Genomic DNA, 144,179 nt, shown 5'->3' with positions numbered 1-144,179 from the left:
CTTAAAAATTAAAGCTACCTAGCTTTCGCCCATGAGCTCCCTTTCTCTGATCTCCCCTTCTGCAATTGTCTCTATCTTTGTATTTCTTTATCAGCTTTCCTCCCCACCCCACCCCTCAGTAAAATGACTAAAGTAGGGCCTCTTGTCTTTTTCAGGTAGTAGAGTGAGAATTCTAAACAATGAAAGCAAAATGGGAAATTCTGTCCCTTTCATGCCTCGAGGGTATAGTTAATAGTCTTTATCGGCAGCCACTAGCCACCTTGTCTCCATTTAGTAATGCACACAAGAGTAGTGTCCTGGTTCTCCCTCCAGTCCTTTCTCCATTAGAATCCTGCCAGATAGTACTGTACAAAATTGATACAGTCCCTTCCAAACTTTTTAGGAGGTTCATGACTATATATATTATTCTGGAAAGATTTATGAGTCACAAAATTCTAGGCTTGCACAGACTATAGACAAATGTGCATTGATTTCTAGTTTTGACTCCTACTCGCTTGTTCTGAACCTTTCTGCAATAGCCTGATAACTGTACACCTGAATTTTTTTTATCTGCACTGCAAGTACTTCCCTACTGGTATCTTGCATGTCTGTGTGTACATTGTACTATTCTCCTTTTTCTCCATGATGATTTCTCCTTTCTATGCTCCACATTCATAGGTCAGTCCTACTCCTCTCTCCACAACTGCACAGTCCTCCAGGAGCCTAGGTCAGGTTCAGAGGTGTGGTTTCTTGTAGTCGAGAAGATTTGGGATAGCACAGCCTGCCACACAATACCCACTCAGTAAGAGAATGGATGTATGAGTGAAAAAAAGAACAAACTAACAAACCAGCTGGAGTACTAGCCATAAAAGACTTCTCATAGAGAAGTAACTGGGCCCAAGCTTTGAAAGATGGTTATATCTGAGATTGGTAGAGAGGTGACGTATATGCCCTAAAAAATACATAAATTATCTCTCTTTGCCAACATTTTCTTTCTACTGGCCTTTCTAAGATGCAGCAAATGGTAGTGATCATCAGCACCCACGTCAGTACATTGCTAGTAGCCAATGTCAATCTCTACCTTAATTCTCAGATATTTTAGTACTGCATATGTTGATTCTCCAATACTGCAGCTTCCTCTATTTCTACTCAGTAAAGTCACAATACTCAATTTTGATCCTGTATCAGCAGCCCATTATTGATGTATGCCTGAGGACTTTCATATCGCTTCACCTGTTATGATTCACGCTACCACATGCATGGTACTTGTTCCTGAATTTTGTGAAAATTTTGTTTTCTCAACATTTCTCACTTTACTCAAACCATCTATTTCTTCCACAATTCTACTTTGGAGTGCTTCAATGTCGACTAACTAGCACCTTCGTATCATGGCCTCCTCATTAAATTGGCTAAGGCAGATTATCCCAGGAATATCCCATTCCTGGACCATTTGTGCCATCTTCTTTGCCTCAGCACCCTGGTCAAGGAAGTGTAGCTAGAGAGCAAATTAGTACTAAGCTCTGTTGACACAGTACACCAAAATAACAATATATATTTATTAATCATTTACTTTATAGAAGACACTCTACCAGTGAATTCATCTTAATTGAGTTGGCTTTCTTGATGCCCCAGTATCTTTTTATTTATCTTTTATGTGTAGCGGTGGTTCCTTTTTGGCAAGTTAAACTGCATTTATCTTAGATTCAAATATGTAACAAATGGTGCATCCAGAGAGCTGGGTCAGCTAAGAGTCTATTTGTAAGAACTGCTGAGGAGATTCTTGGGGGTAAAAAATCAAGAGTGGAGAGCACCCAGGCATATTGGTTTATCCTAAAGTCAAAGCTGTGAAGGCAGGGATGAGTGGCGGGGTGGGGGGATGATTTTAATAATAACAATACTTCTGTCATTCAGATTATCTTCTATCCTAGCCCCAGGGGCCCAAGTCTAATCCTGGAGGGAGAGATCTGCAATAAGAGGGCCAGTATAGTTCTAAATCACTGGAACACTACAGTCATGTGCTGCTTAATGATGGGGATACATTATGAGAAACGAATCTTAAATGATTTCATCCTTGTGCGAAATCATAAAAGGCACTTAGTAAGTGCACCCAGGCTATGTAGTATAGTCTATTGCCCCTAGGCTACAAGTGTACAGTACGTTACTGTACTAAATACTGTAAGCAATTGTAACACAATGGTAAGCATTTGTGTAGCTAAACATATCTAAACATAGAAAAGGTATAGTAAAAATATGGTATAAAACAGAATAAATGGTGCACCTGTATAGGGCACTTTCCATGAATGAAGCCTGCAGGACTGGAGGTTGCTCTGGGTGAGTCAGTGAGTGAGTGGTGGGTGAATGTGATGGTCAAGGACACTACTGTCCACTACTATAGACTTTATAAACACTGTACACTTAGGCTACACTAAATTAATAAAACACCACAGATCAAATCAAGCACAAGAGAAAATAATGCAATCAAGAGATGCAGCAAACATGTGATATATGAGGCTGCTACTGACATAACATGGAACACTGTTTTACAGAAAACATTTTTTACAAGTAGAAAATGTACACTCTAATATAACAATAAAATCATAGTATAGTAAATACACAAACCAGTAACATTTTTATTTATTATTATTATCAAGCATTACGTACTTTACATAATTATACTGCTACATTTTTATATGGCAGGCAAAACGGTAGGTTTGTTCACACCATCACCACAAACACATGAGTAATGTATTCTGTTATGACATTACGATGGCTATGATGTCACTAGGCAACAGGAATTTTTCAGATCCATATAATCTTATGGGGCCATCATCTTATAGGTGGTCCACTGTTGACTGAAATGTCATTATGCAGCACATGACTGTACTTGCAAAGTGGCATCAAGTCTGCCAACACAGAACTCTTTGGAGAAGCTTCATAATCTATTTAGAGGATCACCATTAAGGCCCCTGACTTTATTTTATATGTACGCGTGTAACCTTGCTGGGGAATGGAGGAAAACTCATAGAATTCTTTCACATTGTGTACGTATATCAAATCACCACATTGTATGCTTTAAATACATTACAACTTTGTCAATTATACCTCAATAAAGCTGAAAAAGTTAAATCTGATTTATATTTTTGAAAGCCCTAAAATATCTCTAGCAAGGTAAAAATGTAGAATCCCCAGGCTCAAATTTGTTGCAAATGTTTACATAGCCATTACACTTGAACTTGAAGGGTATATTTTAAAAACTGAATTTGCAGTTCAAAGCAAAAAGCAACAGTAATGTTTTGCCCTCTACTATTTGTTTGTTTGTTTCTTTTTGTTTTGTTTTGTTTTTTAATTATAGAAACTTAGGTCATTTGTTCTTTATTACTCCAATATGTTTTTTTAATTCGTATTATCAAGTAAAATTTACACAGAGTAAAATCCATGGATCTTATGAATATTAATATATATGTACACATACACACACATCTGTGAAATCACCTCAACCAAAATATAAAATATGTCCATCATTTATCTCAGAAATTTCACTTCTGTCCTTTTCTAGTTAATCTGACCCCTTTAAAACATGAGTATTCTTATTTCTATCACCTAATTTGATTTTGATGATCCTGAATGCCATAAAAATAGAATCTCCTAGTATTTACTCTTTTATATCTTGCTGCTTTTGCTCAGAGTAATGTTTTAGGGGTTGTTTAATGTATCAATTAAAGCATACTTTTTAAAATTTTTGAGTAGCTTTCCATTGTAATAATTTAGTGTAATCTATTTACCTATTCACTTAATGAAAAAAATTAGAGTTGTTTCTAGTTATGTGCTATTCTGAATAAAGTTGTTTTAAACAATTTGTGTGAGTGTACCATTAATATGTTTTCATTTTTTTTAGATAAGTACTCGTCATTGGCAGAATAATGGCCTCTCGAAGATATTCACATATAATCCCCAGAATCTGTGAATAAGTTAGTTCCATCATAAAGGAAAGTTCAGGTAACAGATGGAATCAATGTTGTCAATGGAGTGACTTTAAAATAGGGAGTATGTTCTGGATCTCCAGGTGGACCCAATGTAATTATGTGTCTTAAATGTGGAAGAGGGAGGCAGGAGAGTCAGTGTCTGAGTGATGTGATGAGAGAAGGACTCAGTTGGCCATTGCTGGCTTTGAAGACGGAAGAGGGCCACAAACCAAGACACATATGTGGCCTCTAAAAACTGGAAAAGGCACGAAAACAAATTTTCTCCTTGAGCCTCCAGAAAGGAATGGTGCCCTGCCATCATTTTCATTTTAGCCCAGTGAGACCCATTTTGGATTTCTGAATTCCAGAAAGGTAAAATAATAACTTTGTTTTAAGCTACTAAGCTTGTGATAATTTATTGAGCAACAATATCGATATTGTGAATTATATTTTATACAATATAAATGAGTAGAAATGCTAAGTCATACGGTACACATATAATTAACTTTATGAGGAGTTAACAATATTTTTTAAAGCATAGTAATTTACATTCACACCCATCAGCAACACATAAAAACTTAGCTGCTCCACAATTTTGTCAATATGTAGTGTTGTCCATCTTTTCATTTTAAACCACTTTGTTGGGAGTGAAATATTATCACATTGTAGTTTTAATCTGCCTGATGATTCATGATATTCGGCACATTTTCATGTACTTAGTGTCCATTTGTGTATTTTCTTCTGGGAAATGTCTGTTCAAGACCTTTGCCTGATTTTTAATTGTGTTTGCCCTTTTATTGTTTAGTTCTAAGAGTATTTAGTATATTCTGGATATAAATTCTTTGTCAAATGTAGGTATGGTGAATACATTTCTCCCATTGTGTCCTGTCTTCATTTTCTTTACAACATCTATTGATAAGAAGACTTTAAAAACATTTAATCAAGACAAATTCATCTTTTTAGTTTAATATTTAGAACTCTTGTGTCTGACTAAAATATCTTTGCCTAACCCTAAGCCATAACATTCTTTCTCTTATACTAGAAGTTCTTTAGTTTTAGCTTTTAATTTTTGTATGTGAAATGAGGTGAGGATCAACAAGTAGATAAAGGGAAACAGTGAATCTTGATCCTCACCTCATTTCACATACAAAAATTACACCGTTTCCTTTTATCTAGTTGTTGCAACATTATATATTAAAAAGACTATCTTTTCCCCATTAAATTGCATTGGCATCATTGGACCTTATAGGTAGGTGTATATTTCTGCATATTCTATTTGTTTCCATTGTTCTATTTGTCTATTCTTCTTCCGACGCCACAGAGTGTCTCAATTATTATCACTTAATAGTAATTCTTAAAATTAGTGTAATGTCTCCTTTTTTCCTTTTTTGGAAATTGCTTTGTCTATTACAGATCTTTCACCTTGCATATGTTTTAGGATCAGGCTGCCAATGTCTATGCTATGATTTTTTTTTTATTATTGCAATTGCCTCTAATCTATAGATTGATTTGGAGAAAATGAAAATCTTAAAAATACTGAATTTCCAATTTATGAATATAGTGTTCTTCTCTTTATCTAGGTCCTCATTAAATTTTCTCTTAACAGTTTGTAATTTTTAGTGTACGGGACTTAAATATGTCTTTCATTAAATTTATTCCTAATTATTTTGTTTTTTGGTGTTACTAAATGGTTTGGCCTACTAATGTTTATCAATTATTTGCTAATATATTAAAATCAATTGATTTTTCTATATTAACCTTATATCCCAGGATTTTTCCCATTCATTTGTCATAGTATCTTTTTCAGGTTTCACAGGATTTTCTACATACACAAATGTGCAATCATGTCATCTATGAATAAAGACAAATTTATTTCTTCTGTTTAATCTTTATACTATTTTTTTTCCTTGCTTTATTACACTGGGTACAATGTTAAATAGAAGTGATAAGAGTTAATATCCTCTCTTTGTTTTGATACTAGGGAAAAAAGTGTTGTATATAACAATAATGTTAACTGGAGTTTTTTTACAGATGTCATTTATAATTGAAATGTTATTCTATGCTTAGTCTGAGAATTTGTCATGAATGAGTACAAATGTCATCAAATGCTTTTTTTGCTTCAATTAAGACAATTATATAATTTTTGTTCTTTATTCATTAATATGAATTTTAAAAATCTTGTCACAACTTTAAAATCCTGGGGATAAACTGCACTTCATTATTTTATATAATACGGGATTCTATTTGTTAATATTTGGTTAAGAATTTTTATAAGTTTGCTCATAAGAAATACCATTCCGTAACTTTATTTTTATTTTATGATGGTTTTATGGTTATGCTGGCCACATGAAAAAAAAAAACATAGAAAATGTTGCCACATCTTATGTTTTTCTAAAATAGTTTATGTAACATTGATATTAATCATCATTAAATATCTGACAGAAGTCACCAGGGAAGTTATCTCAACCTGATGTTTTCTTTGTGGGAAAGTATTTACTTATGAATTAGATGTCTTTAATGAGTAAGGAACTATTCAGATTTTCTATTTATTCTTATGTCAGTTTTAGAGAGTTTGTTTTTTCTAAGATTTTTATCCATTTAATCGAATTTGTCAGATTTATTGGTACAAAGTTGTACATAATAGATCTTTTTAACTGAGTATGATGTGCTTACAACGTTGTTTCTTAGACTTATCCTATCTGAGAGTCATTGAACCTCTTGGATCTGTGTGGTATTGCTTTTTTTTTTTTTAAACCAAATTTGGGGGGTTTTCAGTTGTTTATTCATTTTTTTTTTCTGATGCATTCTTGATACTTTTTTCCTTCCTCATACTCTATATTTATATTTGACTGCTCAGTATTGCCTCACAGGTCACTGAGATTTCATTGATATTTTAAACACTTTTCTCTTCCTTCTTTGATTTGGATAATGTTATTAACATTTTTTTTTTTTTTTTGCTGTTGTTTAACCTATCCAGAGTATTTTTTTTTTAATTTCAGATATTTTTATTCTTTAGTTCTAGAATTTCAATTTGTTTCTTTTTATAGTTTCTATTTCTTTGCTAAAATTTGTTCATTTTTTCCTTTAAATCCTTGAATCCTAACAGCTGTTTTAAAATTTCTGCTTTTATATCTGACTTTTTTTTTTTTGACATCTATTTCCATTGGATGGTTTTTTTCCTTGACAATAGCCAAAATTTTCCTGCGTTTTCTCCTGTCTAATAACTTTATTGTATATGTTAGTTTTTAGAGAGTCTCATGTATATTTTCCTCATTTCTGTCCCGTTGAGTTTTGTTTTATTAGGTAGCTAGTAGGTTATCTTGATTCTTTTAGGCTTGGTTGTGCTTTGTAGGGTGGGTTGATTTCAGGATTTACTTTGATTTGATTAGGTCAAGGGTATTTTCTTTCCTTGGGCATGGGATCTTAACTGGATGCCTAAATGCTCAATGAGATCCCTCCACCCAGGTGGCCCAGATTCTCACTTCTCTTAGCCCTGTGCAACCTCAAGCATTTGTACTGCTTTCAGCCTCCTAGAAGCCACTGTTTGCTGAGCCTTGTGAACTCGGTGCCCTTTGCATGAGCACCTCAGCCATCAGCCAAGGACACAAGGTAAACACTCATGCAAACTTCTGAGATACTTTCCTTATACAGCTACCTCATTTTCTGTACCCTGCCTCTCCAGTTGCAACTGCTTCAGCAGCTTCAAATTTTAATCTGTTGCTCCTTAGCTCAGTGAGAGTTCTAGTCTCTACTGGACCCGTCTCCCTACTGCAAGACTGTGGAAAGTCTCCAGGCAGAAACCTGGAGACTTTCATGGGTTTTCCTTTTCTCAAGGATGATAGGACTGTTCTCTTTGTTTTCAAAGTGCCTAAATGTCTGTCTTACATATTTTGTCCAGTTTTTGTAATTATTTACATAGGAGGGTAAGTTCAAAAGAAGTTACAGTTATGGGAAGCCAAAGTCCTCTAGCACATTTTTGAGTACCTACTGTATATAAAACAGTATGCTAATCATTATGGAGTACAAAGAATAACAAAACAAATTCTCATCCATCTGAGAGAGATAAGAAAGGTACATAATAACTAAAATATAAAACGCATTGACTTTTTTCATTGAAAATTCTCCCCTCTACTCTTGGCCTGAATGACTCTCATTCATTCCTCATATCTCAGGTAAGATGTTAGTTCCCTAGGGAAGCCTTCTCTGACCTTACCCTCCAAATTATTTTCTTTAACGTTATTTTTTCTTATGGCACTCTATAGTTTTTTCGATACAACTGTTCTCTTTATACATACATATCTGTGCTTATTTAACTATATATTTCATAAGTATAAGACTAAGTACATTTTCTTTATTTCCATGTTCCTAGACCTATCACAATATTGAAAAAGTAGTATAAAATAAAATAAATACTTCTTGAATGAATAAATGAATGATAAGTGTCACAATCAGCATAGAAAATATTCATGTTTTTTTCTATATGACACTTCCTATTGGGTTGATCAGAGAAGAACTTAAGAGATAGAATTTTAAGAGACAGAGATGAGAAAGGAGGTTTTCTAGGCAAGAAATTGGCATGATTTAGAAAGTACAAGTTATATTTCCAGAGGCAGTGACTGGGCCTGTTTTGCAGTAGGATTCATTAGGATGGCAAAAATAAATAAGGCTTAGGAGGCAAATTGAGTTTAGATTCTTCATCTTACCAGCCCAAAATAATAACCAATTTGTAAAATATAAGTCCTTAAATAATATTATCAATTAGTGCATATAATTCTTTTAAAGATGTAATTTATTTTTAAAAAGCTAGTCATCACACAAGAGTTTCCACCAATAACTTCATAAGAAGACATTGGCTGAAAAAACTGATACTCAAGAATTTTATTCCTTAATATTTGAAGTTTAGTTTTGTTGAGAAGGATGCCAGAATCATACTTTATTAACTGCCCTGTGCGAGACACAATAAACAGTAAACTTTTCTGTCAGTGGTTCATAGCAAGATTAGTACTAAATAAATCACATGACATTTGAAATAATGTGGATATGGGATGCTTAGGAGTGTAGGCTATACTATAGTTCTTGGAAACCCACTGTGGTTCACTTCCTGTGCCTGAAGGAGAACATTTAGGACCACAAGCAAATGTTTATGAGGGTTCCATGAAAATGGAGAGAAGTGTAAGTGGGGTGGGTACTGGGAGAAGGATGCCAGATGTCATACCCATCTGAGACTCTTGGTATGTGCACGCTCCAGTTATTTTCTCCATTTGCACTTAAGCACAGGTATATAAATGCATGGTCTACCCACTGCCTCATGCTGTTAATTCTCAGAGTAGTTGCAGTTGAGGCTTTCTCTGAGGCAGTCAAAGCCACCTCCAGGAACCAATTAGTTTCTTCCTATTGCCCTAGTCCTGCTAGTGAAACTCAGTCACAAGGGATCATAATCAGCTGTTAACAGCACCCTCCCCAATCTACTTAACAGAATGTATAAGATTCCCCTCAAGTTTGCTTTCTCAATGTGGTGTCCTATAATTTGAAAAGCTGAGTGACATTATACTTAATTGATGCAGTCAATGTGAGGAATCGTCCACACAAGCTGATCGGTAACTTACCAAGTTACAAAATGATTTCGTCCCTTCTGACACTACTACAGTGTGGAAAACAGGAGTCTTTACCAATAAGAAGCTCACTGACCTAGTGGCATTAGCTGAGTTTGCTGCAAACTAATCCTTAGATTTAAGGGTTCCCATCATCTCAGTTCTCAAAGCTGAGCTGACTTTAGGAAGCCTCCTCTGACTCCCCAAATTGAATCCTGTTTCTCTGCTATACATGCTTTTTCTTCACACTGCTAGCTTAGCATCATCGCAACAAGAAAGTGGTAATATATCACAATTAAGAGTATGGCCTCCTTGGGAGCCTAGCTGTTTAACTTTGAACCCCAACTCTACAAGTTACTAGCACATGAGTAGGTCAAGACTCTCTGAGTCTCAACTGTTCCTTTTTAAAATAGAGATAATGTTATCTATCTCATGTTTTAAGGATAAAACGGAGTAATTTTATGTAAATTTATAAGTGAAACACTTAAAACAATGCCAGCATATAGTAATCAGTATTTATGTCAACTATTATCACAATTCTTAATTATACATTTATTTTTACTAGACTCATTCATTATACACTCAATGTTCATTGAATACCTGCTATGTGCAAGCTTGCTATACGATATGACAGTCAACAAAATCTCTACCTTTAAGGGGCTTACATTTTAGTGACAGAGAAAGAAAATAAGTAACAAATCATAAGAAAGTGTGTTAGAAAGCAATTTTAAAAAGTAGAAAAAAATAGAGCAGAATACAGAGAATTGAGAGTGCTTATAGAGTGGAACGTAATTTTAAATTAGTATGATCACAGAAGGCTTCATTGGGAAAATGATCTTTGAGCAAAAACTTGGAGCAGATTCCTGGTTGAAGATGATTCTTATTACAGAGGACTATTGCAAAGGTTCCGAGGTGTGAGTGTATGTGGTCTGTGGAAGGGCAGGAAAGCCAATGTGGCTGGAATAGAGTGAGTAACGGAAAAGATAAGGAGATGAAGTTGGAGAGATGAGGGCCAGGGCCCTTTGGGTTATTGCAAGGACTCAAGCTTTTGCTCCCAGTGAAATAGTGTTTTATACACAGCAGATACACATAGATGTCTACAGCAGTTTACATTCTGCACACACCAACCTGCTTATGTATTGCACAAACTCTTTAGATATGTAGTATTACCAGCTTGGCTGTCAGCAAATTTTGTTCTTGAAATCACTCAATTTAAAATGGTTTTTGCATGTACCTAATTTCATTAATTTTCTGTTGTTTTTTATTAGTAAGTCATTGGAGAAAGAGGAATGTTGGACTAAGAATTTACATCTAAAGGAGTTATTTATTTGTTTGTTTTGCCCTTTTGAAGTCCTTGTTCCCCTGCAAATTTATCAGCAAGGTTCAGGGAAAGATTCTGCCACCTAGAAACAATCTCCTGCCTCTCCAGTGCTTCATACCTACTTAATAGCTATCATTTGCAAATGCAAAATGGTGTCAATGCTTTAATTTTGTTCATAAGTTGGTGATGCCTGTTTGACAATAAGTAGAAAATGTGCCTTCATGATTTTTCTACCAGTAGAATGGACTTTCCTTCTCCTATTTATACTGTGATACGGTCCTCCTGGTGACCCCAGGACACGATTGTGCAATTTACAGCTTGGAATGGAAGGGAACCCAGGTTGAACCAGTACATTTGGTCTCTTTAGCAGTGAGAGCTCAATACTTCCTCATAGCTAATCAGAATATTTTTAATTAGCTAAATACATGCCATGAATCTCACATATACTAATATTTAATGAGAACCTTTATGTTCTATGGAATATTTTTTTGAATGATTCATTATAAAATAACCTTAAAGATGTCAAAATTCCAAACAAGGTACAAATTTTGCTTATATGACTAAGCTAGCCAACTGATCGCAGATTGTCTTTAAACTATTGTCTAACTATGATAATTGGTAAATAAGACCATTTTGAAAACTATTTGACTAATCTGAAACCAAACTGTAGCTATCTCACATGGGGCAGTGTGGCATCCTTTAAATGATTAGCTCTTGTAGAAAATAAATATGTTCTATAAGTTTACAGAATTGGTATAGCTTCTAAGATAGCCTGTGCCTGTGTCTGAAATGACTTGTCTTCTATGCAAAATAATAATAATAATAATAATAATAATAATAATAATAAATTATATCTAATTATATATATTTCTATAGATTGCAATAGAGGGACATAAAATAGCTATATGCAGAACTACCCAAAGCCTCTTCAAGAAACAAGTGTCATCCATGAAATTATATTAATTAGAAGTAAAAACATTTATTAGGTAGAAGGTCATTTTGGGGGCTATCTATAAATGTCTATTTCCACCTTCTTAAATAGCAATAGAAAATGCAATGGCAAAACAAAACTTATCATGGATGGGGTAAGAGGGATACTGAGCAATAATGAAAAAACCCTTGATTAAAGGCAGCGTTGTCATGCATCAATAGCATCATTAGCTGTTAGACCTCGGGATTTTTAATAAGGAATCAAAGATCAAAATGAGAATGATTTAGAATCTATTATTCAGGAGGCAAGAAATTGGAATGATAATCATATCAAATGAGCCAAAAATAAAGGATTAAGAAAAGGTATTTAAAAGTGAGTAAGAATAAAATCTACAAATTTAAGCCAAAGCAAGCTAATACCTCATTACAATATCTTGACATTTAAGGTAGACACACAATTTCAAATCTATCCCTATAAAAATCATACTTTTATTATTCATAAAATCTACTAAGCACTTTTTGTGGTTATATATGAGCACATTAGAAATGACTGATTAACTATTTTGATATCTAAATTTAAACAATTTCTCCATAAACAGGTACTTTGTAAAGTAGCACAGTAGAGACAGGTGACTATGAGATGACATTTTTCTACTAAAAAATCACAAGAGATGATATATATCTATTACTTACCTATCTGTCTATTTATCTACCTACCTAGTTATTTATCCATTCGAATAACATACATCTGTGATATATACCCACACAGCAAAAGAAATGCCCCAGACTCTAAAATCTCCTAAAATTTTGAAAATAGATGCATTTTCAGAAACTCTCTGTGGATCTGTGATGTGTGGAGCTTTTAATGCTTTGTTCCTGTGCAGTACACAGGAAGTAAATCAAACACCTCAAGTACCAGACTTTAGTTAATAACACCCCCATCCTCGAAGGAGGACCCACTCCTAATGGAAAGATTATTCTCCAAACCTCATCAGCAGTGCCGGCCTCAAGGTGACTCACTCTCCCACCTGAACCTGCAGCAATTTCTTCCTCCACTGCTCTTGCCAGACATTAGCTGTTGCCATCCTCCACAAAGGGACATTAATAGTCTTGAAGGCAATATGCTGTTTTTGTTCTTGCTTCCTTATCCTCTCCCTTGTTGCTAATTAACTTATATCTGCCCTCTAGGAACATAACTAGTAATCATCTAAGGTGAGGTCGAAAGCTCTTACAACTTCACAGATAAAGAATAGAGGGAAAAGATTTTTTTTTAAGTAAATTATTAAAACCAAGATAAGTCATTATTCATGAACCAGAGATCAGCCACTCCAAATGTCCTTAATGTTGGTGATTGTCAATGTCATTTATTAATACATTTGAATTCATTTTGGATTCAAAGTACAATTATAAACACCACTTTCTCGCCTCTTAAAATGTATATTCTATTGACAGAAAACATACCCAAGGTTAGCAGAGATGACAAAACATGTTGAGATAACACATAAACAGCTTGTCCTCTGGATAGTTCAACATGGGGCCCTATAATGCTTTAAAGGAAGAAAACCTTTCTTTGTTTCCTGTAGGGAATGTTGGCTAAATTCAAGTGTATATAATACATTCAGGCAAATAAATACTTGTCTGGAATTGGAGATACTATTTTTCAAGAAAACAAGACTCTTAAGTGCCTTTCAGGGATATTTAAGGAGTTAAGACCAACTTCTCAGAATCACAAAACTGGGAAAATGATCTGTTGAGAGAAAAATGCTGGTGTACACAAGCCAGAGCCCTCCCAGCCATCTTTTGTAAATTCCTATGCCTTGAGGCTGTAAGTCATGCTTGCAAAACACTATAGGAATTTTTAGTTCCTCTGTCAACCAGTAAGGAGTATTTAGACAAGTTAAACAGAAAACTACTTTTCTAATTCCCGTGTTAGATACTGGGTTCAGTGTTCTCTTTTGAAAAAGCCTCGTTTGACCCCCTAACCATAACACAATACTCCCGCAACTTAAAGTCCCCTTCATACGCTGAAAAGAAGATGCTGTGAGATATTCCGATGCCTATTATCTGGGCTGTAATAATGATGGTGATTCAGTTGAGGTTTGCAAAGGACATTGACATTCTTGGAAGAAGGATTTTGAAGTGTACTGCACAGGCCTCTAGGAAGCTCAAGTCCTTGCCTTAACACAAAGACACTTTCAGGTACTTCAGAACTGCTGCAGTGTTATGCTTTGGAAGGCAAGAGAAGTGCTTCACCCCACCTCTTCCAGGTGGGACAAAGAGTACAATTTCTTAATGACTATGACATGTTTTTCAGAGTTTCTAAAAATCAAGTCTAGAAAAATTCTGTCTTGAAATTTTCCTATTGGGAAAAACCAATAATGTTGCCCTGCTTCTGACAAATGCACCCACACCTGTTTTCCCCTACAGTCACATTTCTCCAATGAGCACAGATTCCTTTTAAAGTCAACAAAAATAAGATGCAGACCAGATTAATGATTGGGCAGGAGGGTTGATGTTAATTTTACGGTTACTTGTATTGTAGAGTATGCCTTTTATATGAGTATAATTTATATAATAAAGGTAGCCTAATGCCTTGCTACTCAAAGTTCAGTCTTCAGATTAATATCAGCATCATTACCTGCACCCACCTCCCATCCCCAGAATCATCTCTGCATTTTAACAAGCTCCCCAGGCAGTGTGTGTGTCCAGTTACCATTGAAAGCACTGGTAGTTCACCAGGTCAACAGGGCTCGGAGAATCTAGGCAAGGGCTGGCTTTCAGAACTAGAACAAAAGTCTAGATCATAAAAGATTCAAACTATTTTTAAAAGTTATAAGTTTTGGTGGAGATGACACTGATAATCACTACATTCCCATCCAGAAATTATATTCCTAAGAATGTTTTCTAAATTTCGGTTCTCTTTTTTTGATCATCAAAGCTGCTCCAATACTTGTCATACCTGAAAACTATATATATATATATATATATGTATGTACACACACACACACACACACACACACTTTCCAAACACTTTTAAAAATTAAATTGAATATGTACTCTAGATAGTCTCCATACCACTTAAACTATTTCTTTTGAGTAAGTTTTAAGGATATTTTTCTCTATTTGAGAAATTTAAGAAAAAGAAAATCTAATATCATTTTCAGTCATTCTTTAACCTTAAAAACTCTGCAGTATTGTCACCTAGAGCTAAGCTCCCCACTGCCTGCTTTCTCTTTTAAGTCACGTGCCTTATCTCTGCCCTGTAGCCACTTCTTACTACTTATGTGCAAGATCACAAGCACCTACACAGTAGCCTTAGCTTCTTATAACAGTACCTGGAAGATCTCTCTCTCTCTCCACTCCCCATTTCCAAACCCTCCTCCCATCCTCCCTAAACCAGAGGTTTAGTTTAGACTATCTTGGTCCTGGGATGTCTTCCACTCTCAGACACTATCTTCCATTCTCTAGTTCCCTGTTTATCTCCACATCCCACACCTGTAAAAACAAAACAAAACAAAACAACAGTTCTCTTCAAGCCTTGAGCCTGGCTCCAGCTCAGAAACCCACTTCCCTGGCTGGTTCCCACCTCAGATTCCATATTTGCTCAGGAATACAGTTTAGATTCTTATTCTTGGGGTTCTTCCTTATCCTCGTCCCTATCTCCATGCTCAGAAGGCCAGGCCTCACATACCCAAGGGTTTAGAGCCTCTTAGACTGCCACCTGTAGCAGATTCATACACAGCTAACTAAAACTTGTCCTTATTCCCTATATCTCCATCCTCAGCTTACAGCAGCCCCCTTCTTTGGTCCCAAGCCACCGATACTCTACTAGACACTAATCCAAACGAATTGCCGAAACTATCCTCAGTGCACTCTGATGCATGGAGCATGACAGTCACTGTTTCTAATTCTGCTCCTCAAAATCTCATCTGGGAGCCAGAGAGCTTGTCCTTCTCTTTTAAGTAGGGCTGTTCTAGGTTACTAAGCTTCAAGTTTGGGGATAATCAAGGGAAAGATAGGAGATAGAAAGTATTTAGTATTCTCCCTTCAGAGTGTTATTCCAAGATCCATGGCCCTTTAATTCAGATTAACAAGATTCCAATGATCAAAAGCTAGGTTATAACCAAAACTTTCTCTAAGGGGTACATGGCAAAACAGTGTACTCATTCTGACCAAAGCTTATCTGAATAGCAGTTTCAATTCCTCATTACCTTTCTAGGATAAATTAGGTTGTGGGTTTACCAGATGTTTCATTTATTAAAACAAAGATTGATGGGAAAGGGTATCTGTCTACAATGAAGCTATTTTGATAAATAGAACTTTCTCTTTTTGTTTTTTCACTGAGTTTCCCATGAGAAAAGTAAGGGACCTGATAAAGGCCTTTGACCTTAACTACAACAATAACGAAAAGTATACCCATTTAGTATTACAGATTCCAGTGAGATTTGGGAACAAGAAGATAGTGGGAACTCTCTGCCTCCATGATTAAGAATAAATGTCTTCTTATAATTAACACATTGATATAACCATAAAGTTGGCAAAAAAGAATCGTACTTCAAATTAGGAACCTAAGCAATACCAGTGGCAGAAACTCAAAGTAACATAGAGGGCCTAGTCTTCTAGGACAGCAGTACCCAACCTTTCTGGCACCAGGGACCAGTGTTCCCATGAGAATCTAATGCCTGATAATCTGAGGTGGAGCTGAGTCAGTGATGCTAGCACTGGGGAAAGTCAGCAAATACAGATGATGCTTTGCTCACTGTCCCATCGCTCACCACCGCCTGCTGTGTAGCCTGCTTCCTAACACGCCACAGACTAGTACTGGTCCACAGCCCAGAGTTTGGGGACCCCTGTTCTAGGAGATGTACAAGTCATGGGTCTCCAACCAGAATAAGTTGGGGATCATAGGGTAGCTAGGAGAGCAGTGACAAATAGCATCAAGCTCTTTTCAACAATTTCTTCAAGTATAGTTCGAGTAGGTTGGTCTTTTGGACCATAGCCTTAGTGTCAGATAAGGTGCTCACCTGCCACATTAAATCTAGAAGAGGTCTTTCCAGATCAAAGAGTGTGTGTACCTTTAAGGCTATTGATAAATATAGCCGAATTGCCCTTCAAACAGTTTATGCCAATTTGTGGTTTAATAATCTGAATATGAGAATGTGTGCTCTTCATGCTCTAGTCAAAGACCTTGGAGATTAACCTTTAGGACACACTCATAAAAGCCAAGGTCTAGTCAGAGAAGTACCTCAAAGAAAGAGATGCCATATAGAATCGGTTTCAATCTCATGAAGTTTTCCTGCCCATACTAGAAGACAAAAGAATAAATGCTATTTGGAGCCTTACAAAATGATGAAAGTCTTCATTCCAATGATTTTTCCAACACTAGTTTTCTCATTCCAAATGAACCCTGGCTTTGATACATCTTGCCCCAGCTAACCCAAATACTTACCTTCTGTTCTTCTTAGTGGCAGACTTCTGGGTATGCTGTATCCAGCTTCAGAATCTAACCCTCATGAGAGAGTTCAGATTGGAAGACAAATTATGAGAACCTGCTGTGTGTTTATGCGTGTGTTCTTAAACTTCTATGTGGGAGGAGTATCTCTGAGTCTAGTCAGTTCTACCCTTAAACTGTGTCTCGTATCTGTCTTCCACTCTCCATCTCCATTATCGCAACTGAAGTCCAGACCCTCATCCATCAACTGGTGTTTAAAATGTTGCAATAGTGCCCTTAGAAGTTCATTTCCTGTCCTTGAATCTAACTTTCTAAGATAATTATGTCCTACATGGGATTAACATAGTGCTTTGCCTTAAGTATAAACTATATTTAATTGTACTTTTATTCATTATCATTCTGGTTTGTTTAAAATAGATTAACATTTTTTAATGGCAAAACTCTGTCTTCTTTTTTTTTTTTTCTGATATAGTCAAATATAACACCACAAAAGTTTTCTGAATTACTATCCAAATTCTTTATTTCCTGGAAGAGAGGTTTAGGAGTTATAAAGCAAGGAAATTACAGCTCTTGTAATTCACTATTCCTTTCTAATATACATACAACATTGAGAATACATAATTATTAATATCATGTCACATTAAAACCAAGAAGAGCTGAAATAGCCAAGATATGAGGAATAACAAGCTTCCATGTAATTTTTCTTATTCTCTGATGCTCCTCTCCTGATCCCTCCATATCCACACTGAAGTTGGTCTTTATAATTTAAATAAAAACCTTTGTGAATTATGGGGCATATCTTCAAATGTTCCATATGAAGAGATGACCAGTGTCAACATATGATTCCTTAATACTCATCACCTATACTACTCTGGAGAGATGCCGTGTTCTGTACTGAGGTGTTCTGGCATCTCAGATGTTCTGGGCTAAAGTCCTTACCTAGGAGACCACTTGAGATTCCCAGCCTCACTCCCATATCTTTTATTTTCATTAATAGCTCACCTATATGACTTCTATTTTTCTCTATCCTTCTTCATCTTAACTTAGGTATCACCTCGTGTATTCAATCCATTCTCTGCTTTTTACGGTTCCTCTGTTTTGTTTAATGTATTATACCAAAATTACAAAAATGGGACTTGGTACCAGTTTTTTTTGAGAATATACAGGAGATCAAACAGGCCCTTAAGAGTTTGCCTGGAAACTATTCCGAAGGGAAAACGAATTCAAATATTCATTACCTCATTATAGATACAATGTTGAAATGCAAACCACATGTAAGCCTAAGCATGATAAGTGATTTCTTTCAGGCCCTATTGCTCCTACAAAGGAAATATCTCTCCTGGTATATCCCTTCACCAATTAGGTACATGATCAGAGTTATATTAACCCTGACACTTCATTCAGAAAGTATTGCTTCGAGAATTCTAACTTCATTAATAAATTCTTCATTTATTTAATAAATTTCTAGTAAACATCTACTAATATGGCTGGCATCAAAATTAAAAAAAAAAAAATTAGCTCAGCCTATGTGCTTTTCCAAACTATGGTCTCCCTATTCCCTATAACAGGGAATGACATAACAATCTCTGGAGTGGACAATGACTGTATAATTTGGAGACTCTCTATATGCAAGTCTGATACACCCATCCATGCCCATTTGAGAAGCCGTGTTCTATATCCTTTCTGTTAGGAATCTCATTCACTCCAATGGCCTTAAATAACTTTAATATGCAAATAACTCTCAAATCTTTACTTTTAACATAGTTTTCTCTCCCTGAACTCCAAAATCTTCTGCTTCTGTATTGCCTCCTTAAAGTGATTCCTCATATAAAACTTCTTCAAAACCAAACTCAGGGTCATCTGTCCTACATATGAACTTTCCTTAGGGTTTCCTATTTCATTAGCTATTGCTGTGCATATAGCCACAGAGTAACTTAACATCTTATGTCTCAGAGCCTAGTTAATTCTGTACCCACAATGTATCTCCAGTCTGTCGCCTGATCTCCATCTCCAGTATTATCCCCTACAGATGAGACCTTTAAACATATTGCCATGTGTACTATTGCAATTCCATCCCTCATATAGTTCTTCAGTCATCATTCTAAAACAGAAATCAGATCATTTCACTCCTTTCCTTAAAAACTTTGAAGGTATCTTCATAACTTACCATATTAATTTAAACTATATTGAGAGATATAACATTCTGCAAATTCTAACTTTATTTCATAATCTATAACTTTCTCCCTTAAACTTGAAGCACATAAAATTTCTTTAATTTTAAGAAACATTTTCCCTCTAGTGCCTCTGCATATTTGAAACTGCTCCATTTAATAGGACGATTTGAACTTGAAATGCAACTTAACTCTCTAACCTTAGATTCTACAATGTTAAATTGAGAATAGCGATAGCCATCTTGTAGATTTGTTGGAGGATTATTAAATAGGGTATTTGTAAAGCCCTGAATACAAATCTTAGTATGAAATTAATGTTTAATAAGTGGTTGCTCTTTAATGCTGTTTGTTTGTATCTGACAGTTTTAATTTAGCGTTATATTGTGAATATTTCTCCATGCCATCAAATGGTCTTTGAAAATATGATTATGAACTGCTGCATAGTAATAAATCACATAAATACACATTCGTTTATAAATGGTGGACATTTATATTGTTTTCAACTCTTTACTCTTATAAATAACACTGTAATAAACATCATAATACATAAATCTTTGAGAATACCTCCAAATACTTTCCCAGGATAAATTACTAAAAGTAAAACATTTTCACACTCTGGAAATTTGTTGCCAAATTACTCCCCAGAGAGGGACCAACTGATGGTCCCACTAGCAGTGTATAAGAGTTCCTTTCCCCTGCATCCTTCCAAACATACATATTCTTTCTCTCTCCCCCTCTATCTCTCTTTACCAGTGTAATGGTAATTGTGTCTTTGTTACAACAATGAAACACTGCTCCATATTTAACTAATTAGGCTCATTTAGTAACAGAGAGGACAGAGGCACATTTGCCTTGAAGAATCTTAGGCGGTTTTATTGACCTCTCTTTTGTCTCTTTGTCTCCCAGGAGTAGACTTTGTACATTTCACATGCTGATCAAAGGGATACCTTATTTTCACTTAACCATGTCTTAAATAAATTAATAAATCACTCTCATTACCCTACGATCCCCAATAACTACCAACAAAATATAAAAGCCAAACAGTCCACACTGGAGCACTTTATGATTCCCTGACATTTATCCTGCATGCCCTACCCTCAAAATATAAAATCCATATCCTATGATAAATGGCAGAGTAATTATTAGGAGTAATAGAAGAGATGAGACTACTTCAAAATTTTCCAGCTCGATCAAGGCTCTGTTTGAATCACTGATATAAATGGTCCTTATCCCGCATGAAGAGATCAGTTAAATACCAAAAATTACATAAATCCTACTTAACTGGCAAAAGAGGAGATAAAGGCAAAGTTATTTTATATACTGTTTACCCGTTAAGAAAATGCAGGATGATATAAGGCTGTATAGTTCAATTGGATTATTTGTCTTACAGTTATTGTCTTCCCTAGGGTCAAGCATATGGTAACTACTCAAAAAAAAAAAAAAAAATCTTGAATAAAAGGATGAAAGAAAAAACAGGAAGAAATATTAACCAGATTCGACTCTCAACTACTTTCACTTAAGCAGGAAGTCTTAGAATAGCTCTCAAAATTCTGATTAAACGTCCTCTCAACAGGTTTAATTTGCATATATTGGATTGATAGTAGATAAACATGGTTCTTAATTTCACTATTAGCCATTTGTATTCTTTTGCAAAATATCATAACATGATATATTTTGATGTACTATATTATGACATGTATCCTTTGAGCCAGCAAGTCTGTCTGTGGCAATTTAACCTAAGGAAATAAACATGGATTTTCAGAAATTGAAAAATGTACTTTAAAATATTTATCCCAGTGTGTGTTTAGAAGCAAAAAGGGAAAGGAAACAATCAATATATCCAATACTATTCAGCCATTAAAATTGATGACATAAAAGAATACTTAAAGACATAGAAATTATTTATAATATATAGTTAAGTGAAAATATTAAGTCCCACAACCACATATGGAATGATTTTATATCTTCCTGTTCTCTATTGGAGCTATCCTCAACCATTTCACCAAACCATATGAAGGTTACTAACCTCTCTGTTAAATTCAAGTGCTCAGTTTTCAGTCTTCTTCTTACTTGACCTATCGGCATCATCTGACCAAGTGATTGTCCCCTTTTTCTTGAAAGAGTTTCAGTACTTTTCTTTAGGTAAACCATGTATTCTTGGTTCTCTTATTCATTGGTCTCTGAGTCTCCTTGGTTGGTTTTACTTCATATCCCAAATCATAAATTATGAGTTCTCAGGCCTCAGTCCTTGATTCTTTCTACTCTGTCTACCCCTAGGTGATTCCATCCAGTCTTATGACTTTACATGCCATCTATATATGCTGAGGTCTCCCAGATTTCTATCACTGGCCTGGACTTCTACTCAACTCCGGACTTGGCAGTTGGCTGCCTATCTGACATTACCAGTTAAATATCTATATTTAATAAGCAGTTTTGATTAAACACATAAATATGAACTCCTGATGTTTCATCCTCAAACCTATTGCTCCCACAATCTTTACTATATCAAACAATGACTATTCTATTCTTCATGTAATAATAATTGAGTGAGGTGGGTTAGGGCCCTGAGGGATAGAGGAGGAGAGAGTTTAAAAGAGAAGAGAGACTTAAATATTCTGTTCTCCCAGTTTTCTTCTAAATCTATTTGAATATTAGATCTTCATAAGCTTAATTTTAGGCCTTTGTAGCATCAAATTCTGCAACATTAACTGTCAATATTTCTTAACAACTGTGATTTCTGAATTGACATACAAATGATCTAGGTGAGTTATGAAATTCCACTTTCAAAACACTATGCTTATCTACAGTACAAATTCTACCCAATGGTGAAATGTTAGAAGCACTCCCTTTCACTTCAGGAACAAGATTAATTGCCTCATCCATTCAACATACTGGCGCTACTACACAGCATCACAAGGCAAGAAAAAGAAAAAGCAATAAAGGTATAAGGATTAGAATGGAAGAAACAAAACAACTTTTCACAGATGTTTTCCCTGCATTCAAAACCCCAAAGAGTGTACAAATTATCTGAATTAATAAGAGAGACTGGTAATTTTGCTGAATGAAGAATCAATAAGTTAAGGAGGAAAAAAAAACATTAATTGTGTTTCTATCCACCAGAATAAAGAGCTAGAAAATATAATTTTTAAAAAATCAATAAGAAGACTAAATATACTAAAGATACCATTTCTTTCAATTTTCATAGAGATATTCTATGCAGTTCCAATATTAATCTCAACAAATTTTTAAAAAATTTATATAGAAGAGGAATGGCCAAGAAAAATGATATTATTGAAGAGGATAAATATAGTAGATTAATGACTTACTTTAAAAGGCAAAACTTTAAAATTTTTTCAAAAAACAATATTCTCTTTATACTTTTGAGAAAGGGATGGATTTATTCCTTAAGACAAAAGTTCAGGACAAAATGGAAAAGATCAGTGAAATCAATTATATAAAATTAAGAACTTCTGGTTCCCAAAAGTGACATTAAAGAAAGTTTTAAATGTACAACCTAGGAGAAGATATTTACAACACAACTACCAAAATGTTCACGTCCAGAACATACAAAAAACTCCTACAAATTAACAAATGAAAACATATTAAAAAGTATTTTACACAGGAGAAAACAAGAAAGAAAAGATGCTCAAATTTATTAGCAATTACAGACCTGAAAACTAAAACAAAACAAAATGAAAATAAAAACAAATCCAGAATGGGATACTCTCTCACATACACTGGACTCACAAAAATTAGAATGACATAGCTAAGAGTTGGCAAGGATGAAAAGCAATTAAAACTCTTAAAACACTGTTCTTGGCAAAATAAACTGCTACAAAATTATAAAATTATCTAGTAAACCTGAAAAACCTCTGACCCAGTATTACCAGTACTACATAATATATCTTAGAGAAACATTTGCACATGAGTACCAGGAGACATAACTAGGAATATTCATAAAGACTTTTTTCAACAACTACAAACTATAAACAATACTTGTGTCTGTCAAAGGAGGATGAATATATAATTGTGAAATAACCATTTTATAAAACAGTCTATTACAGTGAAAATAAATGAACAATAGCTCCACACAACAATATAAATGAATCTCAGAAATATATTGCATGTATTGTCTTTCATATACTATGTATTTCATTTATATGATAACAGAACTTTTAGTCATGTTTGTTATTAAAAAACATTGGTCAGTCAATTACTCTTTATATGTCCTATTGACTATATTCTCAGGCAAGAGGAGGCTGGAATACAATTAGAGTGGCACACTTACCTGTAGACTACTTCCAAATCCTTTGTCTTCTCAAAGTGCTAAGTGAGACTGTGAGACTGTGAGGTACCTTCCACTTGCCTCTCTCCATACATACTTCTATCTTTCTCCACTCTGTTCCTTGCCACGGAAGGGTAACCTATATGGGCCACATGAATGACTTTCCATTTCCTTTGACTTTTGGCTTTTTTGTGAATGAAAAGCCCAAAAAGGGGATTAGATGGAGAGAGGTCACTGAGGTCAGGATATTCATCCTCTTCATTCCTTCCCACCAAAATTGTATCCAACTGGCTCTGTGGCCCTGGATCAAATGTGACTGCTTCTCTCAAGGCTGTCAACATTACATGATTTCTCCTTCTAGATTCTGATTAGTTCTCATCTATTCAGACCTAGAGAGTCTAACAGCCAACCTCATATTAAACCCCAGATGCCTGCACCAAATATGTAGTTCCCCAAAATTTATACTTCTATAAGTAGTCTCTTTGTAAATAAATGCTCTCTCTTAAGTATTTTATTCTGAGTATGCCATCTAATTCTGGTTGGGACACTGCCTGATATAAATGGAGAGGAGTGGAAAGAAAATTAGGAGAGATGGCATATCAAAGAGTTAAGAAGGTATGTAGCGGGACAATGAATATTTTTTGTTTGTTTATAACCTGACAAACACATTAAAAATGAAAAAAGTGGGGGAGGGGAAGGATAGGGATCTTAATTCAGAGATATTTAAGCTTATGAATGTGCTCACTTATTCAACAAGGATGACACATTGACCAAAGTTAGAGGAAGATGATTCTGGTAACTTTATGTGGGGTAAAATATGGAGCAAGGTCCTATAAACAAGAGGTCAATGACTTAGCAAGCCAGTAGGAACTGACTTGGTGAAGTCAATCTTAGAGGGCATATTTGAGGGGACAACCAGGTGTGGCCCCTTTACATTCCTAGTCCCACATCACAGCATGCAGACCCTGATCTTGTCTGGCATGTCTCATCTGTGAAGTGAATTCTGTCTGGATGTCATGCAAAGAGATGACATGACATGAGAAATAAAATGGGGATTTAGTCAAACAGCTCTTTTTTGCTTCCAGTTAAGATTTTAATTGGTATTTTTATCACTGCTAATTGTTTTCTATCAACCGGTTCTAGGCCTTTAGCAGTATTTTATATTCTACTCTAGGTATGTTTTGAGCCTTTATTGCACCAAAACAAATACTCATTAGTGTTTTGCTCTGCCTCCTTTTAAACACAGTCTTTTTATATAGCTACTTTCCCCACAGTGGACTCTGAAATGTCTCTCTGTTTAGCACCATCTGCAGATTTAGCTAATGTGCTGTTTTGCTCATCTTCTAGATGATTAACAAAGATGTTGAATAAAATCAAGCTTAATACCACAACATGAGGCATGCGGTAGCCACCTCCCTCTAAATGAACTCAAAAGCAGTTTGCTTTTGTATCTGTTCCTAGGTTTTTATGATGTTCTCAGTCCATGTAAAAAGTACCCTTCTTGAGTCATATTTGGATTTGCAAATCTGAATCGAAAGTTTCTCTCAGAAGAAATAACTCCTCCACAGATTGTAGTGCCTGCACCATTACCGACATAATTCAATGCTGTGTGCAAGTCAGGTTGATCAGATTTCTAAATGATACAACCTAACTTTTTCTAACTACTGAGATTCTCAAAATGGCCTCTCAGTTGCTATGTAATTTGGCCTTTTCAACAACCAGTGACTTTATCATGCAGGTTCTATATTTCCCATGAACAACTTGAGATTCAGAAATTTATAGAAAGCTAATAACAGTTCCAGCTCCAGGATTCTGGGGTTCATACTTGCTGATGCCTAATTTGGTATTCTAACGAGTTGAAATATGCTGCCTTGAGTTTAAATATTAGAAGTTTTGGGAAGAACACTTGTTCTGCTATTTTCAACTCAGAGTTTGGGAGCAAAAGTTGAAATGATTTTATAAAATCCCAACAACATGAATTTAAATTTTTTCCAACACTTTTATTTGTGGTGGTTCTTACTAATATGAATCCAGATATTAAAGGCAAATGGATGAGAAAATGAAAGATGGGTCTTGTAAATATCCTCTTGTAAGCAGTATATATACTTATAGATACACTCATAGATGAGTTCATATTTCTGTTGGCTTAACAGAATGTACACGGTAATTCAGAGTCAGCTAGGCTGTTATTAATACCAATTTATTACTGATGAGTGGGTTGTTCCAGCTAATTTTCTGCTTCATAGGAGAGGTTTTACTACTCTCCCTTAGGCTAGGTTCTCTCCTTTCTACTACTCAATGACTGAACCCCTGAATTCATCCTAAGGCCGCAGAGACCTCTGACCTCTATTAGCCAGCACTCAAGTTTCCTATAGAGAGAGAAATGCCAGGAGCTGACAGCATATTCTTCACTTGCTCTTGCCTCTGGGATGATTGGCAGTGGAGGGTTTCTCAGCCTAGCTGTACTGCTGATGTCCAGCTCACTGCAGGGTTCCTCCATGCATGAGGGCTGCCAGGAGCTCTGGGGCATGCCTATGTGAAGGACCTCTCTGTGCCCAGACCACAGAGCTGGATGGAGGATGAGAACCATAAAAAGCAAAGCAGAGTATTTCTTCATTTAAGTTTCTGTCTCTGGCTAATTCTTATGACACCATTAAAATCAGTGGTGAGTCCCTTGGGCAAGTTATATATCTTCAATTTTTCTCATCTATAAGGATAATAATAAAAGTAGGAACTTCCACTGAACCAAAATATGTAATGTGCCATATAAGTCAAATGCATAAATGTTTATTTTTGTACGCTTCACTTCTCTCTTCTGTTTCATAAACCATTGCAATTCTCTATTAAAGCTTATTTGCCAAATTTTTATATTGTAAAGGTACACATCTTCTTAAAAAAGAAATTAGTGTGGCACAACATAAAGAAACAATAACTATTTTAGGTGAAGTTTTTACATATCTTTGAATAATAAGCAGAAAGTAAAGCATGCTTTTTTAGCTTTATGTTAATAAACTTTTAAATGAAAGTCATTATTAACAGAAAGAAAGAAAGAAAGAAAGAAAGAAAGAAAGAAAGAAAGAAAGAAAGAAAGAAAGAAAGAAAGAAAGAAAGAAGGAAGAAAGAAAATGTCTCAAGCAAATTGTTCAAGGCACAAGAGTTTGGTGCATAAATCCTAACACTTTTCTCTCATAGCCCAAGTTCTAACCAGAGGTTCTGAACGAGGGAACTGAATCAAATAAGAATCAGACTTCAGCTTGATTGATGGTAAAGTTTGACTGGAGAGTGTGTCAGGGACTTAAGGCCAAAATGAGATTTTCTTATCCTTCAGGGATGGCCAGACCCAGACTTCGTCAACCTGACCTGGTTTTTTAGCTGTATTTATCACCTGAATACAGGAGAGCCTCTGTACCTGAGGAGAGGTGATTTCTTCCAAGGGATGGGGTGAGTAAGGGTGGGAAGAGAGAAGTGTATTAGTGAAGGAAAGAGAAGAAAATTGTGGGAGCTTCTTCTACCAGAACTTCTGAGAGCATCTGAGTATTGAAGGTCATTACCTTTGCGCAGTCACAGGTATAAAGGTAGGTAAACAATGGTGCTCCTGACCTTAACACTTGCCAGTCACAGATGATAACTTTCTTTATAAAGTCGGTGTTGGAGCTGTTCTCGGACAAATTGGGGGATTTTCCCTGGTAAGAACATTTAACGGAGAATCCATCCTTTATTTAAAATTCTTTTAGATATTCAGTCTCAGGAGTAAATGAGAAAGGGTGACTGGTAATAGTTATTTATTTAGCAAGAACTTTATACTAGGCACTTTAACGTATATTATCTTATTCTCTTTCTATCCAGATCATATGATAAATGCTATCACAAATTTTTTATTGGTGAATAAACTGATACTGAGGTAGTGACCTTTCCATATATATGGAAAGATGCGGAGGCAGGATTGAGATTCAGCTCTGACTGATCTCAGAGCTGACATAGCATGCTGAACGTGTCCAGCTGGTAAAAAAAAAAAAAAGCAGACAAAAACAGAAATACTTACATGCTTATCATTTATAATCAAACTATGAAACTGGGAACTATAACAGAAAGAATCCCAGTCATTTTCCAACAAATATTTTTCTGGTGTTTCTGCATTTTGTGGCATCTCTTCATGCTCATTTCAGATTATTTTTTTTTATACCACTTTTCATCATGTTTGCCACTGATTACCACCCATACCCTTCTAAGCTCTCCCATGAAGAGGCTAAAATCCAGGAAATTACATTCTCAGACTCAGTACCAGCTAAGAGCAGTTGTATGAGTGAAGGCAGAACTTCTAGGACTTCTAGTCTTCCTCTTAGAAATCAGCCAGTCCAAAGCCAGAGAAGGCTAAGATCATCTGCTTCATTGGGGCTTCTGCCCTTCTGGGTATTCTGAAAGCCTACAGAGCCCTCTCTTCTCTTCATTCCTTTTAGCTCTTCTAATGCTTGCGTAAGCTTCTAATTCTCTGCATTATATTTGTTCCTGCTTAAAATATCTAGGATGGCAGCTTTAAAATAGAAACCTACCCTAGGAATTGGCAAACTAAAACCCAAGGGACAATTCTGGCTCATGGTCTGTTTTTGTAAATGCAGATTTATCAAGACACAGCTACTCCCATTGATTTGCACATTGTCTGTGGCTGTTATTCCTCTACAATGTCAGAGTCGAGTATTTGTAACAAGAGACCAAAAGACCCATGTGGTAAACAGAATAATGGCCTTCAAATATACTGTCCTAATTCTAGAAATCTGTGAATATGTTAATTTATATGACAAAAGACACTTTGCAAATGTGATTAAATTAAGGATTTGCGAGAGAAAGATTATCATGGGTTATCTGGGTGGGCCCAATGTCAGGGTCAGAAAAGGAGAGAGATGCAGAGATGCTGTCTTCATGGTTATGAGATGGAGGAAGGGTCCATAATCTAAGGAATATAGGTGGTCTTGGAGCTGAAAAATGCAAAAAAACGGCTTCTCCCCTAGGGCCTCCAGAAGGAGTATAGCCCTACCAATATCTTGATTTTTGGAATTCTGACCTCCAAAACTGTAAATGATAAATTTGCGTTGTTTTAAGCCACTAAGTTTATGGTAGTTTATTACAGCAGCAGCAGGAAACTTAATGCAACTGTAAATCATAAAATATATTTACATTCTGTCCCTTACAAAGTAAGTTTGTTAACTCTTATTCTTCCAAACACACCTTTTAAGGATGGCTTTGGTTAGAGATAGAATCTTTCTCTCTGGGGCAGAGAATATGGTTTTAATTAGCTAAAGTTTGTCATGCCTTTAATGTAAAGACCAGAATATTGCTACTAGTCATAGTTATCCAATTCTCACTGGGAAAGCATTGTGAAAAATGAAATATCTGTTTTTTTCTACTGACTATTCAACATACATATTTCTAATCCCTTTTACATTTGTGCAGTTACCACATTTTCATCATGGGACTTCTCCATCTTACCATTTTCCTTTCAATCTAATGAGTTTAGATCATCTTTCTTGCTCATGACTTGGGTCACCCCTCCTACCATTTGCTCCCCTTTCCTCTTTGCATAAAATTTAGATGCTTCGTTGCCATACAATATTACTTTAAATTATGTTCCTCTCCCTTGCCTCCTTCCTGTACCTTTTGTTATCAATCATGTTGCTTCCTTTTTAACTTTTCTACTCACTCTTGCTCATTCTTCCAAATGCTATACAACTTCCAGAAAGCCTAAAGTATACAATTTAGAATAACATACACTTGTTCCCTCTCTGATCATTCCTTTTCTGCTAACACTCTCTATTGGCCACAGAAAAGAAAGTACTTGGGTGACATATCTTTGAATTATACAGGACAGCTTGGCAGGTACCAAAATTTTCTTACGCACAGATTGATTGTCTCAGACAATTCTAAAAACACTTCTGTCCTCGGTGATTTAATTTGTTTGATAGTAAATCCATTGTAATCTACTCAGATAACAACTTGCTATTTATATCCAACTAGTATCCAATTCCGAGATGTTAAATATAGGATTCTCCACATTTCCTGACACTCATTTCTAATAAACCATGACATACGCAAGAATGAACACTTAACTTTATAGAGAATCAGCTGCAAGGCAAAAAGGTTTAAAGCACCAGGTCAGATAAAGCCACAGGAAAGGCCTCTATTTCTAAACTAAATAGAGCATTAAAATTTTTTTACAGCTGGAAAAGACCTTACAGATCATCCATTGCAATCCTTTTTATTTTAGAAGTGAGAGAACTGATACAATCTGAGAGCTCAGATGGCTCATTCAAGGTCACACAGCCTGCCAGGGAGACAGTCAAGCTAGAACCCGGGGGCTTCTGACTTCAGCCCACAGGTCAGTGCTCTTCCTGTCACACCTTGAAACAGTACCAAAGAGTCTATTCTAGACTCCAAGAGTTCCACCCATTTTCTCACAACAGATTTATTGCATTTGGAAACTCAGAAAAACATGTTGTACTATTTCAATAAAATGGACAGCCCGAGTGCTGATAAGCACTTTTGTGTGTGAAAGTGTGTCTGGGGGAGAGAATGCCAGAATGGCCTTTGCAGCTAATGAAAGTACCGGACTTCAGAATATGCAGGGAGAAAAGTCATTCCAGCAAATTTTCAAAATCTGATATTTTAGATAATTAGCCTAAGTTGGGGATGTTACAAAGAAGAATGAATTAGCCCAGGGTCTTGTTGTCGTCATTGTTGTTTTTCTATTTATCCCAAGAGTCTTTGCAAAGAGACATATTTCCTCCAGAACAAGTGTCAGCTACACTAATTAAGAAAAACTAGTGAAGCAGAAAGAAAACTACAGTGGTGTTTTAAGTTACAACTGGTTCCGTAAAACAAGTACTTCATTTGAGAAGCCCCTTTTCCTTCTAACCTAGAGGAAAGAACAAACAGGAATTGCCAATGTGAGGAAACACAATTATACTTTAAAGACTACCTGTAAAAACCCATGGCTGTTGTTATGCTTAACTTTGGACTAAATTTTTGACCACATATATCATAAACTACCATTCATGTGTCTCTATATACTACTATTCCACTTAATATGGTCAACCATTGAATGTAGACACAAGAAGCAATAAGAATAGAAATCACAGTTATAATAATTTCACATAATAAAGTGCTATCTCTGAGTAATTTTATGACTTTATCAGTTACCTTTATGTCTAGGAAATGTGATTCATTAACTGTTATCAATTATTAATTGAAAGATTAATCATATTTAAGGAAAATACCAGGTACAAAACAATGTTTTAGAAATTTCACACTTCATTAAAATGGTAGAATGCAATAAGATATTTTATATCACATATTAACTCTCTAGTTACAATACTGTCAACCTAATAAAATTGGTGTTGAAACCCTACTCAGCGTCTAAATTTCAAGGTCTGATATTATTTAATTTGTTTAACTATTCATTGGAAAATACTGAGTGAGGGTCTGTTACGTGCCTAGCAATGTGCCTGACTCTGATGGACAAACAATGCAGGAGACATGGTCCCTGCACTCAGGAGATATAGTAAATTCTCTTTCCGTAGATTATAATCATGATCTTTTGAAGGCTGATTCCAGCTGGCCAAAGCCTCCATTGAAGGCACGATGGCAGGGAAAGGGTCTTGCCAAGAGGTATGTGGGATCAATCTGCTGCTCAAGTCAATTCCTCTTACCTTACATTCCATATTCCTCCCAAGTGAGCCAACAGTTCTATTCTCTACAAAGTAGATCTTATTGTTATAATCCTACATTTCTCTATTTGTTATAGCTTTCTTTTTTTTTTTACATTATATATTTAGAAATAGATCCCCTCATCAAAAAAAGAGAATAGACTGAAATTTTGGTGCCAAATAGATTAATATGAACTACACAGTGTAGTAGAAAAATCACTGGCCAGGGAAAGGGGGGACTTGGGTGCCAGTCAAGATGACCACGTAATTTACAGTCCATACCAGGACATCATTGAGAGTGAAGGGGTTACTGTTATTAAGTATTTTAGGACAATATGTGCAAACTAGGACTTCCCTGGAAATCCTGGACATACATTCATCCTAGTTCTACCACTAGGCCTGCCATTTCCAAGCTGTATTCACTGATGAGTGGTCAGATCAAGACACACACAATCTTAAAGCGCTCCACTGGCTTTCTATCATTCTTAGAATGATAGAAAGTCCTTTCCCAGGCCTGTGTGCTCCTAGAAACAGACACTGGCTACCATTCTCCCTTTCACTCCTTGTCCTTGCTTGTGTCTTTAGCTTGCTGAATATGTCCCAGCTCAGGGTAGCTAAAGGCTCCTTGACCTTGAATATTCTTCCCAGAGAGCTGCATGGCTCCATCCTTCTTGTCATTCAGGTTTCCCTTCAAATATGACCTCCCTTCAGATGCACCTCCCCTGACTTCCTGTCTAAAATAGCAACTCTTCTCACACAATTTTATTACTTCTATTACTCTGTTTCATTTTACTTCGTAGCAATTTCACCACTTGACTTATGCTGAGTAGTTCTCCATTTCTTTGTTTATTGTTTGTCTCTACTCTGGAATGTTAGATAGGTGAGATCAGGGACTACTTCTCATTCAATGTTTTATCTCCAGGACCTACAAGAACATATGATGTATTAGCAGCACTTGAAGAATATATGTCAAATGTTGAATGGATGAAAGTGTTCACTATGGCTCTGACTTTAATTCCTTATGTCATATCAAAAAGGAGTTTGAAATCCATGTTATTTTTCAGTCTGTGACTCTTTATATTAAAATGTTATTATTGAATCAGGTACAATATTTACAGGATCCTTAAGAGCTTTTCTAGTGTTACCTGCTTTCCGATTCTTTTCTCAGCTTCTCCATGCACAGTCATTCATCTCCCTCCTCTGTACTCTTATGTACCTAATGACATGTACCTGACATGTACTTCAATCATAGTTCTTATCAAATGGGCCATCACTAGTCTGAAAAGGAAGTATCAAGATTTGAGAGAGCTAGGTGTACTTTGAGAACTAAATGGGAAGTCTGAGCAAGATGGGGTAAATGGATAGTAGAAATGCAAGCAGAAGTTAAACTTTGGAGGTCAAGTTTTATAAGATGAATTAAGCAGTTTGTATCTTACCCTAAGGCAATGGGTGGTCATTAATGAATTTTAAACTGGGAAATGACACGATCAAAGTTGCATTTCTAGAGGATAAATCTACTGGCTTATAAAGGAAAAACTTAGGGTAACAAAACTAGCTGTAGCTAGTCCTAAAGCATTTATTGCAGTTTTCCTACCCACACATGGACTGAGGGTTGTAGCCATGAAGATAAAGAACCCTGGATGGATCAACCTTTCTGCATCTCTCAGATTTTTCATTTAATAATTTTATTGCTTCTCTAGGTTAGGATTCATATATATTTCTATGAAAGAGAACACAAAATATTTTGCAGCTCTCTGTTGTAGATATACCATAGCATAACAATGGGCTGATTGAATAAATTAATCTAGATTCTTTCTTCCCTAATTGTCCCAAATCACCTTTTAAAAAATAAATAAATAAATAAATTCTTAGTGAAAAAGATAGATATATTTAAGGTAGAAGACAAAACAATGTTGTTTAGCCCAAGGTAATTTATTAACCTATAATTTTAGTAGTTTGTAAACATTCTGATGCCCAAGACCTATTATGGGGATCCAAAGAATCCTGTTTAATAAATAACCTCTGCTCCAAGACAAAAGAGGAATAATGGCTAAATGCCTCATTCTTAGGTAGGTGTGTTTAATCTAAAAGATTGTCATGATAGGAATTGTAGAGGACATGTGCTTTAATTTTTATCTGAGCAAGACTGCTTTCTGATACCCTGTGGCTCCTAGTTAACAGTCAGCCAGTGGGTCCTAGCATGTCTTCATTCTCTCTCTTCTCTCTCTCTCTCTCGCTCTCCCTCTTTTACACACACACACACACACATTCTCTCTCTCTCTCTCTCTCAATCTCTCTATTTATCTATCTATATATGTGTGTGTGTGTGTGTGTGTGTGTGTGTGTGTGTGTGTATACACCTATCTGGAGAAATAGTGAGCATGTGTGTTCTCTTTCCATAATGGAAGGATGGTGCATGAAGATGAAGTATGAGATGATTCAGGGATGTGAGCATTATTTCATTTCCTAAAAGCTCCTGGTATGTGTATCATCTTAAGAGGTTTTTTTTTTTCTTGTCAAGACAATAAAGGTAACAATTAAAAATGCAAAAGATTCTGGAGGGCTAATCCACTAGCACTTTAGTTCAAGTAGTAGATTATCTTAATTCTGTCATCTGTGAGTAGGAGGTTTTTAAGGATACTTGATGTACGTCAGTTAATTTAAAACAATATATAATACATATTCATTAGAGAATACTTAGCAAACTCAGGTAAGTAAACAGAAGAAAATTTAAATCATTCATAATTCCATCACCCAGATATAAATACTTAATATTTTAATATACTTTATTTTAAATGTGGTCTTTAAAAATTATTTTAAATGGCTGCAGAATATTCCTATTTCTAGATATACCGTAGGTCGGTAATAAATCCCCAAGTGTTAAACTTTAGGGTGTTTTAGATTTTAATTACCATCAATAATACAGCAGGTTATTTTTTAAATTTAGTTCCTTTCATTGCTAGAAAGGCTGAACATAGTTATCATAATATGCCAAGATAGTGAAGTAGCAGAATGACTGTCTCCTTCCTTCAAGACAAAGCTAAGAAACACACCAAGAAATGTAACACAACTTGAAAAACCCATGGGGCTAAGAAGGGGCTGTTTCAAACTGGTATTGGAGGGATGCAGCTTTGACCTGAGGCAAGGAGTAGAAAGGCAAAGATGCAGGGGATAATAAGAAAAGAATTGTTAGAGTTCATCTCTTGCTTCTCCTTTATCCTCCCCTTAAGACAGAGAAGTACCTGATGAATGACACATCTAAGTTTCCATGTTGGAGAGATTTTGGATTCACACAATCTCTTATACATTCTCATTGACATGCAAATTGGTGAAACCACTTTGGAAAATAGAATGATGTTATATGCCAAAGTTGAACATTCATATACCTGGGAACCTAGCATCTCTACTCCTAGGTATACAGATAATGCCTTGCCCATGTACCATGGGAGATATGCACAAGAATGTTCATAGCAGCCCTGTTCACACTAGAAAGAACCTGGAAACAATAAAATGCATATCAATAGAAGCCAAAAGAATGAACTATTGAACAAAACCTGATAGCTTTTATATAAAGTTAAAAACAACTAAAATATTCTGTTTTTAGAAATACATGTAAATGCCATGAAATAAAACATATAAAAGAGAAAGCAAGGAAATAATAAAGACAAGATTCAGAATGACAGTTCCTCCAGGTGGTGGTGGAGAGGCAGGGGACTAGGACTGGAGGAAACTGACTACTTGGTAACATGTAGGTTATTGTCAGATCCTACCTTTGTTTGGTGTGGGGGGGTTCATGAATGCTTTCACATTATTGAAAATAATTACTGTATCTAAGTGAAAACATATCACACATGGATCAATGATGACAGTATGTCATAAATTTATGCTTCCTCCAATTTTCACACTTGAAATTCAAAAAGAAAAATATAAAATTTTCTGCTGTTTGAGTGCCAGAAAATGGTAAGGTAGCAAAAGGGCACAGAGAACTGGAAGGGCACTGAAAACAAACTTTACCTTTTCATGTGTTTCCCTAGTATTTATCGCTCATGGAGAACCCAGGACACTGATGAATACAGCAAGCATAATAAGTGCTTCTTACTGACTATCAGTGATTTAAGAAATAGCTAGGTCAATCTCTCCAACCCTTAGTCCTCATCTCAAGTAGTACATAAAATATAATATGTGAAACATTTGGAAGGACAAATACCACAGACACTTGAAAGGTGCTATAAATAATTACACACTTCCTCCATTCACTGATATATCCAACAAACATGTATTAAACCAGAGCTCTGTATCCTGATATATTTGAGGCACTAGTGACACAAAGAAGGGAGGAGACAGTCCGTGTCGTAGAAGGGTTCTATTATGCCAAGGAGACAAACTTATGGCCATATAGGTGGAAACAAAAACTATGACTCCTGGATTAAAGTATTTAAAATTAGAATTTTTCCAAAAAATTCAGATATATATATCATCATTGTAAGTTATACTAGAGGTAAATTATATTGGAACATAAAAGAAAGAGGACCCTCCTATGGTAATCAGGGACTACTTCATGGAAGAAGTGACCATGTTTCTTTGGAATTCACATTTTAGTTCCTTTAATAAGATACATTCTAAAGAATAAATGTCACTGGTCAACAAAACAAGAGAAGAAACAATATGTATGAAACCATAGAGATGTGATAGGATGTGGTGTGTCCTGGGAAGTTTAATACTCTCTTTGCTAAGGCCTAAGTTTCATGGGGGGAAGTGAGCAATAAAAGTCATTAGTTGTGTGGGCCCTTTGACAGTCTGGCCCAGCATATCATGTTGTTTAAAATGGCGTTCCTATTAGTAGCATGAAGGTAGTATTATATAGTGTAGGCTTACTCTCAGCTTGGCCCCTGCTATTAAAAGATTATTTTTCCCCAGTGAAAATATTATTGATCATCCAAATCAGTTTGCCTTAGGAGCTATAATGCTATGAATGACTTTTCTTACTCTTTTTCATGCTGATTTCCCAAACTTTTTCATATTTTTAAAATATATGTCTTACTTATTTGATAAATGAAAAATTGTTTCTCATTATTGCTTTAAATTTAGCACTCAAATTTAGTTTTAACCAGCAAAAGACTTTATGTGAAAACCTCTGATGTCCTCAAAGCCAGCTCATATTTGAAAGCGTGGGAGAGTGTAACAAGTGGGGACCTCTAACAAACCTATTCCCCTCACCTGTGCAGTAACCAACCAGTGGCTGCTAAAATATGCCCCACAGGTCATGGGGAGCTGTACATCATTTATTGCCCTGTCTCTAGTGATTGGAGACTGCTCATTCACTCCCAGAGCTGATCTGAACTTGCCTAGCAACTGGACGTAGTTGCTAATGGTAACCATTCTATGGGGAAATATTTGTTCTGGGTGTCTGAGGTCTTTGTCTTTACAGAAACATAACAGTTTGATAGACTTAATGAGTGGCAATGTCTCAACCCATTCCATTCTTTTGCCTCCTAGGCATGTACAAATTTGGAAATTTTCTCGGTAGAAGCACAGTTTGTTTTTGAGGATTGGCTTCGCCCTTGATTCTAATATCTACATTATTATTATTATTATTATTATTATTATTTATTATTATTATTTTACTTAGACCAAAAATCAATGTAAGTCTGACCAAGTCTTATTGGGACTGGCTATAGATGTCTGTTTTCCTACATGGGCCCCCACCTGTGAGGTGTGGCCAGCATAAGCTATATGAAACTTGAACTCAAATTTTTAAAAATAACTAATTTAGAAAGCAGAAAAATTCATTTCAAAATGTGCTGTAGAGGTGTTTAAGCTCTCAATATGTTGAATTGAGGTTGAAAGATATTCAGTTTAAACCAATTTGCTGTAGAGCAAGTTTTCTCAGCCTCGGCCCTTGACTTGCGAACTGGATAACCCTTTGTTTTGGAGGACTGCCCTGGGCTTCGGGGGATGTTTTGCAGCCCTGGTCTCTACTCATCAGAAGCATGTAGCAGCCAACCCCCAAGCTGTGACAACCAAAAATGTCTTCAGACATTCAAGTTAGTTGAGAACTATTAATTTAAAGTGCTCAATTAAAATACGAAAAAAATTAAATACAGTATCATTAGCCAAACAAGCAAAACAGACATAATTGATTGAAAGATAAATAAGAATCTTAAAATTTTTAAGTCTGAGAAAATGGCCACAAATACCAAACCCCAATGAAATCTTCAGTGGTGCTTATAAAATACTGAAAAATATAATATAATATAATATAATATAATATAATATAATATAATATAATATAATATAATATAATATATAAAATATAAAATACTGACTTCCAAATATGTGGGAAGTCAGTACCTAGAATCACATAGACAACTTTTTAAAAACTATTTAGACCAATTTATTTTTCACCAGTTCATGTGGAATCAGTTTTCATCTTTTGATTAAGTCTTGTTTGTGACTCCAGCAATGATGAATTCTGATGATTCTAATCACTGACTAGTCAATAGGTTTCTGTATCTTGCTATAATTTAGGTTTCTGACCAGGAGTTACGTATAGCTGACCCTATGGGGAAACTATGATACCCTCAGAGACTAAAATAGATGCTCCCACCATTTCTTAATATTGCTGGCCATATTATGGTTATATCAGAGAATGTCTGAGATTGTAGGAAACACACTAAAGTATTATGTGGGCAACTCACTTTCCAATCATTCGAGAAAAAAATTTATATTATAATCGCAACTTCTCTGTAAGTTTGAAATTTTTTCAAATATTACAAAAATATAAAAATTCTACTCTGTAAATAGGCAAAAAAAAAGGGGGGGGACAATAATATAAATACTGCAGGTGACTCCACTAAATAGACTTAGCCTTAACTGAGCATGAGCTAAAAGGCATAATTATTCTCTCAGTAGGTTTCAATTCCTACATGCCTCTTACAGTGTGAACATCTGGACACATTTACATTTCATTGACAATTTCAGTTTTTATCGAGGGTAACTTCTTACTATACGCCAGTTTTTCTTTACACATTACTTTTAGAAGCTATTCCCATAAGGAGCTGCAACCAAGGAAGAAAACCAAAACTAAAAGATATCAATGAAAGCTAAGGAAGGTGAGAGTTTTGAGAAAGATGAGTGTGTATTAAATGCTAAGGGGTTGAAATGAAGACTATGACCTGTGCAGTCCCAGCATAACGGTAGGGCAGAGCTGGTATGAAACCAGCTGGGCTGGTGAGTAGAATGAACTGTTTAAGAAAGGCCATTGTCCAGGGAAGAGCTTTCCAGAGGCGTCAGTGTGTATAATCAGGTCTCCTTTAATTAGGGGCTGCTGACCACCTCCACGAATGATGACAAAGCTGATATGTGTACTATCAACGTAAGGTAAAGACCTTTTAGATTAGTCATTAAAAGGGCCAGGACAATTCCAGTGGAGGCACGTCAGTGGGTTAAAGAGGTGAGGGTGTAGAGACCTTTCCTGTTAATGACTCTTTCAAGATACCAGGTTGGGAAGGGAGAAAAACATGGTAACACCTATGGAAGAACCTAAGATTGACAGAATTTTTTTTTTTTTTTGAGATGAGAGAGGCTTAGGCACATTTAAATGTGGAGGGAAAAATCCAGAGAATGAGTAGCTTTGGAGACAAGCAGGGTGGTAGAACAGTGAGAGTCAAAGGAAGAGAGGTCTCGATGAGGCTGAGGCCCACTCCCAGAATGAAGTAAAGAGTGAACAAGCTGAAAGGAGAGAAATGTGCATTTCTGGTTTGGGGCATGAAGTGGTTCTAGGTGAAGAAATGGCTCTTTGGAATTCTATTTTAAGTCAGAAGAAAGGAGACATGGCATGGCCAAGGAAGTGAGTGACCAAAGTGGGGCATGGAACTGAAAGTATAAGGTGCAAAGTGGATCACCGATAAGGCCATGGATTGTAACTCCTAGGTGTGGCAGATGATCAGGATGGTTAGCTAGTCGCAGCTAAAATTTCCGTGCCTGAGGTGTGGTAGAGGAAAACCTGTGATCATAATTTAACTTTCCTGGGGGAATTCTATGTATAGAGAGATTCTCTACCATATTCTGCTCCCTTTATGCAAAGCATTGGCTACCTTTTTGTTTGTTTCAGATATAATGCCCCACTGTGCTAAATTTTCATGCTCAGAAGAGGCCTCTGATTTGGTATAATAGACATTTATTAAGCTCATTCAGCATAACTTGCAGGTTCCCAACCATCACCACCACCATTAGGGATCTACAGACCGACCTTGAGAAGTCATTTAGTTCCACAGGTTAACAGTTTGGAAAGCCATGTGTCAAGACATAACATAACTTAGTTCCCACATTTCTGAGAAGTAGTAAATATTTATATTCAGTCATTGTTATTTTATATCTCATATTTTCATTTTCTTATAGAATTCTCTTTCATTTTTAGTGGGTGGAGCCTTGGTCAGATGACCTGCAAAGCTCAGGGCATAACTTTCTAAACTGTTGATCCTTGAGAGGGGACTGTTTTAAAAGAATTGCTTTTAAAATGAGATTTTTGTAATGCTGCTGACTCCAGTGTTTTAAAATTTGTACTTGTACCCTTTGGCAAAGAGTGCATAGGATATCCTTTTATTGATCTAAATAAAAAATACAAGGAGACTGTTTGCTTTGCATTAAATAAATGTGCCATTTCTGCTTGAACATATATCTCAAATTCCAGTAAACAAATCAAACATGAAGGGAGATTCAACTAAAGACAAACAACAGTAAAAATGTCCAAAGTGGCTAATGATGAGCAATGAATAGACTGCCTTTGAATCTTTACAAGACTATAAAACACCCACACTCTTATCATTAGTTCCATCCGCACACTCTTCAGTGAAGTTGGGTGTTGTGCCATTATCTGGGGAAGTCAAATTTGGACTTGCCTGGAATTAAATTTGTTCCTTGGATCCTGACATTTATCAATACAGAATGTGTTCCCTAGAAAGCCGATGTCAGCACTTCAAGACACAGCAGCATTGAATAGTTCCACTTTCCTACAAAGCACTTGTTCATTATGGCTGATGTACTAGGAGTGATGTTGGATTGCATGAGCATACCACGGAGGTGACTGATGGAGGGAGGAAGGAGGATAGTCTGAAAAACAAAAGGAATAATGGAAAAAAGAGAAATCAGTTACCATCACCTTTTGTAGATGAGAGCTTGTCCCCTCCTCCCATTGCTTATTGGGTTGTTTTATTTAAATTGCTTATCCACTAAGTAGAGATTGTAACTTCTTAGTATTCCATTCAGAGCCTATTTCACAGGTGGCATTCAATAAATGTTAAATAACAACAACCAAAAAAAAAAAAATACCCACTATGTAGAGCTTCTAATTTCAAAAAATGAGGTAGAAATTGGTGTGTTGAATCTATATATTAATGGCACTGGCTTTCAATAACTTTTCCCTTCCCAACACTCTCCTGTTGATGACAGATGCGTTAGACAGTCCACAAGGCAGCTGCTACTAGCTAACCATCCTGATCATCAGCCACAGGGTGAGGAGGCATCAGGCTCTTAGAGATGAGAAACTGCACCCATGCATGCACAGACTCTTGGAGATAAGAAACTGCATGCATGCATGCACACATGTGAACACAAAGGTGACAGCAAAATGCTACTGCCCTCGAAAGAGAAGCTCTGATCCAGCCACCTGATGCACACCATCACCTCTGGCACGTGTGTCACCCACTTGAGCACAGAAGTGTGCCAGAGGGTGTTGGAAGAGAAACATCATGGATTCTTCTACAGCCGTTTCTGGTCTCTAGCAATGACCAGTGAGCTAGCCAAAAGTTCTGTCTACCATCAGCATTTGCTTAAAATGATTAGGTTGAAAAGGATTTTTAATGCTTTTTTCCTTCTTTAAAGTTTAATCTTCAGATAAAAGATTTCTTCTTATTCCGAGTGCCACTTGGCAACTGAGAGAAAGAAATTTAGCTCCAAATTAAAATAACTATTGTCAATTAGAAATTAACTACAGGGCCAGTGGGCATTTTTTAATTGAAGATATTAACAGTTATCTTTAAACATAAGAAAGGGAAATGCATATGTGAGAGGGAGGAAATGAAGGAGTCTGGCGAGGAGGCAGAAGAGGAAGAAGGTAGGAAAGGGTGGGATAAGACTTGGGTTCAAGGAGAAGAATTGAAGGGCAGAATGAGGGAAATTAAACCAAAACTATTTTTTTGCATGTGTGTGTGGCTACTTCTTTGTCTATTTACCAGCTGTGCTTAAATTGACTTGGTGTTTGGGAGAATATAATTCATCCCAGAAGGTTTTCTAAAGGGCAAAATAATATCTTTGTTTATATTAAGTGTGGAAGAGATAGATAAATGTTCTAATTTATATTTATAATTGACTCTTTACAATGGCAAATTTTAATTCTAGGGGCATGGGGTGACCGCTTCAGCATTGTGGGTACTCCAGCAGGCTTTGCCTTAACTCAGAGGAGGGGTTAGGAGATAGGTGTGACACACGGTCTCAGGAAGGGAACCTAGCACTGTAAAATAGTGGTAAAAGCACTGAGTATTTACTATGTGCCAACTGCTATTCTATCTAAATGCTTTACATAAAATGATTTTCTTAAATTCTCACAAAAAAATTGATGAGAAAGGAGACTAATACTATTCCTGTCTCACAGAGATATTAAATGACTTACTCAAGGTCACACTGAGAAAGTCATGGTACCCGAATTCTAACTCAATCACTTGGTTCTGGGAGCTGTGGTCTCAACCGAGCACTCAACATTTTGTTTTAAAAAAAGGAAAATCAGACATTTTACATACTTAGATGTAATTCTATTAACTATACTGATTCCAGCAATGTACTATAACTAGAGGTAGAATCTCACATGGCTTTTCATTAACCTCCAAGATAAATTCCTCTTTAATGGGCACGACACTCTGCCTGTTGAAGGCCCTTCGAGGTCTAGCCACGCCCTCCATTTTAGCTTCAGCTTCAGTCCCTCTTCACAACTGAGGCTCTAACCAACTACTTTAATCTTCTTTCTGTTGTCATTTTCCCCAGTGCCTGCTTGTCCTCTGCAAATACTCATTCCTTACTCATAATTCCCATATCCCTCTCTTGCTCTCTTCCCTATTTATATGATGATTTGTCTTTCAGAAATTAGCTCAGACTTCACCTCCTCTGGGAAGACATCCCTGAATTCTCCAAGCAGGTTTAATAATCCCTTCCACTGTAATCCCACAACCCCTATGTACTCATGCTTTGGAGCACTTATCACATTGCTTTATTATTTCTTTCCATATTTTATTCTGTCATTTGAATATGAAATTCAAGACAAATACAATACCTTATTCATGCTTATGTATCTGGTGCCTTTAAAAGCACCTTGTGAGAGATAGTTGATAATTATTGCTGAAGGAATATTAAATGAGCCTTATTCTCAGGCTCTTTTCACCCATCAGATCTCAACTTGAATGTCAGCTCCTCAAAAAGTTTTTTTCTGATCATTCCCTCCATTTACCCTCTGAAATAAATTAAAGATTAAGTTAAATTATTTGCCATTCCTCCCATTAATAGGTTAGTCTAAAGGCTTTCCCTTAAAACTGAGCAGATCATGACTCCTCAACCAATGTAACACAGCATAAATGATACTTTTCTAGTACCAGGCTCACACCATCAGAGACTGGCAGCTGCTTCTTCCTGTCTCTTTGGACATGTGCTCATAGATCCCAGCTGCCAAGCTGTGAGGAAGCCAAAGCAGTACTATGAAGAAGAACAGCCCACATGGAGAAGGACAGCCAACAGCCAGTAGCAAATTGCAATCCATGTAAGTAAAGTCAGCTCAGCTGGCACTGTGTAGAGTAGGGATGAGCAGTCCCAGCTAAGCCCTGATCAAATTGCAATCAGTCGGCAAAATAAATTATTATTGTTGTTTTAACCCACTAAGTGTGGTTTAGTTTGTTCCTGCGGCAATATAAAACTGGAACATCACGTAACACATCATCCTGTTTATTTTCCTTTATATAGCATGTCTCAACTTGCCAGTGTCATATTTATCATCTCTTTCCTCCCAGTCACTACCGTCGATTAAATGTGAACTCAATGCCTATCTATCCACGTCGACGAAGGGTACATGATGTAGAATAAATGCTTAGTAAATACTTATTGAATAACTGAATGCTCTTTATAGAACTATTGTTAGGGAGTTGTCTCAGAGATGAAACCAATGATTTCTGGACACTTCAATAAAGTAACCTGTCTTATGTGGAAAATTACAGTATATTTTCTGTCTAAGATGACTGTATTTCAGGTTTCATGTTATAGGAAATGATAGTTACTACCTTAGGTGTGTTTTATTTAGGGTAAAGCAGACAGTTCTTGTGTGAACAGATATTTCGTATCTTAAATTGGTTATGTTCTAGTAAGGAGAGGAAGGGAGAGCAGAGCGTGGGGAGGTCATGGTAGAAGAGAATGGTTGTGTTTACAGGCAGAGTAATTTACAAGAAAACCTGGATGGTTTAGACCTCATTTTTTTCTTAGACAACCATTCTAGAGAATTTAGTGTTAATGTATAAGCTCTCTGAAATATGATTTTTTAAAATAAATTACCTTAATAAGCAATGTTCTTTTTAAAATCCTGTCATGCTTTAATTTAGTCTTAAATAATTACACACAGTCCTTGAAAGTACAGCTCATAAAACTTAAAAAAACCTGACCTTATAGAGGTCATTTAAATGAAAGAAGAAAAAGATGTTAAAGTTTTAATGATATCTTTCCCAATAACTAGGTACTTCCTTAAAAGGCAATGAGAATTTTAGTCTTAGTATACTCATTCCCAGCTACATAAGCAAGTGGGGCACTTTAAGTCCATGTGGGAAATAAAGTATTGAATGATCAGCAAGAAGCTGAACTTTAAATTTACAAGTGCACTTTCGATTCCTATGGAAATTGCACACTTTTGGAAATGTGCTTAGATTGTCATTGTCTAGTCAAATACAATGAGAATGCAAGTTGAAGGAGCATAATTAAGGTTAAAAAAAGATACAAGGAGAATGGCTGTCTTTCATGAAGCCTAATCAGCACCTTGGCTGTATCCATGGGCACAGAATGGTCAGACACAGTCTCCTGAACCACTGGTCCTCAATTACCATCATCTATGTCTTGTTATGTAAGTATGTGCACTATTTCAGTGTCTTTGCTTAGGTAATCTGAGCGCTTGTTTGAATAGAAATTTTCTCTGAGTGCACTCCTTCAAATCCTATTTCCTAGTTCTATTTCTTTGATTTCATGCAGCTTGTCAAGTTATCAATAAAGTAAAAATACTTTTTGTTTGAGAGACAGAACTTTTTTGGCAATACAGTCAGTGAATTCTAATGTTAGGTTTAAAGAGGAATTGTAAAGATACCAAATATGCTGTTATATTTTCTGTGCATCCACAGAGATCGGAAAAACAGAAATGCCCTGATAAAAGAATTAGCTTTGCACAGCTAAAACTCCAAATGTCAGGCCTCTCCTACAGAACAATGTGAAATATAATTAAACCTGAATCCACAAGTATTTATTATTTATTGAACATCCACCGTGCTCAAAGTAATGTCATATGGTCTGTAAAGGACACAGTGAAATAAACCTATAGGCTTGACCAATGTGTGCTAATATACCATCACTTAAGAAAAAAACCTAATTTTATAAAAAATGGATTCAAAGGTTGCAAAAATGTGGCCAGAAATTGATGGGGAAGATATGCTTAGATCATCAAATTCTACTTCTCTGAGGCCTTCCTATATTTGGATAAGCAGAAGTGGCCAGGTAACAATCCATTGAGAAATATTAGGTATAGGCCAATGGAAATAAGCTTGAAGACTCATAAATGAATTAATTTTCTTCCTAATATTTTTTTATTAAGAATATTGCTAAGGTCAGGTAATGGCCAAGAATTTTAATCTAATTTAAATAATGTAAAATGGTTACAAACTTTCAATATACTGTCTGCAGACATGTGACTAGCTCACTTATTTTTTTTACTTTAAGTTATCTCATGAAGAGGCAGAACACATCCCAGAGGACAAAGCAATATTCAAAAGAAGATATTTTGGATTTCAAAATTCATCTAGGCCACAAAGAGGAGTGGGGAGATGCCTTAATCCTATGTTTCTACTTCTCCCCACTATTTTTCACTGTAGAAGTAAGTAACTGCATATTTTACTTTATAAAAATGATTTTAAAGGTTTTTTCTTTCTTATCTATAGAATCAATTTCACAAAATTAAATTGCAAGAGATTGGTACATTTGCAATCATTGCTGGTCCATCTCTTGCTCCTAGAATACAATTCTGGTTATTTCAAATACTCCTTGACTTAGGATATAAAATGTTCTGTACAGTTTTCACATTTGTTTCAAGGGCAAATTTTCTTACAAATGAAGACAATTAATTATCTTCAAAAACTTGGCAGAACTCAGATATACCTCAGTAAAAACCTGTTTCAAATCATCACATTCAAATTCAAACGCGTAAAGTGTTATACGAGCCAAATATATGATCGTGAGGGGTGAGATGATAATCCTGTAGGCAATGCTAGGAAGTTTGGGATGTTTTGTTTAGGTAATGGGAACCTGCAGAAGAATTTTAAGCAGGGGAATGGAACAATAACATTTTTAGTTAAAAAGGTAACTAGAAGCAGTGTGAAGAATGAATTGGAGGAAACAAGATTGGAGACCAAGACATCATTTGCAATAATCTCAATAAGAAATGAAAAGAATGTGTATAAAGGTGTAGAAATAAAAATGGAGAAGAGAGATAGAGATGGATAGGTTCAAGAGATATATACAAAGTAAAATCAAGATGTGGTGATTGACTAAGTGTGAGAGGAAAGAAGAGGGTATAGTTATAATCCTCATGGCTTCTGGCTTTGGGAGCTGGGTAGACACTGGTACAATCTGACAGAATAAAAGGGAAAAAATAAAGAAGTAGCAGTTCGGAGATGACAACAAGTTGAAGACTCTTGAAAGCATCTTCCCAATAAGATGCTTGAAATAGTTGAGAAATCTAGGTCTGGAAATTAGGACAGAAAGTTTCTGCAGATTTTTATATTTATTTAATTGTGCCCTCTTTGTTCCAAACGGGTGCAGGGAACTGTTAACTAGTATACATAGGACTTGTAAATCACTGGTATATAGATGAGAGTTGACAAGATCACTCAGGGAGCGTAGATAGAATGAAAAAAAAAAACAGAATTAAACCATCACTTACAGAAGAGTAAGTAGAATAGAAATCTGCAGGAGATATGAAGGAAATAGAAGAACCAGGAAGAAAAGTTGTCCCAGAAGCCAAGTAAAGAAAATGTTTCAAGAATGACAGCTATCAATAGTATTAAATGTGACATGAAGGTGAAATATGATTAACCAATACACAAACGCATTCTTATTGCATATCTAATAATTAACAAAGCCGCTGTCCACAGAGTGCCCTCTTTACCCTGCTTGGTACATAATAACACCCTATGCAGAACCACCCCCAAGCATGAATGCTCTCTGCACTTTGCTTGGGCTCTGACAGCCCACACTGGGCTGCCTTCCCATGACAATATCCTCCTCTTCTTGATCAGATTTCAGTACAGCACTCTGACCCACCACAGCACCTCCTTGCCCCAGGCAAGGAGCTACAGCATACCTTGCCCCACTTAATGTGGTTAAGAAGGAACTATCCATGAAGGGAAGGGGAAGAAAAAGAAAGAATAAACTTGTGTAATTTAAATGCGTCCATGATCTGGATCGTCTAGCCTCAAACTCCAGTATGTAGTGCCTGCTTCTTGTTTACAGGAAGCCCTGGGTCCATCCAGATGTGGCAACTGTGATAAGCCATTTTGGCCAGCCAAGAACTTTAAAATATTCATTAGATCTGTCAATAGGAGGTTGTTACTGATCTTGGTTAGAACAATTTTGCTGTCTTTCTTCATCTGTACTTTAAATATTATGGATTCTGCCTTTGGCCTTTATTTCTTCTCCCTGATATATATTTTATGTATACCCTTCACAAACTTTGTTCTCTAAATTGATAACTGTAATTCCCCAGTTATAATCTTTCATAATTGTTAGATTCCTCTTTACAAATATCTTGTAAACTTTATCAAATGTTTCACAGATAACTAAGAATGGCCAAAGTGTAACTATTGCCTTCCCCTCCCCCCCCCGCAAAATCTACTAATCCTACTGTGTTTTCTTCTTCCTGAATGGCATTTCTCTTCTATTTGTCACCCACATTAAATATCTAATGCAACTCCATACTCTTTCCTTTCCCTGATTCCTCAAATTTACTGTCTAAGCCCTTCCTAAATAAATCTCAAATATACCCCTTCCTTTTCTTTTCTACTATCAGTGTCTTAATTGGATGTTTTGGTTCACAGCTCATATTCACATTCAGGAAGGAACTCATTCCTTCCACCTTCTAGGATGTTGCCTGCTGATGGCTCGCTGCCGAATCCCCTCTGACCAGGAATTTTCCTTAGTCAAGGAGATCTGCATTACTAAGGTTACACTGCCTTTCCAGGGGCAACCCATATCTACTGACTACTGGTTGGTGCAGGGGTAAAAAGCCCAGCCCTCTTTCCACAAGTTGGACAACTATGAATAGCCATCTCAGTACCCTAGTTCCCCCATGGGATGAGCTGAAGATTCACTACAATTCCATTGTAGTTCACCTTCTCTCAATCCTGATTCCTCCACTCCCTCACAGATGTTGTTGCCAAAAGCATTCCCGAATAAACTTCCTGTGTGTAACTCTCCATCTTACCATTTGTTTGCTTGGAACTCTGACTGGAGACAAGAAGACAGGTGATGCCAAGAGAAGACCAAAGAAAATTTTGAAATTGGAATATCGACAAGTCAACTTGGTGGTATTTACTAATAGAAAACCCTTATCTATGATATGCTGTAAGCAGCATGTTACCTAGCATGTCCAGGTTTGCTAATGGTAAGCCAGTCAGAAATTTGTAGATTTATGAGGCATGTCCCTCTATAAAATATGGTACCAGCTGTGTAACTACCGGAGCACAAAATAGAAAAGTTTAATGAATGAAACAGCCTTCTTATATACCTCAGAGGTCAGCAAACTACAGGCCATGGGCCAAATCCTGCCATGCCTATTCTCTTATATATTGTATATGGCTGCTTTCTCACCACTACTATAGAACTGAATAGTTGCTATAGAGACCATGTGGCCTGCAAAAACTAAAATACTGACTATCTGGCCTTTTACAGATAAAGTTCGTTGACCCCTGGTATAGATGATGGCCCACAAGCACCACTTAGAAAACTAATGTCTGAAAGCTGAGCCATGGCTCATCGTAATGTAGCAAGGAGGGAAAAAGTCAAAGTGGTATAGTTCCTGTAAACCAAAGGAAGAAAGTCTTTCTAGATGGAGGGAGTTTTGTTAGCTAAAGTTTCTTTTAATTAACAGAGCTATAAATCAACTCTCCTGTGATTTAATTTAGGTAAAAGTTCCCCTTAATCCCTCAATTAGAAAGTAATGGGGATCTGGAAACTCAGGAGACCTTCTCTCTTGCCTCTTTATTGTTTCCTGACTTAACTGGACTAGTGGTGCTCACCTTACTGAAGCAAGTAGCATTGCAATATTTTACTATAGAACAATGTTTGGCATGCACTGCAAAGTCCCTCAAGGTCTACAGCTCCTTATATAGAGATTCATTCTCTAATTTTCTCGGTAGTTAAGCTGGTCATTCTTCAATGAAGGTGCTCCGAATTCCTTTTAAAAGATGCCTCAATGTTTAGAATAGATCTTAATAAAGTTAAAGTTTGGAAAACTCTAACTGAAAGAGAGGGTTAAGGGTCTAGATTCCCATCTGCCCCTTCCCTGCGGTCCCTTCCACAGTGGCCCCAGAACTGAGTTTCTTGGAATCCCTAGAGCTGAATGGATCAGACTGAAATATCACTTATCAATAAAACAGATTATATTAGGGTATCTTCTAAGCCTAATTTATTATGACTTTAAAGTCTCATATCTTAGGCTCAAAAGATTCTTTTCTCTGCTTTATCAACTCTTCCGTGTTCTTTGATAGAAATACATATTACATGTTCAAGTGTGCCACATGTTTCATTACGTTTCAAAATAGATGTCCTGGCTTTCCACCATAGAAAATCAGAAGACTCCTTTTTTCCTCCACTTTTCCATCTTTGTTTATAGAGGAGAAAACTTCTGCTAATACGTCCAGCGCTCACAGGCTCCATCTCATTGGACGAGTGACCAGTCTGACTGGTCAGAGTCCAGGGTATTCTCTGAACCACATTTCATCAGCATTTATGGTCCCCCACTTTAAAGGCCAGTAAGACTGCCTCCTCTTTTACCCTCTGTGCAGATACATACAGCCACTTCCTATCTTCCTGAGTTTGCATGCCCAGACAGGGCCCAGGGTTTGCCTTCTAGAAATATGTGGTCCACATTATTGCATATTCCAATGTTAAATGGACACTTAGGTTCAAAATATTAAGGGCAAGACCCCAGAATAACTTTAGCACTAAGCTTCTCAGTCCAATGAAATTTAATAGAAGCATAGCATTTAGAGAGTTATTAGGCAGTGACCTGCTCATTAATAAAAACTTTGATGTACTAATGGGAACAACTCTGGAAGGTAGCAGGTATCTGCTAGTCCAGAAATGGACTTAGTGACATGAGTTGTGATAGCTAGAAATTAAGCCAACTATGGCTGAATCTCTAGGTACTGAGCTATAGAGAGCTTAGCAGAAAACAAAATAAAAAAGAAACAGTCATTTTAGGGATAGGACACCACGCTTATTTGCCAGAATCACAAGCAAAGATCTAGGATTGGGTCTTGGACAGAGATAAAGATTTCTTTCCTGGAAAGAACAGGAAATCAGAATAAAGATGAAGTTTCTCTTCCATGGAATGCTTTACAAACAGATGATTTTCATAAACAAGACATTTTTCATAAGACATGAAACCTGAAGCACTTTTTTCAACTCTGGGGCACATTAGAATCACACAGGGAGCTTTTAAACATACAAGTCTGATTTCTAAACCCTACAACCAATCAAGTAATAACGGAATCCCTAATGGAAGGGGTCCAAGCAACTGTAGTTTTAAAAGTTCCCCAGGTGACTCTAATGTACACCCAGGTTTGGGGATCACCAGGCAGTGTAAATACTGTAGAAATATAAAAGGAAAGATTTTTGTTGCACTGAATGCTGTAAGGCAGAAATAGAACAGGTTTTGCTATTTGTTTTTATTTTCACGTGTTATATAGTTCAGCCAGGGCTGAGGGACTGCTTGGAGGAAAGGTCTGTGGGAGAAGAAATGGATTTTCGTGCTGATGGAAAGGTGAAGGTTTAAATTTAAAAAGCTGAGGAAAGGCAAAGTTTTGGAGTGAGAGGCTCATAGGAAAGGTCTCATTTGGATTTTGAAGAACTGAAAGTTGTTTTGAGGGTTAAAATCACACGGTAGAGACTAACCAAGAATTTTGGTAACCTTCGTATTTATTTAGACTGCCCTTATGACTAGCATCTACTGTAGGTGTGCTAATGAGATAAAGAATATTCTGAAACCTTCCTACTTCCTTTCTTTGTTCACTTCACACTGTTAAGAGTAGCACCAGGAAAACTCAATTTTTAAATTTCAGGTCCAGCCAAATCGTTAAAATAGCTAGGGTGGCTTAGTGGCTTCATAAAAATTAAATCAGGCACACATTTGAGTAAGCTCATTATGGAAGTAAGAATCCACAGAGCCATTTTAAGGTTGATGCCTGATCCAAAATCTTGCTATTATCTTATATGCATGTGTCTATACGTGCTGGAATGTCCAGTATGTGGTTATATAAAAATGCCTGATGGCAACCCCTCTGCTTTCGCCAATGGATATTTTGATTTATACTGTTTCCAGCTTTATTCTACTTCCACTGATTAGTTTGCATTTACATTTTCATAGCATCCAGCTGCTCAGCATTCATGATTTACATTCATCCAATGTAATTAAAGTATTTGTTGTGGGTTTATAAGCTTTTTAATGGTCTATATTTCTGCATTTTGTGTGTCTCCTTTTCCAAATTTATTTTATTCATCAAGCTGTGTCCTAAAAAGCAGTAGAAACAATTACCTCTGAAGTATGTTAGTATACAGCATGAATAACGCTCATGCTGGATTTAAAACTACCCTCACTCGAATTACCAATTCAGTACTGAAAATAAATGTCTCTCTCTCCAGAAATTAGAATCTAATTATGTACAATAAACCATGTTAAATAATATCAAGGGTCTAGCCTAAACCAACAAAGATTCAAACATCCCCATGGAAAGCTGAAATGTTCCCTCTCACATTTGGTCTTCAGGGCCAAGGTTATTTTCAGAGGTCTCTCACATCGTTGAGAGCCTGTCCAGGTTTCAACACCACAGGGTTTAAGTGCACATTGAAGAAGAAGTAGCCTGTTTCTCTTGTCTGCTACTCTGCACAAACTGATTTGGGAAATGCTTTTATTTCCGTCCCCTGTAATTAATAGGTAATTAGCTGTTGCTCTGGGAAGTAACAGCAAAATGACAAACCATTTAGGCTTACTACAAATGAAATAACCCAGTGCAATCGATACTTTAGTATAATTTCAGGAGCTGAAATAATCTCTAGGATTTAAATTCCCACTGACTTCAGAATCAATCCTAACTTCTAAGTCTTTTTTGACATTAATATCACTCCATATTTGCTTTCATCTTTGGATATATGCCTATAAAACCCTGGAATCAGCTAACCTTGCCTTCTCAGCTTAATTCTTTTAGCCAGCTCTCAGGCTTTTTCCAGGCCTATACAAATTTCACCAATTTACCATATTATGAGATGCTAAAGCACACTTTTCATCTATTTCAAGTCACAGGTTAAGGCTAACGTGTTAAAGAAGCTCTGCCCAGTTGTTTACCAACAATTTACCCTCAACTTTTGAATCATCACATAATTTTAACATTTTGGAACAATAATTGTATTCTTGTGTCTGTTTATCTTTTTAGTATTCAGATGTGTGGTTTTGACCATCTCATCTCTCCTGTTTGGTTGAAGATAGAGAGTAAGAGATTACTCTTTGTTTTAATTGGTGCTGAAAAAGTTTTAAATGATTGTCCAAAAAAGTAGTTATTTTGGTTGGAAGAGGGAGTAGGAACTTGGTAGTAATACAATGGAACTTCATCCCAATTGATTTCTGTTTGAAAGAAACAGAAAATGTGTAAGGAGATAATTATAAATATCTCTGATATGCTAATTAGAATGTTAATATTCGCTGGCCTGCTGGCTTTTAATTAAAATAAGTTAAAAATAGTAATAAAACATGCTCAGTGCTACATGTCGATGTAGACTTACTGAGTAGCTGACTGAGATTCTGGTACGGTTGCTTTTAGTTTTTATAACTATTCTATGATTTTAACTAAAATCCTACCTCTGAACATTTAGGCCAAAACAGCTAAAAGATTACTCTCTTAAGAAATATCTACCAGAACCCTTTTTTAAAACTTAATTTGAAATAATTCCAGACTTACAGAAAAGTTGCAAGAATAATGTATTAGTTTTCTACTGCTGTTGTAACAAATAACCACAAATTTAGGCTCACTAGGCTAAAGTCAAGGTACAGGCAGGCTGCGTTACTTCCGGAGACTCTAAAGGAGAATCCTGCCTTTTCTATCTCCTGGAAGCCACCTGCATTAATTGGCTCATAGCTCCTACTTACATCCTCAAAGCCAGCAGTATAGCATCTTTAAATCTCTTTTTACCACCAATTCTCCTGACTCCTTCTTTCACTTTTAAGGATGTCTGTAATTATAGTAAGCCTACTTGGATAATCCAGGATAATCTTCTCCTTCTCAAGACCCTGCAAAGTCCCTTTTGCCACATTAGTTAGCATATTTACAGGTTAGGTTTAGGACATGGACAATCTTTTGGGAGTAGGGGACACATTTCTGCTACCACAAATAGTATAAAGAATTATTGTATATCCTTCATCTATAGTCCTCAAATGTTAACATTTTACCACATTTCTTTTCCTTTCTCTCTCTGCATATACATATTATTTTTTTTTCTGAATCCTTTGAGAGTATATTACAGACACGATGTCTTTTTACCTCTAAATACTCGGTATATATTTCCTAAGAAGCTCATTTTCTTATATAATTACCATAAAATTGATCCAAATCAGAAAATTAACATTGGTTAATTTTAAATTTTAAAATTTAAATTTTAAATTTAAAAAAAAACACTATTAGCTAATCTACAGATTTATTTCAAATTTTACCAGTTGTCACAATAATGTCGCTTCATTGCAAAAGAAAATCCCGGCTCATATACTGCAGCTCATATCATGTCTCTTTAGTCTCCTTTAATCCGAAACTATTCCCCATTCTTTTTTTAATGACATGGATAAATTTTAAGAGTACAAGTCAGTTATTTTGAAAAATGTCCCTCACTTTGGGTTCGTTTGATGTTTTCTGATGATTAGATTCAGATTATGCACTTTTGGCAGAAATACCTCAGAGGTAAATTGTGTTATTTTCAATGCATTCTATCACCAGACACCAGAAACTTTTGCTGAATCTGAATTTCAGCCTCACTTTAATAACAGCAGGGCCTAACATGTATTTAATTCTTACTCTATGTCTGGATCTGTGCTAAACACTCTCTATATATTATCTATCAATTTATCTTATTTGTTTTTACTACAACTGAACAAGAATTCAGACAACTGGTGTGATAAAGATCCAGAATTTGAACCCCTCATCTTTTCTACTCCAAATGCCATGCTCTTTCCACTTCATTTATAATAAAGGGCGTTATTAACTTTTCATATTTAAAGTTGACCAAGACGGCCTTAATGTTCCCCTCAGCTTGACTAAACTTCAGATAGTTCTTCCTGACTATAGGCCCCTGATCCCACTTTTCTTAGAGCATTTACTTTAAAAAACTTGCGATTTTTTTGCATGAATCTTTTTTTCTGACCCTTTGAAATGTAAATGTTGTACAGTCTCTTGCCAGGTTTATAATCTAGGAAAGTCTTTCTCAAGGACCTGGGAGCCATCCCTTTGAAATGTAATCATCAAGCAAAACAGCTCTCCCGTCTCCCAGTCTCTGAGGGAGGATGGAGCCTAACTTCAATAAGTGCCAGTTAGCAAACACATTGACTGGCCTCTCCACCAATGTTCTCCAGTACTTTCCCTAATTCACCATAGCATTTAAAAACTCCCCCCTTTGTTTCAGTGCAGTAGTCTTGAATAAAGTCTTCTTGTCCAGTGCGAGAAGTTTATGTGAAAAAATAATTTTAATTTCTTAAAGTCAAGTACCCTCCCAACAAGTATAAAGTAATTAAGCAACGACAAGTATAGCAGTTTTAGTTATTATTTTTAATGACTCCTTAATCCCATACTGTTTGAAAGCTCTCACTTTGATATAGCCATGGTCTTGTTTTGAAAATTATACCTTCCTGTTTTGTCATTAAAATAAACACCTAAGATTGCCTGCTACCTAATTTCTAGGAATAGCTAGCTATTCGCGTAAAATAATGGGCCCTGCCAAGTTAGTAGCAAGTGATACTTTCTTGCTTAATCCCTAAAACATTTCCCCTTCTTTGCTTAAAAAATTGGGTTTCTGTCCTCTGCAAAGAAAAGAGTTCTATTAATGTTCTTATTACTTAAAATGCATCTCTACTCCTCTCTCGGAATGTAAGACCTTTGTTTGGAGGTATATGTTAGAGTGTTTTGGCTCTCCAGAAACTTTACAGCACATATTGAGATTTAGATTTCTACATTGTTATAGAACAGAGTTTGTCCACTCGGCACTAGCAGAATCAAATGCTAAACATCAAGAACTATAATGGAGAAATATTGGCTGTTTTACTGATGAGTGGCATCATCCAGGAGAACAGGAAGCTATCGCTTGGAACCAAAACTCCCGATCATATGTAGGTTACCCATAATATAGGACAAAATCACAAGACTCTGTGGGTTAGGAAGTAGGGGTCATGCTGGGAGCTGATTGGTCAAAAGTGAGGCGTGTGTGTGTGTGTGTGTAATCAAAGACTTAGATTAACTCCGTTATGTATCATAACACTCTTGTGTCATAGACATTATTATTGTTTATGATTTATAGATAAGGAAACTGAGATACTCAAAGGTTAAATAACTTGCCCAAAGTCACATAGCAATAGAGCTATAGAGCTGTGATTCAAATGCAGGCAGTTTGGCTCAAATCTGTGCCCTTACTCACTATACCACACTGCCTCTCAGTTATGTAGGATGTATGTATGTATGTATCTACACATCCGTATATCTTATGAGTGTGCTATCTGCTATATATATTGTTGGGGAGGAAAATTTTCCTCCTACCCTTATAGGCTCTTTGGCTGGTCTAATAATTATGACATAAAACAGATTAATAGGAGAAAAATAAAATGTTAATTTTGTACGTACAGGAGCCCCATAAAAATATGAGACCCAAGAGCAAGTCAGGAAGTTGAGGCTAATATGCCATCCCAAACTAAGGAATTGAATAGGGCCTGGAGCTTCCAAGAGTAGGAGGGTAATTCACAGGATAATAAGAACAGACGTTTTGGTAATTAGAGATTTGTCCTGCCATACAGATAGGTCATTCAGATAAAAGTTATCTCTAGTAATATTCTCTTTTTGAGCTAAGCTCCCTATCTGTACTATTTTAGGTAGTTAAGGGAGAGGTAAAATTTTTTCTTGAGTCTGCTGGGTTTCAATTGCCTTCAGCTTAAAACAATCTACACGTCACAGTGATACATTTTGAGAAGGCTTGTTCTGAACTGCTTCAATATATTTTCCCTTTTGTTTGTATGATTATTACAGTAACTAGAGATAACGTTTGTCTTAGAACAGATATTTGTATCATTAAAGGACTGATATCATTGACATTGTACTGTACCTTCTTATCCACCTTAGCAGCATGCTTTGCCATAGAATCTCAGTAAACATTTACTATTTTACCTTTTTCTGATACCCATACATAGGTAATTTTAGTGGTGATTTTGAATTTATAGAAGTTCTTCAATCTGCAAATATCCTTGCATCTAAAATTTAAGCTGTTTTTATTGGGGGGTAGGGGTAATGATTCTCACAGTGCTATTATTTATGCAGGAGTTATTTACTTCTAGATTAAAATGAAGTATCTATTATATGACCCAATTGTTCTATTTCTGAAACCACTTTGCATTTAGATATACTCTGTTTAGAGTCCACTGTACATAATTTAAGACATTTAGGTTTAGATGGGCCCTGGGCTGTATCTGAAAGAGAAAAAAAGACAAGTAAAACCACTTTTTAAAAAGCGAGTGAGTTAAATTTCTGGATGTGTTATGAAAATAAAATTGTCTGTGGCTTTCTTTCCACAAAAGATAGAACCCTAAGTGCTTGGCTCAAAAAAGTATTTATGTATGCAACATCTCCTCTACCCTCTGCCCCACCCCACACACACACCTTGTTTTCAGATTTGAAGTCATAGTCAAGGCTATTTTTTGTTTGCGGAATGATAATAACAATGGAGAATAAATTCTTTTTCATTATTGGGTCATGTTAGATGTTCCTAATATTCTTCATACTTCACCTTCTAGGAAAGAGTCACTGTTTTTAAATAAGAAAGCAGTGAGATTCTTATCTGTACATTGACAAGAAATTCAATTAGTATCAGATTTTTCAATGACTGATGATTTGCATTCACTTCAACATAGCCTCAAGCCATAAACTTCATTCACAATACACACCTGAGGGCTTGCAGTAGGTAGAGACTCTGTCATCATTACTGATGGTTCTATGTCTAAATAGAAATTATACTTTTATCCTATTCCTAGCTCCCCTGCTCAAAAAAAAAAAAAAAAAAAAAAAAAAAAAAAAAAAAAAAAAAAAAAAAAAAAAAAAAAAGAAAGAAAGAAAGAAAGAAAGAAAAGAAAAAGAAGAAGTCTTCCCATAAATGATTTGGAATTATCTATGTGCATTCTTATAAGAGAAAATTAGAAAAATTAGAACCAGTGACCTTCTGGGTAAAGTGTACAAAGAGATTTAGTTTACTTTTTATCTGGACTTTGAGGGTAACATTTGTACATATGTGTTGTACGTGTGTTTTTCTTCACAGTTTGTTTTAATTAGATGATATAAAGGAAACATGTTTTTCAATGTTCTAAGAAAACAAAATGAAAAAAAAAAAACAGATTTGCCTTAAATTTGGTAAGCGATTTCCAACATTTCGTAGTGGTGCTCAAAATAAGTGGTCACAGACATATTTAAATGTGCTTCTGTTTTATTCTCTTTCTTGCTGTCTCTCAGCTATATATGAAACTGTTATCTCTTTCCTATTTTCTTAGTACATTGGTTTTATCTCTATTATATCCCTCTTGGTTCTTTTTTTTCTTCTGGTATATAATTAAATTTCATGAAATAAATATGGATTCATTCTGCTGAATGTTAATATGTTGAACTCTGCTATTAGCTCTGGTCATTTGGGGAATGTTGTAAAAGTCTTTTGGAATTTTCCCAGAACTAATAGGATTCTGAAAAGAAAAATCCATCAATTTACTTCCCAAGTTCGCTTGTTGTTGGTTTCTTGATGAAAGAATGTGACCTTTTCTTGATGAACTGGGCATTGATCAGATTCAGAGTTGAGGGGCCTGACTGGAAACTCAGGGTCCACATGACAAGCAGATGTGAAGCAAATATCTAGTTTTTATTCTCAGAATCCACTGCACTGTTCTTATTCTATGAGGCTTGATTTCACCTTCTTATCCTCTCCTGTCACTTAGGAAGGGAACTACCTCAACACATGTGAGATTTGGGGCACTAGAAGACACTGTACTTTTAATACAGCAATGCCATTTACATAATTTCCTTTCCCACTTAGGAAGTTTTCTCTTCCGTCTCAGTGAAATTTGCATCTCAACCTTTCTTTGTTGTAAGTGCCTCCAAAAACCCTTCAATCACAGTATTTCTGAATACATAAAAGTTATGATTTGACTTTCCCATTGCCTGTTTATCCATTGGATTAGTAATTTTCATTAACCTCGGGAATTTAAGGAGGCAAAGCTCCTGACTAAGAATAGATCTTTATCATGAAATCAAATTATCAGATGAAACATTAATTAGGATTTGCACTGCTGATCAAAGAAACAGCCAGGGGATTATGTGGCAAAAAAAGAAACTCAGAATCCACCCACTGCCAATGGATGGATTTTTTCTGTGATGCTTTTGTGCATACTAAAGCAAGTTTTGGGATATGTGGCCCACTAATAAACTAGAAATATGAATCTGTTATTTTTAAGTGAGCCTACCAAATTCATTATTTGAGTCATTCTAATGAGAAATATGAAAGATATCCAAATAAAATAAATCCTAAAAGACCTGTAAACTTATTTAATTTTATCTGATAGCACTAACTGTTCCTTTATTTCAGCCTATGAAATCATTCATTACAAACGGGGCTTATGAAGGATAAGACAGCAAAGGAAGGCAGTCCAAGTAAGCTTGTAAGATTTAGCATGGACCAGGGCCCAAAGAAGGGGTAAATCTCTGCATTAGCTTTTCCAGGGATAAGCACACAAAAAATAAAAGACTAAAGTTAGGTCAGAGATATCAGCTTTTGGTCTAAAATCTGCTGTGCCCGCCTGTGCAGCTTTGGCCAGCTGCTGGTACTGAACATCTAGTGACAGATTCAGTCCCTCAGCCAGTGCAAACCACTTCTGTCATCAGACTCATTTTCTCCTACCGACAGTGGGTTTGTAATTAGCCCATGATCTCAAGCTAGTGTGATCTCCCTGGAACTCATTTCATTTATTCAACTAATATTGGTCGATCACCTTTATATGCCAGTTGCCTTGAGAAGTTCTGGAGCAACAACAGTGTAAAACATACTTACTGTTCTTTCTTTTAAAGAGTTTACAGTTCAGTGGATAGATCAAAACTTAATTTTGATAAAATATGGTAAGTGCTTTGTCAGAGGTAAATATGACAAAGGATGCAATAGGACTACAAAGGATACCAGAGCCAGTTTTGGAGGAGGGGGTCAGGGAAGACTTTCAGGGACTTTAAAATGTTTGTCTGGAGCCTAGAGAGTATGAATAAACTCTGTGGCAGGGAAGTACACTGCAAGGTTAATAAGGTCGGCAGAGGCTAAATCAGGAAGGTCCTTCTGCTTCACACTAAAGAGGTCAGACTTCACCCTTAGAGCAACAGAGAATAAATGGAAGGTGTTAAAGCGCAGGAATGACATGACCAGATGGGCATTTTAGAAATAACTCCGAGTTCACTGTGGAGCATGGTGTGGAGCCAAACAAGGCTGAAGGCAATCATCTAGTCTAGATACCTCAAAAGCCTGAGCTTGAGGATAGCAGAGAGAATGGGACAATTTCAGGAGCCATTAAGGAGAAAGAATTATAAGCTTCAGAGATTGATTGGATAAGAGCAGGGAAAAGTTAATGAGATGTAGAAGCAAAGGATAACACTCAAGTTTCTTGACTGGGCAAATGGGTAAATGGTGCAACATTTTCCTGAAACAAAGATTACATGAAAAGTGGGTTTTATGAAAGCAGTGTATGTTAAACTCAACTTTATATATATTTAGTGTTAGGTGTTTGCAGACATCCAAATGGAGCTGTCCATCATGCAGTGGTTACACAAGTCTGGATCTCAGGTTGAAATTGTGGACATTTGGGTGTATATCAACATAGAGATGGTGAGTGCAATCCTGAGGATTGAGAATAAAAATAGGAGAAAACCGAACGGATGTGCAGAGAAAGATAAGCACATCTCAGGAAAATGAGCTGCATCTTCTTCCACTCTCCTTTCCTATGTGCCCTCTCTGTATGATTTATCTCTGTCCTAGTTCCTGCTTCCCACTGCAGTTCCCTGCTGAAATGATAGCCCTACTCTAAATCCTAAGATCATTTTGTTGATACTCAAAAAAAGTTTTTAAGACCTGATTTAACAACCCTGTTTTTAGAGACTGGGCACTTTTCCTTTATCGCCAGCTAGTGGCTGGAGTCCTGCCTGCTACAGTCCAGTCATTTTGTCCCGGGCTGAAACTACTTCCAAGCTCTTTCCAAAATCTCCTGGTGTTTGGTCCCTTCCATGTACCAGATTAGACTCATCGGATATGAATACCATTTCGGATTAAACTCAAGGCCGTCATGTTTCCTTGGTCCATTGGGCACCTCCTTTTTGTATTAAGCTTATTTGAATTTTGGAGTTAGACAAATCTCAGTTCAGAATCTGATGTTGCCACTTAATAACTTTGTGACCTTTAGCAACTTACCTTTTCTGAACTTCATTTTCTATATCTATAAATGGATTAATAATTCCTACTTACCAAGGCTATTCTGAGTACTGAATAAGAACATGCCCATAAGTTCCTGGCACTTCTCTATAAATTAATACATTTTACTTCTTTCTGTATGTTCCCCCGCTTGAGTGTAAGTAATGTGAGAGCAGTATAACACAGTGGAAATAACATCTGCATGTACTCAATGCTTAAATGTTTATATTTTTAGAGTCCTAAAATGGGTTTCAAATTACTTTACTTCTGTATGAGTGATTTGACTTATGCCAGTTCTCTTTTCGAGCTTTGGTTTTCTCATTTGTAAAATAAGGGTAATGATACTTGTGTTATTTACTTCACAGTTGTCATGAACCTCAAAGATAATGCATATAACGGCACTTTGAAAACTAGAGAGTTCTTTTAAAATATAAATATTATCTTAAGCACTCTGCTTTAGTCATAGGAAATATTATTAACAAATTTTCTTTTTGATATTGGTATGTGGACTTATCAGACATTACAAACTTATAACCAGACAGTATTAATTTATTGCTATTTAATTGTTTGACTTGCCTACAAAAAGTCTCACTTGCGAAGAGGCTCAGAGGATTAAATTTTTTTATTGCTGTGAGTCTTGATTAGTCCATAAACTTTTTATTGAGCACTTACTCAGTGAAGGCACTGTGCTTGACACTAGGAATACAGGAAGGAAATATCTAATAATTAACTTTAAGTTTGCATCCTAGAATGAAGATAGTCAATAAATAATTACTATATCAATCGATAAAGTTTGTAGATTTAGTAGATATGTGCCCAGTCAAGGCTGAGGAAATCAGGGAAATCTTAGAGGAGGTGATAGCATGTTGGGAATTGAAGGCTGATTAGAAGTTAGCCAGGTGACCATTTATGAGTGGAAGTGGAGGTTCTTGGGGATACTCCAGGCAGAAGGAGTGGCACAAACAAAGACAAAGGAAGTGACACGTTTGAGAAATCAATAGGATTTTAATATAATTTGTTTACATTTGTTTGTGGATGGAGAATGGTGGGAGGGAGAAGCAAGAGTAGGTCCAGAGACTGAAAAATAGGTAGAGAATAGCCATATATGGAAGTCGTGCCATTGAAATATAAGTACTAGCTCCAAATGATGAGAATAAAATTCACCCTGGCTATTCTTTGGAGTAGAGCAACACGGGTGGCAGGGAAGGCAGTGGGAGGCAGTGAGTATTATTTCAATGGCCCAGGTAAGAAGTAATAAGGCCCTAATTTAAAGTAATGACAGTGGGAAAGGAGAGGCAGTGCAGAGTCAAGCTTTATTACAGGAGAAAACTTTATCACCGATTGGACATGGCAGGTGAGGGGGAAGGAAAATTTTAAGATTATATTATAATATTCTGACTTGTACAAGAGAAGAAGGGTGTCATGCTATTTGAAAAGCTAGAGGATTACAAAAGAAAAAAAAGCGATACTACTGGTCAGAAGAAGTGGTGAAGAAAAGATCAGGAAGTATATTCAGTTTCACACATCTAGAGTTGGTAGGTAATAAGCCCAGAGAACAATCTTTATCACGGGGCATCTCCAAAAATAAGAGACACCTTTCCCCTAGATACTCTAGATACTTTCCGCTAGATACTCTAGCGTCCCTTCTCTCCCTCATCTCTCAGCTCATAACCACCTCTGTGATTAGTAGCTGTAGAGAATCTGAAATTCCTCTTATATATTGATAAAAATCCAGAAAAAATCCCTGAAAATATATTGACTCAAGTCGATTGTTTGATATTTTAAATTCTGGTAAAGGGAGGAAACTCAAGACTCTTAAAACAAAACATGACAATTGGTAACCATAAATGAATCATTGAAAAAGCTATTAATCCTAATTCTGTTAGGATTAAGTTTCTCTCCTTCTTTTATAATCTTTCTGGTCATAGAACATTGTCTGTTTAATTTTTTCATGTTGTTATTTCAGAAGTCCTAGCATAGTCTATCTCAAGGCCTCTTAAAACTATCCTAATCTGAAATCATTGAATCATCATCATCATCACCATCATCATCACTTATCTATCATTTAGTATGTGCCAAGTTTAAGCACTTTAAATACATAAATTCATTTAATGATCATATTCTATGACAACATTATGGAGACTTTCTTAATTTTATAAATTAAAAAAACCAAGGCATGGGAAAGTTAAATGACTCCCAATGTCACATAGAGAGTAAGTAGAAGAGCCAGATTTCAAATCCAGGCAGTCTGGGACCAGAGGGCATATATTTAACCATCCCACTATGAAAGATGTGAATTATAGGTCAAGGGTCTTTGTGATACTAGGTAAAATTGGAAGCTCTGGGGCATGATTCTTGCCTGCAGATTCGTATTATACATAGATATATATTTAAAATATCATATGACATGATATAAAATATATAATATATAATATCATATATGAGACATATTAATTCAACAATATATTAAAATTGAATATCTTAAAAATATAAAAGCAAAATTCTCCTCAGCTGAGAATTTAAAAAATAAAATCACATATCTCACAGTTTGAGTTCATAGTCCAGTCTGGCTTAGGACCTTAGCCAGATGTGCCTAAGTTTGAATGCTTACGAGTTAAGTGACTAAGGACCAGTTCATTTCTATGAGGTTATCTTTGTGAGATTCATTTACTAGTCTATAAAGTAAATATAACATAACATTTCTTATAGAGATATGGTAAGGATTCAGTAAGAGAACGTACCTGAAATACTCAGCCCACATTTGTATCTCACTTACTGTGTGCCATCACTGTTTTCAGCACTTTACATATATGAATTCATTTAATCCTCCCAACAAGCTAATGAGGGAAGAACTATTTTTATCATCATTCCCATTTTACAGGTGAGGAAACTGAGAGTGAAGGAGATCAACTTGTAGGAAGTTATACAGGTAGTAACTGGGCAGTTTAGGCTGGCCTGGCTTTCAAGTCTCTGCTCTCAATCACCTTGCTATGCTGCTGCTCTAAGCACAGAACATGGCTATACTGAGACCATCATCTTCCTGCCTAAGTGGGTGTGGTGCTTTTTGTATGCCAAGTGATTTCATATCCCTCTTCTGATAAGATAGGAATAGCTCCTGAAACTCTATAGATAACAGATTAATAAGGAAAAAAATCAGTGAAAAGGAGGAATAAAAGATTTAAAAAGGGAGCTATGAAAGGAAAGATCTCCCACCTTGACAAGTGACTGGAAGTCATCCCTCTCCAAGAACGTATACAGGCTGTCTTCGTGACAGAACTAGATGTAGGGACCCAATCTACTGCTGATCTTAGATAGTTATTATTTTAAAGAGCCATTAACCCAAAATAAAAATGTTAGGATCTAGCTCAAGTAACAAAACTCTCTATTAGATAAAAAGTCAAACCTGGTTTTCTTTCAGTGCCAAATTGGGGTATAGAGCAATGTAAAACAACTTAGGAATGATGTCTGATGCCCCCTTTCTGGCCATGTGACAGTCAGTCACTTTACTTCTTAGTTTATGCAATTCCCAGGACTGCTATATGGAGTAGAGATAATGCTCTTAAATACCTAAAACCAGAATTAGCACTCAGTAAACGGTGGCTACAGTCTAGTATTTCAAAAAGCCACTAAACTTTCTTAGAAAAATCTAATCCTTAATACTTCCTTTCCTGTCCATATTTATCATTGATCTTCCTATTTTAAGGCCAATGATCATACTCCATTTTGAAATCTAATTTCTCAGAAGGTTCAAACAATATTATCATCCACTATGAATTTGAGCAGTCCCTCTTTATACTTTGCTGACATTTTGGGTTGAATTAATTTCATTACAGCAGCACATCTTTCTCCTCTCAGCACTTATCTACACAATTGAGAATTATGGACCACACAAACCAGGTCAATGGAAAATTCTAATTATGTTCAGCTATCTTCTTCATACACCTTCCTTTGTAATGCAGTAACTCAAGATATTATCTGTAGTCACCATCTCAGAACTGGTAAGTAACTCAGTCTATCCATAACCCAACCCTCTACCCTTACGCCGTTTAGAGAAAAAAAAATACAGTTCGCTACCATCATTCATTTAACATCATGTGTAGGAATATAACATCTTCTAGGATTTGACCTTTTCAGCGATCGAACTACTGAAAACAGAATGCCGTAAACAGAATGATGTCATTTATTTCCAAAGACTATAGATCTACTAGAGTGATGAGAAAATAATAATAAAAGTGAGATATTTCATGGCAAATTAAGGACTGTAATCTGCAAGTTATAACTGCAAGTGCCCTGGCGAGTGTTCTGGGGCAAATGGAAATGGGTTCACTATTCAAACAGCTAAGGGGTGAACCTTCCCAGAATGTCCTATGTCGCTGTTTAAGAGCTTTCCTAAGTAAAAGCCTATGGTGCCTTATGTAGAATGTATTTCAAGAAAATAAAATGTTTAAATCCATTGACTGAAAATGATCTTCATACATAAAATGAAATCTGATCAGTTTACAGCCTGACATGAACAGAACTCCCAATTTAGACACCTCCAAATTCAGTGCAACAAACACTGCCAGCCACCAAAGGAACTGGAGAAATCAAAGCTCCTCTAAATCTTCCTTCCATGACACATAAAAGATTCAGCAGAGGAGAGGTCAAAGAATATGAGGGGGAAAAAGGTATAAAAGAGAAGGAAAATAGCTGATTTCTTTTTTATTCTTTTCTTTCTTTTCCTTTTCTTTCTTTTTTTTCTTTTTCTTTCTTTCTTCCTTTTTTTTTTAAGTATGAAGGAACAGAATCTAATTATTCTTTTATGCAGACAATCTCTTTGGCTGTACACATGAATAAGAGCACTCAAGGCAGCAACATTTTTCTTATAATTAGAAGAAATTATGATGTCTCTCTTGAAAGGCAGAATTTTCCTTATCATGAAAAACAGTGTTCTTTATCATCCTTACTTTTTATTAGAGCCTTCAAAATGAGGTTTTCTTGAGCCTCTTGAAATAAATCCATTCCACTTTGAACTGCCGGAACTAACTATTAAAATGTGGTCTGATTCATCCTGAGAAATGGCCACATGCCCACTTGCCTGGGATAATAATGACTGCTAGGTGAGTTATAAAGAACACTGAATTCCTTTATTCTACAACCTGAACTGTCCTTAGATGAAAAATGTATTGATCACTTTTTTTAATAGGCTGGCATGTCTCATCTTCACATTCATTTATTTATTTTTCAACGAGTATATATTAAGTGTCGTTATGAGCAAGACATTGGGCAAGGGGCTAAATTTGCTGTGGCTGCTATGGAAATTAAGTTAAATGAAATGCCACACATAAAGAGAAGATAGTCATCAAAAAAATTAAGGGAATTTTTTTTTTAGATAGATTTTGAGAGCATTCAGAAGCTAACAATGTTTTTAAATTTCATGTCAGCTCTTCACAGGCCATAGATTACACTACTCTAGATTGTTATTGGCAACTAATGAAAATATTGACACCAGGGATCCAAAATCATAGTGCAGTAGCTGATCTGCTCTCCTTTACATTTAATTGTAAATTATTGGAATTGTCAGCCTGCCTTCTATCAGATAGTAAGTGTTTGGAGAGAAGAGGCTATGTTCTATGTATTCCTATAGCTTTAACCATCTAATCACCATAGTGAGTGCTTAGAAATAATTTAAAAATGAATAACTAATGTCTTCTTTGTCTCACCTTATATCTTATACATCTACTATATTCAATTTATTTAAACTCAAATCTTTATTGACCTCAGCAACATACAAGACTCTGTGCTACATGCTCCAGAAAAAAACAGAGATGAGCAAAACATTGTCTATCTTCAGAAAGGGCTAACGGGAAATATAAAATAAATGTAAGCTAACTCCAATAAAGGCAAAAATTTAGGTTTTAAGGGTAGCAGTAAACACACAAAATTTGAACATGTCCATCAACAGCCATAAGAACTATATCATGAGCTATTTCACTTTTCCCATGTAATTATAAACAAATAGGTAAAAGACAACATGGACAATCAACATCAAAAATAATAAATATCTACCATGACTACACCACAGGCCCATGCACGTGAGCTATAAATGTGTCATGAAAAGTTTTTACAGCTCAAATTCAGGGATGGAACAAATTTGGCGAGGAAACAGGAATGGCTTTCTTAGGGAGACATTATTTTAAATGGGCCCACAAGGATGAGTAGAATGTCATCAAAAAAATATAGGAGAATAATATTACATGTGGAAAAAAAGAAAACTACTACCACAAAAATTTAGAAAGGAATGTGGAGGAAGGGCTTAGTGCCTTGTATTGTCAGTTTGGCCAGAAGGTTGTAGTGGAAGATTGATAGGACTCTATCAAAGCTGGAGTCTCAGAGACTGAACTACCATTGAACCTACCAAGAAACAAATATTCGTGCCTAAATTTTCTATGGAAGCACCTGCATGACACCAGCAGACATGGTCAAAGACCCAGATGGGTCTCTTTATAAGGAAAGAGTTTGAGTCTATTGTCTCATGTTTCTTGCATTCTTCATAAATAGGAAAATTGAGGTTATATACTAAGTGCTCACTAATTATTCATTGACAGACTATTGAGGATTATAAAATATCCTAGACTTCAGCTATAAACTAAAAATAATAATTACATAGCCTTCTCTGATACTTACACATTAGTGCAAGAAGCAGAGCTTTTTAACTCCCAACAACCATATCAGACAGGCACCTGATCAAAGTGTATGCAAATGGTTTGGGAAAAGTTTAATATTTTTTCCCAAATTGCTGTTTGTGTAAAGATATTCAGAAATGTGTGATTTTATCATACAGTTAAGAAAGCTGGCATACTTTAAGAATATAAAGTATATTATCCTATCCCACCTATTAATTAGCTATACTCTAGTATTTATTTATATACTATTCAAGACATGTATATTGACCAGCAATTATGAGTCGGGCTCTAAATGAAGTTGAGGTGATTGTGAAAATAACTGAGATAGGATTCCTGTTAATACAGTTTCAGAATTTTAGGTGCCAAAAAAAGGAACAATAGAAGAGATTTTGCCACTAAGGAGATATCAATTCTTTTCCCAAATACTGCCACTGATAACATTGAAACTAGGTAATTACTTATTTTTAACAATCTTAGTCTGATAGGTCAAATATTCTTTTAGACAAATTATCTATTTAGCCAGTTAGTATTTTATTAAAACATTTATTTATTTTGTAATAAGAAAAACAGCAATATTTTAAAATTATAATGTAGTTATTGGGTCTGAATGATAAAAATAAACAATTTGGTTAAAATATCTAAAGAAATATTTTAATAAAACATTCAATGGAAATATGTGGAGACGAATGATTTTAAAAATCCCAATTCCATGGTCCTCAATAAATGTCATCCTCGAACACACACACATTATTGTTAAATCACAGGAATAATTAAGAAAAAAGGCTAATTTACATTGTGTTTATTTTACAGCAATTTGAAATAAATCCAGCCTGTAATTGATCTGATAGTTTACTTTCAAATCTAAGAATTTAAAAATCACACTGGTTGACCATGTCTTCATGACCACCAAGAATGAAGATGTTTTTAGAATCCTAAATGACCGTTTCAAATATTCTCTTCCGACTTTTAATGGTCTGAGTTCTCCATGTGGCAATACATATAAGCCACATATATGCCTAATTCCTTTAATCTCTTTTTCAAAATGCCTGTCAGGTCTGGTGCAGAATGAATGATATTTAATTAACCCACAGGGTAAGTTTCTTCTGTCATAATTTCAGTGCAGGTAAGAAGAGTGTTTGAGAATGCCATTGTTTCTTGCTATATCATTTCACACCCACAACTTAGAGATTTCAACGAAGGGTCTATACAGTTCACCCTTTTGGGCAAATGGCTGGATCATAAGGAGTTAACATAGTTTAAGACTTGAAAGAGAAAAATGTTTCTGGCAAAAAAGGCTTACAGCAAAATAATGAGTGCCAAGGTTGAAGCTGCTCTTTCTTGCTTTAGTCCTAGAGCTGCATTATTCACAACTGCCAATCAGCTAATCTGAAAAGAATTTGTTCTTTACTGCATTTCTCCTTTATTGCTCCCACCCTACTGGTCTGGTGTACATTGCCTCCAGCTAGAAGGGTTTAGAAATAGCTCCTAAACAGACAACAAATGCTGGTCTGTGAATCGAAGGGCAGTAGACACTGTGGAGAGAAAAGACTTTTGCTCAACCCCATTTCCTTTTCACATTTAGCCTTTGCTACTGCAGTCCTGAAAAAGCTCAAGCTACTGCAGAAGGAGAAATTGCCTGTCAATTTCTGAAAATTCAACAGAATTTTTACTGAAGATTCGGGGTGTAGGACTAGTTGCAGCTCCCTGAGATATTGGTAGTGGAAAAAAAAGAAAAAACAACTTTTTAATTCTACATGAAATGAATTTCAAAAAATTCTGTGGCCATTGCCTAACCTGAGCACCACTACATGTGACATGAGGGAATCAGACATCGTAATTCACAGTTAAAAATAAAAAGCCCTACAGATGAAGATGAGATCCACATTCTGCAAATTACCCCTACGTTGATTTTGCAGTATCCTTACAAATGCTCGCCATGCTGTTATGCCAAATGTGTGCATGTGAGCATGAGCAATGTTAGTAGACATATAAAAATAGATGTATGTATAAATAATTGGAGATGTACCTTTTAACGGAGCAAGGAGTAGTATCTTGGCAAATTCGATTAATGCCTGAGGGTACTTTTTTTCTCCTTGGTATGCTCAGGAAGCATCAGTTAAGAATGTTCAAATTTATGTAGGTCTACTGGGGAGTAATTATCACTCAGTGCATTAGCAGTGAAAAATCAGAGATTGTTGCCAGCTTTCCACACTTCCAAAGCAAAGCTAAATATTCTCCCAGATTGAGTCAAATGGTCTTTGTTAATTTCTTTCACTAATTCATTCTTGCAAATGCAGGAGTGACACTGGCTGCTTTTGCAGATATTTCTATTCTGTGGAAAACACGGCTGTGAGAAGTTCTTCATTCTTAACCAGAAATTGCTGTGCGCTCCAGACGGGCACATACCCAGCAGATGTCTAACTAGTAGGCTCACAGGTAGGCCAAGGAGGTATAGATTAGGCCTGAGCTGGTTTCCTTTTGCTGTTGTTAGTTCTTGAGCTGAAGTGTAGAGAGCCACTCAGATTACTGGCACAAGCTGGGGTGGATGGTCAATATGGTTAACTCAGATGCATGTGCTATTATACCTCTAAGCCCACATCAATCCAACACTGGAGTTTCACTGCCAGCCCTAGCATCACTGCCAGCCCCTGTATTCCATCCCTCAACAGAGCCCCGTAAGCTGCCAAACCAACTCTTTTTTCATTGCTTCCCTGGCACACACACCCAGGCCTCATTCCTGCCCTTACCTTAAACCTACTTCCTGCTACTCCACTAACTCCATCTACTCTGTCATTTCAACCTGCTAGGAAGTAGTGGGAGCACAAGGCCATTACATGGTAAGTGGCACTGCAGACCATGGGTCATGGTACAAAGCCAGAAACAACTCAGTCACAAGTCGACCAAGCCACAGTGCATCCCTGAGGAAAAGAACAAGAGTCTACATGAGTGCAGCATTCAGTTGTTGTTACAAAGAAAACTAGTTGAATCATTTAAGAGACCCAATGGTCCTAAAACATCATAAAAGTTATGTCATTTTATTGTTTGGTCAGAGACAGTTCATTTGTTAAGACACCACCGAGAATGCAATAAATGCATCATTTTATTCCCCTGAAAGAATCTGCCTCCCTTGCCACCATGGAGATGTATACATATTGCCATATAATGTGACTTTGTTAGAAATGAAGGGTATCCATGTGACTGAAGTGCACACGCATACAGGTCTGTCTATAAATGCTATACCTAGAAAGACAGAGAGGGAGAGGAGAAGGGGCAGGGGTAGGGGAGACAGCTTGAGAGCACAAGCGTGCGCACTGCGCTAAAAGGGAAAAAAAATCCAAAGGACTCACTGCAATGCAGTTTTACATACAGACCTGTAGGAGCAACTGGAATGTTATTAGACCATAAAAGCACATCAGGCTGATTTATGGTTTCTGATCAAGGTTTCTGTGAAAATTACTCTGCATCACCGGCTCAAGGTGACTGCTACCATTAATGTGTGGAAAATAAATGAGATGGGGAGGCTGATAGCGGAGGAAGGGAAGGAAGCGCTGAGGCAGTTTATACAGCACAGGTTCCCCATTTTGTTTTACAGTGCAGAGAAGCCTGTCATCAAAATGATTGCTGTGGGGCAGGAAAGGCAATTCTTGGTAATTAGATCTTATGGCATGTAGCTGGTGCTTTCATGTAGAGAATGTACCACGAGAGGAGGATGAATGCCTGCTTTCTGCATACTGTCTTTTCTGTTTTCTACTCATGTTCAGATACCATAGTTTAAATTTAGAAGAGAAAACATTGTAATTCTGTTTTCCTGACTCTATTTATATCTAATAGTTTTCATCTCCCCCAAATAAATAATCTTCCAAATTTGAGAGTTTCCAAGAGAATGGATGTCTAGAAATATTTTTATATTATCCGATTGCCACAAAAGATTTCCGCTGGCCTTTCCATTCCTGTCCTGTTTATAATTCATCATTGAAGCATCTCATAGATGAAATGCCCTGCTGCTTGTTTCAATGTAAACAAATACCGTATATCCCAAGATTTTCATATACGATAATTGTTGCACAAGGTATAAAGCTATTTGATTGAAAAAATGCCCTCTCTTCCTCCTTTTTTTCTTTGCTCTTTTTGTCATTGCAAACTCTGGTTGAGAATTTGCTTATATTGGGTATCACCGTATTGTCTTAGAGTTGGAAATTCGAATCTATTTCAGAATTTTGACTCTATATGCAGGTAGAGAACCCCACATTTCAGAATGCTGGAGATGAAATCGAGTAGATTAAAAGATTTTTAAATCTTTCTACTGCATCCCTTTCCCTAGCTCTTAAAACTTGCCCTCTGGTGCTTCCATGTAATATTCCACATCTGGAACAAGCTGATGTCTGCTCTCACAGCTGGCTTCTGCTGTGGTGATAGCCATTAAGAGACATGGCTTCAAGGAAACCCACAGGCCAGAGAACACTCAATCTAGCCAAGAAAGAATGGAGACCTGTGTTCCCCTCATTCTATATTTTAAAGTAAGTTTTTCATCTCAGTGACACATCCCACTCTAAATGCCAATCTTTATATTATAGCAAGGATACACCGAGACTTTTACCCCTACCTACACACATGCACACATACCCTGGAATATTAACTGGGACAAATATTAAACATTGGTACTTCTTATACATGCTGTCAAAGATTCTGTTTCAATAGTTCAAACACAGTCACCACCCTACCCCCCAAATATAGACTACAGAAAGGTTTAATTGAAGCAAGGGATTCTAATATCCATGTTGCATTTTAAATGCTTCAAAGACGCTTTCACTTACATCATGTCATGTGATTGTCACAACAATGCCAAGAGATCACTAAGACTGTCATTATGATTCCCATCTTACATGTGGAAATGCAAGCTCAGAGAAGTTAGGTGTTTTGCCTGAGATTATTTCATTCACAGTAGTGGAGCCAGCTCTCATTTCCCTTACCTTCATCTAGGCGGGCTACACTAGTTTAAAAAAAAAATCATTGTTCTAGGAGAAACAGACTGCTGTTCTTGTAGTGGCTCTGCTATGAAAAAGAGGCAAAATACTAGGCAAGGCTCCTGACTTCCTGGCTTCTTTGGTTTGCTCAATTTTATGGGGACTAGAAATTTTCTATGGCACCTTCTAGGACTTTTTTTTTTTCAGAAATGTTCCTCATGAACTACACTATTTAGGGATGAATAACCAGTCACTATCAACACCTTGGAAACAAAGAAAGAGTCTACCTTCCCGGTTAGTGCCTCTCCCATCTCCAACACATGTATACACACATGTGTGGCCTCAGACACACACACAAACACCATTCTGTTTGAAAGAGAAAATTGTAGGACAAGAGAGAAACCAGCAATTCTTAGGTGTACATGGACAACCTAAAATGCCTGTTCCATTTTAACATTAAAATATAGCTCTGAAAATAATTATTACTAAACTCCATATAGAGAAAAGAGCACATCTAGAGGTTCCAGAGGGACGTGTGCCAAAGTAGAGCGTCATTTGAAATGTTGCCAGATTGCTATTGCTTGATGGCGATGGCACAAGCTGAATGGATCTAATATATCTCCCCTCATACGGGGTCATTCCCCCATTATGCAGCTTCATTTAATTTGGCAGAGGCTACCTTTTATAGCTAAAGATTCTACAATTTGCTAGTTTCTTTAGTTTCCAAAAAAGAAAAAAGGATTATTTAGTTGATCTTCAGAACGATTCATTTATAAACTCAAAGATAATGACAGGGTATTTGGAATTCAGCCATCTACGAGGATATGGAAATGGGTTGGGAGACACACCTTCTTGCTTTGAAAAACAAATGCTCTTCTTGAGAGATAGAGAGTCGATTGGTCATGGGTCTTTCCCCCTCCAAAAAAATCTATTTTAGAAATCTGTCCCCTTCATGACCTCAGTACAGTTTATTCGATTTCTATGGCCTGTTTCAGCTATGAAACTTGACTGGTGTCTTAGTAACTGCACTAAACTTGGTGGAGAATTTCAAGTTCCAGATGTGGTAAAATCCCTTCTCCAATTCTAATCGCCTGACTAAAAGCCTCAGCATCTCCAACTCCCTGTTCCCCTTCCTGCCTCCTAAAAAGTGAACTATTTAAGGACCAAAAGAAAACCAGAAATATTATCAATAAAAAGGACTAACTTTCGGTCACACAGAAAATATTTGGGAAGGCCTCAGGGTGCGACCACACCAATATTCACAACGAGGTGAAAGGAAAAGCACGGTGCACACCAATGTCAGCCAGTTACCCTCAGGATTGTTCTCAGTGGGTTAGAATCAACTGCTTTTGCTAATAATAATGAACACTACTTATCTGACTTCCCACAAAAAGCACTAAAATCTACTCCTTGGCTGAAAGAACCACACAAGTGTCCTGGTGACACACATATGTGTGTGTTTTAGAGGAACGAGTGAGTCACAGGGGGGATAGCAAGAGATAGAAAGAAAGGGACCACCTTTCTTTCCAGCAAAACTTCAGCTATCTACTTTCCCTTGCCTGCAGACAAGAAGCAGAGTAGTAGCTAAACTGCTTAAATCATTATTCTTCATAGTGCACAGACATTATCTCCCTCCATAGAAATCCTGCCTTTTCTTTCAGATAACTGGCTAGAAATAAAATGCCACACTTTCTCTCCTCAAAGAAAACACATGGTAGGCGTGTTTAAATTTAGGGCAATGGATGGAAACAATTTGCCTCTCAGCCCTTAAAGCCCAAATCCCCAGGCCCATACATTTCCTCAGAGAATCAGTGCTTACACAATGGCTTCATGTTTTGGCGGTTTTGCTGTAAAAGTACCCAGCAATTTTTTTTAAGTACTATAATTTTGAAAATTTCCATTTATTCCAGAAGATATCATTTGGTGGCCAATCAGACAAAAGAAGCAAGGAGAATGACAAAGCTCTTCAATAAGCAGATCAGAATCTTTCCAAACTTTACGTGATAAACACAGTTTACCCCAAGTAAGGTTTCATTTTCCTTGTGTCCCTTACTCAGTTTAGTAAGCCTTTACAGAAACTTTTCTAGCTATGTAGCTCTTGTGTATGTCTCAAAACACACCCTCTTATACAGAGTATAAAACAACTTATCACTATTAACCATTTTTCAGGACAACCTATTGTGGCAGCTTATGAATGCTGAAGGTTGTTTTGATATGGAAATTAAACTTTACTTTTCTTCCTTTGTTTCAGAAGTTTAATTTTAGAATTAAGTGATCCTTGCCTTCAAGGAGAAGGAAATCTATTTTTGGCTGATTAACTTTGGTTATGAAGATTCAACAAGATTTGTTGCAAAAGAACCTGAGGAATGGTGATGTATCATGGAAAAGGCAAAAGAGAAGGAATCTGGGTATTTACTAAATATGCTGAACAAAAGCAGAGAGGAAAGGAGCTTCCCTGTCAACCTAAAATGAGATTCGTCTAGTTCAGGAAAGGACAGGAGAGAGAGAGAGAGAGAGAGAGAGAGAGCGCGCGCGCTGTGGTTTATCTAGGAAAATAGGCAGCCTCAGTTGTTGTCCATTTCACAAGTGTGACCTGTAGGGAGCATTGCATCCAGAAGCTGTCCAGGCACTACATCAATCCAGCAGATTACCCAGCTGTCCCATGCGACAGGTGTCAAGCTTGTGTCCTGTCTATCATTTCTCTTTACTTCTAAACAACTTACTCAGAGGTGGCCCAGCTGGAATGATGCTTGTCCAGGTCCATGAATGTGCTGGTTCTCCGTTAGACTTATCCTGTGTGAACTCCCACCATTCTCCACACACACCATTGGGACCATGACCACCTGAGTGCTCAAGACAAGAAGCATGGGGTCATGACACACAGAAAGACAGCAATGAATGGAACCAGATAGAAACCCACTTAAGCTAAGGCAGTGCTTTCTTCTCTCAGGGAAGATAAATTTTAGAATTTACAGGGATTCCAGCCCATTAGTCAAGGTAGGAGAACTGGTTGGGGTTGGAGAACCAAGAATGTTTACTTGCCTAAAGAGTCTGCTGTGCATACCTGCATTGGAAACCCACTGTCATATTAGGTTGAATCATATAAAATTTCAAATGTTCAACCATTTTGGCCTACTAAAATGGCAATTTTGTGTTGTCCGACATAATCATAGAATATCTGGGGACTTGAGAAGCCAGCCAAGGATGGCTGCAGAGGTTCTATATAAGAAAGACTTAGATGTGTTATTCTGATGGAGGAGGGAGGAGATGTGTAAGGAACTTACAATGAAACTGCAGTTGCTTCGCAAATACACTAATTTTACTTAGATTAAACATTTGTTTAGAATTTTCCCTTCCTCGTTTTCCTCTTATCATCTTTGTCAATGCCATTGATCCCAACCAGTCAGATAGCTTTTTCTATCACATACATGACTAAAAGCATGAATTTGCCCTTTTTTTAGATTTGGCTCTTTTTTTCTATATACCTCCTCTTCTTCTACCATAATGACTTTAACTATCACACTAAGATCTGAGATTCCCAAACAACATATATGCTGCCTATCTTCCTCAAACATATTCCTTCAGTCTTAAAAAAACAACAACAACAACAAAAAAAAAAAAAACAATTTTATCATTCAGCTCAACATATCCCATTCTAAACTCTCTAGTTTCTCACTTTATTACAGCAGAGAGTAGTTCAATGCAAGCCTCATTCATGGCTCTCAAATTCATTTTTTTCTGAGCTAGGTAACTGATTGGGTAGAGCTGTGTTCCAATTGCTCACGTCACTCCTTTCCTAGTCACCCAAGTGCAGAACTTCAAGTCACTTCTAATTTCTCATTCGCCATCCCCTGCACCTTGTTATGAAGTTCTGAATCACTCTTCTTCCACAAATCTCTCTCTCTTTTTAAATTAATTTAGCAATAGTAAGTGCTTTCTATGTGCCATTCTCATTACTAGTTGTTCCTATCCATTTTCTAATTCCCCTGAATGCTGCCGCAATTCAAGTCCTTATTACCTTCTGTTTGGATTTCTGTATTGCTTTCCCAATTGTTTATCTTTATAGCAAACCATCTTCTATACTGCTGCCAAATTAGGATTTTTTAAATCATTTTTATATTTTATGAATCTGACCCAAAGATGAATAATTGTTGAACAAATAATATGGAGGAAAAAAAGAGGAAGAAAAATGGGAACTGGTATGAGGCTGGTCACCAAAAGCAAGACTGAATACCACAGTTACTGGGTATTCACAGCATCCATGGTGTCCCAAGGTCATGGCAGGCTCCCTCAGGATTCAGGCATAGATAGTACAAGAGTTTCCGAGAGGAGCAATCAGGTTCGTGATCTGATACATTAGAAACAAAAATGGGAACGACAGGGTAACTCCAGAGGTCATGAAGGGTGGCCAGTGCTAATCTCCACTGGATTTAGAGGTAAAGATGCTGAGTCTGTTGAAATATTCCCTGCTTTTTTTTTTTTTCGTCTGGTAGGAGAACTTGGGCAAGGTTGCATTTTGAAGGAAGAAGTTAAGTAGGTCCAGTTTTGTGAAACTAGGAAATAATGCAGAGGCTGATAATCCTATTATTTCTCTGCTCAAAAACACTCACTGGCTCTTTATTGCCTTTAACTCTCAACGAAATCCTCACCATGTCCCTCAACCTCCCTTTCTAGCTTTGCCTTAAACAATTCCCTACATATACCTAGTAATCCATCCAACCTTCAAAATGCCTACACTTTTCATGCCTTCATGAGTCTCTCCCTGAAAAACTCTTATTTCTTCATCTGTGCCTGCAAAATACTATCTACCATTCAAGTGCTGATTCAGATCCCATCTCCTCCTGAAAGTATTACTGAATCATATAGAAAGATTGAATTGCTTCTTCCTTGGGACTTTGCACTTCTCACAATGCATGCCTTGTTGAAACTAAATTCTAAGTATCTATCTATCTAAATGCCTGCACATGGTATGCAGAAAACATACAATGATTTCCTTTTTTTTGTATTTGACATTATAGTATGGACATTCTGCACTCATCTAGCCACTTCTATAAAATTATAAGCATTTTTTTTTTTCCAAACAGAGATCATATAGTAACTGACTGATCCTTAATGGTGCCTACCATAATGCCTCGTACAAAACAGGCCTCGGTCAAGATTTACATAATTTATTAAGTTATCTAATTATATATTAAATTGTGTAGCTCAAGTATTGAGCTTTCTCTAGACAGTGAATCAAGATGAATTGATATTAATGTTCACATTTAAATAACAAAGCCCCAAACCCCCACCTGCTGAAAGAAGTGGGGGTATTCTCTGGAGCTCTACTACACCAATGTTTCTGAGAATCTCCAACAGTACTGACATATGTCTATGAATCTGTCTCGATGGCCACTGAATGTGATTGCTTTCCAGTAAGAATTAGGCAGCCCAGGCACCACTGCTACACTAAGGAGCCATTCAAGGCTGGAATTCTCCTAATTCTACTGCTGCCATTGTCATAACTGGGAGACCAGAAATCTTTCTTATTGCTTTTTGAAGTGAGAAGGAGAAACCTTTTCTGCATTATACTTAACTGATGTGAGCAGAGGTGGGAGTGAGAGTGAGCCCTTTAATTTGGCCATAGAACTGCAGTGATTTATAGCAGCTATCAATAACTTTTCACTCACTGTCGCAACTAGTAAAATCATTGCTTTGTGGTCCAGGCTCTGTTAGTCCCACAGATATGCCACTCATATTCAGCTATCTGGTCTTGCTGCTGCTTTTAGGCAACTGAATACTTTAAACTTTAGCACCATTGCTGTTGTCACCACCTCTTCCTCAAGCACTACTATCACAATAATGGTTGAAGGTGGTGAGCCCATGACACCACCAACATTGCTACCAGTCTTGCTGGGGAACTTACAATCACTGGGTCCATCTGACATGAAAAATTGCTACTTAATCAAGCTACCTTATTATACCATTGTAATGAAGTTCTCCACTCATTCGCCTGGGCAAAGATGATATATTGAGAAATCTTATGATTGTTCTCTTTTACATTCCCTTAGAATGTATCAGCAAAGTTGTTTGAGCTCAATTCAGTTCTTTCAACTTGTACATGCATATAGCTACATTCTGCCAAGTGTTGCTTCCACCCCTGCCTCCCTCTCCTCATCCCTTATGTGGCTGGGCTGGGATGAGTTCTGGTATCAGCCACCTAGCTGTACTAGAATCAATACTCCATACCTCCCTTAAGCCCACTTTGTCTGGCTCACTTTTTCAGTCTTATTCTTTTATCATGAAATCTCTCTCAGGAGTCTTATTTTCTTTACTAAAAAGGCCTCCATTAGAGTTATAGCAGTCCATTTGAAATGTGAGTATACCCTTGAACCTCATTGGTTGTCAGGTCTGAGTCTTTCATCTTATCCCATGAGGTCTTCTATCCCAATATAAATTATTAATGCAAGTGATATGGGGTAGAATGAGTGGTTTTTGAGTCCTTTATCCTGACCATCCAAGACATCTGTAATCACTGCATATCAGAAACTATTTTTAAAATCTTCTAAATTTCCTGGAGAAGGCTAAGGAATTTTAAAATTTAACTATTACCGTGCTTGGCTATTCTGTATGTTTTCTGTTGGTATACGTGTATGAGTTAATCATCTGAGGCTGGGGAAAGAACCACCTAAAAATTGTTAGAGGTACTCATAGAAGGCTGATTGCAAGGTACTCATAGAAGGCTGATAATAGTACCTGTTCATAAGAGGCAGATTGGAAACTCTCACTATTTAACAGCCAGTAGTGTAAAATTCACAATGACTGCCTTCCTATCAAAACATATGAGACACACAAAGAAGCAGGAAAATATAATTCATAATAAAGGGAATACTCAATTAAAAGAAACAGACACAGAAGTGGCACATATGTGAGAATTAGCATAGGACATTAAAATGGTTATAATAACTGCATTTCATATGTCCAAAAAGTTAGGTAGAGATATGAAAGCTATAAAAAGATTCTAACAAAATTTCTGTAGACGAAGACTATAATATTTGAGAAGAAAATTACACTGGATTGATTAATGGAAGATTAGACATTGCAGAAGAGAAGAATGAAAGATTGATGACTTTGAGCAAATAGAAATAGAACTTATTCAAAATAAATCACAGATTAAAAAATTTAAATGAGCATTAACCCATGGGAGAACTTCAATTGACTTAATATATGGGTGATTAGAATTCCCAAAAGAGAGAGAGAAAAAAAAATTTGGAAGAAATAATGGCTGTTATTTTCCCCCAATTTTAGGGACTATAAATCCACAGATCCAAGAAGCTAAATGACTCTCAGGCACAGAAACATGAAGAAAACTGCACCAAGACATACAATCATATTACTGGAGACCTGCACTTAATAAAAACCTTAACAATTCCAGCAGGAGGAAAATGATACATAAGAGAAACATGAATATGAATAACAGCAGATTGGAAATAATATTAGTAAGAAAAAAATGGAGCAACATCTTTAAAGTACTAAATTAAAATAATAATAATAATAATAATATAATAATAACTGCCGACTTAGAATCCTATATCTAGCAAATATATCTTTCAAAATGTAAGTAAAGAGTTTTTCAGCAATACAATTATTTTATTTCTGTGTGAAGACTTCCTTTAAGATTTCATACAGTGAAAAAAAATCTTAAATTTTAAATTTATCACCAGCAGACTTGCACTGTACGAAATCTTAAAAGAAGTCTTCACACAGAAATAAAATAATACCACATAGAAATATGGACCTACATAAAGTAATGAAGTGACTGGAAATGGTACTACAGGGAAAATAAATGAGATTTTCTTTAAATTATCTAAATATATTTAAAAGATAATTGAGTATTTATACAGAAATAATAATGTGTGGTAGGAATAACATGTATAAAAATAAAATATATGACAACTAGCATGGAGGTATGGAGAAATGGAAATGTACTAATGTAAGGGTCTTATACTGTGTGTGATGCTGCATAATATCACTTGAAGGAAAGCTGTGATAAAGATGTACACTACTGATCCTAAAAAAATCACTAGAATAACAAAATAAAAAGTATCGTTATAGCTAATAACCCCCTCTCCCCAAAAAAAGGTAGAATCTTAAAAATATTCAATTATTCCAAAAGAAGAATAGTCAAAAAGAACAGATAGAATAAATAGAAAACAGTAACAAAATGGTATTTTTAAACTTAGCCATATCAATAATCATATTAAATATAAATGGTCTAAACACCCCAGATTTTTAAAAAGTCACTTCCTTGTTGAAGGACACTACATTAACTTAACTTGTTTGCCAGAAACAGGGAAGTCTACTTAGAAGGTCAAAGAGCAATAAATTCTTGTATTCACAGCAAATCCCACGTGCTTGACAGTCTCTTTCTATTAAATGTTTCTTTGACCTGAGAGAACACGATCTAGTTAATTTCAGCTGCAGCAACCTGGCATGTCACCCACACAGTCTGTGGAGGGGAGGGTTATAAAGAAAATCATCACATCCTTGGATGATCACTGTGAACTTCCATTAGCTGACAGTCCAAGAGAGGTTCCTTCCAGCGCCATCATTTCTCACCAAGCTATTAAAATAGTTTCTTAACTGGCTTCCTGGTTCCAGTCTACAATACTTGATACAGACACTTCTCCCCACATTGCTGCTAAGTATTCTTTCTAGAAAAAATAAAAAAGAACCAATGATTTGGAATTGTGTGTGAGATCCTCCATATGAGATTTCTGATAGGTGCTCATGTTGTGCCTTTGACCTCCATTATTCTCCAAACTTAATATGCTGGTTTGCACTCCAGCTTTTATTCATTCACTTCAGCCTACTTCACCCCATTCCTACATACTACATTCAACCCACTCCTACATAAATAGAAAAATGTCCAATCATTTTTCAAGTCTCAGACAAAGCTTCTCTTCTATGAAAATTTTCTGACATCTCTTCCCACTCCAATCTTAGTATAACTCATTTTATGTCCTCTGTACCCTAATCAGTATTGTCTTATGTTACAGCACCTATAACACATTTTTACTTTATTTGAACAAATGTCTTATGCTTTATTTAACTGTTATACTCAAGACCCAGCACAGCATATCTCAGTCTTGGCACTACTGACAAGGTTAGTCTTTGTTTGGTTGGGGGAGGGGGGAAGGCTCTCCTATATACTGTCAGATGTTTAGTAGCATCCCCAGATGTTTAGTAACATTCTGCCACTAAGTAGTACTCCCCCTCACCTGAATCATGGCAACCAAAATGGTTTCCAGACATTGCCAACATCTTTTAGGGGGAGAAAAATCACCCTGGTTGAGAAGTACTGGCCTAACAGATCTTTGAGCATATAAAAGTACGTGGAATAAGAATATGTATTGCTTTGTAGGGGTGACAAGCAACAACAGGAAAAGGTAGAACTTAACACATTGTTCCACAATTATCTTTGAGAAGAATCACATGCAGTGGATAGGAAGTGGGCCAAGGCAGAGGCTGCAATGTTGGAGTCTGTAGAAAAAAAAAGGAAGGACTCCATGTGGAATCAAAGCAGGAGCAAAACATAAACGTGTCCTCTCTTCCATTCTCTCTACTAGAGAAGTCTGAGCCAACTTTGAACTCTGGTCCTTATCCTTTATCAAGAAGAGGAGTCTGAATGAATGATGAACGCTCTACTTCAGTGGAACCAAAGTGAGGTAGAGCTTCCTCCCTTCCCCCGATCTGGATTTAGTCACCAAGATTTGGAAAACACAGGCAGAAACAACTACAAGGGATCTGGATTTAAATAAACAGATTTTTTTAGGATAGGTCAAGTAGATTTTTACACTGAAATAAAGAACACGTGAGAGTCATAATAGAAATGTAGAAATCATAAATAGCAAACCTAACGCCAACACAGCAGCAGTACAAGAGATCAGCAGAGGCGTGACCGAATGTTAAAAATAAAATAGATCTAAACAGATACACTGAAGGTAGGAATTTTTTGTTTTGTTTTTTAAAGCCAGTGTAACAAATGATGGCAATAGTAACTTCAGCGGGCTACTAAAAGGCTGGATATCTCAAAAAATGATCCTCTCTTCCTTAGCAAAAATAATATTAAAATGAAACTGGGATATTTAGCTCCTCTTTTAACACAGCAGGGATCATTTACAGCAAATAAGCCTAAGGGCACTCCAGGGCAGGAACCACTGATGCTGTTGAGAACTGACCATTGTCATTATCCACATACTGTGTTAAACGCCCAAGCCATGCCTATCAACAGTCTTCTGCCTCTGCCTCTGCCTTCAGAGTGCTATTTCTTTTTCCTCCTTAAATCTTAAGCGAGGTTATTAAACAGAAAAGGAAGTTCCTCAACTATTCTCTCTCTCATCTCACCCTGTGCTGACCCCCAATGCCAGAAAGAGAATAAGTAGACCCAAAATTTAGCATAAAGATTAGGCTACAGAAGGACTTACCAATGAGGCAATTATTTTTATTCAGCATCTCCACCGTGTCAAGAATTCGTTTCAGGTTCTGTGAAAGTAAAAAGAAAAAAAAAGAGATAGAATCCGAATAAACATTTTTTTCCTGAGCTTGAGAATTGTTCAAGAGAACAATAGGCCCATGAAGTAACTGTATGTTTACAAAGCAGGCTGCTTGGATCAGAGCGCAGAGGCAAAATAAGTCTGGGGATCTTCAAGGGGCCTCAATCAATGAAGGCTTTTGAGAAGAATGTTTAATTGTTAAAGAGTGCATGACAGACACTTAAAAGCAGAACAGACCCTTATCAACCTGAAAGAAAATTAGATTTAATAGCACTTGAAATCAAAGGGGTGAATTAAAGGGCATTAATATGGCTGCACTTGCAGCCTTGAGAAAGTGGCTCAACCTCTCAGAGCCTCATTTTCTTATTTATAAAATGTTACAGAACGAATTTCTTCTTTATACATTTGTCGTGAAGTTTAAGTGAAGTAAAGTACCTTTTATGTGCACAAGCATTATAGTTTTTATTACTGTTATTGCAGTGAATTCCAGAACCATTCCATGGGCAGAAGAAAATGCACCAAATTGATCAAAAGCAATTATCTCTTGATACTGAGATTAGAGGTGGACTGGTTTTCTTCTTTCTACTTTTCCACATTTTCTACATTTTCTATAACAAGCATATATTATTTTATAATCAGTAAAACATCAGCATTTAAAACAGATTTTAAATGTAAATTTCTTGAATGAATTATTTGGCAAGATAATAAATGTTAATCCAACTCACATAATCAAGTGGCTTTTGAATATACGAATCCTTGATTATACTGAACACTTAGATTACACCAAACATTGTTCTATGTCACATACAAAAATGATAAAGCATGCTCCTGGTCTGCAGGGAGATCAGTATTGTGAATGAATGTGTCCTTTCCTCATTCTCTCTTCAAAAAGTAGTCCAAATAAACTGCTGCCATGGACCAGATCTGCATAAAAAGGAACCAAAGTCCAATTGTTAAAAGTTCGAAACTGGGAATTAGAAGATGTGAATTCAAATCTTGGTTAATATTTAGCAAATATTAATTGACTACCTACTACATGCTGGATATTTTCTAGGCATGAGAAAAACAGTGGTAAACAAGTAGGTAGCCTTGGATATGATTTTTTAGTTTTCTGTCCCCATTTTCTTATTTTTCCAATTGGAAGGAATAAATGAGATAACATATAGTGTCCAGTATAAAGCAAGCACACAGCACCCTTCTATACTGAATCTTTCCCATCAGAATTCAAGCATACTGGTAAATCTCTCATTTTCAAAGTAATAATAATAAAATTTCTTTGATTCCACATCCACCTCTAGTTACCAACTCATTTTCTCTCTTACTGTTCACTGGCTACTCTTCTGGTAAGCTGTCCACACTCACTGTCGCCAATTCCTCCCCTCTCTTTCTCTCTTGAACTCACTCTTAACAAGCATTGGCCCAGAAATTGCTTTTGTCAACAGGGTCTCAGATAATAAACACTCTGTCTTTGTGCAAATTAGAAAACGGTGCCCTCCTGAATGGATGAGTTATAAATATCTGTGCCCTCCATGTGGATATAGCAGATGTAGGCAGTACTTCACTACTACTCACCCATTCAAACGGGCACCTTTGTATAAGGCATAACCAGCACACCCACAGTAATGCTGCTTCTCGTGACCACTGGTGGCTTCCAAGTGGTCAAAGCTATGGATCATTTCTCAGTCTTTTTTTGCCTGCAATATCAGCAACATATGCCAGAGTTGATTGCTCCCTCTTCTTCGAAGCATCTTATTTACAACACACTCTCCCTTTCATTCTTTCTCTCCGTGTTTCCTCTTTTTCACATTAGAGTCTAAGGACTTATTTATCTTGTAACTGGAAGTTTATTGCCTTTTACCAGCATCTCCCCATTTAACCTGCCCTTAAGCCCCTGGCAATCATAATTTGTATTTCCATGGGTAAAATACTGCATGATCTCACTTATATGTGGAATCTAAAAACAAAAACAAACAAACAAAAACCAAGAAAGTAAAACATAGAAACAGAGAGTAGAAAAGTGGTTGCCAGGGGCTAGGGAGTGGGGAAAATAGAGAGAGGTTGGTAAAGGAGTACAAACTTCCAGATATAAAATGAAGAAGGTCTGAGGATCTAATGTAAAACATGGTGACTATGGTTGATAACACTGTATTATATAACTGAACAATTTTAACAACAACAAAAAATAATTTGTCTTTCTCTGTTTAACTTATTTCACTTAGCATAATGCCTTCAAGGTCCATCTATATTGTTGCAAATGGCAAGATTTTTCTTAATGGCTAAATAGCTTTCCAGTGTTGTGTGTGTGTGTGTGTGTGTGTGTGTGTGTGTGTGTGTGTACCATACACTTTCTTTAACCATTTATCTGTCAATGGATAGTTGTTTCTTAGCTACTATGTCTTAGCTATTGTGAATAATGCTCGAATGACGATGAAAGTGCACATATCTCTTCAAGAATCTGCCCTCATTTCTTTAAAATATATAACCAGAAGTGAGATTGCTGGATCATATGGTAGATCTGTTTTTAATTTTTTTGAAGAACATCCATACTGTTTTCAATAGTTCCTGCACCAATTTATATTCCTACCAACAGTGTGCAAGGGTTCCCTTTTCTCTACATCCTCACTAACGCTTGTTACTTCTTATCATTTTTATAATAGCCATTCTAACAGGTGTGAGATGATACATCATTGTGATTTTGATTTGCATGTCTCTGATGATAAGTGAGGTTGAGCACCTTTTCATGTACCTATAGGCCATCTGTGTGTTATTTGGGGGAAAATGTCTATTCAATTCCTCTGTCCATTTTTAATTGAATTATTTGGCATTTTTTGTTATTGAGTTGTATGAATTCTTTATATATTTCGGAAATCAACCCCTTAGATATGATTTGCAAATATTTTCTTCCATTCTGTAGGTGCCTTTTCATTTTGTTGATACTTTGATTATACAGAACTTTTTAGTTTCATGTAGTGGCATGTGTTTATTTTGCTTTTGTTACCTGTATTTTGGTGTTATATCAAAAAAAATTATTGCTGAGACCAATGTAAAGGAGATTATTCAGAGATGTGTTAATTTCCACACGTTTCTGAATTTTCCATTTTTTCTCCTTTACTCATTTCTAGTTTCATGTCATCGTGGTCAGAAAAGATACTTGGTATGATTTTAATCATCTTAAATTTGCTATGACCTGTTTTGTGATCTATCACATGATCTATCTTGGAGAATGTTCCACGTGTGCTTGATAAACCTACAGCTAACATCATACTCAATGGAGAAAGGCTAAAAGCATTTTCCTTAAGATCAGGAACAAGACAAGGATGCCCATTTTCACCACTCCTGTTCAACATTGTATTAGAAGTCTTAGCCACAGTAATAAGACAAGAAAGAGAAATAAAATTATCCAATTTGGAAAGGAAGAAGTAAAACTCTCGTTATTTGCAAATGACATGATACTATACATAGAGAACCCTAAAGATTTCACCAAAAATCTGTTAGAACTGATCAATGAATTCAGTAAAGTAGCAGGTTACAAAATAAATATTCAGAAGTCAGTAATATTTTTATAGACCAATGATGAACTTTCAGAAAGAGAAATTAAAATAACAATCCCATTTACAATTTTATCAAAAACAATAAAATACCTGGGAATCAAATTAACCAAGGAGATAAAAGACCTGCTCTCAGAAAATTATAAGTAACTGAAAAAATAAATTGAAGAAGATAAAAATAAATGGAAGCATATACTGTGCTCATGGGTAGGAAGAATCAACATCATTAAAATGGCCATACTACCCAAAGCAATTTATAGATTCAATGTAATCCCTATCACAATACCAATGGCATTTTTCAGAAAGCTAGAGCAAATAATCTTAAAATTTATACGGAGTTATAAAAGACCCCGAATAGCCATGGCAATCTTGAGAAAGAACAAAGTTGGAGGTTTCACACTACCTGATATCAAACTATATTACTAGGGTACAGTAATCAAAATAGCATGGTACTAGCATAAAAAACAGATACAGTGATCAGGGGAAAAGAATAGGGAGCCCAGAAAAAAATCCACGCCTAACTCTCACTTAATATATGACAAAAGAGGCAAGAATATACAATGGAGTAAAGACAGTCTCTTCAATAAATGGTGTTGGGAAAATTGGACAGATACATGCAAAAATCAGAAACTAGACCACCTTCACCATATACAAGAATAGACTCAAAATGGATTAAAGAATTAAATGTAAGACCCGAAACCATAAAACTTCTAGAAGAAAACATAGGCAATAATCTCTTTGATATTGCTACTAGTAGTTTATTTTTGGACATATCTCCTTGGGCAAGGGAGACAAAAGAAAAAATAAACCAATGGGACTATATCAAACTAAAAAGTTTTTGCACAGCTGTGGAAACCATCAACAAAATGAAAAGACAACCAACTGAATGGGAGAAGATTTCACTTATGATACATCTGATAAGAGGTTAATATCTAAAATACAGAAAGAACTCATACAACTCAACACCAAAGAAACAAACAATCCAATTAAAAACAGGCAGAAGACCTGAATAGATATTTCTCCAAAGAAAAAATACAGATGACCAATAGATATATGAAAAGATACTTGAGGTCACTAATCATCAACGAAATGTAAATTAAAACCACAGTGAGATATTACCTCATACCTGTCAGAATGGCTATCATCAATAAATCAAAGAACAACAAGTGTTGGTGAGGATGTGGAGAAAAGGGAACCGTCATACATTGTTGGTGGGATTGCAAATTGGTACAGCCACTATGGAAAACAGTCTGGAGCTTTCTCAAAAAATTAAAAATGGATGTACCTTTTGACCCAGCAATTGCACTTCTGGGTATTTATCTTAAAACACACACACACACACATACACACACACACACACACAATAATTCATAAAAATCTATGCACCCCTGTTTTCATGGCAGCACAGTTTACAATAGTCAAGATATGGAAGCAACCTAAATGCCCATCAATAGACAATGGATAAAGAAGAATGGTTCATATATTCAGTGGAATATTACTCAGCCATTAAAAAAATGAAATCCTACTATTCACGATGACATGAATGGACCTAGAGGTTATTATGATGAGTGAAATAAGTCAGACAGTGGAAGATAAATACCATATGATTTTATTTATATGCGAAGTCTAAGGAACAAAAAGAACAAACTAATCAAAACCAGACTCATAAATATAGAAGACAATCTGGTGATGATCATAGGGGAGGGGAGTTGGGAGGCTGGCAGAAAGGGGTAAAGGGTTAAAGAAGTAAAATTAGTAGCCGATAGATGGTCACGGGGATGGGGAGCATGGCATAGGGAATGCAGTTAGCATTAATGTAATGGCTTAGGTGTAGAGACAAAGGAAAGAAAGGGCAATCAGGGGATCATTTATAAACTATATAAATGTCTAACCAATGTACTGTATACTTGAAACTAATAAATGTTTTTTTAAAGAATATGTATTCTATTGCTGTTGGATGGAATGTTCTGTATATGTCTGCTAGGTCCATTTGTACTAAAGTATATTTCAAGTCCAGCATTTATTGATTTTGTGTCTGGATGATCTATTAATTGTTGAAAGTTAGGTATTAAATTACCCTGCTATTATTGTATTATCATTTATTTTTCCCTTCAGAACTATTAGTATTTGCTTAATATATTTTGGTTCTCCAATGTTAAGTGTATATATTCTTACGATTGTTTTATCCTCTTGATAAATTAACCCCTTTATCATCATATAATGACATTCTTGGGGTCTTGTTACGATTTATTTATTTATTTTTGACAAATTAGAATTGTTACGGTTTTTGACTTAAGGTACATTGTGTCTGCTATAAGTATACTCACCCTGTTCTCTTTCAGTTTTCATTTGCATGAAATATCTTGTTCCATCTTATTACTTTGAGCCTATAGGTGTGTCCTCAAAGCTGAAGTGAGTGTCTTGTAAGCTATATATAATTAGGTCTTGTTTTTTTTATCTATTCAGCCACTCTATCCCTTTTGATTGGAGAATTTCATCTATTTATATTTAAAATAATTATTGATAGGTAAGGATTCGATGTCTTATTGTTTTCTGGGTTTTTTGCAGTTCCCTCTTGTTTCTTCCTCTCTTGCTGTCTTCCTTTGTGAATTGATGATTTTATGCATGCTTTGATTTTCTTTATCTTTTGTGTCTCTATTATATGGGTTTGTTTTGTGGTTACAACGAGGCTTATATAAAACATCTTATAGCTCTAACAGTCTATTTCAAACCTATAACAATTAACTTCAATTTCATATAAAAATTCTACTCTTTTATTCCTCCCTCCATTTTGTGTTTTAATGTCACAATTTACCTTTTATTGCATATACATTAACAAATTATTGTAGCTATAGTTATTTTTAATATTTTTGTCCTTTAATCTTTATACTAGAGTTAGGTGGTTAATCCACCACCGTGGATTAATACACTATTAGAGTATTCTGAATTCGACTATATATTTTTTTACCAGTGTGTTGTACACTTTCATGTTTTCATGTTACTAATTACCATCCTTTTATTTCAGCTTGAAGAACTCCTTTCAGCTTTTCTTGTAAGGCTCCCTCCCATGATTTCCAACTCCTGTATCCAACTGCCTCCAGCCATCTCCACTTGGGTGTTTAATAAACATGTCAAAGTTAACAAGCTCAAGACTGAGTTTCCAATTCCCTCCCATGGTCTTCCCATCATTCTAATTATTTGGACCAAAAATCTTGGGTTACAGAATTCCTTCTCTCTCTCATACCCTACATCCATCTGTAAGCATATTCATCAGCACAACCTTCAAATACTGGAGAAATCCAACAATGTCTCACTTCCTCCACTATTCATACTTGGTCCGAACTACCAACACCATTTATCTATTATTTCTATTGCTTCCTAACTGTTGAATCTGCTTCTGTTCTGGTCCCTTCTCAATCTATTTCCCACATAAATCAGAATGATCTTGTTAAATTTAAGACAGATTATGTCACCTCTCTATTTAAAACCTTCTAGCAGGTTCCTATCTAACTCAGAGAAAAAGGCAGTGATCACCATCTCACATCAGCTTCCCCATGACACCTGGCCTCTACTATCTCTCTGAAATCCTTTTCAATACCCTCTGTCCCTCAGCACACACCATTCTTCTTCTGCCATATATGATGATTTATTATTCCTTGAGCACACCAAGTATACACACACCTACCTCAGGAATTTTCTACTTGCTGTTCCTGCTTCCTCAAATGTATTTTTCCTCAAAGCTCCTCTGTTAATTCCTTACTTTCTTCAGTTGTCACCTTCTCAGCGATGCCTTTATGGCTACCATTTTCCTTCTCAGACTTATTAGTCAATAATATAAAAGTTATTTTATTTATATTTTCTTTACTTTTTATCTCTTCCCAAAATAAGGCCCTCAGGGGTAGGAATCTTTCTGTTTATTAACTTCTTTATCCTAGAACCTAAACCAGAGCATGACAATTATCTTGTGCCCAATAAATATTTGTTGAATAAATATATTGATATATATGTATATATTAAATAATAAAAGAACATATAGTAATTATAAATAGTGACACAGTCTTGTACTTGACTATTTCCAAATGGCAGCACCACAGAAGATTCAAAAAGGGGAAAAGGTGAGCCCAGTGATTCTGGAAGTGACTGACCAAATGCCTGCAGCGACATGGCAGAATATAAGTGCTGAGGAAGTAAAGGCAGTAGCAATGCCTATTTGTGAAATTTACCATATTCATATTTCTTTTATTCTCAAACACAGAAATCAAATTCAGATGACTGTAAAAAGAGTCCTAACGAGATAAATTAAGTAAATTATATAGGTCAGAGAGATTTGATGAGATTAAGTTGAAAGTGTACAGTAATGAAATTTGTATATGTAAACATGTTGAAGTTCATTGCTGTTGCCAGTATGCTGTTTCCCTTTCCTGTCTTCTCAAACTCTTGCAGTTATGTATAGCCGTCTGATTAGTTCTGGCCAATGAAATGTAAACTGCACATCCACTTGTCATTACCTGTACTTAGCAGTTTTCTTTATATTTATCTTTTTAGGTGTTTTGTTCACTGTGAGTCTTGAATCTGTGGGCTGATGTTTTTTTACCTGTTTTTAAAAATTCCTAGCCTTTATTTTTTCAAATATTGTCTCTGTCCCATTCTCTCTCTCATTTCTTTCTGATACACCAGTTATACACATATTAAATTATTTGTCTGTATTTATTATGTCATTTATGTTTCATTTGCTGTTGCTCTTTTTAGTTGTTTTCTATGTTTCAGTTTGAGTATTTTATTTATCTGCCCTTGAGTTCCAGAACCATGTCTTTTGCCTTATTTGAGCTGATGTTAAAATTCATTTAAAATCTTAAATATTTTAGTTCCAGAATATTTATTTTTATAGTTTCTAATTATTTAATAAAATCCTCTTTCTTTTTAACCTCTGTCAATTTTCTCTCCTATTTCTTCAACTATTTATAGTAATTAATTTATAGACCTTGTCTGTCAACTCAATATCTCAATATATGCATATCTATTTCTATTGATAATATTTTGTTAGACATATTTTCTTGCCTCTTCACAAGTCTCTTAAATTTTTACTATGTATTCTATATCATATGTAAAATAGTCTAAAATTGATCTAATTTTCTCCAAGAAAGAGTTTTCTTTTCTTGTGTTGGGTGGATGAGTTGAGAAGCTGATCCCAGCAATCCTATCAGAAATTGCACTTAGTCAAAGCTAGGTTTTAGCTTTAATTAGAATCATTCCACTTCTAGTTTCAAGTGTCTCCAGTAGGAGATTTGTTATCTGCATGTTGCAAGCCCTTCCCTACATGGAGACCCTTCTTTTAAAGCACCATGAGATGGGAGTTTTACTCTCTCTCTCTCTTTTTAGTCTAGCTCCCAGAGGTCCCCATACTACTTTATCACTCAAATATCCCGAAGAGAAATCATGCCAGGAATTTGGGATCCCTCTAGACTCTAATCTTTTGCATTAGCCCCCGTGGCCATCAAAAATTCTGCCAGCTTCTCTTTCCCCTAGTTGACTCCTTCTGCTTATGGCAAGCACATCTTCAGCACATCTCCACACATAGCAAATTCCCGCATGGAAGAAAATACCTTGTGAACAAAATTCACCAAAGAAAGCTTCTCCAGCTCTAGAATTTTAGTTCATTCATTTTTTTCTTCTAAAATTCTCCTATGTCTGTGAAAATATAAAGTTTATGAATACTCTGGTTTTTCTTTTCTTAGTTGTTTTAACAGAAATTATAGCTTGCCTCTACCTGTACCATCATAATTACAAGTGGAAGTCAAATTTCGTATTTAGGCTTTTAATTGGCTAAGCCTGAATGTAGGACTTTACATTGATCACTGTTAAGCTTTAAGTCCACGGATCAGACTTTGAACTATTATGTTATTCAAAATGTTAGAAATTATTGCCAGTTCTGTCTCATCTAATACTACGATTAGCACATCATCTATATCTTCAATCAATAAATTAACTAGGACTAAGTTACTCTAACTAGGATTAACTACAAATCTTTCTAGTGACATATTAGAAAACTTTGCTTAAATTGATAGCTCCGTCAATTAATACTTAAGCAAATATTCAACCAGATGTTAGATCATTTCTCATTAATGCTCATGTCATTTCTTCGCCTACAAAAGAGATTGCCAATGAGAGTTAAAGGAGGGAAGACACTCTAGATTAATTGTGGCAGGCTTGCTCAATCTCCCTAAAATACCTAAAGTAGCAACAGTTAGTTATTTTGAAGTTGATAATTTACAAGTTAAAACTGTAACTCTAAATAGTTGTAATAGTAGCTAGAAGTGATGCTATGTTATTCAGAATATTTAAAATCATTGCAAGCTAAATAGATAAAGCATGCATCTTAGATATGGAAGCATAAATTATTGAAGAAAATATAAGTTTCAGACTTGAGCCATACAGAAATCCTAATAAAATAAATCTGCACATAAAAGAAAGATGTTCTGGAAGTGGTATTGTGAGAAAAAATGGTAAGAAAAAAAGCAGTTTTCATCTGCGAAAATTTATTCCTTTAGTTCCCTAAGTTATACACCAATTTTTAAATTTTTGATTTAGTTTTATTTAAAAATAAACACATTTTTACTATGCTTTTAACCCTATATATGTGGGGTTTTCAGGACCGATTGTATATTAGGATCATATAGGTGTTTTTGTTTTAATGTCCATTTGGGGCCTGAGTATTAGTATTTTTTAAAGTACTAATACAAGAACATAGGCAATGTATTTTTTGAAGGAGTCCATGCAATTTAATTTTTTTAAAGACTATTTTTTAAAATAGTTTTAGGCTTCTAATAAAATAGAGAGGAAGGTACAGAGATTTCCCATATATTCACAGTCCCCACCATCTATACTGCTTACCAGAATGGCACTTTTTTTTTTAATCAAGCGAACCTGCATTAATTAATATATTACCATCATCCAAAGTCCATAGTTTACCTTAAGGTTCACTCTTGGTGTTATACAGTCTATGGGTTTAGACAAATGTATAATGACATATATCCATCATTATAATATCATACAGAGTATTTTGACTGCTCTAGAAACTCCTCTGTTTTCTGCCTATTTATCTCTTCCTCTTTCCGCCCATGGCAAACACTGATCTTTTTGTCTCCATAGTTTTGCTTTTTCTAGACTGTCATATAGTTGGTATCATACAAAATTTAGCCTTCTCAGATTGGCTTCTTTCACTTAGTAAAATGCAATTAAGGTTCTCCCATATATTTTCATGGCTTGATAGTGCATTTCTTTTTAGTGCTGAATAATATTCCATTGTCCGGATGTACCACAGTTTACCCACTTACCTACTAAAGAACATCATGGTTGCCTCCAGGTTTTGGCAATTATTAACAAAGCAGCTAGAAACATCTATGTGCAGGTTTTCGTAGAAGTGTAAGTTCTCAACTCCTTTGAGATAATACTAAGGAGAGTGATTGCTGGATCATATGATAATGATATGTTTGGTTTTGTAAGAAACTGTCAAATTGTCTTCCAAAGAAGTTGTGCCATTTCGCATTTCCACCAGCGATGGTCGAGAGTTTCTTTTGTTCCATATTCCTGTCAGCATTTGGTGTTGTTAGTTTCCGGATTTGGGCCATTCTAGTAGGTATATAAGGGTATCTCATTGTTTTAGTTTGCATTTCCCTAATAATATATGATGTGGAGCATCTTTTCATATGCTTATTTTACATTGCATATCTTCTTTGGTGAGGTATGTGCTAAGGTCTTTGGCCCATTTTTTAATTGGGTTGTTTTCTTATTGTTGAGTTTTATGAGTTCTTTGTATATTTTGAATAACAGTCCTTAATCAGATGTGTTTTCTGCAAATATTTTCTCCCAGTCTGTGACCTGTCTTCTAATTCTTATAATATTGTCTTTTATAAAGTAGAAGTTTTTCATTTTAATAAAGTCTAGCTTATCCATTATTTCCTTCATGGACTATATCTACATCAGTGTTTTTTAGACTATAGATTATTTCCCACTAATGGATAGTAAAATCATTTATTAAATCACAATCAGAATTTCCAAATATATATATATAACTTATATATATATATTTGGAAATATATATATATATTTATATGTGTGTATAGTTATGTGTCTATATCTATATCTATATAATAAAAACAAGTTTCCCAAAACAATACTTATCATATCTATAAGAAATGATTTTTTATATATATATATAATTATAATATATATAATTTAATATATATATTAAATCACAATCAGAATTTCCAAATATATATATAATTTTTATATATATATAATTTAATATATATATAATTATTATATATATAATTTAATATATATATATTAAATCACAATCAGAATTTCCAAATATATATATATATTAAATTATATATATATTTTAATATATATATTTGGAAATTAATATATATATTAATTATTATATATATAATTTAATATATATAATTATATATATATTAAATATATATATTAAATCACAATCAGAATTTCCAAATATATATATATTTTTTTAATATATATATATTTGGAAATTAATATATATATTAAATTATATATATAATAATTATATATATATAAAAAATCATTTCTTATAGATATGATAAGTATTGTTTTGGGAAACTTGTTTTTATTATATAGATATAGATATAGACACATAACTATACACACATACACTCAAAGAGATGTGGTAGAAGGTAGAAAACATATTGCTTACTATAACATGAGGTCAAAATATTCGAAAGTGTATCTCAGCAAAGAATAGCAATTTACTCACAGCAAGGCAGAAGAATATGGTGACTGGCATGGATCCACCCACCACGGTAGTAGGCAGACCCAACATATAAGTGGGCAAGTACACTTTTTGATGACTAAGTATATACATCCACCCATGATCACTGGAACTGCTGTACTTGTGTACTGCTTAGGCTCTGAAAGAGTCTTATTCCCATATCACCTCTTTTAGTTATTGTCTCCATTAGTATATTATCTTGGCTTCCTCTTAGACTCTGGCTTTATATCTCAATTTCATTCATTTTATCTGACCTCCTTGGATCTGACAACCTGGATTTTTATTGCTTGTTCATATTTGGCTTGCTTTCTTTTTTAACCCACTCTGAATTTATCGATTATATGTTGGTCAATTCTCTAGCTTATACCCAGGTCTCTTAAGAATCCAGTATTGGTAAACTTCCTCCCATTGACCCACAAAGACTATGAGTAGGAAAAATCCTACCCTCACCTGCCGTTGACAACTGCTGCTTTACAGAGTTGCCCCTTCATATTGAGATACTAGGCATGGTTTCACAAGATAATGGCCAACTTCATTTATAGTGTGGGCAAGCAGAACAGAGGTCTAAGATGAAACAGCACAACTGTCTTGACAAGCATATATATTTTAAAAATCTATAATCTAGCAGCTGAAAGAAACTAGCAAAGACAAAGCAAGACTGGTAACATGTGTGTGTATCAGGTAGTAAGAAAAGAGGTGAAATATGTTGGCTTCTGGAACCTAATCAGAATGGGACCAGAGCAGAATTCTAATATTGTGAGTTGGATAACACAGCCATGTGAAGGTATAGGTGGTGAACGTAGTGGTACATGCGTTCAGATTTCTAACATGAGTCTTTTTATATGAATGGGTCCTTAAGAGAATCTCTTGTGACTCAAGAGAGAGTCTAAAAATTATAGATCAACTAAACAGGAGCCTAGAAGTTACCACTTGAGTTAGAATTACAGATCAGACAAACAAGAAGTATGGCTCCATACCAAGATATAACAAACACTAGATCAGAACTCCCCACTACTTCTTGGTCTGCCTAAAGCCTAGATTATGCCAAGAATGGACACTGTTGTAGATAATAGGTTATAAAAACAAAAGGTCTGATTTTGTTAGCATTGAGCTAAGCAGGGTAGTATTGGTAAGTAGGTAGATAAATAGCATGACCAGATAATAAGTCAGGGGCTAGTGACACAGAGAGATGACATTTTGCTGAAATGAACTGCCGAGGTTGAGTAGCTGGAAAGAAAAATTGAGTGTTGTCTCAAAGTTAGGAGGTGGAGGAAAAATGATATTCTGTGCTCAATGGTTCGTCTAAGACTAAGAAGTGCTTATGAGCAAGATGTTGGATCCATCTCATCTTGTTTTATCATCTTGAGCAGCCCACTTATCGTCTTATCAGGCCATTGATCATACAATGAATGCAAAAAAAAGTTGGGAATGGAACTAATTATAAGTCAAAAATCAGAATAGATAAGATCTGTCCTGTGCAAACTGGAGGCTGATAATTTAAGAGAGCAGAAAGAACAGATGCTGACATCTTACGGAGCAATGACTTCTAGTCATAGAATTAAGGATCCCCAGGGAGCCCCTAAACTATCCCCAGAAATGTTCAGATCCACATGCATTCCAGAAACTTTCAAATGATGAACAACATGTTTATATATATTGCTATATATATAATGTCTGTAGTACTATAAGATTAATGAAATATAAATTAATTTTTAAATGTATTATTTAATTGAATTCATAGAAGCTTATTTTTATTAATGTGTTTTCTCAGTAATTGCAAATACTAAAATATAACTACTATCACACACTGGTCTGAGAAAATGTTAGAAAATGTTCCTTGTAGTCATACAGATTGAGAACTACTGTTTTAGAAGAAAAGACAGAAGCAATATCACCCCCAAAGAAGCAACTAGAATTAGTGGGGATGAAATGAATGCAGTGTGGTAAAGTAAACAGTACTTGGGCTCTGTCATTAGTTCAGGTGCCCTCTGCACCACTTCCTAGCTGTGGGATCTTGGGCAAATTATCTTTCTATGGCTGTTTCATCAATGTTAAAATTGTTATAGTATTATCCAAATATAGTACTATCGCAAGGATTAATGATAAGGCACATAATAGCTACTCAATAAATTGTAACCATTATAGCTACTTCAAAAGAGAAGGTTACTAATAATATTGAGAAATAAATGAGATGCAAAATAAGGAACAGTAAATAATGTTGAAATATTGATCAGAGAAACGTAAACACAGAGTCAAGGTATAGAGAGATAAGAACTTTACTCCAGATCTGCACTAGGTTGGTGAATATAAATACATGACTTAACCTGTGAACTCCAGTTGCTTCCTCAGTAAAATGAAAATAATTGAACTCGGCTTTATAATCCTATCATTTTCCTATGGCTATTTTTAGGGAAAATAAGACTGTGAATCTCAGATACAGGAGTTGTTTGAGCTGTTGAGTAATTATTGCGCATTCTCTCCAGCTTCCTATTCTCTGCGCCAACTTCCCCTCTCCACCAAGGTCTCACAGAACCTAGAAACAGGGACCAAGCCTGAAGCCAGCCATATTACAACCTATAGGGCTCCAGGAGTTCTCTCCAAGTCAGATGTGTGGGATTCAGAATAAATTTTCCAGTCACTATTGGTAATTACTTACCCATTCTACAATAAATATGCAACCAAGGCCTGTTGCATCCCCTAAATGCTATGAAATCGACATCTCTCAGTCACGATCCCCATTCATTACCACAGTGTTTGCTTGCTTACTTTCCTTTCACATTCTTTCTCCTTCCACAACTACTCCTGATTACTTTACAATACACATAACACTTTGTTACTAATAGCTGTATAAAAATAATGCTGTACAATTGAAAATAACACTGTAAAAATATACTATGATTTGTTATACCATGATTAAGCTCCTACTTAAGTGAAATTTTATCTGATTCCCAAGTTTTATCTCTGTGAAAAATGCCCCCTCACACAAAAAATATCAACTTACATGTCTTTTATGCAGTCATGCTTTTATTTCTATAGGATAGGGTCCCACTGTATAGTATTTCTGGTTGAAAGATGTGTTTTTAATTTTAATAACTATTGCTCAGTTGATTTCCACAAGAGCCTGCAACAATGCATATTTCTACCATTAATATATGAAAATATTTTTTCTATGATCCTCACCAGCAATACGTGTTATCATTCTTTTTTGTAATTTCTACCAATATGGTGGATGTAAAATAAGTTCTCAATATTAGTTTATTTCCTTGAAAATTGGGTATAAATTGGGTATAAAGGGGGACTCAACTTATTTCCAGATATGTATTTGTGATTTGAATTTGCTCTTCTCTGAAATACCTGTTCATAACTTTTGCTTGTTTTCCTACTAGGTGTTTTATTTCTTTGTTATCAGTTTTAAGAACTTCTGTTATAGATGGTCACCATAAACTATGCATACTGGCCATATACGTTGAAAATAAAATATTTTCCCAAAATAATGTTTATCTACTGGATTTGCTTTTGCTACACACAAAAATATTTAAACTTTACATAGGTAAGTATGGCTACATTTTATTTTAAATTTTCAGTATTGCCTTTTTATTTAGAGTTCTATTTAAATTCCCTAAATTTCCTGAAACATTATAACCTTTTTTATATGTTTAAATTATAATGCTGCTAAAATTTCTTTGACTATAGTGTGAAATAGAGATTCAAATGTGTTTCTTTTCAGATGGTTAGTCATTTGGGCAGTGCCATTTATAAATTGAACCATTATCTTCCTATCAAATTGACTGTCCAGTTTTGTAGTATATTATATTTGCATGATTACTGGAAAGCTAAGCTAATGTTTAAACTGTTTTTATTATAGTGACTGAAAGCAGTTAGACTATTGTATTCAGTTCTTCATTCTCACTTGCCATGTGACCCAGCAGTGAATATAGTTCCCACATCCCACTGATGTTGGGCCTGGCCATGTGACTTGTTTTGGCTAAAAGAGAATGGGTGGAAGTGACAGTGTGCTAGTTTCAAGCCAAGGCCTTTGTCCTCCAGTGAATTGTGATGATAAGAACATGCCCTACATCCCACATGATCCGAGAAAAATGTGAAGACAGATCTGAAACCAACCTGAAACCTGGATTCAAGCCCAGTCAGCACAAAGCATGAGGAAAAGCCATCCCAGACAACCTGCAGAAATACGAGAAGAAGAAATGCTTGTTGCTGTAAACCACTGAGTGTTATGCTGTTTGTTACATGTGATTATGGCAACAAAATTCGATCAATAATATGACTATAGTATCACTTACAATGTAGCAAGGGAACCCATACCTATTTTTTTTCATGTATTTTTAGCTATACTCAAATATAAATCTTTTCATGGGAAATTTAATATCATATATAATCCAAAGGTTTAAAAAAACAAAACAAAATTAAGTTGCTATTACATCACGTCTTTCCATTTTATTCAGATCTTTTTTATGTTCTGTAATGTAATAAGTAAGTCTTTTATCACATAGTTTGTCTCTTTAGAAATGGATTATTTCTCCAATTCTATTTCTAGTTTGTTATTGTCAGTAAAGATAAAGGTAATAATTTCTGCATATTAACCTTATTTCTAAGCTACCTCATCAAATTCCCATATTAAAGCTACTAATTTTCTTTACTAGAGTATTGAATTTTTAAGATATCTAATCATATCAGCAGAATAAAAGATGACTATATCTCTTTTTCATAGTTACTGAAATTTAATTTTATTGTCTTATTATGTTCAATGTAACGCATAGTCTTGGTGGACAGCATTATGGAAGGCACCAGAACTGCAACTTGGATGAGGAGCTAAAAATACAAACAGAAATGTTATGGAGAATATAAATACATTATTATATTAGAATTGAGTGTAAAAGGATTTAGCAATGCTGAAATACTGGAGTTAAACTGTTAAGTACAAATATAGAATAAAAATAAAACAAAACACAAACTTCGAAAAAGAAAGATATTTCACTGTCTAGCACTAAGAAGTCTACCAGGAAAGTCATATTACCTGTCAAAATATCCATGTGTTATCAAGCTGCTTTATTACCTAGTACTTAGATTTGACCTTTGAACACTTTTCATTATAAGCAACACCGTTCTTCGGGGCAGGAGAAAAAAATCAAAATGGGTCTGGAAAATGTTGCTAGAAAAATGCTTTTACAGAATTAAAATTTTTTAAAAAATTTTTATTCAGTCTACTTAAACTAAAAAAAAAAAAAAATTCGCACATTTCTCCCACTCCTCACTCCCTCTCTTGCAATCACCTATCTGTTCTCTGTATCTATGAGTTTGGTTTTTTTGTTGTTGTTTTGACAAAATTCACATATATGAGATCATATAATATTTATTTTTTTCTGATACTTTTAAAACATCTGGGGTAATGCTGAAAACACAAAGGAATATCTAAAGGGGTTCACGCTAACCAATTATATAACATGAGAATCAAAAGGAAAATAAAAATTCTGGTTGACTAGAACAGGTTGTGTTTGGAAAAAACCATTCATCTATAATGATACTCAAAATAGAAAAAATGTAAAAAAAAATTGATGAATTTATATAGTTTTAATGAGAGAGGAGTATTGATCTATGCAGGTCTTCCGTTTATTTAAGTATATGTATTTGTTTGCAGAGAATACAAAACACATTTTCTGTATCTAAGTAGATTGAAGAGAGAAAACTGGAAATGGACTGAATAATATCAGAGAACTTGGCTTATAATGAAAATGAGCATGATCTATATGAAGAAAATTTTCCATTGCTTCTGAGGAATATAAAAAATAAACAAATGAAAATGCATGCCACATTTTTTATAGGAAGACTCAACATCATAAAAATATCAATTTTTCTCAATTTAGCCTATATATTGTGATCTCCCAATAACAATAAAGTTTGGCTTGTTTTGTTGGACTGGACAATCTAATTCTAAAATTTGTAAGAAAATTTCTTCAAAAAAATAAACAATTTTGAAAGTATATTTCCTAACACATACTAAAACAAACTGCTAGAAAAACAGTAAGTTTAACAGTTTAGAAAGTTCCAGAAAAATATGGAAATCATAAAAAGACTTCACAAATGATAAGAAAAACTTCAAATAAGTGGGAAAAATTATTCACGAATGATATTGGAGAAAAAGGTAATGATCTAAAACATTGTAAAGTTTGGTCCCAAATGCACTAATTACATTTAAATAAATGTAATAAAGTTTTAAAAAATTAAAACTAAAATCATAAAATTATTTAAATATCTTATAAATATTCTGTCTCAAGTTAAAGAAACCTTTTTTCTGCTGGTTTGCTGGGGTTTTTGTTTTTAGTGGATGCTGAAGAATTTTCAGAGTTTTTGTTTTTGTTTTGCTTGAGATCAAAGTCCACTTTTCCAATTTAATATAAATGTGATGAATAATATATCTAAATTCTCTTTTCTAACCCATTCTTCCATTTCTGTGATAAAGAAAAATTAGTCATGATTTACTAACATATTAATATACTTTACTGTGTCAGGGAAGAAGTAATTTTCTCTACCCTTCTAGGTTCTTCTTGCTGGTCTAAGAATTAAACTGACATGTCACAGATTAACAAGATTTGATATGTACAGATGTTCCACAAGAATTGGGGCGGTCCCAAGGACAAATCGGCCAGTTGAGGCTTATAGGCTAAGAAGCGGGTAGTGGTGTGAGATTTTAAAGGAAGGCAATTCATATGGAGATCAAAAAGCACATGTGGTAAAAAAATGTTTTCTGGGCCATGCAGAGACAATGGGACACAGAGTGGACCCTAATGTCTAGGCCCTGCTAAGTCTCCCCTACCACCAACTTATATTCTTTGTAGATATCTTTGGTGATAACTCTATTCTAGAACAGCCCTTTTATCTAAATTCTTTTAGGCAGTTAAAGGGGAGGTAACAAGAAAAAGTTCCTGAGTCTTTTGTTTCTTAAAAATAAGAAACCTAAATTAATCCCCACGCCAAAGAGACACATTTTAAGGTGTCTCTTTGTTTGTTCCCCTACAGCTGGTTTGCAAATATTTTCCTTGGAACTATTATATCTATGATCACAAGTGACATTGGTCTATGATTTTGTTTTTTCATACTATGTTTGGTTTAATATCAAAGTTATATTGGTCTCATAAAATAAGTAGCAAAATATTTCTTCTTTTTCTATTTTCTGGGAGAGCGCGTATAAAATTAGAACAGTATGTCCATTATTTGGTAGAAGGCATCAGTATATCTATTTGGATTTCATTTGTTTTTTATGGGAAAATTTTAACTTCTTATTTGATTTCTTTAATAGCATTGGGACTATTCTGGCTTACTACTTTGTCTTGAGTAAATTTCAGAAAATTGTATTTTTCTATGGGATTGTCAATTTCATCAAGTTCTGTTCTCTACCTTAACTGCTATATAACAAACCATTTCAAAACCTAGTGGATTAAAATAACACAATAATTTATTGTGCTCACTAATCTGCTGTTGGACTCCATGCGGGAATCTCTACAGAATTGCTTGGATTCAATAAAACAAGATGGATTGGCTCCAGGCCTGAGTGTTCCAAGAGAAAGGAAATGAAAACTGCCAATCTCCTAAAGTTTGAGTCCAGAAAAAGAGCACATCATCATTTTCCACATTGTCTTAGTCAAATTATCATAGAGCCCTTCCAGAATTAAGGACAACAGACATAGATCTCTTGATAGGAATGTCAAGAAATTTCTTCAATCACAACAATTTAATCATATAGAATTATTCATAGTTTTATTACTGTTTAAATATCCTATCTATAGTAACATTTCCATTTTCATTCCTATGTTTGTCCCTCCCCTCCTTTTTTTTCCAGTCTTTCCAGTTAATTTTTGTCTCTTTTCATGGAATCAAATTTTAACTTAGTTGATTCTGTCATAGTCTTATTATTTTATTATTAATCTTTATCTTTTTCTTTCAGTGATTCATTTCATGTATTTTTTTTAAGGATAATTCTGGCACTATTGTAATTTCTTCTTTTGGATTACCTTTCATTTAATACAAGCAATTAAAGTAATGTATTTTTCCTTTAAGTAACCACAGACAAGAGATACCATAGTAGGCCTCACTTTTATTCTTTGAAAGGCCTTCTTACAAGGTTGGGTCTTGCCTGGGCCCTAGGAACCTAGATTTTTGAGAGGGTTCCTCCCATTAACTGATAAGAATGACTCTCTGTGCCTAAAATGTTTGTACAAACAATATGGTATATCCTGAACACCTGCTTTCATTATGAGTGTCTGGAATTTGGGTACTTGTACAACAAGGGGTACCTATGTAATGAGTCTCCAATAAAAACCCTGGTCACTGAGTCTCTGAGAGTCCCTGATTGGCAACATTTCACATGTATTGTCAAAAGTCTTTGCTGGGTGAATTAAGCACATCCTGTGTGATTCCACTGAGAAAAGTCTCTTGTAAACTTGCTCTTGGTTTCCCCCAAACTGTGCCCCACCTCCATGCTTTTTCTCTTTGCTGATTGTGCTTGGTACCCTTTTGCTGTAAGAAATGATAGCCATGAGTACAACTATATGCTGAATCCAGCGAGTCCTCCTAGTAAATTATTGAGCCAGAGTATCGTTCTGACTTCCCCCAACTAAAGTGGTAACACTTTAGTTTTATAGTTATATATTTTAATATATAGTTTATTCATAATCACTCATTACTTTCTAATGTCCATTATGATTTTTTTTCTTGGGCCCATTATTTATTTGGAAAGAAATTTTTAAATAGTTACAATCTTTTTCAAATGTTTTATTATCAATTTATAGCCTAGTTGCACTGTGGTCAGAAAGCTGATATATGATATTAACTCTCTGATATTTTTGAGACTTACTTCAAGGCCTAGTATATGTTCTATTTTCATAAGTGATGCAGGTGTGCTTAAAAAAAAGTGTATACTATCAAATCATTATTTGCAGTTATATGTATACATGTGCAAATGATAAAACCTGGATTTCGGGATAGATAAATTACTAAAGTCTCTCTCACTGGATCAATTTTCTTTTAAAAGTTGCTCTTATTGGTATTTTCTAGAAATTCCAAGCAATAAGAAATCTAATATGGGGAAATAGGCACCTCCAAAACAATCAGAAAACCTGACAGATCAAAAGTCAAAGAAAATCATTGCAAGTTTTAAGGAAATCAAGACATTGTATAAATGACAAAACTATCATGATGATTTTAGCTCCTGCAGCCCTGAGATGGGTGATTCACGGAAGACCCAGATGCCTTTTGTGATATTATAACTTAAAATAAAAAATACATATTTGGTCTTTACCCCGTTTCCTGGCACAGAGTTCCTAAAACACTTGAAATTTCCTAAATGATCAGAGAGTGATAAAGGTGTCTTTTGTTAATCACAACAAGCCCTTTCAACCACATCTGAATTTACGTTAATGAAGTGACCTTATTATAAATTATAGCTCTAGAGATCACAAATTCTTCTCTTTATCTGGTTTAGTCTTTTAATTCATATATCTGCCTCTGTTAAATATCCATATGAAACTCCTGTTTCTATGAATTCCCTATGAGTTCTATCTTTTAATAGCTGATATCAGGTCCCTCACACTTAGTATATCCAGCTATAGACTTTATTTCAATCTTGTATCTTATTTTATTTATTTATTTTTCTTTTTTTAGTAGTTTTTTTTTCAAATTATAACTGATTCCTCTTTCCCCTTTACAATTTGTGAGCTCTGTATTTTTTCCTTTGACTAGTGTTTACCTTATTTCCATATTCTCATATTTGAATGCACATTTTTCTATTATTAATCATATACAAACTATCCAACTATTTCTTCTCAATAAGATGCTCTATTTCCCCAATTTCCTATACTCATGCCTATAGAACACTTTTATTTTACCACCTACTTCCTCCCATGTCCTAGGTTACACTAAGATATGTTTAGTTCAAGTTTATTCCCTTGCAGTATGTATGATTTAAATATATTACATCACTTATTATTATTTATTTGGGGGGTAGGGGGAGAGCAAGAGGTATCCTATATATTCATCTTTTCCTATAACTTTATACTTTTATACTTCATCTTTTTTAATCTTGAGGACTCCCATTTGGGTTATGTGTTATTTAGTTAGAATATTTTCTTGAGTATTTTTACCAGATTGTTTTTGTTCAGAGGCAATATAGTCTCTATTCACAAATACTTGTCTTTCACCCTAGCAGCTGAATACCTTGGCTGGGTATAAGATTCTCAAGTTATATTCCATTGATCTAATTTGTTAGTATAATTTCACCTTTTGCTGACTTCTAGTGTTGAAGATTTAAAAAGTCTAAGCTGGCTGAATACTATTTTTTTCCTGTTTAAGTATCTCATGTTGTCTACTGTTATGCTTATAAGACTTTCTCTTTATTCTTGGAGTTAGGGATTTTACCAAACAAGGTATGTCTATGTGTATCTATTTTCTTAATCATCTTGACTGAAATTTGGTGAGACATTTCAATCTACAGAATCAATTCTTTATTTAGCTCAGGGAAATTTTCTTCTAATAATTATTTAATTATTGACTTCTTCCTTCTGTTCCCCATTTTTTCCTTCTGGTACTCCTATTATTCGTATATTAATTTCTCTTAATCTCTTTTCTAAGTATCTTATTTTCTCCAAGATTTATATTTCTTTGATCTTTTCTTTTGTTTCATCACTTGATTTTTCAGGCTACTAATTCAAGCTTCAACAATGACTATCTTCAACTACAATTCTCTAATAATAACTTTTAAATCTTTTTTTTTTTTTGCTGTTTAAATCCAAGAAAAACAAGATAAAATTATCAGAAGGTTGGTACAGAGCACATAACACTGTGGGATTTAAAATATATGTCAAACACTTAGCATTGGGAAGTGTTTTCAGCTAATTCTAAAGGTTCAATATCTAAATTCCATTTCCTCAGAGGAACTGAAATACTAAACAAATTACTAAGGAATGAGCAATAAGAAATCAGTAATCAAAGCTGGAGTAAAAGTAAGAATAGCACATTGAAAATTTGGCGGGAATTCTGTCATTATTATAGAAACCAAGGTTCAAAATTAAATAATCAGGAAGCTCAACTTGTTGCTCTATCTAAATAAAAGATGACTGCTCTATTTGGAGAATGAAGATCCAGGTGTAGCAGGAGTCTGAGAATTAAACTGGTCCTGTCTGCTTCTAGAGTAAAATTGCTCTCTCAAACTCACAAACTAATGGAATTAGGGTTTGCAGGGCAGATGAGCAAGGATGTCTCCTTATTTATATGGGTCAGGAACAATGGTTGTTTGAAAGTAAGAGAATGGCTATCATCCATATTAATAGTTGACATAACCCTTGCCCAACAATTCCAGAGTCTTCCCTGCACATTCTATTTATAGGAAATACAGAATCAGGTATACCATTTCTATAGTTGTCTGGAATAAGATGATAGATCTAGATTGAGCAGAGAAAGCAAAATTATCGTGAAGAAAGTACAGTTCACAGAACTTTTAATGCTGCAGGTGATATTCAATGTGATGGGAGGAAATAAGCCACCCCATGGTGGGAAGAGAGCATGAATCTTTCCAGAGCAAGAGAGAAATGGCCCGTGTGAGAAAAAGTTGGTTGGAGAAGTATTTGATAGGTATCATCAGTATTAGCAGAATGGTCAAGGAGAATGAGTGTAGCAAAGGTAACCTGAGAAACAACTTGGAAAATAATCAATATCCTAGATATATAAGGAATTCTGAAGCCATGAATACCAAGCTAGCAGGCATGTTTTTGCTGAGAGAAACAGCAAGAGAAATAGAAGATCAACGTACTGATAGAGTAAAGATGGATTTTCTCATCCATCTGACAAGAAGTATATGCTTCATGTGTTGTAATCTGTGGCTATTTCTAGGCCTTTGATCAGTTATAAATGTTATTTCACTATATGCATGACCTGTATGTATGGGGGGCGGGGGGGGATTCTATATAAATGATTGAGATTACTGCAATGTGCACCTCACAACTGCATCCAGTTTGTAAATAACTGAAGATTTTCTTGCCATGGCATACATCCAGGTGAATTTGATATAGGACACATTAAAACAAAATAAAAAGTTAGATCAAAGTAGTTCCATCTGGGCTTGTTATCATGTGAAGGCCATCTTGTAATGAAGAATACTCAAGAATGACATGTGAAACAATAGTTCTTCAGGTTGATGAGCTCAGTAATGAATCATGCTGTTATTTCCTTCCAGGATTGATTAAAATAGCACTTGAGTTCCTGAAAATACTGAAGTGCTTATAAATGAAGCAAGCAGATGTCTGGTGAAAAACAAGACCAGGCACGCTTCTATAGGGGTCAGCGTCTATGTGGTGAAACCAAATCTCCTCAGCAAACTCATGAATGAAAGCTTTGCTTTTATAATGAAGAATTCTGATTTTGTGAAGGAGCCTCCTCTCCAGGTGGGTTGTTTGTAACTTCTATGTAATGTAACCGTATCAATTTTAAGAATCTGTTTATAATTTATATTATTTTCATTCTCATGAATAGAGTCTGTCAAGGTATGTATTTTACCTAATCATTCATTAACTCAAGAATTACTTAATATGCACCTAATGTGAGGAAGTTTTAGTCTCAGTGGGTGAAATAAAGTTGAATCAGAACTAGCCTTGACAAGGAGGAGCACAGGAAGATAATTAATGTACGTCACTCACCAGAATATGGTATATTATGATACACTTCATAAGAAAAACATAAGGTATTATACAAATTTATTTTTGTTTTCTTTTGTTGTTAAGCCAGAGAGAGATTAGAATAGGCTACTTTGAGGATAGCATAGGTGAATTAGACTTAAAAAGAAAAGTTAAGATCTACTTGTATAAGAATAGGTAGTACAGAGAGAAAACCCAAAGATCAAAGGCATGGAGAAATTAATAATAGTAGAACTATAAAATTTGAAGAAACCACAGAGAACGTTTGATTCCAGTAATTTATAAAATATCTTGACCCAAAATAATCTCTCTCTGAACTTTTGTAGTAGTTGATTAATACTTATGATATATCACCTTATATTTTTATACCTGTATGTCCTTGTGGGCCCTTGAGACTAGGAATCATGTATGTTTTTATATTCCCACAGAAAGTATTTAGTATGTGGTTGGACAGCAAAAATGTTTGTCAGGTCAAAATAAATATATGAAAGAGAATGGTCCTAGAAATGGTGTTTGTGAAACACCTCTCGTTACTTTTTGTTCTTTTTTTCACATTGTATTAAGATTTGATTTCTGCATCTCTATTCATTCTCCTTAGGTTCTTTTATTCATTTTATTACAGTCCTTAAAAATGCACATCTCATTACTTTCTTCAATTTTCATGTGACATGACATCATTTCCTTCATGCCCCTCATTAGATTATTTAACGTGCTCATCTCATTACACCTTTCCCATCTTGCATCTCATTACACCTCTTAAACATGCACATCCCATTACACAGTCCTTACATATCTCATTACATGACTCCATTTTTGTATCTCATTGTCATTTCATTTCTGCATTTTATTACATTAAAACCAAGTTCCCATTATATCTTACATATTTTGAAAATTTATATACTCTTCTTTCTTTCTTTTATGCATCTAATTATACTGCCTCTCCTTCATATGACCAGCTCATTACACTCTTCCTTTTACCCATCTCATTTCAGCCCTGAAGGATGCCTATCTTACAGGACACTTCCTGAGACAGCTCATTAAACCATCTCATGTATTCGCCTCATTACAGCTTTTTAACATATATGTCTTATTACATAGAACTCTTGATGAATCTCATTAAAACCTCGGAAGGTACGTATCTCACTACCCTTATCCATCATATGCATCCTGTCACCATACCACAAATACACATCTCATTAAAATATTTTTTTTATTATTTTAATATGTATCTTTATTATAAACTTCCTACTTGCTAATATTTCAGTACTTCACTACATTTTTGTATTTCTATGGATAATATGAATGACCACAAATCTTTCAAAAAAAGGATTTTCTTAAATAGTGTTTCATATGTCTTTCAAAGATTATGTTATTATACTGATGCTTCTCAAACTTGGTACCCTGGGGATGTTAATAGCTAGGCAGTAAAAATATGTTCGAATAACTTCGAGTTAATGATAATAAGTTTATAAGTGTACATGGGTTAATAAAAAATTAACTAATTAAATAAAAATTTTTTGCATTCTTATTTCAGGACTACTTGGAGACTTTTATATGCTATTAAGAACTATGCATATTCATGAAAGAACTCTGGCCTACAGCATTTCTCAAATGGATCAGCCACTCATTCTAGCCAGAGACCATATATTAACTGTTTCTAGAACTTGTGTCCCATAGAGCACAATTTAAGAAAGGCTGCATTGTAATATTTTATATACATACATACCTATATGCACATCTATATATAGTTCCATTTTTACCACTACTTATTTTACTTGCAGCCCTACATTGCTTCCTAGAACTAATGACACTTGCATAAGTGATTCATTGATTAATATCTCATTATAGTAGTTCCTAAACTTTGGTGGGTAGCAGAGTCAGCTGAGGAACTTGGAAAAAATACAAAGGCCCTGGCCCCATTCTATTTTTAGCAAGCCTGGGCTTTTGTGTTCTTTGTTAGCTATCCAGGTGTTTCTGATACACATCAAAGTTTGCGAAACACTGCCTTATTGAGTGTTTACTGTATCCTGTTCTGTGAGAACATATACAGTTGAAAGAAGGTGGGGCTGATCATGAAACTGTAACGATCTAATGAAAATAACCGCTTTCTTTCTCCTTAGCCTCTAGACAACGATAAGCAAGTACTTTCTTTCTTCTAATCAGTTTGCCTGCTTATCTACCTAACTGCTAGCAATACAATAAAGCTATTTGCTTAGTGGTCGGAGCACAAACTATGTCATCTGACAGACCTGGATTAGAATCCACACTACTTTTTAGAGCATCAATTTCTTCAACTGTAAAATGGGGTAATAATAGTTTCTCATGTCATTATTGTTAGACATAAAAAAGCTTAGTACACAGAAAATTCTTATCACAATCACTTGCAGAGTGGCTCCTCAAGAAATAATAACTATTATTGATAACTTCATTTTAACACTCACACATCACATTAACTTTACTGCCTTTTGAAACTACTACTGTGTATCAACTGATCCTCAGTTAACAAAAAGATTAAACAAAAACACATAATTTCCTTACGTGATCATCAGGGAGATTGTTTGCCTGTGTACTAGGAACCTTGACAGACCATAGCATATATAGTAGGTCATCAACCTATTATATGATAGAAATCCAGAAGTTACACACTCTAACACGCATACAAAATGGTGTGGTAGTGATCTAGAGCAGCGGTCCCTAAACTTTTTGGCACCAGGGACTGGTTTCATGGAAGACAATTTTTGCATGGATTAGGGTGGGGGGGTGGCATGGATGGGGGTGGTGGTTTCAGGATGATTCAAACGTATTACATTTATTGTGCACTTTATTTCTATTATTATTACATCATAATATATAACGAAATAATTATACAACTCATCATAATGCAGAATCAATGAGACTCTGAACTTGTTTTTCAGCAACTAGATGGTCCCATCTGGGGGTGATGGGAGACGGAGTGTGTTGCTTATGTCCAGTCTACTCCGTAATCTCCTTTTGATTGCTGTCACTGCAGAAAACCCTGCTTCACAAAGATAGGATGTTGGAAATGGAAGCAGGCTTTTCAGTGCTTTTGTGGCAATCTCAGGATATTCCATTTTGACTTTCATCCAGAACATATGGAGATCTGAAGTTGTCTCAAACATACTTTTAAGGCCACCATCATTCGCAATCTCGAGCAGTTAATCCTCTTCTAGCAGAAAGTCGATTCACCTGGCTGATTCAAAAATGGGTCGCAGATCCATTCCTTCCCAGTTCGGGGGTTTTGTGGTTGAGAAGTAAAGCTCAAACTCTAGAAAGCTGAGACAGGTGATCACGTACCAGCTGGGAGAAAGAAGGCCCTGGCTCAGTGTCTTTCAAAATCTCTGCTAAAATTTGAAACATGTCAAGAATCTCAATGTTCACTCATCACCCCCTTAATTCCAGTTTGGCTTTGAATGCAGCCACTTTATCTGGCAGCTTCAACACAGTTGTCATTCTTCCCTGAAGTGACTGAGTTGGTTAGAAGTTGAACATGTCACACAAGTAAGTTTTGCGACCCATTCTGTGTCACTGAAATGTGCTGCCAGTGGTGACTTTTTCTAAAAGAAATCTCTGGAGCGGTTCTCATAACTCAAAAACTCTGGCCAGTGATCTACCTTTAGAAAGCCATCTCACTTCTGTGTATAAGATGTGTGTGCTCTGCGTCCATCTCCTCACAGAGCTGTGCAAACAGACGTGAGTTAAGGGCATGTACTTTAATGTGGTTGGTCATTTTAATCACATCCTGCGAAACGTTGTTAAATTCAGGTGACATTTTTCAGCTAGCCAGCATTTCTCTATGGATGACACAGTGCATAGACTCACATTCAGAAGCAATGTCTTAGACCTGAATAGTGAAACTAGAAAGTGTCCAGTCATGGCAGCCATTCTGTCCGTGCATGTACCGACACAAAATGACCAATTCAGTCTTCCTGATATGTAATCATTCAGAGATTTGAATAGTTCTGCAACTGCAGTGTTGGTTGGCAACAAAAGTGCACATAAGATAGCCTCTGCGCATCCTCCTGAAAAATATATCGCACAAAAACAAGCATTGTTGCCTTGTTGTCAACGTTGATAGACTCGTCAACCTGGATTGTGTACCACGGTGACTCATTAATCCTCTCTAACAATTGTGCTTCAATATTCTCTGTTATTCCATCAACTCATCTAGTTATGGTGCTAGGCAAAAGAGGAACATATGCCACCTTTTGAACTGCAGGCTCTCCTGAAAGATCACGACAAATGTCCTTAGCAGCAGGTGGGATCAGCTCTTCACCAATAGTAAAAGGCTTCTTAGCTTTAGCATTGTGGTAGTTAGCCACTAAGAATGATACTTTCAGTGCCGACACATTTGATGAAGTGGTGGCCTTCAATAATTGCTTCTGTTTTTTGCGTTCATGTTTTTTCTTTTGAAAAACTTCAAAAGCTTATCTATTAATTCAGGGTCCTTGGTCTCCATCTGGCAAAGCAGTTTTGAAGGTTTCATGGCTTCCCTGAATAGCTGGTCACCACATATTATACAAAGCGGGCTTGGAAAATGTGAATCACCTGTCTCAATGAACCCAAAATTTAAGTAGGACTCGGTGTTTTCTTTTAAATGCAGCTTTCTTTTTGTTGGCAGTCTTAGAGTCTTCTGCTGCCTCATGATTGGGCCTTTCTCCCTTTTCAGAGAAGCTCTCCAGAGACATTTGTTTTTTAATCACTTTGGCTAGGGTTAGCTTGTGGGCTTACCAAAACTGTGACTGAGACAAGAACACAGTGCAGGAAAGAGGCGCCACGGAAGTGGTAAATTAAATAATGAGCAGGCCATGTGTGGACTAAAATAAGTGTCGGATTCTGACTTAAAGCCTGCCACCAGATGCAGCTGTACAATTGAAGTACATCAACTGACTTGCCACTATAAAACCAGATGTAGCTTAATTGTCACTTGCCACTCACTGACAGTTTTGATATGAGTCTGCAAGTAATTAATTTATTATGGTCTCTGTGCAGTCAAACCTCTCTGCTAGTGTTAATCTATATTTGCAACCATTCCCCAGCACTAGCCTCACCTCTTCAGCTCCACCTCAGATCATAAGGCATTAGATTCTCGTAAGGAGCATGCAACCTAGATCTCTTGCACGCGCAGTTCACAATAGGATTTGCGCTGCTGTGAGAATCTTCTGCCTGATGATCTGAGGTGGAACTGAGGCTGTGACACTAGCACTGGGGAGTGGCTTCCCTCGCTCGCCTGCCACTCACCTCCTGCTTTTCAGCCTGGTTCCTAATAGGCCACAGACAGATACCGGTCCATGGCCCTGGGGTTGGGGACCCCTGATCTAGAGGATAGAAAACCTTAGTGTATGTCTCTCAAGCTGAATGAATTTTAAACAGTTATTTCACTTCGAACAGTCTTAATTTCTTATCACCCATGCAAATGACTAATAATCCTTGTGACTGTCTCAGAAAACTGTAGTCATCAAACATGAGATCATCCATTTGAATATTAAATATACAAAATATTTAATACAACCCTAAAAAGAGAATTTGTCATTATTTCTCAGCATTTATCAGAAAAGTTAGCTCACATGAGAACCTTGGTTAATTACAAGTATATTTACAGTGTGGTCTCTAGATAACAAATTTGTTCTTTTAACTGTTCAAACTGATTTTTTGAGGTGCTCAGGCACAGACCTAGAGATTCTGATTCATGAGATCTTAGATGAGGACAAGACAAGGATAATTCATACAAGCAACCCCTCTCCATCCCCATGATGATTCAGTAAAGCTGTTAAAGAACTCTGGAGGAGTGGTTCTCAAACCTGCCTAGACACTGGAATCATCTGAGGAGCTCTAAAAACTACTCATGCTTGGGTCCCACGAAAAGAGATTCTAAATTAATTTAATGGATTTGTGATGAGGTCTAGACATCAGGAGCTTAACAACCCTCTCAGCTCATTCTAATGTGCAATAAAGCTGAAGAACCACTGCCCTTTTAATTCAGAGGACCCTATGGCTCTACCATCTGTTTTTCATTTGAAATAAGGAGTCAGCTTAAAATCTATTTCTATATGATCAGTCTTTCTAAGAATTCCCAGCATGAAGGTCTCCTCTGGAACCAGTCTTTCTTCCAAATTACTCTGGAGCTCTTTCAAAAACACTCACACCAACCCTTGTTCTTTCTTAGAAGTATTTGCCCCTATAATTAGGTAATTTCATAATCTGGAGTAAGGCGCAACTTTTTCACTGGCCTCTCAGTTCCTTCCCAGCACTTAGCATTGTGCTGAGATGCAGACCTCACTAAATACTTGGTGACTGACTGACTAAACCCAGGCCATGAATATTGCCAATGTCAGATTTTTAATTAGCACACTAATCAGAATGAGCATACTTACTATTTTTACAAGAATCAGTAGCAAAATAAAACTGTGGCTTGCTTTCTTTACAAACAGTCCAAACTTAAACTGAGAAGAGTTTTTCTACTAGGAGATGTACTTACTTTTGGAAGGCATCGCCATATTTTGAGTTCCAAGTGTTACCTTAGATTAATTCTAAAGTGAAGGTGTGTTTTCTCTTAATGTTATGATTAGAGTATATCCAATTAGGAAAGACGCTGGCAGGATCTAATATACCTGGTTGTAGAAAACTACTTCCAAGCTTGTCTTTGTTTTATTTTCTACTTCTCTATTTGATAAAGTGCATTAATGTTTCTCACAAATTAGCAAGGGTGGTTCCCCAATACTATAATCTTACCAGAATAGGACAAAAATAACATAATAGTAAATATCCTAAATAAAATATGAGTAAATGCAATCCTAATTCAAAATATTCATAGTCTAGTCCTAAATGAAAATAGAAGCAAAAATAATATTTTATAAGGAATAAGAGGAAAGCAAAAACAAAAAGATTTAATAAGGAATAAAATAATTAATAGTGTGCATCAAATCTATGGTCAAAATGAGAAAAATCAAATGCATTATAAAAACATTTGACAGAGAGTAGTACATCATCGATGATAAATTGAAGAATTCAAAAATGAGAAAAAAATAGGAAAAAATCTATAGCACTCGTCTTGGGGAAATGCTAGTGGCATTTCCATTAAAATCAAGAACAAAGTAACTATGTTTAGTAGTTGAGTTTTGGAAATTCTGGCCAGTATAAGGAGATGAAACAAAAATAGTAAGTATACATATGAGAGTGTAGGTATTGTTTGCAAATGATCTATTTTTCCATGTTGAAAACCTAAGAGCTAAAACTTTATATCTTATGATTGGACTGCTACAATATAAATATATAAAAATAAATGTGCTCACCAGCTATCAGCACTAACCAACCAAATAAATAACGGAAAAGAAATCCATTTCTATGATAGGTCAAAATATATTAAAAATAATTTTAATAGGAAATGTGATTTCCTTTATAACTGCTGATGACAAAGCTGCTAAGACAATAGGTTTCTATCTTACCTGTTTTACTCATCTTAGATAATATGAATGTGTACTTCTTCCCATGGGACTGCCAAAAACTAAAGGAATAACCCAAGGGCCTGGCTCTTAAGAGGAGTCACATTAATTTGATTCAAAACATAAAAATTACAGCACAAAAGGCATATTACTTATATAAACAAAGACGGGTCCCAACTTGTGGTGACTTCAAAGACTGCCACTGTTGAACTTCAAACCATCCCTAGGTGTTCTCTTCCAGCCACTGTTTCGTAATGGTTAATGATTCAGCATTCATAACTCAAAGTGCAGCCAAGTAAGAGAACTGGTTTTCTGATTGTGCAGTAACATTTGAACTCAGAATCCCCAATTCTAGTGACTCTGTGAGTTCGTTAGCCTTGTGTAGTGAATGGGGACATGCTTAAATGCTTCTGTTCTCAATTCTTTGAGGCTCATGGTAGGATTTTACTTCCCAACACATTTAAAGTTAGGTGAGGGCATGTGACCCTCTTTGGCCAATGAAACATAAATAGAAATAATCATATGTCACGGAAATAATGTAAGCATATATTGAGAAGGAGCTTCCATTAGCCCGAATCCCTGAGTAACTATAATGTCCAAAGCCCTCAGCTAACCCACAGTGAGAAAGCAAAATTTATTGTTAATAAAGAAATCGATTCTAATTGTATTATGTCACTGAGAATTTTGAAATTTTTTGTTACCACAGCTGGGTGTACCAGTGACTAGAGAAGGTCCATTTTAGGGTTTACAAAACTATAAGTAGTCATTGGCCGTTAATACAGTAGCCAGTCCAAACATGGGATAAGACTGCTCCCCAGTTGCTATCAAGCAAGAAAAATTGGTAAAGTCAGCTATTAGTTTGATTTTAAGTAGCATGGGAAAAAATCTAACTCTGACCATTGCATTGTCATAATGTCATCAAAATCAAATATGCACCCTGATGTTCATAGCAGCATTATTTATGGTGGCCAGAACATGGAAGCAACCAAAGTGTCCTATGATAGATGACTGGATAAAGAAGATGTGGTACATATATACAATGGAATATTACTCAGCCATAAGAGAAGATGAAATACTGCCATTTGTGACAATATGGATGAATCCTGAGATAATCATGCTAAGCAAAATAAGTCAGACAGAAAAAGTTGAAAACCATAGTATTTCACTCATATGTGGGATATAAAACTGAAAGTGGCAAATAAACATGACAAACAAAGAGACTCATGGACATGGAATGTGGATTAGTAGTTATCAAAGGGAAGACAGGAGGAGGTAGGTAGATGGGGTAAAGAGGTCAAGTATTTGGTGACAAAAGGAAATCTAACTTTGGTTGGTGAACACACAAAGCAATACATATATGACATACTGTTGAATTGTATACTTGATATTTATTTGATTTTATTAACAATAATTTCTAATAAAAAAAGAACTGTATATACAAAGAAAAAAGCAAACGGGATGTGAAACATTAAGACTAAAATCTGAGAGTTATGGAATAATAATTAATTTTTTTCTTTATTCTTTTGCTGAGCTACTGCCTCTGTATTTCTTTGTACAGAGAGCCAGCAAACTTAAAAAGGTGTAGTCACTTTGCCCTCCCTGGAGCGACTCGATAAAATAGTTGTCTGATGTGAAGAAGACACTGGAGGAAGGAGGAGAAAAGGAACAGGAGAGACAGAGGTATAAGGAGAATGTGTGCATACTATAACCTCCTGAATTTTTCCTGGGGGGGGGATAATTTAAGTTTAATAAAGAAATAGAAGATGGAGAAAGTGGAAGAAAATATAAGGCAAAATATAATAAATGAGGGCAGGGGGAAAGACGCGAGTGTAAAAAGAGCATTAAGAAGAAAAAAGCTAAATAAAAGAGATAAATCAAAGAAATTGTTGAATGCCAGCATGATTTTATAAGTATTTCAAATACTTCTTTCTAATTAGATGAATATAACTGATATAAAGCTATTCGTAAGTAATCAAATCACTTTCTGCAGCACAAATTGCATTTTAAGCTGACTAGCTCATAATAAATAGATAGATAGATAGATAGATAGATAGATAGATAGATAGATAGATAGATAGATAGATAGATAGATGATAGATGGATGTGCTTGCTTCTTGAGTGCATGCTTCTTGAGATTGGGTCATTTAGAACTTCCATTCCATTAAAAGTAAGTTTTATTTCCTTGACAAAAGCCACTAGCTAAAACGTCAATTGCCTGTCCTAAGAGATGACACCTATAAGTAAAATAAACATATTTTTAATGGAATAGATGGTCAAAGTGACCTTATCTCAAGATAGCATGCACTTTGGTGAATATTTATTGCTGAATTAAAGAGATACTAATATGAAAAGACGGTAGTTCCTCTCCATTATCTTTCTTTGCTATATAAAGGCAGAAATTTTTTAAATGCTCAAATTGCCTTCAGAATTTACCAATCATTGAGTAAAACATAACACACATAATAAACACTAAGAATAATATCAAATAAATCTGCCAGATCAGATTATATTAATATGATGCTGCTGAAACTAACAGTACATTCTTCTAACCAAAACTTCTTATTCTATTTATCAGTGATACCTTTATTTGTTACTTTACAACATTTAGTTGATTTGCAATATATTTTCAAACAATAACAGCCAAAATCCAAGGCTACTGCTAATGTGAAACTTTAAGGTCAAGCTGTATTTTTTTAAATGAAAAATAAATTTGGTGATATGTCGTATTTTTAATTCTTAACTGGAGGAAAAAATAAAAACCTACACTTATATTGAATGTGGGTGGAAGCTTTCAACTGATGACAGATGAAGAAATGACAAAAGATATGGTAGTTCATTCTCATAAGTAGAAATTATAGTAAAAAAAAAAAAAAATGCCAGAAATGTTCTAAGATTGTTTTGATGCGTTAAAGTTGTAGACAAGAAAGGGGCACATGCTACACCTGACAAGCTCTGAGGAGGCCAGCAGGGTGGATCCTACAAACTCAGAGACCAAAAGTAACTACATAAAAATTTTTAACTAAAAGCAGGTAATGGCAAGTAGTCACATCCTGGGCCTGTAGCTTTCTTGACAAAGGTCAATCTTGACCTTAAGTATACCCATTTATTGTCTTTTTGCATCTAAGATAACATACCCTTAGAAGGTCAGAGTAATCCCTTTTTTTCCAGACCCCTTAGGGTACAACCCAGGGAACCAGAGCAAGAGACCACAGAACGCCTCATGGTTATCTTGTCTCCTGCATACCATCATTATGTGCTGTAAATGTTAACTCTCCTGTAACCACTAATGTAAAAGAAGTATGTTTCCCTCTGTTTTACTTTTTATACAATCCCAGAGATTTCTCCCATTTTGCTTTCTTCTGCTCCCTTAATCTACCAGCGATGAACCCTCCTTTTGTTTCCTCCTTTGATTCTAATGTATAAAATTCTCCGGAGCATTTTCTTAATACTTTGAGATTTTGCTTCCCAGCAATTGTCATCAGTTTGGCTCAAATAAACTCATTGAAATTCTCTACAGTTTTGAACATTTCTTACATCAACAAAGTAGATTTACAAAATCTAGTATTTTCAAATTATGAGCAGCCCTTTGAAATCATGCAACTAATATCTTTTATTTTCAATATTGATAAATTAAGTCCCAGAAAGTTTAAAAGACTTTGCAAGACTCATATATCCCTGGATATTTGTGGAACTAGAACCACGCCTTGTATTATTCGGGGAGGAAAAAAACAAGGTACTCTTTTCAAAGTTCTATGTAACTCTGCCGGAATCACGCGGTCATCAATATTCCTACATTCCATGTGACATAAAATAACTTTCTGCCTGACCTATGTGTAAATTACCTATTGCTACATTTTAAAATCACACCAAAATTTAATGTTTTAAAATAACAATAATTATTTATCTTTCAGAAATTTGGGAGCAGCTCAGCTGGAGAGGGGTTCTGGCTCATGATATCTTGTGAGGTTCAGTTAGATGTTGGCTTGAGCTGCACTCAACTGAAGGCTTAAGCTGTCCAATCTACTTCCTGGAACTACTTTGCTCTCGGGACTAGCAGGTTGCTGCTGGCTATTACCCAGAACCTCAGTTCTTCTCTACATAGACCTGTCCACGGGGTAGCTAGCTTCACCCCTGAGGGAGAAATCTAAAAGACCAAAGCTGAAGCTTTAATTTCTTGTATAGCCCAGCCTTAGAAAAAATATTGTCTCTTCCATTATATTCTATTGGTCATTTAGGCCCAAGCTTAATTTCCTGTGAGAGGAGACTACACAAAGGCATGAAGACAAAGGGGCAAGGATTATTCAAAGCAAATTTGGATCTGACTAGTGATTCATGTCACTCCCACATGCAAAATATACTCAGCCAATCCAAAGACCCACAAAAGTCTTATTCTATTATACCAGAGTCATCTAGGTTCTTCTTATATAAATAAGGTCCAGATACAAATGAGGCTCTTTGGCTGTGTTTCTTCTACTCCTGAGTAGAGTCCTCAATCTCAAGTCCTATGAACTGAAGAGACAAGATATCTGTGCACATAGACACACATACACACCATGAAATAGGAGAGAGACATAAGATGACTGCTGTAGATTGACTCCAAATAAAAGAGAAAACAGGAGGTACATAGGAATCACTGGTTACAAATTCTGAAATCCATCTAGGCACGTATTGGCAGTTTCTTGATTAGGGCTAGGCCCTATTCTCTGGGAATGATCTTCACAGCTCTTGGCTTTGCCCTTTGGGCTCTTTAATCCCACCTCTGCATCACCCTTATATTTCCATGATGAATGGGCAATGTTTGCACGTGAATAGTTTTCTCAGCCTGCTTCCTGCTTACAGTAGTTCAGAGATCCAAATGCCTCTCTTCATTTTGTATTCTGTCCCTTTTAATTCAAGGCGACAGTATTTACTACAATATAATTCTCTTAAAAGCCTATGGGCTTCCTATGAATCTATTAGCTTCATTCCACTAGACAAAATCCATACCCACAAGTACTCCTTTACTACCTAGAGATTCTTAGAAAGCTCTTACAGGCCAGCATGCTTAATATTCATAGGAGCCCTATTGTTTAGTGAGAGAATCAGTGAGGTACACCCTTGATATTCTTAAAGGAACTTTTTTCTATTTGAGGCACCACTTTAATTCTTCCTGAGGTGTTAATAGTTTTTCAGTCATACTCTATTTCATCATCAGACCAGGAGTTCTCAAAGTAAGGACACATGGGGGATCCTCAAGACACTTTCAGAGAGTCCACAAAGTCAAAACTATTTTCATAATAATACTGAGACAAGACTTATCTTTTTCAGTCTTATACCATGTAGTAGAATTTTTCCAGAGGCTACATGACCTATAATATCTTACAACTTTCTTCTATCAAGTTAAGTATTAAAGAAATTCACAAATATGTAAAACAATGACATTTTTCCACTAATTTTTTGAAAAATGTTTTTTTAATAAAATGTATTATTTTGTTAACATGTATTGTGTATTATTATTTTAAATTCTTCAATTTTAACTTCGAAAACCAAAAGATATAACACACATGCAAAAGCTTCTCATAGTCCTCAGTCACTGTAATAGTGTAAAGAGCTCTAAGATCAAAAACTTTGAGAAATACCACTTTAGGTTGTGTTTTATTTACAAAAGAGCATGTTTGTTCGACATATCAATTATATTAGCTATTATTATAAAGATCCCCTCAAATAGTACAAACAACAACAACACAAAAATAATCTAAAACAAAATAAAGAAAACAAAACCTATACTGTAAAGAATCATAGTACAGACTGCCTGACTTACAGATAAGTAGTACCATAGAGGTTTTTGTTTGTTTGTTTATTTATTTGTTCATTTGTTTTTGAGATAATAGTCCAGAATTTAAAATGATCTTTTCTATAGAAACAACCTATGGACTGACTACAAAGACTCACACTGGACCTAACCCACAATAGGCTGTATCTATTGGATTTTCTCTTCTTTAACTGAGAAAGCTAGATACAAGTGAGCTTATCACTTGGTTACAACAAATATGGATACACACACATGCACAAGTCTAAGCCCAAATAACATATTTGATTTAAAGGAAATAGTGGGTATAATACAAATACATGCATCATGTCTATACCATTGGAAATATTTTTCTAAGATAGCTGAATAGTTGGAGCCATCTTAATATCTGAATCAAACAATTCACTGTTCACTCATCTCCAACATAGCCAAAAGTCAACAAAAAAATTAACCAAACTGTTATTAGTATGATATCATATGTTATTTTAAAATGATTTCCAAAGAAAGATTTCTTTTTGTTAGAGTTTAAAATTTAAAATTGGATATTAAATGAAGTTGATTCTTGAATAAGATTTCCTTACTGTTAGGTGAAACATTGAGTATCTAAACTTTCAGATTATTTTGTACATTCAAGAAATGTCTGTCACTTCACTTTAGTTCCATGCTCAATCATTTAGAACAAAACACAACACAACAAAAATTTCAATCCATTCTGCCAGCTCAACAAAAGGCTTTGTGTGGGTGTGTGCTAGAAAGTAATTATGAGGTTTTTATTTCACTAATTATTCTTCAGCCTTTGAAATGTCAGTGTAGGTCAAAGTAGCAGCCAATGTTTTGAACCAGATCTGAATTCAAATAAGGAGGCCACTACAGGAAATAACAAGCAAAAGAACAGTAATTTGTTGTTAGAAGTTATGGAAAATGAAACTCAAGGTCACAGAAATTTAGTTTTCATTCAGAGGACCTCAAAAACCCCAAACTGTCATGCAAAATTTATTTCTTAACTATGACATGACTGACTATGCAACTATATTCACACTGCAAAGAAGTATATAAGTTGGGACTTAAAGTGGTAAGATTATTTTAAAATATTTTTAAATTACAAATAAAAATAAAGATTTTCTTCCAAGTAGCCATCTGGAAGAATATAAACTAATACCAAATATTGTAAAACTACTACAAACATTTTCCTTAATTCTCCCTTAGAAATTATTTTTTGAATTGATTTTATGAATTAATTTGAGAATTGATCTCATTATCTTATAACAAATTACATTATTATAAATATTAAATTGTGACATTTTCTAACTTCAGCAGAAAATAAGCACATCTTCTGAGAAGAGAACATGAGTAAAGCAGGCAAATTGATTGATTGTTCCTTATAATAACTAATATACATGAATATGCTGATTTTTTTTGCTAATAAATTATCTCAAGAAGGTTAGTAGACTTAGGTGTAATGCTGATTTCCCTGACCCCAAGCCCTTGGGATCAGCTAAGTTTACACAATGCAAGCAAACCTGATTGGAATAAAGTGATTCCATTCATTTCAGTCATCCTCATGACTGATACCCAGTGTCATGACCAAATTGATCATACAATGGTCTCCATCAATCTTTGCAACAGTAGAATTGAGCAGATTAGTTGTGCTGTGGCCTGTTCATTTCATCTTCTATAGATACAGCTCAATCTAAGAGGAGAAAGAAGAGTAAGGAGGACAGAGGGTTCACTCTGATGGGTTATGACAATCACCTCACTTCTCTTCTTTGTTCCCAAATTTTGATATCTGGTATGTCTAATGTGTTCAAGCCTCTTGGTTCTTCATGTGTGGTCCCCAATCTGCAGCCCTGGCATCATCTCAGGTCCCTTCCCAAACCTAATAACTCAAACTCTGCATTTAACAAGACCTCCTCCCACTGCAATGATTTCCAAGTACTTGAAATTTAAGAAGCACTAGTCTGGCCATAGCTCCTTTGGAGGTTGATGAAACTCTCAATATTAAGCAACTGCATTGTCTATAAGAAGCTATGAGATGGTCTGTATGGCTGGAAACCAGGAGAGGTGCTCAAGAAGAATAAACCAAGAGACCAAATGAGGATTTCAGAAAAATATCTCCAAAACTGACGCAAAGCATCACCTTCACTAAAATGTGAACTGTTTCTGGAACAGAAACACTCTCCGCAGGTTATCTTGGCTTGCCCAGTTCCTGACTCTCTAGCCCAGCACTGTCCAACAGAAATATGATGTAAGCCACAGATATAATTTGAAATTTTCTATTAGCCATATTAAAGAGATAAAAATAAACAGGTAAAATTAATAATACATTTTATTTAACCCAATATCTCCAAAATACAATTTAACATTTAATTAATAAAAAAATATTAATGAGATAGTTTACATTTTTGTACTAAGTCTTCAAAATCTGGTGTGTATTGTACACTTATAGAACATCTCAGGTAGAACTAGATACATTTCAAGTGCTCAGTAAACACTTGTAGCAGTAGTTACTACATTAGAAAGCACAGTTCTAGCCCAAAGACCATAATTGTAAGTAGACCATATTCTGTAAATCCTATGTGTTCTATTTTGGGTCCCATACTTTTTCAACTACTTGTGTTCCGGTGCGTAATTTAGAGATTTCTGTAATGTCTTAATGTGTTGCTTGCGCACGTGTGTGTGTCGTATTTATTTTTCTCCAGTTTGAAACATGCCCAAGCAATGTACCTGTGGCTTTACTAAGATACTATTTTCAGTGAGTTCTGCTCCTTTCCAACTTACTAGGTTAACTTGTAATCCAGGTTAGTAAACTAGATTAGTAAGTACTTCTCTTAGGATAGTCTCCTTACTTATCCCTAGACAATTTAGAATGAGGAAAACTCAACTTTCCAGGTACCCCACTGTGGATTTGATAACACGGAAGCTGGCTTCCTCTAATTCTCAATTTCTTTAACTATGAAAAGGGAAAATAAGTGTCTCCTTTGCAAAGATGTTGTGAGGATTAATCAAGGTAATGCATGTACTGTAGTCCAGTGCTTGGCACATAGTAAAGGTTCAGTAAATGCAATTATTATTATTTTTTAATTTCCCTTTAACTTCAATAATAGCCAAGGAGCTAAAACTAATATATGACCCAGGACTTGGGCTTGGGCATGGAACAGACTGTAAGAATGATAAATTCTCATGTCAGGGCCATGTATCTCCCAACACTAAACAAGTGCCTCATGTTTGAGGTGTTTGTTTTAGCCATCATTCTGTTTGGCACTAATTTCTGCTATGGTTAAAAAACAAATCAATAAATAAAACTGAAATCACAGGGGTTTAATAAAACAAAGTTTTCTTTTTTGTTCAAACCAGTCTGATGTGTGTCAGATGGCTCTCTGGGGCGATTACCCTCCAAATGATGGCTCAGGGATCTAGTGTATTTCCATACTGTTTGACTGACATCTTAAAAACTGAAAAAGAGAGACATGAAGCATGGATAACTGAACAAGGTTTATGAACAGGCCAAGAAAGAAAGAGCATTCATTATTTCCATTCATTTATCATTGACCAAAACATAATCAAATAGCCACAACCTATAACTACAAGTCTTCTTCCAAGCCATGAAAGGGAGCTATGAAACAGAATTTGAAAAATATATAACATTGTTTTGGCACAGGTTGACATCTTGTGTATTTGGAGTACAGAATACGATATTTTTTAAAAACCATTCCTCCCAAATGTCTTGGTGACTATGTTGAGTTAGGCAGTGTAAAGAAGGGACTGAATCAAGACCTATGAAAAGAGAAAATTAGAGGCCTGGCTTGTATCACAGTTAAATTTTGAAATCTAGAAAAAATTACAGATTTATATTCATTTTAATAATATCTGATATTTATTTAGCCCAATATAGTTTTAAAAGTCATAATGTGCTTTTAAATTTCTATAAATTGTCATATTGTATGCACAGAGCCATGTGACATAGGTGGTACATTTTCCATTTTACAAATGAGTATGAACTGAGTATTGGCAGGTTCAGTGACTGCCATGCAAGGTATCTAAGCTAAGGGCAGGACTCTGCAGGTGCCACGGGGCCCTAGAACCTAGTCTCTCATCTAGGCCAGCATTGCTCCCAATGCAGCGGCTAATGTTCCCCCAGACTCTGAGTAAACACCAGTGGAACAGATTCACTGTTACAAGGCTTCTCTTCTATCCTCAGACAGTGCCAGCTAATTGGTTTAACTGACATGGATTATTCCTTATTCTGCTTTGGGGATCACAGAAAAAGCTAGTCCTACTTTTGCATCACAACTCTTTTAATAGTCGGAGACGATTATATCTGTTCCTCAACATGAATTCTTTTAAAGCATATTTTTCCAAACATTCCTCAATGATACTGCCAGATTTTATTGTCTCCATACCATTCTCTAGTTTGCCAACATCCCTTTTAAAGCTGAATGCCCACAGTTAAACACAGCATAGCATACGTGATCTGAGATTGCCATCTTTCTTGAATAGGAGTGATGCACTGTATGTCACACACCCCCATCCTTCACCCCTCTTACTCCCAGGGACGCTCCCTCACTGCTCCACCCTGATCCTCAGAACTGACCCATCTCCCTAAGGGTTCAATATATTTTGAACTTCCTGGAAATTTAAAACAGATATCTGTAAATTTGTTTCTCTGTGGTAATCTTCAAACCTGAAAATATCTAAAAGACTCAATAGCCACTGATGTTTGTTTGAAAGTATTTTACCAAATAGTCTTTACTTCATACTGCCCTATAAGTTATAGGAAAGCGTGAATGGTAACAGAAACCTTGATATATTTTATTTTACTTTTTAAAATTTAAATATAATTTTATACTTACTATGTGCCAGAGTCTGTGATGTAGAATGGATTAAAATGGCAAACAAAATGGTCATTGACTTTGTTTTCATGGTGCTCAGAGTCTAATGGGAAAGACAGACATTGCACAGGTAATCATGCAAGTAAATATAAAGGCACATCACTGATAAGTGCTTCGATGTAAAATATCAAGTACTTTGAGAAAGCAGAAAAGGGACCTGTAATAGAATTGGGAGTAATCTCTGAGGAGGCGGAGATTTACAATCTGAGTGATGACGAAGAATTTGAACCAGGATGGTTGGAACCCAAATCTCATGCTGTAACCACCTTGCTAAAGGAAAGAAATCTATCCTGGAAAAGTCTATCAAAATAATCCATCTATACCCTTAAAGACAAAACAATCAGAGATTATTTTTAAAAGAAACCCATGAGCTGAGAAATCAGAGAGGTGGAAAGGAGAATAATGTAACTTGAAACATAACTTGGAAAGACTTCTAATTATTAGGATATTGAAAGAAACAAGGTGAGGTTTGAGGAGACAGAAGATAGGTGATGTTTCAAACAGAGTGACAGCATGCCTCAGAGAAAGGAGAGAGAAAGTCTATGTCCTGACTCTCAGTTCTCAGAAAGAATTACACACACCTTCGGACAGGGTCTATCTGCTTGTGAGACACTGATTCACCTTCTTCATTATAAGAAATCAGGTGTAATGGATTTGGCAGTGCCAACTGCAGTGTGGACTCCACCTCCATCTATGAATTCTTCTTGCCCCGCCAAATCAAATCGTTATGTCACATTAGCTTTGTTTGAACGAAGCAAGTTTCTGAAATGTGATTTTCAAGGAAGTGATTTTACAATGTACTATAATGTTTCATGAGAAACTGGATTTATGCATTGCAAAATAATACATTGGTGTGCTATTTCTGAAAGTTCTTCCCTTGATTTAACGTATGGCTTGAAGCATGTTAACATTCCAAAGACTTTAGAATGATAAATGTAAACTGCTCTAATAAAGGTTTATACCCAATCTCTTTCTCAGATGGCAACATTTTTTTACAAAGCAAAATAATAAATTTCAAATCTGCTACTGTTTAACCATTCTGGACTTTCCAAGGGTGGTATTAATAGGTAAGTGCCTTAAATGAAACTGACAACAACAGGTAAGTCTCTTAAAGAATGGCAGAAACCTCAGAAAGCTGTCCAATAGAGTCTGAGTATAAAATTGGATTGCTAAAAAACAGGCTATTTCCCAACTTTAAATTCCAGCCATTCTCCACATTATTTTTCAAAGTCTGAGGGCAGCTCAACTTTACATGGCATGTTCAATGGGATTTTAAAATGTACTTCTTAAGTAAAAATATTTCTGTGTGATTAAATCATTATTTAGCATTTCCTTTTCTGTTCTTCGGTATATGGGTTTATTTGTCTTTTTCTCAAGTCTGTGATCAGGCAGAATTTCTATCTTTTCTATCAAGGACATTTAAAAAGGATGTAGATTTCACGTTTGTTTTGTCTATGGTTTTAAAAATGCAAATAGCTTTGTTTTAATGTATTTGATTTTCTTTAGAGTCAACATTCCTTTCCGCATTTAAATGTGATGATGTAAATCAGAGTTGACATTATGATTGCTGTCTGCAGCTTTTGCTTGGTCCCAGTATTAATGCACCTCCTCCACAGATTCTAGCACATTCTGCATTGTTTATCCTAATTACTATTACCCCAAGTGAATAAACATTGTTCTAGTTTACATGAAAAGCAGTTTCTGCGTAAAAGAGATTCTCAATGATTTATGATAATACAGAAAAACCGCACAACTCCAGACCTTCAGATATGTCATATAATGGAGTCACATGTTATGTTCAGTTCTACACAGAAAATGAACACCCCTTAAACTGCACATAAAACACAGTTCACACAACATCATTTTGGAGACTAGCAGTGTCTTTCGAAGTTCAACACAATTAGTCCTCTAGCTCTGGAAGAGAACTATCATTTAGTATCATTTAAATACTAAATGAAGTTGATGGCTTGCATTTTGGGTCTATGTCACATGAAAAAGTATATATCTTTGAATATTAAACTTACAGACTTACACTCAGCACTATGAGATGCTCATATCCTGGAAGACTTTGGGGAACAGCAGGTTCTCTTTTCCCCACTCATCTGCACTCTGACATGCATGCTCCTTCTATTGAATGAAAGAGCAATGTGATCCTCAGCCACGAGGTGATTTAACTACATCCCTTCCACTGATCTCCTAACTCCCCTTTTCCTCCTCTTTTCTTCCTTCTCCATCTTTACGCCCTTCCCCTTTTTCCTCTTTTATGTAGAACGTGTAAAATTGAATGTTTATACAAAGATTATGTAATGCATTTGCATTGTGCTTCCAGGCAATGTGCTTTGTCCGGCCAATATTACTATGCGGCTCACAGAACCACAGACATTTTTTTTCATCTAGAAGAGAATTAGAGATAACCCTGTGAAGTGGTTTCCAAATTATATTTTAGCAGTGAAATCTTTGGTTTAAAGAAAATTCTACATGGGATCACACTATATAAAATTGATGAAAGTGGAGCTGCTCTTTGAAACGAAGAAATAAGAGGGCCCAGGGTCCCTCATCCTCATCGTCCTTCTTACCTTCAAGAAACCCTGGTCTCCTCAGGAAACAACTTAAAAATCTTGATCTCATGCTATCCCCCATCTGAGCACCAGAAAGATCAAATATTTTATCCCAGATAACATACCTTTTAAGATACAAGGGCACAACTACAACTCAGCTTTCTGTATCTGAGAATCGCAGGTGGTTTTCTCTTATTTTAATAAAATGTGAATTCAGTGCTGATGAAAACACAAAATGGCCCCGAGTAAGGGATGGAACAGTTATATAACTTTAATAAACATTTATTTAGCATTTACACTATGCTAGGTAGTGAACATATAGAACAAATATAAAAGGAAAGATCTATTCTTTTAAGATGCTTTGAATCCAGTATGTGGGAAGATGCATAAAACAAAACAATAACAATATCCCAGAGTTTGAGAAGCACAAAATACAGAAAGACCGTTCGATCTTTCCTGTGGTGTCATGGAAATCTTGACAGGCAAAGTAGATTTTTAGCTAGGACATGGAAGAACAGAAACTGGCCAGGAAAAGGACATTCGGGTAGAGAATCCAGTATATACAAAGGCATGGAGAAATGAGAGGGAATTGCATCATCTAAGAACTTCAAGTAACTTGGTGGAATATACATTATGGGAGGAGGAATGGTGGGCAATGAGGTCAGAGAGGTAGAAAAGACCAAATAGATATTTATCTTATGAGAAATGGGAGAATTCAAAAATTCTGAGCAGGTAAATGACATGTGAGTTTAAAAACTTATTTTGCAGTTAGGAGGATGCAAATTAGGGCTGTGACAGTGAAGGTGACAATGAATTGCAGAATACAGAGGGCTTAGTTATACACTGGGAGTGATGACTGAGGGTAAGAGATAAGATAGGGGCAGGTTTCTAATTTGAGCAATTGGGTAGATGGTCGTCAATCCCTGGACAGGGAATATAGAAAGGAGATCAGATTTTAGGCTCAGATAAAAGGATGATTGTTTTCCTTTTGAATATAATGAGTTGGAGGAGACGATTTGGGATGCTGATGAAAAAGTCTCATGCTTTTAGTTCAAATGCTAAGAAGAGAGTCAAAGGTTTTAAAAGGGGATGAAAGAAGTCATAGGATACTGCCAGCTTGTATGTGATAACCTAGCTTGAATAAGATTTCCCCATGAGACCACAAGTGTTAAAAAGAGAAGAGAGCAGAGGAGAGAGTCCTCAAGGACTCCAACATCTAAGTGACAGAGAATGAACATGCCAGAAACAAGGCTGAGAAGGGGGTACCCAGAGGTGTAAGAGAGCAATCCTAGAGAGAGAAGTGTCACAAAAACCAATCAAAACAGGAAAAGAGCCTCTCAGGACAGGGAGTGGTCCCCTGTGTCCAGTTCTACAGAGAAGCCACGTCAGATGAGAACTGAACTTTGTCTATTTCATTTGGCTACCAGGAAGTTGTTTGCAGTGACAGAGAGAGGGGCTGAGGACTAGCTCTAATTGTTTGAGGAATGAATGCAAAGTGAGAAACGGAGATCTTCACTGTAGATTGTTATTTCAAGACACTTTTCTATGAAGGAAGGGGGAAGTATAGGTTTTTAGCTCAAGAAAAATGGAAGGGAAAATTAAGATTTTCCTTTTATAATGAGAGAAACTTGAGAGACACCAGCGAATCTGGCAAGGCTGAAGATCCAGGAGAGGGAGAAATGGGGACACAACTCAAAGGAGCTAAGAGAGTTTTCCCAATCCCTGCAGGCAGTAATGCTTGAACAGGTTGAAGATAGGTACAAATTGAGATGTTTTTAAACAGTGGAGTAAATCTTTGAGTGTTCTTCCTACGCAGCTGAGTGCTGAAAGTGAGGGAGTAGGTGACAGGACAAAGTTTGAGGACAGAAAGAAGTTTGGAAAAGTTCCTAAATGCAATGGCTGAGGATAGGAAATGTACTGATTGGGACACGTACATAAATTGCCCATGAATGGTGAAGTATAACCGAGCTTAGAGACATGAGTTTCTGGTTCCAATCTAGTTCTTGGCAGAAGTCCATTATTAATCCCAGCCCCAGGGGCTGGAAAATGTGGCAGCAGTGTAGTGAGATGCAGCAACACTACACCGAAGTGTCAAGGGGATTTTAGAGGAGATAAGAGGGAATGTGTGAATTCTGAAAATGTTCAAAGTAATTAAGAGGTTCCACTTCCCTAATAAAGATTTAATCATCTCCTCTAAATTCCATTCTGCCTTCCTATATCCTGTGGGCAGAAACAAGCCAAACTTCTCTCTCGCCAGCAGCATACTCCTCCTACTACCTTGTGTTTACTTTCAACTCCACTTTCCACTTTTCAGTGTTATTAGGATGAGCAACAGCAATGGGTGACCTTTCTGTCTGCAGGATGATTGTGTCCTTTGGCAGTCCATCAGAGTGCAGGTATGTTATCTCCATTTGGGGAAGATTATACCATATACATAATCACCAGCACTCCCTATCTCGATACGGTCAGTTAATAACAATCTGTCTTTCCAAAGGCCATAAGGAATTCAGGAGCTGTTGCCTCACAGAGTGTTTTCACCACTAAAATTACTCTTAGAGATAGTGAGGGGAAAATCAAATTAAGTCATTTTCCTCCTACCCTTTGCTACCTACCTGGAAATCATTAGTATAAATGATAGTTAGCCTAGCAATAGCGATGCAATCAAATCAACCACATCCATCTCAGTGAACCATGTCGCTGGCTTGGGTATTCCATTGGCTGCTAATTAACAGTGACATACATTAACGGCCCCAGCAGCGGGGTCAACACAGCATTCGCAGTGCCATACTGCAGGCAGAAATGATAGATATTAAAGTCTTTTCTCCAGCCCCAAGGAAGATCAAGAGAGAAATGAAAGTCACTTGACTGCCAATATCCCATGGAAACAGCTCTCGAAAGCAGCAGGCTTCCCAAATCTGAGAGAAGGAGAAAGTGCTGTAGGAAAACAAGTTCCTGCTTCTGGATCTCTAAGTAATTTTATGTTTAATTTAATAAAATGTGAACTTAGTCCTAAAGAAAGTGAAGGAGAGCATCACTATGTGGAGTTTAGAGGAGGAAGGCGGGGTCAGGATGGGCCCACGCTTCTATTATAAAACCTTTCCTCTAGTCTCTAGGTTGGGTTTCCCTGAAAAACAAAATTTCAGTTTTCATTTTAAAACCCACCCATGGTTTTGCATCGCATCACAACCATGGCCAGAGCTACGTGAAAGTAGAATCATCAGCTGTCCAGAAGGGGGTTTGACCATCTTCCTTAAAAGAAATCTCCCTAAACCTTCCAGAGAGTCCCAAATGGTTTCTTCAGGAGTCCCTGTGAAGACGCAGTTGTGCTACTCAGCCAAGATCACCCAATAACTAATCCATCCAGTGCCCTCAGGCTTTGTATGGTTCCAAGCAGGCAGGAGGTGCTCATTAAATATTTGTCTACAAAATGAATAAGCCTACCCCCAACTGTTACTCACTTAGCCCTGACGAGTCTATCAGATTATAGTTTTCACCTATCCATGAGCAATGTCCAGGGAGACTAAAAGACAAGTTTGTGATGGGGGTGGGGGTGAGTGGATAGGAAACTCAGGAAACAGCTGGAGAGCGAGAAGAGAAGGGTTGGGGGAACGAAGGGCAGCCGGAGGGCTTCAGGTGCCTGTAAGGAAAAAAGATGAAATGATAAGAGGGTAATAGCCAAGTCAAAGGTGTCTGCCTGGAAACCTCACAGGGCAACCTGGGTGTGGGGACTCTCTTCTGGGAGGAATGAGAATCCCAGCCCCAGACCTGCTCTTTTCTGTTGGCCCTTCCCCTGTCTCCAAGCAAAGCAGACTGTGTTTGTTTGTTATGCACAGCACTGCAATACACAAACAGATTGACATAAATGTATGCCAGCCTTTCTTGTTTAAAAACATGAATTATTCAAGAAATATTACAATATTAATTAGAAATCATTAAAATACGAGTGTTGGGGGAGGGAAGAATGAGATGGTGCATTAGCAAAATCGCATTTAGCCCAAACATAAAGTGTGCCAAAGCTGCTTAATCATTGTTTTGATAGTCAAAATACCGTAACACCAGTTTCACAGAACAGAGGAAAGGAAGGCTCTTGGAAGCCTCTGCTTCCCATTATTATTGGTGAGATTAATTATTTATGGAGCTCCGGCAGTGTACTGGGTGCTCCAGAAGACACAAATAAGACGAGGTTTCTGCCCGAAGGGCAAAGGCACAAAATCAGAGCAGCACAGAGTTCTGACACACACACCCAGCCAGTGATTAATGATCATGAGTGTGAGGGGCTTTTGCTTTGACTTTTCAGTTTGCTCAATGTTTTCAGTTTTCAGTCTTCTGAGGAATCAGAGTGAATGTTGTTAATAAAGAATGCCATGATAGAAGAACGCTATCGGAAGCCCTATAAACAAGAAAAATATATGTCTCAAAACTCAATGTCACATTTACAAACTATGGAGGGCAGCAAGATAGAACCAGGATACCAGAAGGTGTTCACTGTATGGGGTGATTTGGGTCTGGAAGATTTGCTAGAGATGGTGATTACTTCATATTTATTATAGATCCACAAACTACAATTATTACACAAAATGTATACACGGTATAACTTCTGTACATTTTTAAAGGTTACTACACTTGGCAAATGTATATATCATATATACACATATAATACTGGCACCGACATATTTTGATCATTTAAAAAAGAACCTCAGGGTGATTGATACAACAGTACATATGAAAGAAAAGACCAGGAAACACAATGAGCCAGTTTACCTCAGTATGAAGAGAGGCCACTTTGACAGCTGAATTAACTATTTAAGGGTGGTAAGATATCGTTCTGAGGCTGCCGCAATGGAATACAGATAGAATCCTCTTGACTTTAATTGACTACAATAGCTTCCGCTGGGCACCAGAAGATGTCGAATCAATGAGCAGGTGACTATTACACCATACAGGATATGGGCAGGAAAGAATAAAAGCAGGGATGCCGACAGCCAGTATCAGAAACGAGTTTATCTTCTTGATCCTTTTAGATCAGTTTATGCCCAGCAATGAACCATGGTGATATCACGTTCAAGTACTATCAGCACTGACTTTAAGATGTGGAGATGGGCATGACAGAAGGAGCCAGGGGATCTTTCAGTCATACCTAAATTGACATGACCTCAGAACAAGCCAAGGACACCTGGGCCGTGCTGTTTCTCCCTCATTTAGAATACGAGACTGTTCTGTTGCATGATTAAAAGTACCTAGTCCACAAATATTTGATAGTAGAGACTTCATTCTATTCTCCCCCGATCCCAGGTCAACTTCCACATATTAAGATGAAGAGATAGACTGTAGGGTTTCAGCTGAAGTATAGACTCAGGAAATCAAATGAGTTTAAATAGAAATAGACAGTAGATGAAGAAGAAGAGTGAATCCAAAAACAAGAGGTAGGCAAGCAAGGAAAGATAAACCCCAAAAAGCCAGTCTTAAATACAACTTAAGAATCTAGATGCCACAGCAGATCAAAAGTCAAGGGAACAGTAATATTCACAAAGGAAGAGATGCATTAATTCTCCAGGGTCTGCTTCAACTGTCTTTTTATTCCTTTTCACAATTCTCATGGGTGTTTCCTTTCAGAGTGCCTTTAGTTGCTGAGGGAGCTGTCTGACAGACTGCACAGGCCCCAGTAAGCTCAATAAATATTTGTGGGGTGAATGACTCAATGATTTTAATTTCACTTCAAGTCCATCTAGAGACCAGCAGATGTTCGGGGAATCTAAATTAATGTATTTCCCACTCGACATATATAAATTGACCAATATTACTAACAGGAGTGGAGACAGGGATTGGAACAAATGTGACTATTTATAAAAATCAAATCTAAGTGAAGCAGTTACAGAACCTTAGAAGTTGGGTAGTTTTCCAAACTCATTAGGCAGCCACCAAACAACTGCCTTGTAGCATTTGCATTGGTTATTTGCATATGGCCCTGTATTGCTATATATTCCTCCTGGTACTGACACCTTTTTTTTCCTTCCTGCATATCTGAAACCTTTCTCTTCACTCTGCTAAGACAAGAGAATCTGCCTTCAATCACACTGAGTTTAGGTACAAATATGTATTAACTAATTCTTTCAAAACACACACACGCGCGCACACACACACACACACACACACATACATACACCATTCACGCAAACAGAGAAACTAGTATATTAACTTTTTCATTAGATCCACTTATTGTCTTAGGAATGTTGCTTTTAACTTTTGGGAGTGGGAATAGGAGTTATTTTTAAGGCTGCAATATAGGCTGTAATAATAGCTAGAAAAACAACCAGCAGAATAAAATAAAAGTACAAATCCATTTAGAAGAAAATACAAGTGTAATGAGATACTTGACCCCACAAACATGACCTCAATAGCTGATCAAAAGCATTGTACTTTCCAAATAATCAAGATGCAATTTAATATAGTAGTAACTGCCCAGGTTACAAGATCAACTGTCACAGTCTGAATTTTCTCGAGTTCATCTGTACAAGCTCTGAATACATATCTGCAGAACGAAAAGCTCAAAAAAAAAGCATATCTCCATCTGAAGAGAGTTCCTTACCAAATGCTTCTGGATTGATTTATTAACTGATCCGGCATCCAGGTTGAGTTCAGTTCATCCTTTTAAGTCTCTGTTTCTGCTACCAAAGCAAAGTATAAGAAGTAAGTGGTAACAACAATGACAGAACTTGATTCAAATGGTCATGCCCCAGTTAAAATCATGGACTAAAATCCCTATCACATACCTATATATTCTGGTATGTAATATAGGCCAAAAAGAAGTGTGGCACCTCTCAAATGGGAAATTGTAAGATGAGTCGAAATTTGCTTTCATGCAACACACACACATACACACACACACACACGCACGCACATGCACATGCACATGCACATGCACATGCACATGCACATTCAGCACCATGTTCTTCATGAATATAAAACACTCTTAAACGTAAGGTGTTACTTGAAAATGTCTAGGTATGCTCCAGATTGATTCATTAGAAACCTCAGAGATCCAATGGGATCTTCTGGGAAAAGGAATCACATTGCAAAGTACCACAACCATCAATTAAATGCCTACCTGGGCTTGAGAATCCTCAAAGCTGCCACTGTGACATGCTTCTGAGAATACAGATGGTACTCTTAGGCCCTTGCAGATCTCAGAGCAAAAGCTAGAGGGAAGGCTGCTGTCTACTGGCCAGAAGGCCTGTCCTGGGCTGCATACCTCTTACTATTCTTATTAAAAACAAAACAAAACTCAGGAAATCTACATCCCGCCTATTGCAAAGGTTCTCACATGTAACACTCAGTTTCAGTCAATCCTGGCCTCAGTGAAAACTCAGTATCCTATATACGCCTGGAGAATGACGCCATAAGGACTTCCCATCACTCTCCCCTAGACATTCTTCTGCTCTCTTACAGTATTCTCAATATATAGGTTTGTTAATGTTAGAGTGTGGCTGATGCCAATTAGAATTAGTGTACACTACAACATAAACTGACAAAGTCAAAGGTATATGATGTCTGTAGCTAAGTGGGTCAAAATTGCAGCAAGAGGTGGTTCTTTTCATTCTATCATCATATAAAAACATGCTCCACAGAGACCTATCCACAGATATATTCAGATGTCTTGTCATCATAAATTCCTCCCTTTGGAAGCCTGGCATGATGGTAACTTCACAACCTTCTGGATAGAGGTCTATATGCTGCGCTGGCATTATAACATAAGGTAGAATTTAGTACAACAGCAAGAAAATAACCAGGGGTCTCAGAATAAAACCCTCATTCCAGTGCTTCTTACTACTTATTTTTTAAAAAGCCTCAGGGAATCTGCATCTTGCCCATTGCAAAGGCTCACATAGAAAATAATTGTACTAACATCAGTGCGGGGTTTGGGTGTCATCTGTAGGCAAAGGTACAAAAGCCACAGAATCCTACCCCCTCCATACTGGAAAGCCATTCCTCCCTAAAATTAAAGCCAAGAAACCAGAGCAGAGGAGACAAGTAAATATCCCCTTTCCCTGTAGCACCTCCTGCCTAATGGGAATCGTAGTTAATGATCTGAATCGAAAGCGAAGTCTTGTTTTATGGAATGCTCACTCTTTGTTAAGCAAAGCTGTTTGGGCGAAGGACCATCCTATTGATTTAAAAATTGATTTCTTTTTTTTCTCCCTTCATATAACTAAAACATGGCTCACAAATCACAGCTCTTTTATTCTTCTGGCTGCAACTTAGGCTGAATCTCTCCCAACCTACTCACCGAGGGATGTCTGATGGCGGAAGTGGGAACATTTGGACAGAGATTGTTCAAGATTCTATTAAAGGTTTCAAGTGGCTTCCTTTGAACATTTGGTAATTTATATTTCGAGTCCCTTGGTGTAATTATTGTAATTATCATTAATCATCAACTTCCAGACCCAATCGAAATACAGAACATTGGAAAGGTCAAAGCAATGGAGAATTCTACTATCCTTCACAGAAGATATGAGGCATTAACATTCTGATGCTCCACTTGTGTGACAAAGATTGTAATGAAAACAGAAATTGCACAAGATTAATGTGTTCTCATGATAAGAATCATCATAAGGAAAAGAGAAAGCAGAGCAAACTTAACCCACTCCTGTCACAGAGGCACGGTGATAAGATGGGTTGAGGTGAAGGAACAGGTTGTGACAGCTTGGCCCGACCCTGCTGAACATGATCGTGCCTTCCTTCTTTTGCGGAGAACAAAAGATAAGAAACTAACTCAGGAATGTGGCAGGCCACATTTTGGACAATTCAATGGACTCCTGGTTGTCTGTCTTGCTCCTTCCCTAGAGATCTGTCTCTAGACCAGAACACTCACTTGACCTTCAAACCAATATCACAACGGCCTGCTAGAAATCCACCTGCATGTCCAAAAGTGGACTCACCATTTCGTCCCTGAACCAAATCCATGTATTATGGACAAACAGGATAATGCTGAATACCAAGTTCTGGAAGTGTCTACACTCGTATTCAAATCCCAGTTTGGCCACTTATTATGTGATCCTGGGGAAGATGCTTGCATTTTCCATGCCTCCATTTTTCTTATCGTAAAATGTGCTTAATAGCACCTATTCCAAAGTGTTATTTTTAAGATAAAGTAAGGCAATATACTTAAAGTACTTAGCACATAGAGAATGCTCAATACATGTCAGCTTTTTAGTTTTTACAACGGAATTCCTTTATTATTATGAAGTCCATCTGGTTACTTAAGCAAAGGAAGATAAATTTGGAAATTATTCTATATTTCCCCATTTCTGTCACCTTCACATAAGCAGAGTAGAACCAAATTCTGTCAGTTATACCCCCTTAACCTCGTTCACATCTTTTCTTTAAATTTTCACTGCTTCTGCCTTACTTCAGACCCTTATAACTCCTCCCTGTATTAATTCAATAATCCTCTTCTTGACTCTAGACTTGTCCCAATGTAAATCACGAGCCACACTGGAGCAAAAATTCTCTTCACGTGTGTAAATATCATAATGCCCTTATGTGATCCTGGGGAAGATGCTTGCATTTTCCATGCATCCCGTTTAAATTCCATCAGTAGCTTTCTGGCCCTTCAGCCATAGCTCAGATTCCTTAGGAAGGCTTGTGAGGTTTGCATGATCAGGCCCCAGCCTCTCTTCTTCCCACTCTCACTCTTTTTCAGCACCTTCACATTCTCCATGCTCCAAACACACCAAATTTCCTGCAAACTCAGTATAGTCCTCAATCTTTCTTGCCTCCAACCCTTGTCAGTGGTGGTTCCTCTGTCTGAAATCCACCTACATCTGGTCAACTCCTTCTAATCCTTAAATGATTCAGCAGCACAGGCATCATCAACTCTCAGGAGCTTTTCCTAAGCTCTCTTCTCCCTCAAATACCTTTCAATGTTCTTCATATGTTTTCACAGCACTTAAAATGCTCTTCTTTCAATATATGTTATATTTTATTGTATGCAGGTCCCCACTCCCACTAGGCCATGAACTCCCGGAAAACAGACATTGTTCTTTGATCTCTGTGAAGCCATTTCTTAGCCTAGTGTCTGGTGTGTAGGAGACACACAATAAACTTTCTTGAATAAATTCACACATCGTTCTTATCTCTCTTGCTATCTACAATAATGAATGAGAAGGTAAGTAAAATAAAATTCAAGTACTTCCTTTTTCTTTCTTCTTAACCATTAATACAAGAAATGACTTAGAAAAATCCTAAAGTTAAAGAGAAAATAAAGATTGTGGATTTTCTGTACATTTTCAAGATTATGTGGGTTCTTTGCATTGTCTGCTAATAGGCCTGCTGAAATGCACCAATAAGCTAAAGATAATTGTAATAATCTGCTGAAACTTCCCCCCCCCATGACCCCTATATAAAAAAAGAAAGAAATGAGAGATATTATGAAGAAAAAAAATATTTAAAGCTAACTTTTTACAGAAGCAGGGTTGCAGGGGAATTGCACTACACATCTAGTTTTCTGGAAGTCCATTAAGAGAAAACCATAAAAACAATAATTCCGCCTGACAACACAGGTATGGAAGCCGAAGGAGTCAATTCTACTACACTGCAGAGAGTGTGCTGTTTGTCTTCTTGTCAGAGGCAAACAACCACCTTGAGAGTGGAAGTGCTATAGCTGATCCCTCTGTTTGAAGAGTCCCTCTCGACATTTCATTAATGTTAGAGAACACCATATTTCTCAGTAGGAAAGAGGTGGCTGGGTTCTCCTTGGAGAACTCAAGAGTGTTCCCTGACACAGAGACCGTGAGAACTTTGCCAATGGACAGTCTCAGGTTGGGGTGACCAGACTGGCAGTTTACTTTGGAGGCAGTGAACACTGGAGAAAAACTCAATTATAGTTAAGAAAAGAAGCAAAGTTTGTTGCTAGAAAGTTAGTACTATAGTCTAAGTTAGTTCTATAGCTCCACCAATGACTAGCTAGAGGAGCAACTTATGTAATCTCTTTTTGCCTAGCAAGTTTATTTATAAAACAGGAATAGTAATGATACATATCTCAAAAGCATTGTGCATTAAATAAATTAACTCACAGAAAGCACTTAGGAGAAGATGGGGCATATAGTAAACTATGTATTTGTTATCATTACTATAAAATACAGATCACGCAGCTTAGAAATCTAAACATGAGGCTGAGGCTAATATGAAACTCAGGGGCTTGTTAACAGGTCATAGCAATATTAGCTGAATAAATAACTATTGAGAGCCTACCATATGTTGGGCACTTTGCTAGGTCCTTGGGATACTACAATAAATGATGAGACTATATAAAGGAGCTAGAGAAATTATATATCTGTGTGGATACCTATCATCCTGAGGACAGAAGTGAACTAGAGAGTATTTGAAAATTTAAGTTCTTCTTTCCTTTTCCTTCTTTCCTGGAAAATTCAATCCAAATGCCACTGGGTAGGACCATCCATAATGGTAGTTGGGGGAGCCTCAATTTTCCAGAACTGTATATTAGAGCTCTTGAGAATGAGAAAGAGGAAGGGTCAAGAAGGCAATCGTCATGGGTGTCAGAGACTGAGTGGGGTGAGGAGGGCATCCAGATGAGGGGTCACACCAGGATGTCACACACTGAACAGAGTGAGCAGGTCATTACACACAGAGGAATTGATCAAAGGAGTAAATATATTAAGGTGGTGGGAGCCAAGTTTCTAATGAAGAAGGACCTTATAAATGATGAAAGAACCCTGGAATAAATCATGTTGTATTGGATTGGAATTGGATGCATCCACATGAACTTAGACTTTCCATGCTTATAAATGTAGCAATAAATATAGACTGAGTCATTGCCAATATGATACCCCATCACCCTGAATACTTTGGTGTATATTTCCCACAAGCAAGAATATTCTCCAACAGAATCCAATCCAGAAAGATGGGTTTTCCTTCAGGTTTTAAGGGCCTGTGTGGCTGCTGCTGCTGCCACCACAGTAATGCAGATCTGTGACTAAAGCTAGCCCTGGGGCAGGGCCAGGAGAGAAAACAGATCTTCCCCACTCTCTCAGGATGACAGGACAGGAGCTCCTTTTCCCAGGCCTCTAGTCAGAAAAACTGGCTTCTCCCAGAGGTTTAGCTGCCTTCACAGTTCCCTACTTTGGTCTGCTCTTGGGTCAAAGCTGGACATAAAGAAGCTGGTAAGGGTGGGCAACTCACTGCTGCCTTACTAACTGTTCTTCATATTTGACTTTCCTCAATCCACCTGCTGTTGTTTACATTTGTCCTTAGGTAGCAAGTTCTTGCATTTTAACCAGCCTTTAGTTGTTGTCACTGGAATAAACTTTACAGGTCCTACTCCATCTTGGCAGGCACCAGAAGTCCCTGCTTCTCTTCTCTGTCACAGGGAAGACCAGCTTCGTAAGTGTGCATTCTGTGCAGTCACATGGAGCCCAGGGCTTAGAACGGCCTTGTCCTTTGGTTAATGTCTGTTGCTGCCATCTTGAAATTCTTAATGATTTTATCTTTGAACTTGTATGAGTAAAGTTCAGTGGGATAATGGAGCATGTGAGTGAACATAGTCGAGCCACACAGTATGCATGTCCATTACAATTCCTTGCTGTCCTCATTAGCACGTAGCATTCAGGATGTCCCAATAGACCCAGCATGCATGGGAGTTCAGTGGGGCTTAAATCAACTACAAGGTAAATGTGCTGTATCGATAACTGAGTGAGTAGGGCTGCTGACATTCCCCAAGAAGCCATACTTTGTTAGAATCAGAACTTGCTTTGAACACAGAAAAAAAACATTGTTTTTTTTTTAAGAAACACAAATGACCAAGGAAACCTATCATATCCTTCTAACTAGTGTTACTTTCCTATTTTGGCCAATGATTTACGCTGATGATGACAACTTAGGAAGAAAGGAAAACATAATAGTTCTTTTATTAGATAGTTCTTTTATAAAATAGTTCCTTTCCCTTTCAGTCTTTCCTTACTCATGAGTAGCACAAACTAAAAAGTATTGGTAGAATGTGAGGAAAGAAAGAAGTAATATAAAAAACAGCTGAGTTAGTCTGGTGCAGCATTTGTACTACTCTGGTAAGAACAAAATATATATGCATGTATAAATTGTGTTATTTCAATTATTCTGCATACGAGCTAAATGTTCTTATCTTTGTACTTAAATCTGGCATTGTACAATATAAGGATAAATGGAAAAATTCACACTGATAATTTACCATTTTAATTTTTTCAAATTAAAGCAGCAAATAAAAAATTACTATGACAAGTCAAAAAACTGACCACAGAAGAAAGAAAAAATTTGTATTTTGTTCTTTTAATGGTACTTCTTTTCTGATTTTTGAACAAAGGACCTTGTATTTTCATTTTGCACGGGGCCCTGAAAAGTATGTAGCCATCCCTGTTTGTCAGTTTGGGCATGAATCCAGGTCTAATTTTGGCTTCTCCTAGAGAGCTCTCAGTTTATTTGCTGTATTTTCCTCTCCACTCCAACTTAGTGAATAACCAATTTCCCCCACTCCAAATCCCGGAATAATGTTAGCCTGCAGGCTGAAATCCAGAACACTATAGAGATGGGACTAAGCACTGAACCTTCTAAAAAGCCTTCAGGGACAGGCAGCTTGACTTGTTGACCATTTTCGTTGTTGCTGTTTGTGTGTTTGTTTGTTTTATATCTTCACAAGAACGTGGTCAGTCCTGTTTGCCTATGTATCAGAAGCAGTAAAATGCCCAAATAATTATAGCAGTATTCAAATAAATTGACTCTCAATCTATGCCCTAATTTGCCATCATGGATACTGTGGAATGAGCAGCATACTTGGAATCAGAAGAACTAGCCTTGGCACATTGTTTAAGATTACATATTTTCATGTGTACAATTGCAATATCAATACCAACTTCCAATAATTGTTCTTGAGGTGATATGAAATTGCATATAGCAGCATACAGAAGTTGCTCAATAATACACAATATGTGAACATGGCTACTGGTCAATTTTGAATCATTGTCTACATGACTTGGTGTGATTGTTACTGCAGTTCTGTCACCTCCCTCAATCTAGAGACCATTTAAAAAGTAATGCAGCTATTGTAAAATGCCTTGTGAAATAATGCATACTAAGATCTGAAACTACATATGTGGCTTATTAGAATGATCACATTCAAAAGAATTCAAGATGCATACTGAATTAATAATTTTCCTTGCTCTTCCCTTCTTGCCTTTATCATTTTTCTCAAAACTTCAATCGGCATTTTCCTTTGTTGTTACAAAACCATGGAAACTGATCAAATTCTGCCACACTTTCCAAAACTCTTCTTTCAGTTGACTGTTATGCTTTTTCACCACCTGATCAAATCAGCTTTCAGAATGCCTTGACTTGTAATATTCATAGAAAGGAATGGTCTCACTCACTGCTAAAATTATGAGACTCTAGGGATGGCTGTGATCAGAAAGAGTGTTGTTGTTTTAATCTGGGCAAAGTGATCTTTCAGGGGCACAGAATTAAATGTTAAAATAGTACTGGTTCCTAGTTTATTGCCACAGAAAACTATATATATATATATATATATATATATATATATATATATATATATATATATATATATATATATTTTCCAAGCACCTTAAACTTATCCTTTATCTATATAATTTTTATTTGGTTCTACAAGGTTTAATTAAGGAACAAAAATATAAACACATACCATAAATTTGAACCCTTTTCATTTACAGCTTTGATAGGTGTATCCATTTTAGTTTATGGTTTCTATAATTTTCTCTAGGACAGAAGAAAGACACACTAAGTGATATGAACTTAAAATAGAAAGGATGAGTCTGACCCAACCAAGTGGATGATTTATATTTCCCATGTAAATGCAATTTTTTGCAGTTATGTCTCAATTATTTATGGTATTAAGGGACAGAGATAGCACAGATGAAAGAATCATAGCATCTCAGGGTTGGACATGCTTAAGGGTCCTATAGTTCAATCACTCATACAATGGTTAATTTAATTCCATAGCCTTCTTCCTATACCAAGTAGACTTTCAACATGTGCTTGAATATCTTTAGTGATGGCAAAAAGCTAGCTCATTTCACCCTTGAATAATTCCATTAGATTTTGGCTCAATCTAAAGGACAAATCTTTCTATCTCTCTGTAAATTCTACACCTATTTTTGATACTGGAAGGTGAGAACCATGCTTTTCAATCTTTGTAGCTCTGATGCTTATGACAATGTCCAACTGACACACAGTAGGAGTTCATCCAGTGTTTATTGAATATAACTGAAATACACATTTAAAAATAGTGCCTTCCAGGCCATCTTCTCTCCCAGCCTTCAAGAATTTCTCTTTAGTCATGACTCTGAACTTCCTTATCATCCTGGTGCCTTCTCACTGAATGAGTTTTTCATCTTTTCTTAATTATGTTGTCTCTGGAATAAAGCAGAATATTGCAAGTTTGTTCTCACAAGTACAGTACACTGTATAATACTCAGTATACTACAGAGAGTATAGTGTACTGGTCACTCCATCAACCTAGAGACTCACTCTTCAAATAATATAGCCCATAATTAAAGTATCCCATGTTGGCAGCTGCCTCCT

The 144,179-nt window shown here is 36.0% G+C and overlaps 1 long non-coding RNA gene across 1 annotated transcript; it reads right to left on the bottom strand.

Moving 5' to 3' along the window:
- Positions 1-39,829: 39,829 nt before the first annotated feature.
- LOC120608548 (uncharacterized) lies at positions 39,830-99,370 on the bottom strand. The gene is made up of 5 exons (XR_005654418.1): positions 99,309-99,370; positions 83,555-83,753; positions 82,761-82,818; positions 75,018-75,137; positions 39,830-40,499 (listed from the first exon to the last, which is right to left on the bottom strand). It is a non-coding gene; the product is annotated as an uncharacterized LOC120608548 (long non-coding RNA).
- Positions 99,371-144,179: the final 44,809 nt, after the last annotated feature.

Source organism: Pteropus medius, unplaced genomic scaffold, assembly GCF_902729225.1.
Source record: "Pteropus medius unplaced genomic scaffold, Ma_sr-lr_union100, whole genome shotgun sequence".
NCBI classification, from domain to species: Eukaryota; Metazoa; Chordata; class Mammalia; order Chiroptera; family Pteropodidae; genus Pteropus; species Pteropus medius.
Note: the sequence above shows the minus strand (reverse complement) of the source record. Positions and strands in the feature narration are given on the sequence as shown.